At 42.7% G+C, this 143,831-nt stretch overlaps 5 protein-coding genes and 1 long non-coding RNA gene across 13 annotated transcripts in view; 2 read left to right on the top strand and 4 right to left on the bottom strand.

Moving 5' to 3' along the window:
* The window catches only part of LOC108939355 (6-phosphofructo-2-kinase/fructose-2,6-bisphosphatase 2-like), a 27,741-nt gene extending 5,695 nt beyond the window's left edge, over positions 1-22,046 (bottom strand). For 2 of the 5 annotated variants that reach the window (XM_018760627.2, XM_018760625.2), the window contains exons 1-14: positions 20,763-21,201; positions 19,353-19,519; positions 16,436-16,561; positions 14,638-14,734; positions 11,104-11,170; positions 10,497-10,571; positions 8,674-8,730; positions 8,301-8,425; positions 6,846-7,053; positions 6,313-6,459; positions 5,702-5,806; positions 5,490-5,619; positions 4,224-4,286; positions 3,904-3,968 (exon numbers count right to left, since the gene is read on the bottom strand). In XM_018760627.2, the coding sequence (XP_018616143.1) occupies positions 3,904-3,968; positions 4,224-4,286; positions 5,490-5,619; positions 5,702-5,806; positions 6,313-6,459; positions 6,846-7,053; positions 8,301-8,425; positions 8,674-8,730; positions 10,497-10,571; positions 11,104-11,170; positions 14,638-14,734; positions 16,436-16,561; positions 19,353-19,467 (1,380 nt within the window). In that variant the 5' untranslated portion in view covers positions 19,468-19,519; positions 20,763-21,201. Of the gene's footprint in view, positions 1,613-3,903; positions 3,969-4,223; positions 4,287-5,489; positions 5,620-5,701; positions 5,807-6,312; positions 6,460-6,845; positions 7,054-8,300; positions 8,426-8,673; positions 8,731-10,496; positions 10,572-11,103; positions 11,171-14,637; positions 14,735-16,435; positions 16,562-19,352; positions 19,520-20,762; positions 21,202-21,256; positions 21,426-21,916 lie in introns of those variants that run through there. The other 3 variants (XM_018760626.2, XM_018760628.2, XM_029246133.1) reach the window with 3 other exon arrangements.
* A 2,242-nt stretch (positions 22,047-24,288) lies between these two features.
* Positions 24,289-43,276, top strand: LOC108939425 (solute carrier family 26 member 9-like). 3 transcript variants are annotated; one of them, XM_018760766.2, is made up of 21 exons: positions 24,289-24,367; positions 25,111-25,280; positions 26,262-26,401; positions 26,918-27,028; positions 27,163-27,338; positions 27,621-27,785; positions 27,927-28,079; positions 29,064-29,146; positions 29,427-29,574; positions 29,715-29,828; positions 30,468-30,545; positions 30,954-31,049; positions 31,348-31,454; positions 32,702-32,771; positions 33,206-33,298; positions 33,513-33,653; positions 34,463-34,717; positions 35,049-35,103; positions 37,392-37,528; positions 42,573-42,635; positions 42,733-43,276. In XM_018760766.2, the coding sequence occupies exons 2-21, from the start codon at positions 25,156-25,158 to the stop codon at positions 42,742-42,744; spliced, it is 2,322 nt and encodes a 773-aa protein (XP_018616282.1). In that variant the 5' UTR covers positions 24,289-24,367; positions 25,111-25,155; the 3' UTR covers positions 42,745-43,276. The 3 variants fall into 3 exon arrangements, with proteins under 3 accessions (XP_018616282.1, XP_018616283.1, XP_018616284.1); XM_018760767.2 differs by having other exon boundaries at positions 24,299-24,362; XM_018760768.2 differs by lacking the exons at positions 24,289-24,367; positions 25,111-25,280 and having other exon boundaries at positions 26,319-26,743.
* Positions 43,277-49,023: 5,747 nt separating this feature from the next.
* On the bottom strand, positions 49,024-56,047 carry LOC108939081 (heme transporter hrg1-B-like). Its single transcript, XM_018760202.2, has 3 exons — positions 54,643-56,047; positions 52,719-52,886; positions 49,024-51,144 (listed from the first exon to the last, which is right to left on the bottom strand). The coding sequence occupies exons 1-3, from the start codon at positions 54,770-54,772 to the stop codon at positions 51,008-51,010; spliced, it is 435 nt and encodes a 144-aa protein (XP_018615718.1). The 5' UTR covers positions 54,773-56,047; the 3' UTR covers positions 49,024-51,007.
* A 397-nt stretch (positions 56,048-56,444) lies between these two features.
* Positions 56,445-88,588, top strand: rapgef3 (Rap guanine nucleotide exchange factor (GEF) 3). 2 transcript variants are annotated; one of them, XM_018760696.2, is made up of 28 exons: positions 56,445-56,818; positions 60,884-60,969; positions 68,885-68,929; positions 75,205-75,311; positions 76,899-77,020; positions 77,145-77,322; positions 77,573-77,657; positions 77,757-77,817; positions 78,037-78,113; positions 79,167-79,313; positions 79,419-79,531; positions 79,878-79,966; positions 81,377-81,455; positions 81,921-82,071; positions 82,369-82,451; positions 82,696-82,726; positions 82,949-83,027; positions 83,207-83,344; positions 83,809-83,906; positions 84,717-84,842; positions 85,298-85,476; positions 85,822-85,912; positions 86,100-86,150; positions 86,319-86,406; positions 87,198-87,262; positions 87,600-87,654; positions 87,835-87,906; positions 88,033-88,588. In XM_018760696.2, exons 1-28 carry the CDS (start codon positions 56,758-56,760, stop codon positions 88,149-88,151), a joined length of 2,676 nt encoding a protein of 891 aa, XP_018616212.1. In that variant the 5' UTR covers positions 56,445-56,757; the 3' UTR covers positions 88,152-88,588. The 2 variants fall into 2 exon arrangements, with proteins under 2 accessions (XP_018616212.1, XP_018616213.1); XM_018760697.2 differs by lacking the exons at positions 56,445-56,818; positions 60,884-60,969 and adding an exon at positions 64,034-64,281.
* On the bottom strand, positions 82,000-89,549 carry LOC108939389 (uncharacterized). Its single transcript, XR_001966510.1, has 3 exons — positions 89,379-89,549; positions 88,924-89,010; positions 82,000-82,065 (listed from the first exon to the last, which is right to left on the bottom strand). It is a non-coding gene; the product is annotated as an uncharacterized LOC108939389 (long non-coding RNA).
* Positions 89,550-90,685: 1,136 nt separating this feature from the next.
* On the bottom strand, positions 90,686-135,655 carry itga5 (integrin, alpha 5 (fibronectin receptor, alpha polypeptide)). Its single transcript, XM_029246214.1, has 30 exons — positions 134,993-135,655; positions 123,442-123,572; positions 120,066-120,166; positions 119,276-119,399; positions 119,065-119,126; positions 118,899-118,944; positions 118,665-118,790; positions 118,508-118,552; positions 118,249-118,292; positions 117,896-117,952; positions 117,522-117,574; positions 117,056-117,264; positions 116,781-116,972; positions 115,032-115,077; positions 114,673-114,786; positions 113,618-113,673; positions 113,179-113,330; positions 112,951-113,088; positions 108,649-108,716; positions 106,360-106,510; positions 105,612-105,704; positions 103,878-103,957; positions 103,576-103,656; positions 102,893-102,998; positions 102,540-102,698; positions 100,578-100,685; positions 98,521-98,634; positions 96,920-97,021; positions 96,704-96,826; positions 90,686-93,731 (listed from the first exon to the last, which is right to left on the bottom strand). The coding sequence occupies exons 1-30, from the start codon at positions 135,181-135,183 to the stop codon at positions 93,648-93,650; spliced, it is 3,156 nt and encodes a 1,051-aa protein (XP_029102047.1). The 5' UTR covers positions 135,184-135,655; the 3' UTR covers positions 90,686-93,647.
* Positions 135,656-143,831: the final 8,176 nt, after the last annotated feature.

Raw genomic sequence — 143,831 nt, 5'->3', positions numbered from 1 at the left:
AGTAGAGAAGATTAAACAATTTATGAAGAAAATACAAGTAATGCAAGGCAAAGGATTGCAGCAGTTAGCAACAGCTGTCTCAAAGCCCCATCCAAAAAAGTTGTCTGTACACTGTAAATAAACTTGGAAAACAAAAGATTTGCCTGTTAATTAAAATATTAAAAGTAAAATGAACCCAGGTTCTTTTTTCCCCCCCCCAACAAACTATTGAGCAGGCTAGTTTTCCTTCTCTTGAAGAATATTTAAAACATATTTAAATACTCCTACTCTTAAGGATAGATTGAGTGGAAAAACTCAATCCAAAAATAATGTCACACTGATAAGTGTCATATTGTTAAAAACAACAAAGAACAAATGACTCAGTGAAATAGAAAACATAACAGGCAAAAGGAAAGGTCAAAACCTAAAACAAAAACAGAAAATTGAAAGCTATGAATCAGGACCCCAACAGCATTACCACAAGTCCTTCTGAGAATCTGTCAGGCCACGCATTACTTTCTGGTGTCTAACGGGGATTACTGTTAACTCCAACTCCTTTCACACCAACCTACAAAATCACCCAAGAACCTATCACAGATAAAATAAATTCCTAAGTTAAAAGCACAGTAAGTCCTTTTATTTTCTGTTGTTGATGTAAAGAAGGAAACAAAGCAAAGAAGCTCTTTCAGATACTTATTAATCAACCATCTTGAGTCCTTCAAAATTGCCAGAAAAGTAGTCAAAGGTGCCAGGGGGTCAAACAGGTGCCTCCTCAATTCATGTAAATGTCTCAGTTGGTTAGGGTAAAAGTTGTGAAAGGTGTGGTAAATACTGCATTGCTCAGAAGCCTTTGAGGCCTTGCTGAATTCATTCAGAAATCAGCATCAAGGTAGAACCTTTAAAAGTAATTTTGTGCTTCTTTGCTGCAGCTTTTCTAATGTCTTCATCAGAGAAATGCAGAAATGGAAGCAGTATACTTCATGGGCATGTGTTCGGGTCAGGTGTGTGGGTCAGATGTGCGGGTCAGATGTGCCAACGGGGTAATGGTAGGTGAAATGTATCTTAGTAGGGGGTAAATTGGCAGGATGGCAATCTGTCCTGCAGAAAATTGAGAGAAGTTTTCCCCTCTATCATTTTCATTCTCAAATTGTGACTTTCTCTTTCCCTGTTTGCCTACTTTCAACTGGTGCAGCAAATTGAGTTGCTTGAGGGTAACCAATAACTGAGCATATAATTTGCCTGAATCCTTGACAGTCATCCTGTGTTTAACTTCGACAATAACGCTTTCAAAGATATTTATGCGGTCAGACAAATTGGTAACTTCTCTTTTGATAGCTGAAATGGAGGACAAAAGTTCAGCACTGAAAACATCCAGCTTTATCAGATGTGCCTTCAAACCAGTCATTTGGTCATACATCTCTTTGATAAGACTCATATGACTCTTCTGCACAGATATCACTTTCATCCATGCTACAAAATCTCCATCTGACAATGAATTAATGAGTGGAAACAAAAAGGGGGGCCGTAACACAAATATCTTCAGATGCATCTATAGCAACAGCTGTAGGCTGCATGCTTTCAGTCGATTTCTTCCCTGCGACTCCTTCCTAGGCTCTTGTACCTTTCTGAGAGCCTGTTGAAGGAAAGGGAAAAAAAAAAGGTATTCCTTGTCATCCTTCAAAAAAGATCAGCCATCTTAGAACAAGGCTACACTTTCATGTTCTTTTCAGTGCGCACTTGTTTCCACCTTGTCACTCTCCCGCATATCCCATTTTTTCCACTGTTTCTTATTGCAGAGTTGTGAACACTGAATTGAGCTGAGGCAAGGGAGGCCTGCAATTCTCTGGATGCTTCCCTTGGTTTTTTGAGTTCATAAATGATTTTATGCCTTACTGGTGGAGAGATTTTGACAGGGCAGCCACTCCTTTTCCAAAGTTTTATCCATTTGATGAGTGTGGCTCAGGTGAAGCTTGTTCAGACTGACAGGTTTCAGAAACTTTTCTTCACAGCTCTTAAATGTCCATTGAGCCTGGCAAGTTGACAGACCATGTAGCCTAATACATAAGGAACCTGCCACTGGATCAGAAGACAGAGTTTGAGCCCCTTTATGATTGTTAGTGATCATGCAATGTGGAACTGTGCTGTGTGGTTTTCTTCAGTGTAGGTAAAGCCCTTATTTGTTTAGGGGCTCCTGGTAACGTAGTGTTTAGAGCTGCTACCTTTGGACCCAAAGGTTGAGGGTTTGAATCTCACCTCCTGTTGTAGTGTCCTTGAGCAAGCACTTCCCCTGAACTGCTCTAGTAAAATTATCCAGTTGTATAAATGGATAAATAATTGTAACTACCTTAACATTGTAAGTCGCTAAGGAAAAAAGCATCAGCTAAATGAATAAATGTAAGATAAATCTCTGTTTTGCCAGCTTGAGTTTTGCTGGTAAGGATTTAAGGGGTTGAAGATTATATTGGCCAGGGTTGGCCGAAGTCAGGAAACTGCAACTGACTAATTAAACCCTTAATTAGCCTGATTAAAGTTAGAGGGCAATTAATTTTTCACACCTATGGTTACACATTTCATTATGGTCTACACCAAGGAAATAAATACAGCACTGGCATAATTTTTTCCTCTTTCTGGCTCTATTCATACAGTAAGATATGGTGAAATTTAAAGCTATTGCCATAAAAAGTTGCAAAAATGAAGAAAATTAGAAATCTGCTTTACTGGCTTAGGAAAATAAAGTGAGTTGAAAAGTTAGTTGAGGAACCAATTTATACAAAATAATACTGCACAACAAAAATAATTTTTCTTAAATACTCAAAAATTGAAATGTACTACCCAGCAATTTTAGGACATTCTAAGTTTGTTTCATCTATGCATTTGTTCAGAAAGAAGCTGGTTCCGGTATACGGTAGCAAAACAATAAAAATGAATGGGAAGAGAACAGTGATCAGTAATACAAAGCAGATCTCTGGAAAACTGTGCTGTTTACTTTAGCCTCAACATTCGCGTCACCGCTGAGTGGGGGTGGTTCGTGGAAGTGAAGGGGAAACTGTTTATAAAAAGTGGTCAGTGGAGACACTACAGTAAAATCAGTCATAGACGTACCAATTAAGCATTATACTGCACTACACTTTAGGGTTACCACAACGGGGTAATTTCCATTTAAAAAAATAAATAAATTAATTAATTAAATAAATAAATAGCCAGTTCATCAAGAAAACTTCACCAGTACAGACCAGTAGTAGTGGTGTAATGATGTTTTCTTGGCACACCTTAGATTTTTTTAGTACCAATTGCACATCATTTCCATTCCACAATATACGGCTATATAAAAAAAATAATATACAAAAACCCTGTTGCTAACCAGGTGCATCCCTTCATGACCAGTGCAAAATTTCTGAAAGACACTTTCAGCACAATAATGTGCCATATCACAAAGCACCTATCATTTCACTATGGTTCCAAAAAGACAGTGCTGTTACTTTACACCAATGGCCTGAATAGTCCCCTAAGGCAATGTCGTATCTTTGTGATGAGGTGATACATGATGCCGGCAGTATGAATGTGGCGCCAAAAATGTGTAGAAACTATGTGAAGCTGTCGAGCCAGCATGGACTGAGAAATTCATGGAATGTGTCCAGCAACTTCTTGCTGAATTCATACTGCACCATACTATTCACATCCTATACTAACGAGGTGTATCTAATAAAGTGGTCGATGAGTGCACGTATACTAAGAAGTGAATTAAAATGTTTTTCATAGTAGGAAATCAAAATGTTTTAATTTTCTTATATTTTATATAATTTAGCAGTTTTATATTAGAGCGTTTAGTGTACAATAAATTAATTCGACATACATTATAAAGAACCTGGTGTGTGTATTAGAAAGCGTGTAATACAGTGGATAAAGGCTATTACAGCGACGTACCAGGGGCCGGTCCCGGTGAGTGTTTACAGCTTCCACCTTTAAGTCAAACCTGTCCACTTTACAGCCTGTGGGAAAGGGTCAAACAGAGCAGTTTGAGAACAGAGCAAAGGGTATGAACCCCACCTCTTACAGTACGAGTATACTCCTGGTCGAAGTACTCGCCATGAATTGCTTCAATAAAAATTACCCTGCTGTACAAGTGAGTAAATCATGGTAAGCAGCTAACAAGTTACTTTGGAGAAAAGCATCAGCTAAATGTGAAAAGTAAATGTAAAGGGAATGTTTTGGACAGATAAGTGGAATAGTGAGGGCTGTCTTACCATACGCCACTGGAGTGAGCTTCAGAACTTCGTGGAGAGGACACTTAAGGTAAGGGAGGTCCTCTTGGAGACAACGAGAAGATGACATCACCACAAATGCTTAGTGATACATTACTACAGCAGTCTGTCATGCCAGTCACATGTTAACATGAACACATCCTGTAAAAATACTACACCACACTGAGGCCAAATACTATAAAGTCCCACTGAACAGCTGTTTTTCTGTAAAAGAGCTAAAATGAAACAGGGTAAATTTTCCAGAGAGCTTAAGAGAAGGGTATTCCTTAGGACAGTTTTGAACAGTGATGGTTCCTGCAAAGGTAAGAAAAAGTGGCCAAGTTCCTGCATCCCCTCTCCCCCCACCGCTATGTAACAGCCCGCATATCATAAAAAAATGAGACACCTGTAGCAGCTGGTTTATGGGAATACCTCTCCCCAACTGTTATTTTAAAGTGAAAATAATGTTTAATTATCTTCGTACTGGTTGAAGTAAGAGGGGGGCGCGGTGGCGCAGTGGGTTGGACTGGGTCCTGCTCTCCAGTGGGTCTGGGGTTCGAGTCCTGCTTGGGGTGCCTTGCGACAGACTGGCGTCCCGTCCTGGGTGTGTCCCCTCCCCGCCCTGTGTTGTCGGGTTAGGCTCCGGCTCCCCACGACCCCGTATGGGACAAGCGGTTCTGAAACTGTGTGTGTGTGTGTGTGTGTATGTGTGTGTGTGTGTGTGTGTGTGGTTGAAGTAATTCATGGTAGTTCTTTAAACTTTGATACTCTCGCTGTTACTGTTGTTGTGTAAGAGAAGTCAGTGAATGTATCACACCACGCTAATGTAGCGGCCTCATGGCAGGTGGATGACAGAGGTGCACAGCATATGCTGGCTATGGCCTTTCAGTGGTGCTGTATCAGCTGACTGTAAACCATGTTGTAAACTGTCAGGCAATGTAGTGGTGCCAGCAGGTGATGTACTGCTAAGGGCTGTGAACTTGCAATCTTAATGTTGATGGTTTGAATCCCACTTCAGCTGTACAACCCTTGACAAAGGTATTCACCCTAAACAGACACCCATTTACACAACAGGGGCATTTTTACTGTAAGTCACTTTAAGCAGGTAAAGATACAGCCATAACGCTATACAGTGCTTTGGACAAAGATGTCAGCTAAATAAATGTTAATAGAAATAATTTTAACCTAGGAGAAGACAGGGGTCTGTAAGGGAGGAAAGATGCTTGAGTATGCATGAGTACGTCTTTCTCGATGCGCGTCTGCACAGACCTGCACTCTTGTCCAGGAAGTAGGCCAGAAGGCAGCGCATGACAGCCTGGTGGCAGATGACCAGCACATTGCCCTGCCTCTCCAGCTCCATGATCACCGGCTCCAGCCGCTGCACCAGGTCCTGGTAGGACTGTGGCAAAAGAACAGAGACAGACTGAGTCTTGTGCACCAGGTGTGTTGAGGATGAAGGCGGCAGGGGCAAGAGCGAGTACCTCCCCTCCAGGGTAACGGTAGTGGTACTTGTCTTGGTCCCTCAGGGCAAATTCCTCTGGGAAAGAGTCCTGGATCATCTCATAAGTCATCTCTTCACACACGCCCTGAGAGATGTTCAAGTATAAAAGTCAGTTTACTCCAGTTCAGCCACGATTCAGTACAACATCTCAACAACAATGCAAACACTCTCATTGGATTCTTTCGTGAATCAGACTGGATTAACTAAACATCACGGCAAACTGATCTGTCCTTATAAACCTGCAACTTTTCGGATACAAGTCCTTCTCAAAAACATCTAAAGGCTGAGACTAGAAAGCAGTTAAAAGATTTAACTGCTTTGCGAGGTTGTGTGTTGAGCTGTTTCACATGACTGAGGCTACACATATACCCAAGATGAAAACAGAACATAAGGAACTCTGGCCAAATGTGCTCAACTTAATACCAAGTCTTAAAGCAACTTTATGCTTAATGGTGCCAACAGCTTCTGAGCCTTTATTAGAGGCCTGATGTAGGTCTGAAGGCCCAAACATTAGGGTTAGGTGTTTTTTTTAAAAAAAGGCATGTGACAGGGCACAAGGAGGTTGGGGAGAGGTTAAGGGTCAACACTGACTGCGTCAATCTCATTGAGTATCTTCCACTGTTCATAAGGCACAGCCAGCTCCTCGGCCGTCTGGATGGTCCTCCTCAGCTGGCTGGTCCACACCTTCAGGTCAGGCAGCTTCTGCTCTTCGATGAAGTCCCGCAGAGCTCGTGCAAACTGGAGTACATACCATACAAACTGATATGGGCCTTGTACTCAACAACTAAGGAGGCTGCTGGCTTATATCCTCCCCAAATCCTGCTGTATACCCTTAACTGATGGAGTTAAAAATACCCTAGTGAATAAATTAATCAAAAGCTGTAAGTAGGTTTAGATGAAATTGCCATCTAAGCTACAAATTAATAACAATGCTAATATTAATAATATCACAACGCTATGCATTCTATGTAACTTAAAAGTGTCCTAAAGTAGAACAGTTTATTAAACTACAGGCTGAACAACAACAATCTAAACTATGAGGTCAAAATACTTCCACACTCAGAGAAAGTATTTACAGCTATGTCCAATTCAAATGCAATTTTAACCGTGTTTGTTTGCAGTACCTGCCTCCCATGTGCAGACAGCCCCGAGTCCCCACCGATGCGGCCCTGCAAATTGTGCTCACTCTCGCCGTGTCGGCACAGGTAGATGGAGTGCGAGTGCACACGGATGTTCATCAGGTAGTAAACAATTTTGCTCTGGATGTAGTCCTGCACACGGTTGACCAGAAAGCGGCAGCCCACATTGATCACCTTGATGAAAGACATGTCCCTGGGGCAAAGTGACGAGAGCACATTCAGTTATTCGTGGACAAGAGATGTGCTTTGGAAATGCACAGGTCCCTGCTATCCAGCGCACTGATACACTTTGTTTTCCAGGCACGTTACTCCTTATTCCAGACCGTGTCTTGCTATAAAGACCCTTTAACACTGCATACATTTCTAGACCCGCACAGGGATGTGTTCTTACATTTTTACTTAAAAATGATAATAAATACAAAACATCATATTATATGTATCATGGGTACCATCCTCTCCTATCCTAAATATATTATTATTAATAATAATTATCTATTTATTATTACAGGTGTTTATGAAGGACAATGCTGTGATGGTATGCCATTTCATGCTTTCTACAGCAATGAGAAAATACATTTGTTGCTTCTTGACTATTGCCTTCAGTTAATTGTTTTCACAATATATGTACATCCTGGAAAAAATTACCTAAAATATAGCTACTTATTTGTGACACCAATAAAATAGCTAAAAATGAAGACTGAAAAGTTCCCAAATACAGTTATGATGGACAAGAATGGTAAGATAAATGTGAAATGTTGCTGATCAAGTGTTTAATCCCACATTATCAATCTCCATGGACCACCAATTCTGTATTTGTCACACAGATTGTGTTTTTTGCACACAATGTGGATTCATACACTCAAAACAAGTGTTGTATGATCTATATGATCTGAATGCTTCTCAATTTAATATCTCAGATCTGCCCACATTAATGAAGTGTTTTAATTATTATGGAAAAGAATCCTACTATACGTTTTTTCTTTATACATGTCACTTTTTTGCCTAAAGCAGGTCATGTTGTGCTTAGTGCTGTTGCATTGTACTCAAAAGGATGTGGGTTTGAATCCTACTTCCCACTGATATCCTTGAGCAAAACAATTACACTGAGCTGCTATAGTGGAAAAAAAAAAAAAAAAAAATGCTCAGATGTAAAAAATAGGTAGATCACAGTCAAACTTAAAATCGAAGTCAAAAGAGATCAGCTGAATAAATGTGAATGTACTGGTGTTGTGGAGCAGGAACACACGTCTTATTGTGACCTAGTGTATGATTTGTGATAACACTCAATAATAAAAAAAAAAAACTGGCTTTCTTCAAAGAAAAAAAAAAAGCAGAATTTGTGCCATAACAGTGCTATGTCCGGTCTGTGATAAAGCCTTAGAAATGAAAGGCAAATAAACCCTGCATTCCAGTGAAGTAGCTGTACTAAAAACTTCATACTTGTCATATTCATCAGGATCCAGCGGCTGGTATGTGACCTTGTAGCACTCGATTCTCTTCAAGAAATCCTCCATGACCCGCTCCCTGTTTTGCTCTGGGTAGTCAGGGCTGGAGACCTTCACATCCTTCAGAAGAGAGAGATACAGGAGTGGCTTTCAAAGGGCAACAGAAGCCAGCTGGCAGAATATTGAGAACTTTCACTGGAAATAAACATCAAAAATACGTCAGCTGAAAAAGATCAACGATTGAAAATGTGGAAAATCGTTCAATTAAACTGTAGCTCTTAAAAAAAAAGAGCACTTTTTTTTTTTTTTTTTTTTTTTTAAACAGAATAAATTTGGAAGACATGAATTCAGTGTTGATCTGAACTTACCATGATATTGGCAGCAATGACCTCTGGGTCGTCACACACAGACTCCACAAAAAACACCTGGTTGAGAAGACAATTAAACCATATCATACACACACTATTTTTACATCTTCCACAAACCTGCCTGACACCCATCTCCACTGCGTTCATTGTCAACCCGTCTGACAACGAGCATGTTTTAATCCCCACTTGTCCACTACTTTTTGAGAAAAGCTCTGCGTAAAGTCCTTTAGCTTCAACATGTATTGTGTGGATTTTTTCGTTGTTGAGGAGCTTTATTCAGGCGAGTCCACAACAAAATTCTATTCCCTGTTAAAACTCACATGATCATCCAAAACTTCTCCACCTCTTCTGTCACAGCTCTGAATGTGACAAGTCCACATTTGGCATTAAAATTAAACGTTTGCACACTTAAAGCTAACACTCTCAGTACTGATAACGCCTTATGCCAAGGCAGCGTCGCAATGGTCTGGAGCTTATCTGGAAGAATAGGGCACTAGACTAGGTATTCTATACCTCAGATGGGATGCCAGTCTATCATAGAGGCCATCTCCAACAGTCATTCACTTACACACACACAGTGGGCAGTTTAGAGTCACCAGTTCACTTGAAGCATGTATCATGAACATGGAGAGAACATGTGAAGTCAACACAGACTGAGCCAGATTTGAATCCACATCTGAACATGTAGCCTAGGAGTCTGTGGCACCAGCACTACCTGCCGAACCTCGGTGCAACCCTCCAATTAAAACTATTGACAGAGCTTTACTAATATCGTAATTGTTTCTTTGTTGTTTTATTACTGATAGAAAACTACAGAATTTTACTGCACCTCTGTAATGGGGAAAACAAAGTGCTCAGACTTGCACTGATAAGTGAGCACAGAAACAGCAGCTCAGCTGGTATCCGTCCACTATGCACAGCTATGGAAAGTCATGGCAAGGACCAGAATAGGGGAGGAATTTAGGCCTTCTCTTCTACACAGCTGCTTCAAAGAGGGGAAAAAACACTGCAAGAGGGCAGGTCCAGTGCCAAGGGGGCACAATGGTGCAGAAAAGGAGGTATTGTGCAAAAAGGGAGGTATGCTGCAGACAGGGATGTATGCTGACGTTAGCACCTCCTGGACCACATCCCGCTGAAAAGCCTGCGGCAAGTGGCGGCAGACCTCACTCTCCAGTTTTCCTTTCACACAGGATCTTTACAAATCATGCTGACGTGTGTGCAACCCCCCTCTCTTGGAGACCAGACAAATTCTGCACGTGTCCTGCTTGGATTGTTCAACTCACTCAAGCATGTTTTGGATTCCTAATATTTAAATGCTTCCTTATTTTCCTCAGTATGGTGCAACTTGTTTATTTTACAATGTTCTCTTTGCAAACCTTGATTAAAAAATCTCGGTCAAAAGCTATTTATTCCATTCGGTGACGATGCGTGCATACTGTGGATACCACACGAAAACATATTTAACTGATACTTTTCTCCGCAGTGACAATGTTCAGGTTCTTGCAATCTTTTACATATTTACATAGCTGGGTAATTCTTACTGAAGTATTTCCTGGTAAGTCTTGCTAGAGGGCACAACAGTAGGAGGTGGGACTCAAACCTAGGTCCTCTAATCACGGTGTTACCTACTGTCCCAGACATATTAGCAACATTTTTACATTTTTTGCCCACTAGCTGTGCATTAACATTGCTATGTGACCCTACATTAAGAAATAAGTCCTGCAGAATCCCTAGAAAAAAAGGTGACAACCAGGAGCCATGCTATAAAAAAAGGGCTCAATGGCAGGTAATAACAGGGCAAATGGTTCCACATGAGTGTTCACCTTAAATGCGTTCTCCTTTGCGAAACCCAGGATGAGGTCTCTTCTTTCTCTGGTAGTGTTGGTGGCATCAAAAACCTGAAATATTCCCATCATAGTCACAGATCAGCAGTACTCCTTAAAGCAGGGGTGTGCTACTGGCTTTACTGCTAAACACAGCAATAAATGAATTATATAAATAGTCATATAAAGATTAATGTAATTAACAATTGCACTTGTATAAGTAGCACAGTTGCTGTATAGTACTCGTATAAATATCTTAATTACTAACTTGACGTTAGTTCTATATGTTAAGCATAGGCATTGTACATCATGTTGTTATATCATAGGCAAGTATTAAATTGGTTGCACTAGCTGATTAATTGTGAGAAGAGTTAGAAGGAATACACACAGCCTTGAGCGGAGTGAATGATCCCCGCAATTAAATGGGTTTCTTTCAGGTAGAGAGCTAGGTACAGGGCATAATGCAACCATTAACCAAACAGGTGGACTTTGAGGACTCACGTTCTGGAACCCCAGTAATACAGCACTTCATGTCCTTGTCTTATTATCCATTACATCTGCTGATAAGTTTCAAGCGAAAGAGGAGCAAGAAAATGCTTTTTCTTACAGCAATCTGACCTCCGTCTTCCTTCAAGTAGACCTTGACATCCCTCAGGGCTACCAGGGCACACTGTCTGCAGGGATATGAAAGAAAGAAAACTTCACTAGGACAGGTGGGTCTCTGAAGGAGTTAGAGTGAAAAGCCTTGGTGCTTCAGCCACTTATCAGTGATATTTAAATTACTGCTACCAAGCTGTAAATACTGAATTAAGCCCTGCTTCTATGTTCACGTTAACGACCTTTTACAGAAGATGCATGATTACTGCGCCATCTACTGGTCACTAAACACTACACAGGTTCAGCAACACAATGACATCTGACAGGTGTGTCAAGAATTACATTTACATTTATTCATTTAGCAGACGCCTTTTTCCAAAGTGACGTACATCTCAGTAAAAGAACAATTTATGCATTACATTAAGAGAAAGAGACATAGCTGCAGACATGTAACTCAAGTAAACCTAGTTTGTTAAGAATGAAAACAATAACATAACAAAAACATTAGCTAGGCAAAACTTATGTGGAGAAACCCCCAACACGACTTTAGCTGATACGTCAAGGCAAATAAATTGGGAAACCTGCTTTACAGCTTTCCAGCATTGCGGACAAAGTGTTATAAAGTTAACTGACTTAATACTGTGTGTTTAGATAATTAAAAACAGTGACATCTTCAGGTGAGTATGCCTGGTGGTGTCTGCAGCTTTGAGCTGTCTCAGTCAATGATTATCTGCACCAGGCCCTCACACTAAGCACTTTGTTCGCACAACTGCTATTTGTGCTTTGGGTGTTCAGATTTTAAACAGATAGAGGGGCAGCGGAGGGCGTAACGATTAGGGCTATCACCCCGTAATAAAAAGACCTAGGTTGGAATCACACCTCTTGCTTTGGTTCCCTTAATCTAGACACCCTAAATTGAAACAAAAATTATCCAGCTGTTTACATGGGTAAATCAGTGTAGCTTTCCTTTCTAAGTTGCCTTGGAGAAAAGTATCAACTAAATGAACCAGCTCACAGTGGGGTCTGTTCAACTTTTTGTTTGTCTATTTACCCTTACCATACTCTTACATTCTTTTTCCAGTTAGGCCTTTGTTTCAATCGGTTTATTGCCTTTTGTTTGCTCTGTCAGAAGCTTCCTCATTGTGAAACTTTTGGTGATAGTTACCTTGTTACACATTTTGTTATTGCCTTTTTATGCTGTCGGCCCAATATTCATGACATCATTTCCGATGAAGGCATCCTGCCGAAACCTGTCTATCTTGAAACTAAAAGTGGTTCAGTAAGCTTTCATATGCTCGCCCATCTTCGTATTTAAATTTATACTAGAGAGATTCCAGATAAATACTTTGCTCATGTATACCACCGCAGAAGGTAGAATTCGAACCAGCGACCTACGAGTCTAAAGGCAGCGGCTTTAATCACTCTGTGATGGAAAGGGAGCAGGCTCCACTTGTCGGCGGTGCCCTGCTGTAAAGTACATTTATCCCCGTTATCAAAAAACGAGAAAATGAAATTCCTTATCTAATTTTTTATTGCAGGGAAAAACTGCAGTTTGTTCCAAAACTATTTTAGGCCACTGTCTGCAAAGCTTTTTTTCAATCACACGTGACTACAAAAGTTTTAGAGGTAAGAACTATGAATTTTCTTTTTTATGTCATTATACTTACCATCTTTTTCTTTCTATTCTAAATTATACATAAATTTTGAAATTTGTACATTTATTTTATAGCTTTTTTAAGGTTTACTGGGTCTATATGGCAATGGCAAACTGTTAATGGAAATCTCATTTATGAAGAGTCTAGTGAATATTAAATTCATTTTAATTTCAAATGATTCCATAAAGTCAAGTTACCACGATGTATGCGTGGACTGGGTTGAGGAAGACAAAGGCTTCATGTCACATTTAAATAAATGAATAACTAGAAAATGAAAGTACAAAGGTGCAAAACAGAGGAACCAAATAAAAGTTACCCCATTGTATAAATGGGTAAATCAGTGTAAGTGTTTTCGGTGAGAACCGCCTGCTAAATGGATGAAAGAAACTATTTGTGACTGGCCTGTTTGTCTCATCTGATGTGTCTGTTTTGCTGAAGCATATCATCACGCCACCATAATTCCATGCTTCAAGTGCGTTCACCATATTTACTGCTCCCTTCCCGAACTGTAGTTTAGTTATCTTATGACCTGCAGCACCAGCTGCATTTGGCAAACCAGCTCAGAATGCTTGAGTGCAGCCAGCCTAAACCTCACAGGAAAGAAGACCCTGGATTCATGCCGAAGTAACCTTATCATTATACTGGAAGCCTGACGAATTCTCAGACACCATAAAAAACTGGAGTATTTAACTGGGGAATACGCCACTGTACGCGAGTCCAGCTCTTAACAACTGAAATATTAAGACGACACAGAACAGCTGACAGCCTGCCTCACAAAATGCATTTGGCCATGAGCTACCACCACTACAGTCTAACAACGTCACTTTAGCACAAATCAAAACATACTGGTGACTTCATTCCTCCGTGTTTCAGGACCTTGAACAAGGCTACATTCAGTGAAATGGGTGTATTATTTTTTTCATTTAGCTGTTGCTTTTTTCCCCAAAGGGACTTAAAACATTGGTCTTGTACATGAAGCTATTTGCAATGATTTATAACTTTTTACAGCTGGGTCATTTTTACTTGGAAAATTCAGAGTAAGCACTTTAATCAAGGGGACTACAGGGGGATGTGGGATTTAGACCTGAGCCCTTTGATTGTAAAGCAATGGGTCTGACCAGGTGGACTGGGTCAGACTGGCTGATGGCTCAGTAAAGAACTACTGGATGGGAAAAAGGGAGCTCCGGGATACGGCAGAGACTTCAGGAGGACTGGTGACGCACCTAGTCCTGGTCAATTCATAGCCTGCGCTCACGTTCACAGGAAGTGCAGCTCATGCGCAAAGAATCCATCAATACTGCATTACTGAAGGGTTTTACTGCCACACCTTCTGTTCCACAGACATCCATGGAGCACCGCAGGGGGGCAGCACGCAGCTGCAGTCCAAGCAGTATGCCACATTGAAAAATAAACAGAACTATGGCTGATTTCACCTTTTCTCCAAATTTGCCACCTTTCAACTAGAAGAACAAAAACTCAAATCCTAATTCTTGCTGTAGTACCCTTGGGTGAGGTACTTACCCTGAACCGATAAAGTAAAAATTACCCAGCTGTTAGCTTCAACAAGGACTGTGTTCAGATCATCTTTCTCCCCATGATGAAAACACACTATTTACCTGTTAAATAAGCAGAAGCCACTTAACTCAAAAGTAGACATTCAGGATTCCACAAGGACTCTGCTACCTTGGGCTCAAGGTTCAAAGCAGTTCATTGAACATGCCCCTGGTGATACAATTCTGGGGAACTGAGACTCAACCGTTTGCTAGATCTTCCGGAACCGCATTGTGCTCGTGATGCATGCTGCCACACCCCCAAAAACCCATTGTCCCTCCCTCCAGTGGCTCTAACGTAAAAAGCACTCCCGGGCCACACTGAATCCACGCACTTACTTCCGTATCTTCATAGCCTCCTCATTGTCATGGCGGAAAAAGTCGTAGGACTTGTATGACTTGACGGCCTCGCGCCGGTACTGGCCCAGGTTGAACACTGCAGGGAGAAAAAGGAAGAGAAACACAAACGCATTCACAGCGTGCCAGCCATTCCTTAGTGGCGACTGGGCCGCATCAAACAGGTTCCACCGCCTCGGCCTTTAATGCAGTTATTACAGACACACAACGCCGAGCACTCAGGCGTCAACTGGCCATCTTCCCAACGCTAAACAGGGACATTGTGCGCTTTGCTCCTTAATCCAGCAACAACTCAGAGCCACCCGACAATGAGAAAGTCATCACTTTGGATAATTACGAATACTATTAATTCTTGACACCTGCACTTGCTCACAGTGAAATGTAGGACTAACTTAAAGCTCCCCTAAAAGGTTCAGATTCTTACTATTTATGAAAACCTGTGGTTACAACAGAGCCACAGCTAAGCATATTTAATGTATACAGTCTCAGCTTTCTGTGTGACCTGCTAATGATTATTATTCTCTTTAATAAAATTGTTAATCACGGAAAAACTGATTTATGTTCATTGTTATCTCCTCTGAATGCACTGTGCTCCACCTGAGGTACTAGAGAGCTACATCAATCCTCCCTGTGGTGACTGACAACACCCCCAGATACCCCCAGACCATCTCAGTCTTTCTCAGTTCACCATGGTCTCCCACACACTAGTATCTTGTGTAAATTTCAAGGGGGTTTCAATTACATTTATATGGAACTGTAGTATGTAATTTATATTGGCTTTTTTACTGTTTTTTATTTATTCTTGCGAATAATTTCAGTGTAACTTTTAGGAGCGTTTTTATTATATGCACCATTATTGTCTTGCATAAACTCACATAGGGTCCCATATCCATTAAGGGTTATATGGTTAAGTTGCCACTCTGCTGTATTTAAAAGCATCACACTTTGTGATCTGAAGATACAGGTTTTTTGAAATTCACAGAATGAATAATTCCACTGTTGGGAATAATATTTTCCGTTATAGGTCCACTAGTTAATTTTTGGAAATCTTAGAGAAGCTAGTAACATAAACAAGTAAATATGAACATAATGACAATGAATGAATAAATGAATAATATTTCTCTTCTCCAATCTTGTCTTTCAGTGCTGCTGTTATTAATGCTAAATGTGCACATAATTGTGTTTTTTAAAATGTGCTGTGTTAAACACTCTGAGGTGCCCTGGTGGGAACAACACTATTAAAAAAAATAATTTAACTGAGCTGAAAAAATTGGGAAGCACGGTGCTTTTGTTCCACAAATCAGTTTTAAAGTCCATGAATAACTGAAGTGATTTTTAGTAGTCTGTTACTACTTTTATCTTAGGTTATAGGTCCCAGAGAATTTGTAATTAAGGTTTTTTTTTAATTTAAGGGGGCTTTGCCATCGTAATGAAGGCTGGCCCTAAATACGAATGAAGGCCGTGCTCCGGGCGGGCAGAAGATGTGTAGTTTTAAGAGCAAACACCAGCATGATTAGTGTGTACATAAAGGGGACAGTGCTAATTAAGGAATGCTTAACCTTTTCCCTTTATGCAGAAAGGCAAACATATCCACCGGGATGTTGACACATCACTGAATCACTCTGGTGTCACCTAGTCTGGATGTGTAACCTGGACACGAAGCGGAAGGCAGGTGTTTATTTGAAGACAGTGGCAAATCGAGAGACGCTATAGTAGATGTCACAAGGCAGCATGGACGCTCCTTGTATATGCAGGTGTGACCGAAACCACCCACACTTACCCTTGGTGGGAACACCAATCCAGTTGAGGTAGCGGGTCAGCTTCTTGGACATGTAGGTCTTGCCCCTCGCTGGGAGACCAATCATCACGATCATCGTGGGGGAGTTGGTCATATAGGAAGCCCATGCTGGACATAGAACCACAAAACACGGGAAAATCAGAACACACTGGTGTGTATCAGAAAGTTTCCCCACCACTGAAAAGTTTGAAGACAGAGGCCACCTTGCAGACATGCGACAGAGGCAAATGTTAGAGAAAACAGAGGCTTCCCACTAAAATAGCATTGTTGTTGCTGCGCTAGAAGGTGAATGTCACATCAGCAGAGCGTGAGCTCCAAGCCATGGGGGGTGTGGCATGTCCTGAACACCAGGGATCCACTGTACAAGGTGCTACACCAGTTTCGACCAGGCGCTGGGTGCTTAGATTCCTCCTTTTGGCTGCTCTGAACCAGCCAAGACAGACCATCCTCAGTGTGAGGTCTGGGGACTGGGACAGGTGAGGGGGTGGGGTTATACTTGGTTCTGCCAACAGCCACTGTACACTGGAGCACAAGGTGTAAACAGGTGGGCAGTCCAGCCCCCGGCAGATGCCTGCTGCTTTGAAAAATCAATTCAAACACTTCTGTCCCCTCTGATCATTTAAAGCGGCATGCAGAAAAGGCCCTTGAAATGCAAATGAGTAACCGTGGCTGAGCTCCCAAAACTCTGCCAAGGTGTGCTGGGTAAAAAAGTTCAACAAAAGTCATGGAGAGTACTAGGCGTTAACGCTAAGCCTCCTCGGGCCCACCTCATGTCTTTATCACAACAGCTTCAGCAAGGACCGCTTTGTCATGACTGCTTGGGATTTTACTACATTTTCATGTATGCATTTAGCAGATGCCTTTCTTCAAAGTAATGTACAATGATTATTCACTAGTACTTAGCCAACACCTTAGTCCAAGGTGACTTACAGTGCTATATACACAATGCTGAACTCCCTACAGTCATTCACACATCTGTACCCATCTTTAGCGCAAAAGAGTGAATGTGGGGCAGTTCCTGGAGACCCTGGTACAGAGTGGATCCAAACAACTCAGCGGCCGCAGCCTCGGTGGACGAACCTGCTGATTTACCTTTTACATTTTCATGTAAAGTCAGCTTCCAGGACACCATGCATTCATAACCTTTCTATAATGTTTTAGTACTGTAACACATCCTTTTGTCTGTATCACTACCTGTACAGATGATCTGTAAGGTGACTTCAGCAGCTGTGTTATATTTACCTTAATCGATGGCTGTGATAAGTAGAAAGTATAAAGATCATTTTGAATTTTAAGAAGGGTGATTGTGTTAAACTGCGTGAAGGAATATCTCCATCCAGTATCTACATTAAAACACCATTCAAGCCCCACTGGTACAGAAGTAGCCATTGCCACCAGAGTAATATAGACATCAATATACTACGCTAAAAACAGCCAAACTGAGATGTCAAGTGTGTACCTCTGCCCCAAAATGTTTGGCAAATTCTAGTACAGCAAATTTGACACAACTGACAATTCCAGCATTCCAATACTTTCACAAAATACTTATTATAACAGTAATGACAACATAAAAAAAATGCTTTTGTATTGAACAGGCCCACTGTATTTAAAAAGGGTGCGTGTATATAGATTCTCACAAGCCATGGGAGCAGTTTTTCATTGCATGGTCCCCATTAAAAAAGGAAGGCAGAACTCTGATTTTGTAACATAGCGTAGCCTGTGAGAATAAATAAATCATAAATATATCATTGAGGAAACAAAGACTAAAGTCTAAGCCAAACTAGCACTGGCTCTTATTCCTCCCATGTCTTCGTCAAACCACTGCAAATTGTCAAATAGTGAATATCCTCATAGGAGCCACAAAAATCACACTTGGCATTAACTGGGAAACCACCTCAGCTGTTTTAATTATAATACTCAAAGTAATGAGTAATCTAGTCCAAATCCCATTCTGCTCACAGAGCTGGTTTTGGAGCAAACTGAACCAAAGCGGCATCCGCCCGGCAGTTTAACTACAAACACCAGGGGTAGTAAGTTTATGCTTCCCACTCTGAAGTCTTGCTTCTCCTTACACTGAAAAAGTCACTCCAGAAGCAAGGTGCTCAGACGTGTCTGATCCATCAGGTGCTGTTGAAAAGCTAAACTCTGAAAGCCTGTTGAGAACTCCATGCACTTGAAACATAATCTCCAAGAGCCCTCAGTGACTGCTCCCTCTCGCCTATAAAGATTCCTGAGAAGATTCCTACCGCAGTATTCATGGCAAGACTTGCCTCTCCACGGAGCATGCCTGAGGACGCACTTAGGGAAAACCTCTGCGCTCCTGCCCCGAGACATGATGCGGCTTGACTCACATACTGCTGCGCAAAAGGGTTTGCAGCAATTCATGGTCCAGCAGAATCAGCCAAGCCGCTTGGCGTTTGATGCAATACAAGCTGTGAGGTTGTGTGGATCTGCTGTATCTCGACCACAGTCATCAAGCTGCTCCTCAGAGCATTCCAGCTAGTCAAAGTCAAATGACTGGCATTTCCAACCTTGGTAGAACATCGGGACCTTTTCTCTTTTAATAAGAACCAGCATTCTTTCCAGATGCTACCCTTGGGTAGGTGAGCAGTGAGGAGGTGCAGTGTCACCTGACAGCCCGCTGACCTGCCGTGAGCATGACGACACCATCAACAGACCTCGCTCTCTGAACTCAATGGCAAAGCCAGGCGGGGCTGGGAAATTCTTCCCAAAGAGAAGATCTCTTTCATCATGTTTTCATGAAGCAAAGTGAGATTAATCTGCTCTAATTCTACAATAACTGACTGACTTGTTTGTCCCGGTCGATTCTGAGCTAGCCTAATGCGTTCGAGCACCATGCCGCACCAGTGACCCGGGTTCAAAGGGAGGTGTCACTCACAGCACTTCTTCTCGTTGCTTCTGGGCTCTGTCTTCTTGCTGTGGCCGGAGTTCGCCAGCCAAGCGTCTCTGTGAGCCTCAGAGGCCATAGCGTGCGACCGTTCCTTCTTCTCCATCACCGCTTTACCAGCCACGCCTGGGTTCCAGCAGATTCAAGCTTCCATCTCCCTGGAGACGTTTTAGTGATGAAGAAAAACTTTTACTTTTTCGCTGGGTCAACCTTCTTTTCATCAAATAGCCTGCATTGTGGGATTGACAGAGTGTAAACCAGGAAAAAAAAAAAAAAAAAAACCACACGCAACAACAGGCTCACCATATAAACCTTTCGGGAGCCGGCATATCATCATATGATGACACATAAACAAGAACAGCACATACAATAAATAAACACGTCTATCTATGAAAACAGATTTACTCACAACATACATAAGTGCACCAACACCACCAGTACATAGAGTTTAGCAAGTCCACCGATACCAACCTGTCCTCTTTCTCAAAACACACGGCACCGTTACCGCGAATTCTCACCATGTTCACTTCAGTTAACTGCTCTACAACTTATACATACGATACGTTATATTATAATTTATGAGGAGGGGTGTTTATGAGCCCAATTCAAAACTGGTTCTGACCGCTATTTACCTCACGGACGGCACAGATGATGATGTTATTTATGAATCCGAAATTTACACGGTTTCAACCCTGGTAAACTGGTAGAGTCTATGTCTTAATAATTGCTACGTGGTTGATTTGACGGGCCGGGCGACCACTTAAATTATCATTTTTTTATCACCTCAGCAGCATCTCCGCGACAAGCGTAAACGAGCAAATCAAATGTACGACTTTCTGTGCACGAACTATACACCATGTTTTTTTTTTTTTTTTTCTTTCTTTTTAAGTTTTTTACCGTTTCTCATCTCATTATCTGTTTTCCATAAACACAATTGCTCAATTATCGTGACGGTACAACAAGTCCTGTGTAGTTCGGTCTGTGTGCGCCATGGTGCCATCCCTAGCCGCGGTTTTTACGGTCTCACGCGACTGCTGCCTTCGCGCGCTCAGTTTCCACGCTCCTCGACCTCGCGCTAGACGCCGCTCCGCCGCCAACAAACTTAAGACAACTTTACTATCAGCAGCACTGCGGTTGTGCGGCGCATCTGCAACAAACGCTCTCCGCGGACTGCGGCTGCGAGCTGAATTCGCGGGACCGGTGCGCGCTCGCAGTCAGTCAAGCTGAGACACGCGCCTTCAGCCTTCACGCCGGCTGTCTCGGGCCGGGCGCCAGCGGACTAAAGCGGGCGCGCGTCTGCAAGCGCTGCGAAGTTAGACGACGAGGAAGGATCCGCATTCTGTGACAGCTATGCTGTGCGCGCATCACGCGCCATCTGAACGAGTCCCTCACGATACTTACCTATATTCCGCAGCGAAACACTCGCACAGACCAGTAAACGTTACAGCAACATAAGATTCACGAATCGCATCTGTCTGGGGGAAACTCTCCGTTTGATCCACTGCCTCCTTTCGCTCTTCGCCGGCGAAACTCTCAACGCGAAAGCCGAAACAATTCGCTTATCTTTACTATCGCTCCTCCCATCCGCAGGAAATAAATGTGCTGCGCCAATATCACAAGTTGGGCGGTAATGCGGATGCTGCAACGACGCGACTTGGCGTCTTCGCCACAGGTTGCGCTTGATCTTCCGGTAGTGAACGGAGGTGCGCTATTGCGTCAAATCCACTTACCGTAATACTAAGTGTACATACACATCCCCCACTTGTAAAAAGGGCAGGTCGTTAGAAGAACACCGTCTTAAGTTTTTAAAACGCCAAAGCTAGCATCTTACTGCATTTGTGATGAAATGAAATGGAAAAAAATAAATAAATTTACTTGCTTACTTACTTACTTACTTTCTTATACGTATTTACTCTTCCTTTTTTCTTTGTTGTAATCCCACTGGCTGTGTTGGAATGTCACAATGATCCCTGGTCTCTAAATATTGTGAACTTTGTAAATGTCGACTTTGTTAATAACAATTAAAAATGTATATACACAGTTTTTAGTTGGTATGCATCAAAATAGTAAGTATAAAAACCAAGTGAGTGGAAGGCAAAAGTTAGCAGAAGATGGGCAAAATCAATTTTCAAGTAAAAGTACTGTCACTTTCAAGAAACAGTTACTTGAGTAAAAGTTCTTGCACAAAAATTTCTTAGAATAAATAAAAAGTTTTTAAAAATCTACTAAGTAAACAACTAAGTATCAAGCTAATTAGATTAATATTAGGCTTTTTAGTTTTTTTAACTACTCACAATGTCAACCGTTTTAACTCATGGAAGAAATAAATATGTATACACACATTAGTAATATATACACATTAGTATTAAACTGGTTTTTGCAATAACATTTTCCATCCATCCATCCATCCATTTTTTTAATTAATTTTGTACACAGCACAGGGTGTCGTGACAACATACAGGTAGAGGCTGAGACAAGGAAAATTCAAATATATCCACATACATAGAGCGAGGGCTCAGGGTCAAAAGGATACAATATATGACAGGTATATTCACCATCCATCTATCCAGTTCCATTGACTGCTTGTCCTGATCGGGGTCATGGCAGTCCAGAGCCTATCCCAGAATCACTAAATTCAAGGCAGAGGGGGCCACACCCTGGACAGTACACCAATCCATGTCTTGTCCTGCCCCCCCCCCAACATCTATAAAAAAATGAGTGGGATTTTCCAGACATATATTAAGGCATGTGCAAATAATAAGCAAGAAATTTCATCACCACCTCCAAAACAATGTTTTTCAGTTGACAATAAGTAATAAATGTATAAATAACTAATATCTATGCAAGCACAAATGGTGCAACAATACTGAAAGACCTTTCTGGATCACCATGGACAACTGTGTGGGCTGCAGACAGAGAACCAGATCCGTTATGGCATGCTGTCGATACAGCCTGATCACTGATTTACTGCCTCCTCCTCAACTTACCAGCACAACTGGGACCAGAAGGCTGTTCATAATTAATTTGGTTTGCAAATCAAAAACCGCTTTTACTCAAAGTCACAACCAAAGCTTAATAAAACAGACATCTTTCTATTCACACGTCCGGTTCTGTAAAAACCTCAGATATAGTTATTAAAATAAAAATTTCCTATTATTGTTAAATACCCAATAAAGAAAAAAATAATTTTAAATGACTAAAAATAAAAATACTCCTTCAGTGCAAACGGATTCATTCTATAAAAACGTGCAGCATTCCGCACCTGCTGACCACTTGGAGCCTTTTCACTGAGCGCTGATTTGGTCTCCATGGCAACAGAACGCTTCGATTTTTTTTTGCAGAAAAATGGCGGGTGTTGAGCAAGCGGCCTATGGCTTTCGTCGCCCAGCTGCGGAAAAGCGCACTGGTGTTGTACCGCCACCTGGTGGTCGGGCAGGGCTTGTGCATTTGAGCTTCTGGACGCTCAGCATTTCTACACTGCAGCACATTATGGCCAGAAAAAGCCAAACATTAAAAATCGAAGATTTTTCACCTATAAAATTCTAGAAGTTGTTAAAAAATTATAATATTTTCCTCTGTTTTGTCTGTGCTCCCTTGTTACTCTCTCTAGGTCGCAATGAAACGTACTAGCAGAAAAAAGAGAGGGAAACAAAAAGTGCAGTTAAAAAAAAAAAAATTAAAATTAATAATAGTGATTGAACAGCCCAGTGTTTTCAAAGCACAGTTAAGACGATTTTCTTTTTATTGCAAAAACATTAAAAATGAATTAAAATGGAAAAGTGTCTGAGAGATGATACATCGGAGTATTCCAGGGTTTACTGCGCAGCAGAAGTTACTAGAACTAAAAGTTTAGAAAAAAAAAAACATGCAGAAATTCAATAAACAGAAATGACTTCAGTCCAGCCAACAATGAGTTTCAGACTTCAGTTGGGAAGTTTCAAAGATAATTCTTCAGTTTCCTTGAACATGGTGAGTCTTTGTGTTTAACTCCAGATCATTATTATCACATGAATGATGCCTCAGCGGTGTTGGCTGTCCAACAATGTAGACGTGAACAGTGGAGATACCATCTGATGAAGCCCCATTAAGAAAAATCAAAACATAAAGTACATGAAAAACTTAAGCCAATCAACAGAAATCTCATTTACAAAATCCAGTAACCGCAGGGGCCTTTTATTCTAAGTAGTAGCCCGGTGCGGTAATCGGTTTACTGCATCCTATACATTTATTGTGAGACCCCCCCCCCACGATGGTTCTTAACTAATGAAAGACAAGGAGTCCAACCTCAAAGTTGTTGGTTCAAGTCCTTCTCCTCACTCACTGTAATAGTTTTGATCAAGATACTGATCCTGAATTGATACAGTAAAAATTACCCTGCTGCCTGAATGGGTCATATAATGTAAACCCCTGAATTAAGTGTTCTTTTGTCTCTGAGTTTTTACTGTTTACTGTGTATTTTCTCTGTAAACGGGGTGGTATTTGCACATTTAACCCAGCAATGTCCCACTCATATCTACTGATCTCACTTGGTCCAAGGTGAATCCAAGCTTCTGCCTTCTCACTTAAGGTGGAAGCAGGACCTCCTGCCCCAATGTACCACTTGATATTCAGACCTTCCTAAACCCCTGGATCTCCGGTGATTTCCAGGAACTTGAAATGTAATGTAAACAGAAACAGTTGAATTTTAGGGCTCTGTCGATAATGTGGCCAAATTTAACTCAGTATTAAAGGACATATGAGGTCAAGCTGAACATGACCCTATTTCTGAGTCACCTGCACAAGGCTGTTTAAAACCGAAAGAATGCTGGACGGTGAACACATGCAGAATAACGGGTGTGGGAACGGGCGGCACAAGCAGATTGCTGCCAGGCCCTCTGGTCCCTCCCACTGAGACGGTATCAGCCCTCCCTTCTATGAGACCCATTATTAGCTCTCGTGCTCCACAAGCTGCGGATGTCCATTTGATTGGAGACTAATGACCCCTGGCCACTCGGTCCACTGGTAAGGTAAGTCTCTGCTCTCCTGTCAACACCCATGGGGTCGCTTCTCCACTTGCTCTGACTTCTCTCCCGAGACGGGCTTTCCGCTCTTTCAATTTGCATAGCATGTCAAAATCCGCAAACCGAGAGATATGTTCAAGGTGTCGGGCCAGGTGGAGCAGAAACGTGTCTTTGCTTTTTCCCTGCTCTCCATAAGAGAAAACGTCGGATTATTCCCTCCCCTATCCCATCATAAATTATCTATGACATTTATATCAGAGGCACAAAGGGAGAGCCTAATAAGTGACTCCATCATACATAATTTGTATGTATTTAATTGGCGTCTCCAAGGGTCAGAAGGGCACCTCGTTGAAACTGCAAGATGACATCGTCATCATTCAGTTAGATCGTTTCGATTGCAAAGACCGTTAATATTTCTTCACGCCTCGTGTTTTTCAGCCCTAGAGCTGAGCAGCGGTGACCTGGTGTGTGTCTGTGTCATGGAGAATTTCATGTTATCTGGCTCTTATCACAGTAATAGTGTACATGGCAACCTCTTTCAAGGTCAGATAAAGAATGTATGGATAAAAACAAGTATTTTGGCTGCAGATGTACAGGATAAAAAATTTCACTTTAACATGGGGGATGTCTTAGAATGAACGATGCTCGTGAATCTTCCAGAGTTTTCTTCACAGCTGCTTTTGCAGTTAACTTCATGACATGTTTTAGTCTTAATATTTAAAGCGTGTTGTAAATATTCTCCCGTACAGCTGCTCTGGTCAGTTGTGGCACCTGACCACTGACCGACTCCAGCCATGTATCAAGAGCGCCCTCGCTATGTGATCGACAGACCAGCGTACTCGCTCCCCTGCTTCGACGCGGAGTATGACAAGAAGAGCCGAAGTTTCCCTCTGCGGGAGAAAATCAAAAAAGCCTTCAGGTATTCTGCATTGCTTTGAAAATGAAATTCACTGCCTGTACAAGTTCTGAAATAATTACTGACTGATAGATGTTAGTATTGATATGTAGTAATGATTGATTGATAGATGTTAATATTGATATATAATAATTATTGACCGAGAGACGTTAAAAAGGGGGGTGTGGTGGCGCAGCGGGTTTGACCGGGTCCTGCTCTCCGGTGGGTCTGGGGTTTGAGTCCCGCTTGGGGTGCCTTGCGATGGACTGATGTCCCCTCCTGGCTGTGTCCCCTCCCCCTCCAGTCTTTCGCCCTGTAGTGCTGGGTTTGGCTCCGGTTTGCCGCGACCCTGCTTAGGACAAGTGGCTTCAGATGGTGTGTGTGTGTGTGTGTGTGTGTGTGTGTGGGATAGTTGTTAGTGGTGATATATAGTAATTACTGACTGATAGATGTTGGTATTGATATATAATAATTATTGATATATAGTAATTATTGATTGGTAGATGTTAGTATTGATATATAAGGTATTTACTGAGAGATGCTAGTGTTGATATATCTGCTGGTACTTGGAACTAAACAAAAACAAGGACGGGTACTTAATTTCATTAATTTATTTTTATGGACTGCACATTTACATGTATTAATTTAGCTGATGCTTTTCTCCGAAGCAACGTACTTAATATTTACCCATTTGTACAGCTGGGTAATTTTACCGGAGCAATTTAGGGTAAGTACTTTAGTCAACGGTACTACAGCTGGAGGTGGGAGTCCAACCTGTAATCTTTGGGGCCAAAGGAGCAGATCTGACCACTGCTCTACCAGCTGTCCCCCTACACAGGATTGAAACATCAGACAGGCCGAGACGGTACGCCGAGAAATTGCAATGCTGTCCACATATGTAGAGTGAGGGCTCAGGGTGAAAAGGCTGCAGCATATCTCAGGTGGGATAAGTACTTGAACTATTGAACTGTTGAACTATTGAACTAGTGTGTGTACCCCTTATAGGTGTTCGGGGTCTCGTATCAAGACTCTGCTGCTCAGACACCTGCCTGTGCTGAGCTGGTTGCCCAAGTACAAGTTTAAACGGAGTCTCCTGTGTGATGTCATCAGTGGGGTTAGCGCCGGTACTATTCAGGTCCCCCAAGGTCAGTCTCTACGCATACTCCTTACGCTGGCTCCATCAGGGGTTGATCATTTGCCCAAGGCCTGCACTCATTCCGGCTGATATCGCTGAAGCAAAACAAACATTCACACAGGCAGCTTCCAGTTCCTTCAGATCACAATAAACCTTAACTTTTCCTGTGCTTTCATCCTTTGGGCTTTTCGTTTCGGTGATACGCCTAGTTTGTTCAGCACCTGTTTGTTCTTCTGTTTTCATCCAAGGCTTTGACACTTACCACTATATGCCTTACTGAAGTCACCGCAGGTTTCTGAGGATTCTCATTGCCCTGTTATTTTACCGCTCATGCCATTCCATTCTTAAGATCGTGAGTACGAGAATGAGTACAACTGCACTACTACAAGTTAGTTTTTTTTTTTTTTTTTTTTTATAAATAATTGCACTCCCAGTTAATTCAGATGACAGCGGTTCGGTTTTAATTGCAAAGTGTCTGCTGCATTTCAGCTGTGACTCCACAGTGACTCTCTTCTCCATTGTCCAGGAATGGCCTTCGCCCTACTGGCAAACCTGCCTCCCGTCAATGGACTGTATTCCTCCTTTTTCCCCCTCATCCCTTACTTTTTCATGGGCACTGCCCACCAGATGGTACCTGGTAAGTGTCAGAATCCATAGCGCTGCCAAGCAGAAGTAGCAATGTGAGTTGATGAAAGCCCCCCCGATATGTTTCGGGTGCGACCCCCAGAAGACCATGGGCTAACACTGGGAGCGGGGCCCCTCTCTACCCAGGCACTTTTGCCGTGCTCAGCATCATGGTGGGCATGGTGTGTCTTCAGCTGGCACCCTCGTCCGATTTCAGCCACTTCAACACTACTCTCAATGCCACCGTCGTGGATGAGGGTCGGATGAACGAAGTCCGTCTCGGCATCTCGGGGACACTGGCCTGCCTCACTGCCATAATACAGGTATAGAATGGGAGGCCGCAATGTCGATCACACAAAAGACACACCTAACATATTCTCCAGGACATAGCCTAGTCTAGGAGCACCCCCTGTCCAAGGTTAATGTTGTCATCCAGAAAGCTGAGTACCCAACATTTACTTTGTTAATTCTTCCTGAATCTCACCTCAGTAGATTCTTGCTTCCAGAGAAACTTTCAGAAAGTGTCATATACAGAAAAACCTCTGTGCTCCTTATTGTGTTGGACTGATGTGGTAGCTCCCATCTCAATATCCCTCTTTGGGCAGATCGGCCTGGGTTTGATGCAGTTTGGGTTTGTGGCCATCTACTTGTCTGAGTCCTTTGTACGTGGCTTCATGACTGCTGCTGGGCTACAGATCCTCATCTCCGTGCTCAAATATATCTTTGGCATCCAAGTACCACCCTACAGCGGACCCCTGGCAGTCATCTACGTGAGTGGCTACAGTGGCTCATACACTGTTACATTGCATTAGAATTTCAGTCATGATGGGTACTGAAAACTATGCCGTATCTTATGCTTTTCAGCCGGGACAGGATCCACCCTGACATGTTACTTTTCCTTGTGCCCGCAGACATTAGTGGACATTGTCCGAGGACTGCCCCACACCAACGTGGCCTCCCTGGTGTTTGCCCTGGTCAGCAGTGTGGTGCTCATCACGGTGAAGGAACTAAGTGCGCGGTACCGCCACCGGCTGCCCTTCCCAATCCCAATGGAGATCATCATTGTGAGTGACTCATTGTGAGCCGTGCAGGATTTTGGACAGAGTGGTGGTACAAATGGTGTTGATGCAAAAATGGGGGAAAATGTGTGGAATGTGCCCCAAGTTTCATAATCCGACTCTCCGAAGACAGGGGGAGAAACATGAGAAATGAAAGGCAAGTGAAAACACAAAAAATAGTCGATAGGTTTGAAGAGGTTACACTTTCCTGCTCTTCCTTACAGGCAATATCTCTTCCTTGCTCTTGGGCTTCAAGCCTAAAAGTAGCTGTAAGGAAGAAGCGCCGGCACAGTCACAAGGGTTGCGAGAAAGGGGGGGGGGTTTATTCAGAGTTGTGTGGGTCAACAGACAGGGGAAAGGGGGGAAACGGGGGCACAGGGAACTGGTAGGTCATGGGGGCACTCGGAAGGAGGGGTTGTGTTTGGGGTTGGGGTCGTGTCCTGATTCGCCGACGTCTCGGGGTTGTCTCCCGCCTCGGCTTCTCAGTCACTCTCCCTTTCTCATTGGCCGGGCCGGGGAAAGAAATAGGGGCATTGATTAAGTTCAGCTGCTGTAGGCCCGTCCCCGGCTCCACCCCCCTTCAGACTGCCCCGGCGTGCTACAGTAGCTTTCAAAATAAATAGGACTTTTATAAAGATATGTGGCACACTTCAAATCCATTTGATTGTGGAAATATTGCGATTACAGCTGAGATCCACTAAATATCAAACGGAAAGACTGAATCAACCAAGCAACCCTTCCTTTTGTTTCCCGAGTCACATGTCATAGGAATTACACATAAAAAGGTACTCAACGTAAATGCTGAGATTTTAAACGCAATGAAGTCACTACATGATCATGGAGTTGTACAACCGTAACACCTGGTTGTCAAAGGAAAGACTTTTTTTGTAATACTTTTCTCCAGTGTCTTCGAATCTCTCTAAGAACAGCACTGCCACATTAGAGCATGTGGTGTGTATTCTCTTGTTAAATAAGTGATTTCACACCCAGGTGGTGGTGGCCACAGCTATATCCGGACCTCTGAACATGCCGGAGACCTACCACATGGACATTGTTGGAGAGATTCCTCTGGGGTAAGGGTATTGACGACAGCTGATGCAGGACTCAAGGAACAAATGTACACAGAGAGCTGCAGAATGCAAAAACATTCTCCACTGGTGCTTCTTGGACCCTGGAAAAATGAATTAGACAAAAAGAAACAAAAATCAAACATCTAAAATCCAAGTCTGACATCAGAGGAAGATGAAATATTCTGGTGACAGGAGAATGAAGAAATTTTTACATTTTGTGGACCATATTCTCAGTGGAACTTTAGAACGGACTTTAAAGTCCTCTCTTTCCTTCACTCCACAGGTTCCCCATGCCCATCATTCCCACGGTGAGTCAGTGGGAGGATATGCTGAGTACAGCCTTCTCACTGGCTATTGTGGGCTATGTCATCAACCTAGCCATGGGCAGGACGCTGGCGGCCAAGCACGGCTACGATGTAGACCCCAACCAGGTGCTGATGAGCAGTGGAGTGGCCTATTAGTATTCAATGAGCCATACACCTCCTGAGATTTAAGCCAACACTCATACTGACTCCATGACTGTGATGAAGTATGTCGTGGGTTTCATTCAGTCCTGTCTTTCCCCATACAGGAGATGCTGGCCCTGGGCTGCAGCAACTTTTTGGGCTCATTTTTCAAAATCCACGTCATCTGCTGCGCTCTTTCTGTCACCCTTGCTGTGGACAGCGCTGGGGGCACCTCGCAGGTGGGTTTGAGCCCAGACGTTGGAGACTGGAACTCAGAAGGAAACGAGCTATTACATGTCTAGAATATGGAGATGTTAATGTTACAGTGAAGAGAAAAGCACCTTTTCCATCTCCGCTGTTGTAAGAAATATTGAGTGTGGAGCAATCATCTGAGTACTAACCAACCAATTTCAGTAACTGCTTGTCCCAAGTGGGGTTGCGGTCCAGGGGCACACCCTGGATGGGATGCCAGTCCATTGCAGGGCTACAACTAGTTACCCAGGCACACAGCCAGGCAAAGGTACTGGAGCAATTGTAGGGCAAGCACTTTGCTCAAGGGCACTACAGCCGGAGGTGGGGATCAAGCCGGCAACTTTTGGAGCCAAAGGTGGCTCCTTCAACCCCAACGCCACTAGCTGCCCTCATTTGACTACTATCTAATTCCAAATCCAAATCCATGGCACAAGGTTATTTAGCTGAAACTAACTGACAGCAGTACACTAAGTGCTGTTATGTGCTTGTATGCCCTTGGTATTTACAGTTAAAGAGCAGTGATTGTGATATTATATTTGGTTTTACATCAAAATATTTCACAACTTCTTTTTCAAAATGTCTGCCTCTTCCAGTGTACGTACATAACTCTTGTCCATTTCTTCTAGTTTGCTAGCCTGTGTGTGATGCTTGTGGTCATGGTCACCATGCTAGCCTTAGGAACCTACCTCAAACCACTGCCGAAGGTAGGGAGACCATGTATGAAAACGTTATGCGTATGTACTTCCTACAGGCACATTTTCGTCAAAGACAAATTGGTGTACTTGATAGCTAAAGAATGACATTTGATCAGGAGGTTCCAAGTCACAGGAAGGGACTTACTGTCATGCACTTGAGCAAAAACTATTGAAAAATGTCCACTGTATAGTTAAAGAAACTATATATAAGACAAAACCATTAGCGTGTGTAAATACACCTAAATGTAGGCTGTTGAAACACTGCTCATAAGACTTTTAGCTAAATTACAAATAAATTTATTTGCAAGACTGATTTTTAATGAAAAAGCTGAGAAGCTATTATTAAAAGACTATATGTTAACCAACAAGGTGTTTATTGCTTTGTGGTGCTGCATGTTGGTCTCGCCGGGTCCCCAGTCTGTGCTTGGAGCTCTGATAGCAGTCAACCTGAAGAATACGCTGCTCCAGATGGCTGACCCCTATTACCTGTGGAAGAAGAACAAACTGGACTGTGTGAGTCAAACTCCTTTCACACCTCTGTGTGGAAAGAGGTGAAAAAGAAACATCTGCGCTGTTAGGGATACACCTATAGCGGTGCAATCAGTGACCTACAAATTCAGAGATGTGTGCTGTGGGAGGAGGGAGAACTTTCTGAGCCAGGGTTTATCAACAAGTCCGGCTACATTTTAATAGTGTTACAGCAACACGCACAGATGATTTATCCACACGCATTCCTAGAAGACTGTCATCCTGACATCGTGCAGAAGTCTTCTTCCTTCTGATTATCTGTTGTTTTCTTTCTCTCCTCCAGTGTGTGTGGGTCGTCTCCTTTCTGGCTACGTTTTTCCTCAGCCTGCCTTACGGCGTGGCCATTGGAGTGGGGTTCTCCGTCCTCGTGGTCATTTTCCAGACACAGTTGTGAGTGGAACTGAAAAGCATATACCTTCCTCTCATGGAACTCGAACGGTTTGCTCTTCACATACTCACAATACTGTATATGTAGGTTATGTAGTGCTACACTCTTTGTGTCTAATATAGTAAATATGGAAGAGGTCCCTCAACTACATCCATCTATAATATGTGTGAAGTTCAGTTTGTCAGAATGCCAGATTCAAGACGTTTGCTGTTAAATCAATACAGAATGTGGAACAAACCAGAATGAGCACCTTGTTTATTCTGAAATCTGATTTAAAGTCATTGTAACTTGTAGGGAAAAAAGAACACTGGCAATATACTCGTCTTACCTTTTGTACTCACCTTTTTTCCACAGTTTGTTGACATAGCTTTCTTTTGCTCCATTTTCTTAGTATGCTCACAATAACTTTTAAGATGTCATTGCATGAAAAATACAAACAGTATTATCACTTATAGCTGCCGTTGGTGACAAGGCTCTGCATTTGCCCAGTGCACAACTGCACTTACACACAAAGCCCAAGTTTTTCCTCCAATCTTGGAAGCTTGTGTGAGATGTGTTGGTCAAGGAATTAAATTAAAAAAGTAAGAAAAGACATCAAGAGAGGCTGCTGACTGATGTTAAGTATAGTACCAGACTGGGACTTTGGATGGATATCAGGAGGTATGATACATAAATACATATAAATGCAGGTGAGGAGTTTGACCATCCGGGAGGAACTCAGAGTAGAGCCGCTACTCCTTCACATTGAGAGGAGCCAGTTGAGGTGGTTCGGGCATCTGGTAATGATGCCCCCTGGGCACCTCCCTTTGGAGGTACACCAGGCATGCCCGACTGGGACGAGACCTCGAGGTTGGCCGAGGACCTGCTGGAGAGATTATATCTCCCAGTTGGCCTGAAAGTGGCTGGGGATCCCCTGGGTTGAGCTGGAGGAAGTTTCGAGGGACAGGAATGTCTGGCCTTCTCTGCTCTCCCTATTGCCACCGCCACCCTAGAAGGACAAGCGGTCAAGAGAATGGATGGATGGATGGATAAATGCAGTCATTGCCTGAAGTGTGCTGATTCAAGTCCCAGAACAGCCAGTCCCATGCTGAATCATGTAGAAAGCTATTCATCCAATACTGCTCCAATAGAATACCCAGCATTGTTTTTCAGTTGCTTAGGTGATCGCTTTGGCTAAGTAACAAAATAGTCATAACATTATAAATCCACACTTTAAACTCCAGGTGAAACCTTGCTTGATTTTTTTCAGCCGCAATGGCTCAGAAGTGGGACAAATCATTGACACAGACCTGTACAGGAACCCAAAAGTCTACAACAAGGTAATGTCACATACTCTATAGTCGGGCATGTGCCAGCTTTCACAAATCTACATACACTGTGACTCAAGTGGATAAGAAATGCAAATAAATTTAATGGATGATTGGATGAATTGATGGATCGAGAAAAGGTTGTTGATGTGTTTGTTTCAGTGTTTAAAATTTCGTATGTCTTTCAAACCCCCTCCAAATAACACATCTGAGTTCTCCTTTTTCATTTCTCTTATTATTTATTTTACTACCATTATATATTTATAGTATTTTACTGTCTTTTCCTGATGTCATAATTTTTTATTATACTGATTTTTGTAATAAATTTAGTTGTTTTGATATTGTACCCTATATATCTTTTCTACTGAAAAGCTTTTTACTGCTTTGAAATATGCTGTATAAAACAACACTTATTTTTACTAATATTGTTGTTATCAATCTCACAGGTTAAATTCGTCCAAGGAGTGAAGATTGTGAACTACTGTTCCCCACTATACTTTGCCAATGCTGAGATATTCCGTCGAAAAGTTATTAAAAAAGTAAGTTCAAAAATACGTGTATGTTGCTAGTGGAGGACTGTGCTGCCTGAGACTGAAGACATTCCTTTCCAAAATTCAGAGAATCTAAAAGAATCATAAAAGCCAAGAAAGCACAAGTATGCAGTCCAACATATTCTTGATTCTTGAGGGATTAAACTTTTTCTTTTAATGAACCTGTGTGTTTGTGTGTGTGTGTGCACTCATGTTTGAGCAGACTGGGCTGGACCCAGGCAAATTGCTCTTGGCAAGGAAGAAGTTCCTGAAGAAGCAGCTGAAGGAGAATGAGAGGAAGGATAAGGACGACAAAGGTGCTAAAAAGAGGAAGGTGAGCTCCTTGGTCACCATGAAGACCCAGGTGAGGAGAACACAGGGAGCAATGATGGAACAATAACCAATAATCTATAAAAATTATAGAGGGTTTCTTTCTAAACCCGATGAGTGTTGACTGAACCCTTGAAAAGACAGCTTGTTACAACAGTAGTTTTGGACCACTATATGCAACTATAAGTTAACAGATTTGAAAATAACAGAAACTGAAAATAACAACAATTTGAACAACAGCAATGGTGATGGGGCTCTCATTGTTGGAGTAAAGCGTACTCCCCCTATACTGTTGTTCAGTATCTAAGACGAAGTTACTAATGGTAACAGAAAAAGCTTTACATGATGCTCTTTTACATTTGAAATATTCAAATCCTTTTGTAGAAGCAGTCAAATACTTTTGGTCCAAATGTTTGGTAAATCCTGGTATTTAAGAGAGTCTTGGTATGGAATAACTGTATGGGTCCAACAATATTCAAAGGATGCTTTCAGAGATTACGTGCATGCGTAGGGTGTTAGGGCCCACGTTGAGTTATTTTTTTATTTTTCATTCAGATATTGCTGCCATACAAATAATGTTCATGTGATGATCCTGCGGTTTCATTTCGGTGTAAAGACCCTGGAAATCACTAGACTAGCTATTACACAGCTGCTCATTTAATTTTTGCTAAAAAAATACAGTATTCACCTAAAATGCCACAGCAGCAATGGTAGTCCCTTTCTACTGTCAATTGTTGTTGGAAAGTGGCATGTTGTGAACATGTTTATATGCTGATTAAGCTGAGACCAAGACCCAGTGCAGTAGAGCTGACTGCTTCATTGACCCACTCCCCCAACGGGTAGACTATATCTCAACTGGTGCTGCAGAATGACTTTGACACCAACGACAGTGGAACCCTGGACAAATCTGAGGTGCCTCCAGCGTACATCAACTTCCACAGCTACATTGAGGACGAGGGTGACCCAGAGACCTCTCAAAACCCTCCAGGCCCTCCAACTGTTGCCATTGAGCCCCGCCCCCCACCCTTCCATACTCTCATTCTGGATCTGGCTGGAGTGTGCTTCGTGGACCTCATGGGCATCAAAGTGCTCACCAAGGTGGTCCTTTCAACCTCACTGTCTGTGTAACTGTTAAATTATATTTCGTTCCATTTATTCTTTTTTCATTATTCTTTGCTTTATTAGCAGCTATTGGAAGTATGATTTATTGCTGGCAGTATAAACGTGGAAAAGTGTTTTCATTTGCTGGATCATTACATTATACCTGTATACTATTACTGTTCATAGCTGCAAAGTGATGGGTGAGAATGCCAGAAGTCCAAACAGATGTAAATATGTCTGTTTGTCATTCTCTGGTGTGAAGACTTCAACTAGAACAGTTCAACAGGTGCAATCCCTTAATACTCTAGTCTTATTCACTTTTTTACAGATGAGCTCCAGTTATGAAATGCTGGGCATCAGTCTGTACCTGGCCAACGTTCAAGGTGAGTCACGTTCACCCATCCATTCGTCTGGCCTTTAGAAGAAAGGCATCTCACCTCATTAGAACTGTCCGTAAGAGACAGCTTGACAGAAGGAAAAGTTGAGTATTGAAACAACAGCAACCAGTTAAACTGAGATGCCTCGCAGTCCAGTCGGGCTGTGGATTTTATCTTCATGGTATCCTTTCATATCTACAGAGGAGTCAATGTATCAGTTTGAAAAACATGTTCTGGCTCTGACCTTTGGGTAGTAGATTAAACTTATTCTATTTTAAATCAAAAGAAACAAAACTTAAGATATATTGGGGGGGTGCAGTGATGAGGCAGGTTTGGCCTGTGCCTGCTCTCCGGTGAGCCTGGGGCTCGAGTCCCGCTTGGGGTGCCTTGCGATGGACTGGCGTCCCGTCCTGGGTGTGTCCCCTCCCCCTCCGGCCCTGTGCCCTGCGCCGCCGGGTTAGGCTCCGGCTTGCCGCGACCCCGCTCGGGACAAGCGGTTTCAGTCTGTGTGTGTGTGTGTGTGTGTGTGTGTGATACGTTGCTATGCCATGGACCTAAGATGCTTTGATTTAAATACAGTTTTCTGTAGTTTCCCACTCAAAATTATTAGAGTAAGAAAAAGATGAGAGAGACTCAGTGGGATGAGAGTATTTGGTGACTGAATGTCAAAGCACCTCAATTCTAGAACTAAAATACTGGTCAAACACCTGTCCTCCAACATATAGTGTACACAATATATATTTAATATTGGATTGGAGGTTTAAAAAAGGCATTGATAATTAATTTCTCTGGTCAACATCGGTCATGATCAGGGTGTATCTCCCGCAGAATTAAAGTCTCTCTGTAGATATTGTATCCTAGCGAGCTTCAGGCCACATTTGCTGGGACGAACACAATCAGTCTCAGTGGAAAGAATAGGTGTCATTTTAAGGGACATTAATAACCCTGCAATGGGAAATAGGGACAGATGTATTGTTCTGCTACAGTTACCCGGTCCTGTTACAGGAAGCAATGGATATTAAAAAATGTCACTCAGTCCACATGTCCAGTGGAGATGGTCAGATCGTGTTGTCTTGCTCTGTATATTCTACTGAAAGTCTAATTTGTTCTTGGATCTACAGTATGTGGCTGTGAGCCGAGGTGTGATTTTTTTAGACTACCTGTGTGTGTCAGTTCCCTTTTCTACCCGGACCAAAACACATTCCAACTAGTTTCATTTATCCAGACTCCAGTGGTGTTGGAAAATGATTTGACTAATCGTTTGATGAGGACAGACAAATAAATTTGGGTCACAGTACCTCATTGTATCCGTACTTGTTAATAGGCACCTGAAAAAGGAAGTGCATTTGGAGAATTCATGATAAATAGCTGTTGCAAAGACGGATCTAAGTGAGTCGGTAAGAGCTGAGGGACTTTCAAGGTTAAAGACAAGAAAGACCTGCCCAGTGCCATTGGCCTGACTCATTCATGTGTTGCAATACCTTAAATTTTACCCTTAAATTTTTGTAGAGGGGAAATCAGCTTATCTACAATAAATAAAATTTTTCATTGTTCTCATTTAGGACTCTTTTGTGGTTCATTTAAGCCAAAATTTTTATCTATGTTACAAAGTAAACCAAAGGTAGGGCCATTATGGCGTACACTCACTCACTATCGATAACTACTTGCATTATGGTGGTATTGATAATTAATAATGTGGTACAATATACACCCATTCCTTGTTTAGCAGGGTTCATTCTTTCAGTCAAATTTCCCCCTTTAGGAGAAATTCTATTGTGAGGGGATAAAATTATTTCTTATTGAAAAAACTACAGTTGGTTACCGGATGGATAATATGTCAGCGAAAATTGTTTAAAAACCAAAATAAAAAAATTACTTTTACAGGATGTATGACGATGCCAACACTACCATGTTTTATAATATCTATCAGAAAAATTATAAATTCCAGCTTTACTTTTAATGTCATTCATTCATTTAATATCAATAATCGTTTGTCCGCTGCAGGGTTACGGTGGTCCAGAGGCTACCTCACAAGCACAGGGTGTGAGACTTGGCACGACAGGAATATGCAAATGACACTTATGAGAGTAAAACGAACATAAAATGGAAAAGTATACCGCTGTACTGAATTCATATGCCTATTGTATGAAAAAGCTGTACATTTCCTCAAGCTGTTGTAATGATCAAATGTTATACAGGATGCCATTATGCAAGGGATGAGTGTATTGACCTCACACACCTCTTTTGTTTCCCTCTTGTTCACTGTTGACTGAAGCTCTTTTTGTCGTTTGCAGCCCAGGTGTATGAGGAACTGGAGACTGGGGGGGTGTTTGAAGAAGGAAGCATCGCCCGCGGCCACCTCTTTCCATCTGTTCACGATGCCATCCTCTTTGCCCAAGAGAGGTCAAGGGTCACCGGGAACCTGGATAAGGCAGGACTACGTCTTATACCTTCCCGCTGACTTTATTACATCTTCTATTCTGGCAGTTTTTGATGTAAGAGTGATTTGAAAACCAGAAATCAGCATGTGAAACAGTGTGAGAAAAGCAATGCAGCCGCAAACCTTTGGTAGAGACTGAGTGAGAGACATCAGATCTGCACCCACGCTCATCCTTAGGCACTAATTTAAGGCGCACATCTTGAGATATGCATCTTTAATACCACAGCAGTCATATGCAAACCAGGAAGACTTTTCATGATGCGTTAACTTATGTTGTTGTCAGCACTAGGGCTTGGATGATTATGTATGAAGATAATTTAGAAAAAACTGTGATATCTGAGATAAGACTTATATAGAAAAATATTACTTAGATTTTTCAGAAACAGAAACAACAGAAAATGGTATTTAAGTTTTTTATTATTATTATTATTATTATTATTATTATTATTATTATTGCTATTTCATTTTTTCGATACCTGGTTTTTCATCATTAGACACCCTCCCCAAGTCACCTCGACAAAGGCTGGTCAGACTGTGCCTGTGCCCAGGTAGCCCTACTTTGAACCCATGGCTCACCTTACCTGGTCCGCAGCCAGCTAGAAACCCTGTCTGTTGAGACCCCTCATGATATTCAGAGATGTCTCTCTGATTGAGGCTGGAAACCTGAGCCGGTTTCCTAAGTCAACCATCAATTACAAGTCTCGCGCCATCACCAGAAGTCAGAGCGAAGCCACTGATACACTGTTTCACCTTGACAAATGCTATAGCTTGCATTGCCACCCAGCAGGTCCTACTGTGTATTATCACCACACTGATAGACTGTGTCACCGCCTTGAGCACCTGGTCATGGCACCAATATAGACAATACTCATATAGCGTTCTTGGGCAGCTGCTGAGGAAATGCTTCATTGGTGACCTTTTTGAACATAGCAGGCATGAAGAAGAATCCGCCTTATCCCAACTCTATGGGTTGAATGGATTTGGTAGCGTATTGCAAACTGCTTGGATCAAAAATGTATACATACTGTATATTCTGAGGCTTTGCTCTCCAGTTCTCTGCTCACAAGACCTTACATTCAAGCACTTTTTACAACCTTCCCTGGTGCTGCATCCTAGCCACAAGTTCTTCTTCTGCTGCTGTGTGTACCAAATCGTGTAATAGCTTGTGTCTCTCCTTCGCCCGGACCTCGTCATATTGGCCACGATGGAACACTTCCCAAACCAGCTCTTCCAGACACCATTGTGTCCACCACTGTGTTGCTGGAGCTGGGACTGTGCCTGCCCCACTGCAGCCAGCGTGTTCAGCTTTCTTCTTGTTCTCACCTCAGTGCCTACTCCAGAATCCATAGGATCACTTGACTCAATATATTGCAGCACTTTTCTTATGTGAATTATTTTAACTCCTCATCTAGGCTCCTAAAGGGTCACTTCAGCTTGTTAATCTGCCCCTATAAGGCAATGCTTCATGTACAATATGAGTAATGGTCTATAGTTAGTATACAGATGGGGAGTGTGGTGGCACAGTGGCACAGCAGGTTTGGTCGGGTCCTGCTGTCTGGCGGGTCTGGGGTTCGAGTCCCTCTTGGGGTGCCTTGTGTCGGACTGGTGTCCCATCCTTGGTGTGTGCCCCCCCTCCAGCCTTGTGCCCTGTGTTGCTGGCTTAGGCTCCGGCTTGCCGTGACCCCGCTCGGGACAAGGGCTTCAGCCAGTGTGTGTGTGTGGTATACAGGTACAGATAGCTGGGAAAAGAGGGATTGCAGTATATTGCAAACTTTAGGTAGGGAGACAGAGGGAATGAAATTCTAATGTAAGGACAGTTAGCGGAGACAGAATGAGAGTGCCCGATGGATCACCTCACAGTTTCCCTCTACCTCTTCCCCTCCTATTTGTCCACACTTCTTCAACCTGCCGCCACCTTATCAACATCGTGGTAGGTTAATGGCTGGAGGAGTCAGCACTTAAAACAGGGCAGAGTCAAACTAAACTTGGCAGGGGTCCAGAGAACCACAATATACTCTCTTCTGCCAGTCTGTGCCATCTGCACAAGGTCAGATTGAGGACACATTTGCTGTAGGTGGCATCAAGGACGAAGGACAAAGGCCACTTTAGCAGTTTGGCAGTGGCTCAAACAATGTTTTCCTCTTAGGGTGAATGTGAACTACATAGGGTGCTGTAAATTACAGCATGAAGCATAAACATCGAATTGAAAATGCAGTTTGTTTTCAATGTAATACAGTGCTGCATACACACACACGCGCACACACACACATGCACAACTCCACAATCACTTTTACCTCCTAAGTCACAGTTAAAATCAATAAAAGCTCAAAAAAACAGACATAAATACAGAGGGGTGAACAAAATAGCAGAAACACACACGTCCTGAGCAGGGTTGCAGCAAACCAGAGCCTAACCCAGCAATGCAGGGCACAAGGCTGGAGGGGACACACCCAGGACGGGATGGCAGTCCATCGCAAGGCACCCCAAGCAGGACTCGAACCCAAGACCTACCAGAGAGTCGGACCTAACCAAACCCACTGCGCCACCATGTTCTCATAACAGAAATGCCACATGAAAAATGTAAAAAGTTTATTTTGAAAGTCACTAAATCACACATCTACAATGCAGCTGCAAGGTTGAGTCATATGAGCTTGCTTGCCAATTAGCAGGATGTGTAAGCTATGAAAGTGATCTGACAATCTGTACTTTAAAAAAAGCCCTCAAAAATCAGTTTTTTCAAAGCAATGCGAGGCAAAAGATGCCAAATAATCGGTGCCCAAATTACAGGTGCATTGGTCACAAAAATTGCTAAATTATTCAATGTGTCATGGGGAACAGTCTCAAAAATAACAACAGTATATGCCCAAGATGGACAAACTGCATTGGCAAAGAGAAACAGTGATTGCAGGTCGAAGCTCACCACCAGGAACAGACGGACAGGTCACAGGATAGTTGTTAAATCGCTCCAAAATACAGCCTCAGAAATAAGCACAGAATTTAATCAACACCTCTGTAATCCAGTTTCAAAAAACAAATGTACGTAGGGCTGCTTCCTGGGAACGGTTTCTATCCAGCGCCAACGCACAGAGATGCGTAAGTTGGTGTAAGGAGCACAAAACCTAGACCCCTGAGCAATGGAACAAAGTCACATGGTCCAAAGGTTTTGAGAAAGCCAAAAGATGCCTTCAGCCCACGTTATCCGTTGCTGCCACTTCAGCATGGTGGTGGATCCATGATGGTGTGGACAGCCTTCTCGCAGGGGCCATTAGGTCCAACGATTGGTTATATGCATGGCTACATAACAACCACATATCAACCAAGAAAAATGAGACCATCTCATAGGAAGCAAACACTGTTCCGTTGTGACTTTCCCACATTTTTGCATGATAATGCCCACCTGACCACCAAGATGAAGTCACGTGCCTTCTAAAACCTCCCCAATCACCAGATCTAAGCATAATTGAATATTTTTGGGAAGTTCCACCTCCTTTATTCCAACTGGAGGCTTTTCTTCCTGAGGAACGGTGCAACATCCCACTACATACAGTTCAGGACTTGTATGAAAGCGTTCCAATAAGGACTGAAAGTGTTTTCTATATCAGGTTCTGGTTCTGGATATTAATTGTTAGGTGTTCTTGTTATTTGGTCCACCTGTAGCTAAACAAAATAAATATAAAAAATAGGTTGTATGACATTTACTGTTACATTTTTACTAACTTTGAGCTGAATTGAAATTAAAACTAAAATTGGGGGGGGGCGTGGTGGTGAGGCAGGGGTTGCCTGGTGCTCACCATGTGACAGGTCTGTCGCAAAGCACCCCAAGCTGGGTCGGGGGTTCAAGCCCTGTTTGGGGTGCCCTGCAATAGACTGGCGTCCCATCCAGGGTGTCCTCAGCTTCGCCCCTGCCCCGGGACAAGCGGCTGATGATGGATGGATGGATGAAAACTAAAATTACAAAAATACAGTCTTGCACATTCCTGTTGAATCCTAAGTTGATGTTTGATTCTTTCTACAGTCACAGTGCAACATTTGTCATAGTTGTCTAGCTATAAATACCACAGCCAGTATCTAAAAGTTTAATTAATCTCTGCACCTGAGTCCATCGGCACCCTTGATTTTGTGTTTATTTGTGCATAAGTTGTTAAAAGATGGTCCCACATACCCATTTTATTTGGGTATATTTTACTAACGCCTATAGGCTGGGTGCATAAACACAGGGCTCGCGTGAAGAAACAAAAAACTGAAATTTTAGGAAACAGATATGAGGAAAATACAATTAAAAATACATAAACAAGCAAGAAAAATGTTTGTAAAGCTTGTAGGAGCTGTAGCACAAGAAACTGGCATATTCCTTCAGTCAATTCTGCAAAATGTTCCTAGAAAAAACTGTTGCAGAGTAGGAATTTAAGTATGAATTCGGCAGAAATTGGCTGTCTTCTTGTTAAAAATATTGTTCTTGCTGTGCGTTATGTTATGTGGAAATATTTTTGTGATCTCACATCAAATAATATTTTGCTCATATCGTGTCCATTGATTCAAAAATTCAGGCAACAGTAATCTAGTCTCGTTAACCCAGGAAATAAGTGATGCTAGGATGCTGCAGATCTCAGAAGTGACCTAGCCAGTTCACTAGGTTACCATAAATACTGATTAATAAATACACACACAGACACAGTCTGAAACTGCTTGTCCCAAGGCGAACTGGAGCCTAACCTGGCAACGCAGGGCATGAGGCTGGAGGGGGAGGGAACACACCCAGGACGGGATGCCAGAATACCTCAAGGCACCCCAAGCAGGACTCGAACCCCAGACCCACCACAGAGCAGGCCCCAGCTTAATAAATAATAAATAATGTTTTTCTTTTTTTTTCTTTTTTTTAAATAAAACCTAGTTATGCGGTGTAATCTTGATGAGTGCAATCAGGTTCAAGCATGGTGGACGTGTACCTACCTGTATGAGATATGGGCGGTGACGGCGTTCGCATGTTGGAAGAGGCGAGTATTGAGAGCGAACTTGGTGTCTCTGTGGGCCATAGGCTGAGAGAGAGAAGCGGGAGCTGGCCTTTGACATCCAGGAGGAGGACTGCGACCTGGAGCAGGTAACCTCCTCCTCCATACTTCCAGCTGACCCCCGACTTGAGTCATACAGCTAGGTGCGGCCACTAACATTCTTGCTTATTTCTTCTTCTTCAACAGGAGATGTTTTGAACGGTGTCTTGCCGACGTCAGCGTAGTATCGCGAAGCACAGACCCAACATATCCACACTGCCTGCGGAACATTGAAGGGTGGAGAAGAAGAAGAGGTGTTTGGGAAGGACCCGTGCTACAGTTGAAAAAAATAATCAGACAGGACGGTATTGACTGTGATATTCAAGGAAGTGAACAAAACCTGTACCTTTTCCTGATTGACAAAATCGAATTCCCACCGATGGATTGCTGTGTGCTTCTTGCAATAGAATTATAAAAAAAAAAATGCACATCAGGGTCCTTTCGGATGCGTTTCAAACTCTCTTTAAACTCTTGTTCTTCCATAAAAACGTAACTTTTCAGGCGAAGCTCTCAGCCGGTTACTGATATTTGTAAGCATGAGAAGATGAGCAACTTGGGAGAAGTTTAACGTTTCTAAATGAGAGTAAGGGACGCGGTTTAAAACGAAGCGTTCCTTCCGAGCCGACGTTGCTCAGCGCACAACTTCGCAATCGCTGTGTGTTCACGGGCAATAAAGTAAATTAAATGACCAGACAGGCTTCTTGCAGTTGTTTCCGCTTGTGCCGTACGTGGATTAAATGGCCACGGAGCCCTCGACCGAAGGGAGATCACTCCGGGCCAGAGTTGCTCCTGCTGTTGTGCCTCTTGATTTTCAAAAACACCTTTGCAGAAACACAACCGCGGTGAGATCGTTGGCCCGGTGAGGCGGCACACGCGCCGCTTTTACTTAACGAAGCTCCCTAACGCAGAAAGTATTGCTAATTTGCTCCGTCGCCACATCATGTAAACAGATGGCTGTTTGAAAGGCTCTCCAGTCAACAACGAGCCGTTCCGCTTTCATTTCAGGCCGCATTTGGCATTAGCGCAATATCGAGGTTTGCCTTCTGTGCTGCGGGTAACCATACGTTCCCCCGTTCGCTGGAAGAACGTCGGCCTGCGGGCAGACAGCCGCGGCGCAGCCCTGGGGAGGGAAGCCTCGCTATAGCAGAGATACGTTTGCGTGTTATCTGTGGCGTCTGGTCTGCTGCCAGACAAAGGCACCTGTGCCCTGTTGTTCACACACACACACACACACGGTCGCTCCCTCTGTTACACAAACGGCACAGGATCTGCGATCTGATCTGCGGCCAGAGCCCAGAACATTACAGTAAGAAAGCACTTTTCCCACTTGACTTACGAATGGGATTTTAGGAGACGTGTGAATAAGGATAGAACGGCTTCACACAGCTGCAGATCTCGGTACAGTGATGCTGTATAGCAGCAGTTTACTGGGCTTCCGTTCTGAGAGAAACAACTTACCCTCTTAAATCCTTTAAAGAGCTTAGAGGGGTTAGTGTAACGGAACAGCCTCCGCAAAAGAGCAGCGGTAAAAAGCAGAAAACTCGAGACGGGATATTATTTTGGCTTTACATTCAGATTGGGCTTCAGAGACATCGCCTCTTCCCTCATATTTATTGAGTTCCGCATCACGGTGAGGACAGACGCTCTAGGTCACGAGCCAAAAGTGTGCGCGTTGCAAGAATGTACTGAGGAGGTTAAACATGTTCTGCTCGACCGTGTGCGTATGTCATGGGGACACGTGTCCCGAGCTATGGCTCCTAGCTGCTCAACACTTCAAACACACACACTGAACATATTGCAACATCGCGTTCTCCTGCTCCCTAAGTGAGACTCCATGCGTACATAGTGCGTGAGTGACAGAGAGTGTCTGTGTGTTCCGCTGATGTATGGATGAGTGACCCAGTGTAAGTAGTGTATCTAGCAGGGTAAGTCACCACGGTGAATAAGGGGTGTGGACTAAACACTACGTAGAATTCATTGGAAGTTGCTTTGGAGAAAAGCATCTGCTAAACACACACATACACGCTTTCTGAACCGCTTGTCCATACGGGGGTCATGGGGAACCAGAGTCGAACCCGGCAACTCAGGGTGTAAGGCTGGAGGAGGATACACCCAGGACAGGACGCCAGTCTGTCGCAAGGCACCCCATGCGGGACTCGAACCCCAGACCCACCGGAGAGCAGGACCTGGTCCAACCCACTGTGCCACTGCACCCCCCTGGCTGCTAAATAAATAAATGTGAATGTACAGTGCAAAAGAATAACTGCTCCCTCCATACTGTACACTACAATCCTTATTAAAGCACAGAATGAAAACGACGCTTTAATAAGTGTCCAAGATAAATCCTGCACAGCAGCAAAAATCCAAGGCTTTTTACAACACTGCTGTATGAGTACATGCCGTTCTTTTTATGCCTTTATTACAATACAAATAAAGCAAGTGAAATTACAAAGACAGTTCATATAGGAGACAGGAATGTAGTGTTTGTTGAATGACCTGTTAATGGGTTAATTCAAAATGCTTGTAGTCAAAACTAATTTGTCTGAACTGTTTTACTTTTCAATGTTTGTCTGTCTTTTCTGGAGTATTTGGACGGCAGTAGGGTTCCTTCTCAACAGTTTTCACACAAGAGAAGTTTGCAGTTCCAGCGTAGAGCTTGAATTATTTAGGTTTTTGCCTATGTTGGAGGGTGCAGTAGCATGGCGGGTTTAGCCAGATCCTGCTCTCTGGCAGGTCTGGGGTTCGAGTCCTGCTTGGGGTGCCTTGCGATGGACTGGCATCCCGTCCTGGGTGTGTCCCCTCCCCCTCCAGCCTTGTGCCGTGTTAGGCTCCCATTCACCGTGACCCGCTTGGGATAAGCGGCTTCAGTGTGTGTGTGTGTGTGTGTGTGTGTGTGTGTGTGTGTGTGTGTCACTTGAACAGCTTGCTGATCCTGCCAAATACAAACAGAAAACTATTACTCCTATATGTAGTGCATGGTCAAGATGCTTATAATTCCATAATGAGCAAAGAAAATCAATGTTCCCTACAGAGTAGAGCTAAGGCTATAGAAGCAGTGTTATTCAGTGGAACAGTCTGTTATGAATGTAACACTGTCTCCCCACACTGTGGTCAAAATTACAGTGTTACCAGCCAAAAGATGTGAAACGACAGTGTTTGTTTTCAAGTGCTTGATCCGGTTTCCGCAGAGCCTGTTCTACCCAAGGGATGAAAACACTGTTTTATAAACAACCCTTCGTGATCAAAGTTATTTTTGATAAGCCTTCACTGAAATATGCAAATCAATGTGATGTGCAGCATTTTTCACTGGGGACAGTAATTTCCCAAAAGACATGTGTACTATATATGTCAGTAGTAAGGAGTAGCATGTAGATGTCGCATAGTGATTAGAGCTATAGCCTTACCCATAAAATGCCATGGGTTCAGATCCCACCGCCAGGTATAGCTAGGGAGGAGGGCGATTATTGTCTGGATTTCTTTTCTGAAAGTTTTTTTAAGTGAAAATTTGAACTGATATTTCAGTGAAGGGGTGTGTGTATGCATTTGTGAATCAAATCTGCATTATGACTCTTATCAGATGTGGCTTTGACCCGTTATTTGGACTGAACATGTAGTTTTTGTGCTGTTAGGTGTGGGCAATACGGTGGCACAGTATGTACCACTGTTGTCTCACAGCACTTTGGTGGCACGAGAGAATGTGGGTTCAATCCCCATTCAGTCTGTGTGGAGTCTGCATGTTCTCCCCTTGTCTGCGTGGGTCTCCGCCAGGTGCTCTGGTTTCCTCCCACAGTCCCAAAACATTTTGTTCAGGTTCACCCATAGTGTGTGAGTGACAGAGAGAGCGTGTTCCACTGATGTATGGATGAGTGACCCTGTGTGTATCTAGCAGTATAAGTCACCTTGCTGAATAAGGTGTGGGCTGATAACACTACATAGAGTTCATTGGAAGTCGCTTTGAAAAAAGTGTCTGCTAAATAAATAAATGTATAGGACCCTTGAGCAAAGAACTTACTGTAAACTGCTGCTTTTATATACTCAGCTGTATAAATTAATCAAATCAGTGTAAGTTGAAATGGAAAAGAGTGTCAGCCAAATAAATGTAAATGATTGCAGGTGAAGTATTTTTTATATCAAGAATAATTCATAAGCATCAATAACATAGTGCCTGGCGGAACTGGTATGGTGTTTTAATTCCAAAGTAACGATTTTATATACCTTTCTAGCAAAAGTAGCTGAATCAGCAATGTGATAGGAAGACGAAATGCCGCCAGGTACCGGGTGCACGCTGACGTTATGTTTTATCAGTACATGCCCAGAAGGAGTACAGGATGGTCTGCTATGCGAGCCGCTCGGCCCAGCACCGCCTCGGTGCCGGAAGTTTCACTCCGGATAAGGCTAACCCCTTCCTCTGCACCCACCCGACATAGACGACAACTGTAAAATCAAACCTTTATCTGAGGATGACTGCGGCTCCTTCGCTCTGCTGAAGAAAACGTCAGTGGGGTCTGATGCCGGTTGCATGTGTGCGTATTGCAGCGTCTCCAAGCTAGTCCTGCACCTTTTCATTTTGGGAGTCAGAACTGCTAAGAACTCGTAATTATAGGCAGGGTCATCTGGGTGTTTTACTGCTCCTGATCATAGGTGATGGTGCCCCACACCTCCTGGTTGACCCGATAAACTGATGCCTTTAAGATGAACCACAAACTGTAACTCTCCACACGTTGATGCAAATATTTTCTGGTAGAAACTCAGCATTCAAGAGCATGCTTGGAATCCGAGGATGGGATAAAGGCAGGTAAATACTACATACGGTAATAATTATTGTACATCACTTAGGAGAAAAACATGTACTCAGTGAGTCTATGTCAATCTATTTAGCAATATATGTTATTGTACAGCCTGCTAGATTAAAGCAAAGCATTTTTTAACTGATACACTGCCAGAGTAAAAACACAGTTAAGGGAGAGAATTGCTAGACCTAATCATGTAAGACTTTTTGTTGATGGATGAGAATATTCCCTGGTACAGTATCTCCGGCATTAAGTAAACTGGTGGAAGCACTGGTTCAATACAATCTGAAACTGAAAATTAATGTTCTTTTATTATTTTATCTTCTTTTAAAAGCCTGTATAGTATAACTGCTGAGAGATTTCTATCTGAATAGCGAGTCTGTAAAAGCCTGAACGTTTTTTCCTCTAGGCTTCTAGATGTAACCTCCAACCATACCCTTGAGAAGGCATTCGTTCAGTTGGCCTTGAGACACCTGAGACTGAACGGTTTTGGCGGGATGGACGTGGTGTGGCACAACCCCAGCGCCTCCTCCGGATCCCTTAACAGCAGAACGCTCTTCACATACTTGCTTGGGGACTTGGGGTGCAGCCAGGCAGCTGTGAACCTTAACACCTCCTTCTGCTGCTTGGTCCTATCTTGACTCCCAAGTGTAGTGTGTGTTCTAGCAGTTAATTAAGCCTAAAGTCCTCACATGGTCTCATCCCCTTGAGGTTTCCAGTTAAATCATCTTGAAAATTATTTTAAACAGTTAATCCCTTGGATAACAAATTTGTCAGGCAAACTACCACTTTGCTGAAGGGCTTTCAAATCTAAAATCCCAAAAACCCTACTTTGCTGGTCAAACTAAGACTCAACGTGAGTTATAGAAAATAATGAAAGGTGGTCAATACATTTTAGAAGGAAAGCAAATCATGAGGGGTTCAGGTACCAGTGAATGTGTCTACAGTAAACACTGAGCACAGTAACGTGAGCATTTGATGCAATGAGGTGGGTCCACCGCGATTCTTATTCAGGACTATTCACCCCATTACTTGTTGTAAACCGCTGTACAGACCTCTTTTTCTGAACAAGTAGGGGGGTTCTTCTTTCTCTTTTTATTCAAGAGGCCTTTGTCCAAGGTTACTTACAGCATTATGGGCTTTCTGACACTGGAGGACAGTTCCTAAATGTTTCTGGAAGTTGTGGAGGTCCTTTCTTACATCCCACACTTGTAGGATAATGTCTCTCAAGTCTGACACTGTCTATGGTCTATACACATACACTGGTTTACCTGTTGGACCTGAGAAGGTTCTCTGAAGATTCCGACTCAGTAATTTCCTTAACCTAGTGTTGTAACCGCAAGTCAAGCTTCCCCTCCTTTCAGCTTTGTGCCGTTGCCTGGAGTCCATCCAATGGTACCCACAAGCCCTTGTGGTTTCAGTGCTGGGGGGCACACTGACCTAAGACAAACAGTGGAGGGTGAAGTCTGATAGACATAGAAACAGCCCCACACCCATCCGCAGCACAGAATATGAAACTGAAACAATGTATTTAGTAAAGAAGAAATGATACTGCATTATATTCCAGCACAAACAATCTGAGAGACCTTACAAAAGTGACCATTTTTAGTATGGTATCATACTGATAATTACAAATAATACTGCCGAGTAATACATGTACATCATAAAAGAGCAGTGTTTTATTACAACACTGACTGTCACCTTGTACTGTAATAAGAACGTTTTGGGTTTGAAACCCTGCTGCCTTGTAGGAGTCCTGGACAAGGCCCATTTTATGACCTTTGTGGCTCAACAACTTTAATCCCAAAGACAACATAATTTTAAAAAAAATATACCCCATTCCATTAAGAAAGAAAATTATATTAGCAAGACATTTATAAACTAAATCTGCAAAGGACTGGCATCCCACCCAGGGTGTAACCCATCCTAGCATAGAACTCAAGAATTCTGGGATAGGATCCAGACCACCACAACCCTGATAAGGGGTTAAAGAGAGTGGGTGATTCATGTACCTATATTAAGTACAATAATACTTTTTTTTAGGTGTCATGGAGTCTAGGTCCAGCTATCCTTGGTGACCATACTGTATTTAAAGTATCCCAATTTAAACCACAGATTACTGTTAGTAGCAAGAGGAAAAATATCAGTGTGATCAATAAAATATTTTAATATTTACCCTCAGATACATTCACACACAAAAATTACACACGTATTGCTTTAATCAGGCTCCTATCATTTGTTTTAATCTCACCGATGTTGGAGGACCCCTATAAAACTGAGCTTTTAACTGAACCAACACATGGAAAACCATAAAGAAAAAATACTAAAAACAAATTAAGCAGCTGTTTACTATGGTATATTCATACTGTTGTGCAGCAAAAGTTTGACAACACATACCGTTGCTAAAAATAAACATTGCTGATATTATTTGCTGATAAATACTTCTCTCAGCCCGAGGGTACGGGATACTTCAGTGCAATCGGTGGTCCTGAATGACCATACCCTCCTCCCCTCACATGCATATTTTTACACCTTTTCAACTCATCTTGTACTATGGATTCTGGCACATTCACACTCCTCTGGAATATGTAGTGGTTCTTGCTCTGGAGAGAAACTGGTCTTTGCTTGAGTACAAGTTTCATCTCTGCAGTGTTAACAGTGAGGGTGAAGCACTCAGTCTGCTGCCAAGACCTGGATTTACACTTGAGCAGTAAAAACTCCACTTGACCTAGTGATCGGTCCTTAGTGGAGCTGGTACAAAAGTGTCCACTTCTGGAGAATTACAGTAATTCACTTCCTGCAGTACCATTCTTGCTTAGTTATTTCTACTGGCAGAGCATCCTTAGGCAAATACTTCAGGGATGAACTAGTGTGTGCACATCATGACCTACAGAAATACTTCAAAGCATTTTAAATCACAATCCACTGTCTCCCCCCCGTGGTGCAAAACACAAACTGCACCAGACCCACAGAACAAAAGCATTCTGAAAAGTATGGTGTGAGAGAGAGAGAGAGGAAAAAAAAAAAAAAAAAGTCACATGGTATGTAACATTCCTAAAACCCCAGGACATAGACCCATTGGGAGTACGATATAAAAAGTGATCTCAAAGAAGCATCTCGGCTGTATATCAAAACCAGGCATAAACTCACTCTGTCTGGACCCACCACACCACATACCTGCCAAAGTCAAGCTCCAGCAGGCCTTTGCAAATCCTTGGTCAGACATGCGCTTACACACACAGGACTGCTCGTCCTGATCTGTCAGAGAACGTGTCCTATAAAAAGGACTTTGTTTTAAAAATAAAAATAAAAAAAAACAAAAAGCCAGCGTCACCCGGTTGCCATGTTATTAAAAAGACGAAAATTCCGCGCAGACAGGATCCAGTTAAAAAAGGGTACTTCTAATTTACTCGACATATAATGCCCTCGTGTTCTATATACAAAGTGTTAAATCTGTATTTAAAATGCACCGGGGTCAGAGACAGAGGAGATGTCAAAGTCAACAAAAGAAATAAAGCAGGGCTGGGATGTGACTCATGACCTTGTGTTCCTTTCCCTGACACATGCCCCGCCTTGTCTCCAGCCTCTCCCTGTGCATCCGTCCTGTGTTTCGAACCCATCCCCATTCCCACTCAGAAGTCACTGAGGATGCTGATGTCCGCAAACTCGTTTCGGTAGCGATGTGCATACAGGCCGAGGAGGAATGACCACTTCAGAGCGATGAAGCTCCATACAGACGACAAGTAGAAATTCCTTGGATCGGTGAGGGCTGCAAGGCACCAAAAAATGTTGGAAGAACAGAGAATATCAACACAATTGAAATAAATACATACAAGACACAGATGCATCAACTGTAACTGGAGAGACAGGGGAAAACAGGCATTGTTCTATTATACAGAAAACAGCTTACAAAACTGGCCTACATGGCAGAGCAGCAAAAAGAGAACAAAGAAAAGGAATACATGCTTCCCTCGCACAAGTAAAAATCGTTCCTGAAAATCTGCTTGTAAAGAGAATTCTCGTAAAAAGGACTCCTCATTATCATTAATTTAAATGTGAAAATAGATTACACTTTCCTGAGCCACAAAAGGTTCTCCCATGGTTCACCACACATGCAAAATTCTTGTCTTATCTTTTAAACAGAGAAAATGTAATTCAAAACTAAGTCCAGAATAGGCGAAAGGTTCTCGACACCTTTCGATCCAGGCTTATACATTAAACATCTGCATGCTCCTTTTTTCTGTCCCCTTTCCCTCTCATCATTTACCCATTATTTTTTCTTTTTATGTTGTGGTTTTATTCTGTTGTCGTCGAGCAGCACGGTGGTAGAGAAGGTGCCGGTTCAAATCTAGCTCTGTCCATGTAGGCTTTACATGTTCTCCCCATCTTTGTTTGAGTAGTTTCCTCCAAGTGCTCTGGTTTCCTCCCACATTTGAGGAGAACTGGTGAATCAGTCCTTGTTAACGATCCTTACTGTTTCAATACGTGAGTGAATGAGTGCATCTGTGTGCGCGCACGTGTGAACGTTACCGCCCTGTGATGGACTGGTGTTTCCTTGCACCACGGTGGACCCTTCCTTGTGCCGTAGGTGTTCTATATATGCCCTGGGGCAGTGCATTGGACAAGTGGTTATTACTAACATATGAATTGTTTGTTCTTTTTTATTGTAATTTTTAAATGCTTTAAATGTTTTTTATTTTGTGGTTTTAATCTGCTTCTCAAGTTTTTAAATGCTGGTATGCTTTTGAGTTGTAATCCGTGTTTTTTTTTCATTGAAAAGAGTTTTAAAAAGCTGTATTTAAATATGCTATATAAAAGAATTAAGACTATACATATTAGTTTTGTGCCACCTTGACTGACAACTAAATTCATTCTTGGAGTGAGGGCAAATTTTTTTTAATATGAAGCCAGGGAAATTCCATCAATTAAATAATAATTAAACATTTATCTTCATTATGCACATTCTTTACCTTTCTCACACACCTGATTTACCTAATGTGCTGGTTTGAAAAAGTACATTTCCATATGAGAGTCCTGGGCTGTGCACTTTAATATGTTAAGTTTTTCTATACTGTTATAGTTGAATGTGTAGCCTAATCTGCTAACTATTGAAAAATTAGAAGTTTAACAACAGTTTTTTCCAACATATTATGAAACTCTGGACTTCACTGCTTCCTACTGCTTCATCTAAGAGGGAGTCTGAGGATTGGTTTTAATTACAGGTAAAACACAGCAAGTGCTGACAAGAGAAGAGGCTAAAAAGGAAACTAAAAAGAGACATTATGGTAGGAGATGCTAAAGGACTGGAAAAATAGGCAGTGACCATGTTAGTGTGAGACTCACATTGTTGCTGTGAGATGGCGATGGAAAGGAAGCTGAAGAAGGCTACTGTGGCCAGCAGTGAGAAGAGAACACTGATGAAGAGGAAGAATTTGAGGCCCTTCAGCCAGGTGCGCCAAAAGTCTTGCAGATACATGATGTGGGTGACAAGAGCCCAGAGTGCCAGAACCCCTGTAAGAGACACAAAAAATACCTTATTTCAGTGACAAATACATCAGTTAATAACCATTACAATGACTGTCACTGCACAAAACAACTCTGTCCAGGGTGATGAGGAAAGAATTAGAATCATCCCCCTCCAAAACCCCTTTGTCTCTAAATGAAGGGCTTTTTTATAATGTGGCCATCAACAAAATCATCATCTAGGAAAAATGAGGCATTAGAAAGACTTCTCTCTGGATACAACCACAGCATGTCAGAAGATGGGTTAAGAAATAGAATAAACAGATTTAATAGATACGTATCCCAATTAGGTAGAGCACAAATGGTCTATTTATCCTAATATCTTGTCTCTATGACATTTCAAACACACAGCTAAAAATTTACAGAAATACTTCACTACGTAAAAAATATAAATCCAATGATAATCATAAGATAATTAAAACAAATAACCTGATGTCAATTTATATTGCGTTATATACTAGTATAGTTTATGTCCTACATTTAGTGACTGCAGATGCCAATGTCAGTTAAGACAACTTTTTCTGTTTTTTTACTATAGATCATCCCACATACAATAGTAACTATGCAAGAAATGGTACATGAAGCAGAAATATGGTGAGTGGAGAAATGTAATGTCCCAAATGTCCATTTACTATGTACAATGAAACATGCATAATTTTTTTTTTTACCTGCTAATACTTGAACAGTCCCAAACTCTCCTTATACAGACAGTCCTCAACTTATGATATATGTGACTTACAATGACAGTCCCATCAATCTCATTATTAATAAGTCTCTACGCTTGGCTGTAACATCTAAAGATGACTGTTCCATCTACTGCAGGATAACATCGGCTGGCCACACTGTCACAAGGTACCCGTATTTCTTACTGGCTAAGTTAGGGTGTCTATCAGCGACTTATTTACAAAAGTGTTGCTTTCTTTACAGAATACTTTGTTTTGCACTGCAATCAAGTTGCTATTTATTTAAAACTGGCCAACAAGGGAAAGCGTGAGTGTTCTGGTGGTGCTTATTCTATAAGAGTATTTTACTATGAATTATGTGTGAAATTGATGGAAAAAATATAACAAAGCTCTGTTCAACACAGTATTTATACAAGTACATAAGTAAAAAGTATTTACCTCTGACTGAAGTTGGTGTAGTTGTGTGAGGTCAATGCAGGGCTACGTAGATTTGTATGAAGTCTGTAGAACTGTGTTGAGCTGGTGCACAGTTGTGTCGAGCTGTGCGAGGTTGGCGTAGAGCTACGCAGACTTGTATGAAGTCTAGAGTTGTGTTAAGCTGCCGGTGCACAGTTGTGTCAAGTTATGCGAGGTTGGTGTAGAGCTACGTAGACTTGTATGAAGTCTGTAGAGCTGTGTCAAGTTAGTGCACAACTGAACTGGACAGACCTGTAAACCTGAGGCTGATGCAGTGACACTGACAGAGTGTCAGTGTACAGCTGTGCGAAGCTAAACGACATACGTCCGTGCTCTGCCTCTGGTAACATAAAGGTGTTCTTCAGCTTTAATAATAAAATAAGAAGAACAAAGTCATTCGAGCAGAGTGTAACTCGGCAGTATCGCTCTCCGCTACGAGTAACTTAGAAAATGCCACCAGCACCAACCACACAGACGTCGACGGTTAAAACTAGCGCTACCCGACCGACGACGTGCGCGGATATATATTATATTACGAGACGCACGGGGTCGGTGACGGTTTCACCACACACACAGAAAAAAAGCCAGTAAATACTATACCGTACCTGACAAGCCACCCATAGCCGCCGTCCACGGTTGTTTATAGGCGACGTTCCAGACGAGGAACGCCGAGAAGCCCATCAAGGCGCCGAAAGCGGCGTATCCCACACTAACGTATATCCTTCTGAGCCCCATTGCGAAAAACACACACACACACACACACACCACTAAAAGAGAAGTGAACGAAGGTTCGGCGGCCGGCTGCCTGCTCTTCGCTTGCTGCTAAACGCCACACATGATGATGTTGTTGTTCCTGGTCCTGCGGAGAGCTGTAAACTGAAAGTGGTTACGAAACGCGGAGCCACCGGAGATGGCGCTCAACTCGCACTGTAGTGTTTGGATTCCTAGAGACTAAACGCGATGGTGGAAATTGTTGCTGGAGCGCAAACGCGGTGGGCCGCGCGAGCAGGCGCGCTCCGCACTGTGACTTCGCCGAAGCGCCGCTGGGCGCCTCGCAGTGGCTCATCTGCTGCAAAAACGGCGCGACGAGACCGCGCGCTGCCTCGCGCTTTCCGCCTTCTGTCGTGTGGAAACATCACTATTGCACACGGCGCGATTACCGTGTGATTCACACGATAATATTAAAATGGGATTGTGCCGTTTAGGTTCTTTTTATAAAGTACTTTAACCACTATAAGCGGATTAAAGCATCTGCTGAATGCACAACAGGCTCCATTCACTCAGGACCCGAAGCCCTCTCAGTCAGTGACTACGGCATTATGAAAATATCAAGGAAACTGAACATACCAAAAATATTTAAGCAAAAAGTTCGTGAAGGTGTTTTATTTTTCGGGTGTGGCACGTTAAAAAGTTTCACATTTTAAAACTATATCTATACGTTTAAAAACAGGTTCCGAAAGCATCAGAGCACCACCTGTGATGATATAATATGTGGTTTCGGTAATTTTCCGAACACGAATTCCCAAATTCGAAGCTCGCTGCTGTAACTTTACGATTAAAGTTACATGAAGACAGTAACGAACGACACATTTTGAACTTATCACAAAATATCTCACTTCTGAAACGGACTTTGCACGTTAAAATGTTCAGATATGGCATTCAAAGGTGAAATTAAGGCATAAAAATTGGCAGAATGAATGTTAAAGAAATCTGGTTGCACTTGAGGTGTATATTATATTGTCTACAAATGCCGTTTTTGTTTGTTTGTTAACGATATACTCGTTTGAAGATGGGGGAGGGAAAGAAAAAAAAAAAAAACAAAAAACAAGTGACAGGATGCGCCACAGAACATTCCAGAAGGTGCGGTAAGTGTGAGAATTACCATGGTGAGAATACCCTACTGAAGGTGAACACCTGTAGTCAAACTCTTGGAAATAAACCTTTAGGTTTCAGCAGGTGGCGTAGAGGTTAAAGCCCCTACCTTTGGATGTTGAAGTCCCAGGTGTAAAGTCCCACCTCCTTCTGTTTTAAATTGATACAGTGAAACAGAATTGATACAGTAAAAATTACCCAGGTATAATTGGGTAAACTGTTGTAAGTAGCTGAATAGTGTGGGTCACACTGCAGAAAAGTGTCAGCGAAATGAATAAATGTAACATAGTAAAGTGTGTGTTCGGCATGCTGCGCTTCAGGGTTGGTGTAGACTTTGTGAATCAAGACATTTCCTTTGTGGTTTCCGTAGGATAGAAAAATGGGGCAGACTCTTAGTGAATTTCATGTCACTGTTATACTGTTTTTGTCTGTCACATAAAACCACATCCTTTTGTTTGTGATGGTTGTACTGCAGCGTTGGGTTTGAAGCTATGCGTTACGCATGTTTTTTGATTTGAGACGAGTCTCTGCTGGGGCCGTCCGATGTGACGCTGAGGAGCAACGGCTTGATCGCATTCACGTCAACTCAGATGCAAGAGCCTCCGCTCTGCGTTTCATCAGGGTTGTGTCGTAACAGCCTGGTTCCCTGCAAGAAGAACAGGCGTCTTGGTGTGGTCCTCGTTGGGGTCGCCTTCTGTCAGCTTGTCCTCCGTGCCACAGGATACAGGGAGCCTCCAATCAGCGACCAACAGGAAACCGGGGGGGGGGGGCATGGTGACACAGACACATGAAGAACCACACGCAGCTTCACCCAGAACTTTATAGGTGTCTGCCAAAGCCGGGAGAGAATGGAGGCGTACGGCGTGGTGAAAGACTCTGTACAGCAGATGAACAGCAGGACCAGTTCAGGTAGGTTCTCTCTTATTGGTTCACTTCTTCCTTTCATACACAGGCCCAACAGATGTGTTCATAGCTCTATACATGTGCTTTGCATTTGGTTCAAATGTTCTTTCATTAACTTTAAAGCAGTTATTTTATGTGAAATATAAGAATTTAGGAAATGTGAAAGGCTGATCAATTAGTAATTAGCAATTCTCTTTTATGCACACAGTACACACTTGCATTAGGTTCATAATAAACAAAGAAACAGGCCATTTTAATGCCGTTGCTTTCAGGAAAAGCATGTTACAACTTAAAGTAAATGGCAATGACAAGAAGCGACAGAGCTACAAAGAGAATGACAGTACCAAGGCAATGTACATAATTAAGTCAGTATAATCAGCGCTGTGTCATTCTGTAGTACCAGTTCAAAAGTGGCGCTCTAACCATGCTGCTATCACAGTTTCTCTGTGCATTTGTGAACCGTATAACAGTGCGTAATTTTTAGGTGTATACCTGCTCTTCTTAAGCAAATACCATGGTATTCACAGGATTGCCCTGTTAGTAAATCTATATAGTGTTGTGTTTATAACTAGAGGTGAATTCATATAAAATACAAGTGCTGACTTCCAATCCAAATAAGCAAAGGCTTGGAGAAAATACACCCACAGCTGCTATAGACTGTGTTATGTGCAAGTTCTGGGCTTTGGCCTGTAGAAAGTGTCTCTAGCGTTTTGATCGCAAGTGATACAATGAGTGTTTCTGTAAAATTCCTCAAACGCATTACCGTACTGAATCGCTTTAAATGGATTTCTGGTTGAAGAAATTCTTCAGACTAATGTGCTCTACCAACAGAAGTGTTGCTGCAGATGATCATAGGAACTCACAGATAAAGGTCTGACCATTTGATTGCACATCTACATACGAGCGGGCATGGGCAGTGTTATCATGTGTCTTTCAAAATAATGTTTTGCTACCAAAAAACAAGGATGCCCACTGGTCTGCACTGTGTAAACAGTCAGAGGTTAAGTAGGTGGGGCCTGCTCAGAAAGTCTTGACATGCTTCTCCATTGTTACCCTTGTTCACGCAGCTATAATTTATAGAGAGAGGGGAAGTACAGAATGACTCTGCCTGGATGAGATGGAGTGGAGTTCCTCAGGGGAGCTCTGAAAGAAATAGGGAGAAGGTCTCCTGTTGTTGTCTCTCTTTTTACCCTTTTGCACCCTCTCTTTAAACCTTGTTTAATTCTATTTCAGATGAATTCAACATTCCCTACATTATGTAAATATTGCAAAAAGTACCGTGGTTTAGGCCCATAATAAAAGGTTAATAATTAATGAACACAAATGTATTTTTAAAAAAAGTGTTTAGTCAGCAGAGGTTGACAAAAGTTTTGCAAGTCATCAGTGACTGTAGCCAGCTTTGACACAGGAAAATATCACTTACTGGTTTATCATGAGACCAGCTTTTTGTTTAACTGTGTTGGTAATGAAATCTTTCTGGAAATTGAGCATTACTTTTTAAAAATTTAATTTATATGTGGCCATTTGTAAAGTTTGTTCTTCTGTACATAGTATTTTTATTCTTTTCTCTTTCCTGTTTTTTTCCTCTGCTTTCTATGGCTTACCTACTCTCAAACATAAATTCAACTTACACTTCAACATTTCACATATCTCCCTTTCTGTAAACCATGGGGTCAGATTAATTAATCGTCTGATTTATCCCTTTCACTTCCCTTGTTCAATAGCTCTGAAAAATGGAGGAAGGAAAGAAAGAGTTACAAGGGAAGAGAACATGGACTGAGGGTGAAAAGGGAAATGGGGATCAGGGATTTGAGAAAGGACTGTATGTTGAAAGACAGAGACCTCTCTGCTCATATTTGTGTGTGTGTGTGTGTGTGTGTGTGTGTGTATGTGTGTGTGTGTATGTGTGTGTGTGTGTGTGTGTGTGTGTGTGTGTGTATTAGAGGGTGGTTAGTGTGTGACAGCAAAACAAAGGACAAGTACAGATGAACAACAAGGAAAACTGGCAGTGGTCACATCCCATATGGGTGGGGAAGCAGGAAGTCCACCTCCCTTCCCAAAGGAACTACGCATGCATAGAAATATACAGACACTCAAAACACTTCTAGTACACTTCGCATAGTAGATGCTGGCATAGGACATGGAATAAAATTAAATCCATTGTTTCAGATTTTAGAATTTAATTTATATTCCTCACAACTTCTGAAAACTGTGGCAGTGGAGCCAAATATTTGCAGTTTATAAATAACATCATGGTTGAAGTACACGTTGTTTAACCTATTCAATCATGGCTCTGTGATATTAGGAAATGAGAGCATTAAATGCTTGTACAAATAATATACAAATACAGTAAGTCTGGAAGAAAGAGAAGACCGCCGGAATGCTGATGCAGTACACAAAAGCTGCCACTTGGGGGCAATGTTTTCCTCTTTCAAGATATGCGGCATTTGTGTTTGTACGGTTGGTTTTGTTCTTCTTCCATGAACCTCTGGTGAGGTAAAGGAGAGAGTCACCTGACAGCTACTCAAGCAGCAGTGTAGCATTTATGTTCTGACACCATTTAATGTTGGAAAGGTTTTCTACCTGCAAATTTTAGCTATTGTTTTCGCATCAGAAGTCAAGTCTCAACACCATAGAATTATAAGGCAATTGTCACATTGAACGAGGAAAATTAAACACACAGACAACATATTTTGTTTGATCTCATATTCAGTTTTTAGCAAGAGGACAATTGTAGAGGTTGTTGCAAGGCCATACTGATATCTGATTTAGTCCAGCAATTACTTTCTTATCAAGAAAATAGAAAAATGGCACTGTTTACATTCCCCTAATAGTTCAAAAGCAGGGAAACAAGATTCCTTCTCTTTAAAGTTCTGAAACTGACATAACACAGCTCGTGTAAGGCATTCTACAGAAAGAGGCAGTGGGGCTCACATCATACCGTTGTTATGTGCAACTTTTTATCATACTCGGTATCTCCTGAGATGATCTATCTTGGACAGAGCACTGCAAGTCTCTGAAAGACACAGAGTAGAAGTGGTAAGATGCCGATGACTAGTCTAGGACAGTGGCTCTTTGAATGACTCATCTGCTTCCATTGGGCCTGTTACTGGTTTATGTGGGGCTTGCTTAGGTTGTTTGCTTTAAGGATGCATCTTTTGGTTTTTGGGTGATAGCTGTGTGTGTATTAGTGTCTGATTGTGTAGGGCTGCAGCATCAATTCTGTATTCAGAGGTATTTGTATAATGTATGTAGACAAAAAGTGGTACTGGATTAATTGACTATTTTGTGAATTCTTTGTCTACATCTGTCTGTCCATCTGTTGGTGTAATGCACTTTCGTTTGCTCTGAGTTGTACGTGGCTTTGGAGGAAAGTGTCCGCTAAATGAAAAGGTAAATACAAATGTAAATCTAAATTAAATACCTTGAATCAAAGCAAAAGGAAATGGAGAGCCGTGCATCAAAAAAAACATTAGGGACAACAATGTCGGAAGCAAGACAACAGACAGAGATAAGTATCTGCAAGGATCACATTGAATAAACAAGAAGGACCGAGCATTTGTGGAGCAAGGGTCACGATAAAACTGTGTTGAGACAAATAGAGAAACAATGGGAGGATGTCTTAAAGGTGAACTGAGCAGACTTAGGTTGGAGATGCAAAGACCAGCTAGTGAGAAAGAAGAAACTGTCTTAGAGTCTGGGGTGAGAGGGGCAGCGGGGGGTAGCAGGGGGTAGCAGGGGGTAGCAGGGGCAGGGCTGAAGCTCAGGAAGGGCTGTGTTCTTCAGAAACAATGGCTGCGACTTAAACACTAGTTATGTAACAGTGTGGCCCAAAGAATGACAAGCTGACAATATGAGCAGAATAAAGACAAGGGTCCAGGCTCAAATACCAATGTCTGCACCCTTTTGTCTTTTCATTGAACTCTTTTAGCCAGCTGCCTCCGGTTATGAAAATGGAGGGATGAGAATAAAAACATAATAATCTACGTTTTTATGTGTGCCTGTGCTGATGAACATGCTTCCAGGACACCATTATCTTATCCATCCCTTTCCTTTCTTTTCTTTTGTCAGTTACTTCACCGCCAATGTGCTCTCCAGAAACCCTCTGCAAATCCGCCCTTCCCACAGCCACAGAAGCGGCATTGGAAGACGAGGAAGTAAGTTTTCCATGCACTTGTTTTTCGACATTAAATCATCAATCACTGACAAACTATGAGGAAAAAAGATAGCAGTGGGGTCATTAAAAGTTTTAAGGGGAAAACGGAGAGGAGTTTGGGTAATGTGGGCATGATTAAATCATTTATTTTCCATATAAATGGTATTTTTTAAAGGCTATACCATTGATACATTTTATTGCTAAAAATGGTGGGTAGAATGTGTGAAAAGAGTCTTCCTCTTCGTACTGAGCATCACCCCCTGCTTTAGGTGCATTTACTTTCAGTCTGTTTTTGAATGTCTAGTCTTTGAGTGCATCTTTTATGAAGCTTTTCCCAGTTTTCCAGAACTCATAATAACTTGTGACATCTGGGTAACAAGCAGAAATGGCAAAAGAAGAAACTAGTGCAACCAAATCATCCAAATTATTCCACTGTATTTCACATTATTATATATTACATTGTAATGTAAAATAGTTTTAGTATCACTGTTTTCTCATCATTATTAAGCAAACAAGTTCAAAACTGCTGCCCTTTTACTAGTGGAGAGAAAGAGTGCAATCCTGATTATTTTGGACTCCTACTGGAAAAGTGATTTATGGGTACTGTAGTTTTTTATTTACTCATTTAGCTCATGCTTTTCTCCAAGCACATTACAGTGTTAGGTCTGCATACTAAGCTCTGTGTATTGATTTTTATGTCTGGGTAATTTTTACTCTAATTCAGGATAGATACCTTGATCATGGATATTGTTGCAGTAGGTGGGATATGCAAAACTTTCCTGAGGATAATATTTGTAACCAGTTACTGTGCACATGCAAGAGTACACAAAAATTTTAACATTGAGAATTGGTCCTGCCAAAACATTTCACTGCTTGGGCGCCCCATAATTAATCTCACTTGACTTCTTTTTTGCAACTCAAACTTGCTATCTGAGGCACCCACAGCAGCCTTTTCCTGGGTTTGGCAAATGCCTGGCACTAGGCTGATAAGAGTCTGTGCACAGGACAGAGGACTGATTCTCCAGAAGGGTTCAGCTAACCTGTTTAGCTTAAACTAACCAGAGTGGGCCAAGTGGTATATTTTCCATGACGCTGGGCAATACAGGGCCTTGTGCTAATCCACAAATCCACTCTGGGCAGCAGGTTGCATAACAGTTCAAAACATGGACTTGAAACCTGAAGGTTATTGTTTGAAGCCCCTCTTTTTTGCTACTGCTTCGATGTTCTGGAGTGAGATACTTATCACAAATTTTTCTAATAATGTAATGTGTATAGTATTATATACAGTGGGTCTCCTATTTACAATCTTTCGATTGGCAAACTTTTTGCCATCATGAACTTTTTTGAGAAGTGTTTAGTATTAAATTTTTTCACAACAGTGCTAGTATACAATTCAAATCGTGTGCCAAAGCTTCACCCAATTTACAGACAGATTGTGAATGCGAAAAATATGGGCTGCTTGAAGTCTTTTAACACGTGGCACTAGCTCTGGTTCTTTACATTCACATTTATTTATTTAGCAGATGCTTTTCTCCAAAGTGACTGCCAGTGAACTCTATGTAGTGTTATCAGCCCACGCCTTATTCACCAGGGTGACTTACACTGCTAAATACACTACTTACACTGGGACATTCATCCATACATCAGTGGAACACACTGATGTCACTCACACACCATGGGTGAACCTGAACAGCATTTCTTTGGACTGTGGGAGGAAACCGGAGCACCCAGAGGAAACCCACGCAGACACAGAGAGAACATGCAAACTCCACACAGACTGAGCAGGGATCGAACCCACGTCCTCTCGCACCATCCAGGTGCTATGAGACAACAGCACTATTCGCTGTGCCATCGGTTCTTTACTTTAGTTTCTTACATACAGCCTGTCACAAATTCCCACCCAGAGGACTTAGAATGTGCAGCCTGCTCAGTGGGAGGAGACGAGAGTGTCTGCTGCTCTGTTCCAATCCGAAAAGTCGTGTTGTCATGTTGCTGACATGACTTAGAGTAAATAAAAGTGCATTTCATCCACAGGGAGATGCACGTGCACACTCGCGATTTTCAGAGTACAGTCAGTTATTCCAACACCACCTTTTTTAGAGAACCACCACATTACACAAGTAGTTCCATATAAAATTAGAATAAAATAGAAATGTAAAACTGATGGTAAGCCTTTGGCTAACTCTTTGTCATATTCAACTAATGGACTTTTCAAGTAACAAATTAACTCTCTTGGTGCTGAATTAATTCATAAGTAGGGGACCCATTGTATGTATATAAATTTATAATAAAAACATTGCCTACCTTTTTTTTATTATTTTTATGCTCTGTAATTAATGATAGGTCACTTTCCCATGATCCTGCAGTTCACGAAGTTACTATCACTATGAAAGAATATCAATCGGCCGTATAATCAGAGAGGTATAATAATCTAACATGAATTGTGTTGTTTGGTATTGCTCTTACTGAAGTTAACACCAGCAAAAGAGCAACAAAGTTTAAATGGCAGGATTTAATTTCTGATTTGATTTTATACTCATAAACGCTCTTTGACTGTTCAACATTCTTGTGCATCCTACATTTAGCACTGTGAGCAAATGGTATAAAAAAGATGGAGCTATATTTTAATGAAGTTAGAGGATGAGGTAAATTCGCTGCACAGAACACGGTAATGATATACTGAAATATAATTGTTGATATACAGTTTGCCCTTCTCTATATGGGGGTGAATCCGTGTGAAGCTCATTGTCAATCTCTGCGTCTCCTTAGACAAAGGTGTGCGATGAATACAGGAGGATGATGATGATGATGATGGTGAAACACGTGGGTCGCCGCAGGCCCCGGCGGTACGAGTCAGGCGCGCGCTCTGGCCCAGTGGGCGGGGCGAGTGGGCAGGCGCTCGGCTGCGGCTACGATGAGACCGCGGGCGATGGGCTCAGAAGCGTTTCGACACGAATCCGCGCTGCGTTAAGCTTACTTCGGTTCGGTTCGGTTCGGCTCGGCTCGGCTCGGCTCGGCTCGGCTCGGTCTGTTCGAGGCTGCGGCGGGAATGCGAGCGCTGTACTCGGACGGAACGCCGCGTGCTGTTGTGGCGCGCGACGCGCTCTGAGCTGCGTTTGGCGTTTCGAGACGCGCTTTTTCTCTCTCCGACTCCGTCCGTCCGTCATGTCAGTGAGCAGAACTGATCAGTTTTTACTGATTTACTGATCTGGAGCAGGAAAAGATGCATCTGTTCAGGAGTTACAATTACCGCGTCTTTCCAGAGCGCTGCTCGGTGGACACAACATCATCATGCATTCGGGGCATCAGCTGGGTATGTTCTTTTATTATGATAATAACTAAGTGTTAGGACACTAGTAGTAACTATTAATTATTGTTGATGTTATAGCACACAAGAAGTAGCCTACCCTGGTAACCTAGATCGCGTTGGACCCGATGCCATGGTGTAAATGACCGAAAAGGAATAATATCAGTGTGAAGAAATGCAGTGCGGCGACACATTCATACTGATAGAGGCGGCGGGTCATTCTGTAGTGTCACTGTGTGCGGAGTGTCACTTAGATCAGTGTGGAAATGTTTTTTCCACAGGCAGTGAGTGGGCATACTTCTGAGAACAGTTGATGTTGCAGCCAAAAGCACAAAATAAACTTCTCAAACAGGAACTTAAACTAAGTCGCATCCGTCCGCACTGTTCAATATTTGTCCGCACTTTTTCCTGGTTTCCGTTAGTATTATGCCAAATTCCCGATGTTTTAAGAGGAAGTCTTTCTCTTGTTTATCCCTAATACACCTTTGAGTAACATCTGCAGTAAGTGATGACAAATCTGTGCAGAGTGGAAAATACAGAAGTAAATTCAGCTACTGTGGTAATTGAAATGGTACAATTTTCAGCAGTGGAAAGGACATCTGACTGCAAATGGTGTGGTAAAAATGGTCTTGAGCTTTACCTCCAGGCTGGGGGTGTGAAGGAGGGGATGGATCACTAAATGGAGTCAGAAATCAACCACATCCTGTGTCTTCATGGACACAGCAGAATTTAAGACTGATCTATTGTGTTTCTGTGGGTGTGGAAGGCACAAAGTCACATTAGGGAGCCTTTATTTCTAATTAAGTCTGCAGTTATTAATAGCACATTGTTTGTCCGAAGTAAGGAGGGAACCACTAGCTTATTTGCTCTGCAACGCAAAACGCTGTGACTTTTTTCTCTCTGTGGCAGAAGAGCTCATGAAGCTACCTTTAGAAGAGGGAAAAAACTGAAGTTCATTGCCAGCACATACATTAAAATGTAACTTGTAACTAACAGGAAATCATCTAAATACCATTTACAGAAATGTGTCCGGAACGATATAACACAGCATGCAGGTAGCCTTGGCAGCCAGCAAGGGGACAGAAGGAAATTCAGAATTTCAGCATTTCATTGCATTTCTTTTTCATACTTCGAGCAGAACTCATCCTTGTAATGCAAGAACCCACCTAATCTAATCAACTACATGGTTCCTCTGCCTGAAAATGTTTGTACATAATATGTATGTAAATGTGTATAAACTATTAATGAAAGTTGTAACATAATTAACCACTCTTGTTTTATGGACCTGACACTTTGTCATACTGTCCATTGAGACACTTTGACAAAGATCACATCAATATGTCCAGTTGCGTATTTTGGTGGAATGGTCTGTGTCAACTGTGGAACACAATTATAAATAGAACTGTGTCATTCAGGACTTGCAGCTTTAGGTGATAGACAGGATCTGAAAGGTGCTTTATGTTGAGCAGTTGCACTTTTACATGCATTCCAGTAGTCCACTTAAACTAAGGTATTGCTCCTGATGAGCTGTTTTCACTGCCCTGTTCACTGTTTACTCAGGAGCAATCCATGTTGGAGACTGTTGGAAAGAATTTGCTTCAATAGGAACCTCTGGCTGAACTCAACTGCACACTGAACATTTGGCCTGTCTAAAGGGTCATGCAACTTTGCATGTATTGCAAAGCCTTTGACGCTGGCACAGCTTTCTGAGTACCTGCAGTGATGCCCTCCACAGTGCCTGCAAACTTGCAACTATTAAGTGTTCTGTACTACGAATATGATTATTAGTTAATGTGTTGTTGCTGTGCAATATAGTGGTGTGATTTTTAAGGTCCATGAACAAACTGATATCCATTAAGATGGTTGTGAAACAGGAGGGGGTGCGGTGGCGCAGTGGGTTGGACTGCAGTCCTGCTCTCCGGTGGGTCTGGGGTTCGAGTCCCGCTTGGGGTGCCTTGCGACGGACTGGCGTCCCGTCCTGGGTGTGTCCCCTGCCCCTCTGGCCTTACGCCCTGTGTTACCGGGTAGGCTCCGGTTCCCCCGTGACCCCGTATGGGATGAGCGGTTCTGAAAATGTGTGTGTGTGTGTGTGGTTGTGAAACACATTGTCCATTCTGGGAGCAGAGAGATGAATTTTAGTTCTTTCTTTTGCTTTAAGATCAAATACTTCCACCAGTCACATGCTTATTGGTGTGCATACTGTACCTGGTGCTGACTTCTACAGAATAAACAGGGCTAAACACTTAACATCCGCGTGAATCCCAGGGATCCAATGAAGATACAAGAAGGGGACGTGGATAAGTAAGGGCATGTGTCTCAAACACTTTTAGCTTGTTTCTTTTCCGTGTGCTGTTCGTCTCACAGAATCTCACGTGGTCCTCATTAGTGGAGGCAATGAATGTGCCAGGGAAGATGCCATGTCATTGGTTGGGGTGCACTTGTCCAAGCGAAAAATAATGTGGTCAACAGGAACACATGAGACAATACTTCTCTGGGAAGTAAAAGGGTTTTTTTTTTATTGCTGGCAACTGACAATCTAGGGCAATGTCCCTGTGGGACAGCATGTGATAGAGCCGTTTGCGTGTCTGCCCCAGCATGGTTTACTCAGTCAACAGAGAAAAAGGGTGGGGAGACTACTCTGCAACTGGGAGAAAGTAACTGCAGAGTGTAGTGTGCAGGTAAGACCACTGCAAAGACCATTGAGCACATACTCGGTAAACTCTTACCTGACATTCTTGTCACTCCTGTTTTTTCTCATGTGTTTTTGTTACTCCAAATCTGGAACTGACAGATAAGGCTACACTTTAACTTAATGTCTGAACTTGGAAAGTTCATGCTGAGCCAAAGTGAACCTCTCTGTGTATTGTCCTTCTGAGTTTTACTCAGACTGTGCAACATCAAAGCTTAGATCTAATTAAATACTTCTTGCTGGTTATAGTTTTGAACCGGTATGGTTTAAATTTCAAACTCTAACCAAACTTGAACCACAATCACCACTTCTCAGTTATGTCCCTTGTTATATGCATCTGGTTAGTTTTAAGCCATAAATCATATTACTTATGTTTTGTCCAGCCTACTCATTTATTGTATATAAGCATTTTAACTGAATCAGCTCAGTTTAAGTTCCAGGATTCAATGGCATGGTACTACCCAGCAGACTTCTTTTCTGCTGTCAACTTTACCAGTTTTGAATGAGGGATGTTGTTTGACATTTTAAGGCAGATTGCTCCGTTGAAGAACAGTGCTGGTATCCATGCTTCATAAAAGTTGAGTTATACAACTGCAGACACAAAGAAAAACAACAGGGAGATCGTGCTGTTGGATTGTGCTCAGTTTGAATTAAGAAGAGGTTGTTCTCACAGTACATTTGGTGATTATGTCCCATAACAGTGGGGGTGCGGTGGCGCAGTGGGTTGGACCGCAGTCCTGCTCTTCGGTGGGTCTGGGGTTCAAGTCCTGCTTGGGGTGCCTTGCGGCAGACTGGCGTCCTGTCCTGGGTGTGTCCCCTTCCCCCTCCGGCCTTACGCCCTGTGTTGCCGGGTAGGCTCCGGTTCCCCGTGACCCCGTAAGGGACGAGCGGTTCTGAAAATGTGTGTGTGTGTGTGTGTGTCCCATAACAAGGCCAGGCTTCAAAACAGACCAATAAGTGGCTGTAGAGGAATTTTAATGTTCTTTCTTTCTGTAACCTCTGCTTACAAAGAAACTGATGGATGACTGACATTTGATTTGTTCTGACTGTCCAGTCATTCATGTTTGCATCTTATCACTCTGACAAAAATAGCAAGATCACTTGAACAACCTCCGCTATAATTAGTGTCAGTGAGCTTGAATGGATCAGAAATATTGATGAACAGCCCAGAAAATCAGCATGTTCATTCAACCCAGTTTGAATAATGGGAGAATGGAAAAGAGCTGTGCTATATCCACAACTATTTTTGCATTGGAACATAACCAGTTTGATGGGTGATACAGCATTAATCACCGTTCTTATCATTGGAGCATGTGAGGAATGATAAGCATTTCAATGTTGTATTTTGCCTGACAAGCAAGCTTGTAGCAGACGTACCCACGTCTGTGGAAAGGGAAACTCTTCTGAGGATTTGAATTCCAACAGGGTAGTATTTAACGTAATATGTAAGAATCCCGTATGCTGAATGGAAAAATCAGAGAATGAGAATGGCCCGGAAGTGAACGTGATAGTACTTCTGTGCTATGGAATGATATTCTAATGACACAGAATGTCTTAAAATAACCTTAAAACATGATGGTCAGCACATTCATTCCACTGGTTCTGTATTCTCAACTTTCAGAGCCAGTTTAGCCTGTTCAGACAAATGCCCTGGAGACAAATGTTCACAGGATTTCAGGCATAGCATGATTCAAAGGATGTATCAATGAAACAAAATATGCTGTGAAGAAAGGAGTGAGATTGCAGGTGTAAAGGCAGAAAGTGCAAGGTGCCAACCCCCAAAGCAAAGTGTGAGTCACAGAACTCGAATGAGTGCTAATTGTCACACTACAGGGTAGAAGAGTTTGGTTATGGCCCACTGTGTAAAAATAGTTACTTTGCTCATTTGTAAATCTCTTCCTCTCTGGTCTCTGCCTGCAGACACCACTGCCAGAGACCTTGGAGACCCAGGACACCATGAAGCAGGTATGTCATCCCCGTACCCTCCTCATTCTAGTGTTCCTACACATGATTCAGCTGTTAGAATCCAACTGATTTCCTGCCAGTTCTTGACTCAGTGCTACTCAGCCCCCAGGCAGAACCAACATGATAGTAGTTAGGCTCAGTATACAAATCATAAGTTCATTCCTTTATTCATCCATTAATTCATTATTGATAACTCCTTGACCTAAAATAGGATCACAGTGACACGGAGCTCATCTTGGAAGCTCAGGACAAGACATAGTTACACCCTGGATGAAGGACAAGTCCCTCACCTACATCACCTTTCATACAAACTACATAACCTAAGTCCGGAATTCTACACGCATGTTGTGTTCCTACTTCATCCATTCCCTCCTTAAAATGTGTCAACTTTAAAAGAACCGGAATTCATAATGGGGGGGCGGGGAGTGTACATTGAAAGGAAACGCAAAGTGATTTGTGTTCGAAAAGAGGCCAGAGTCGAGGGTTTTTACTGGGTCTTCTGATGGCCTGGATGACTACGCTGACAGGGGAAGAGACGTTTAAGTGCTTATTCTGATGGCACTCATGTTGTGGTAGTGCCTGTGTTTATGCAGTCAACTGAATAAAATTGTTTCTACAAACACTTGCATGAAGTGTGATGGTGCAACATAATGGATTCCTAAAGAATGGGGGCAGCTGTTAGCATAGTGGTTAGAGCTAGTGCCTTTGGATCCAAAGTTCGATCTCCACTTCCAGCTGTAGTACCCTCGAGCAAGGCACTTACCCTATGTTGCTCCAGTAAAATTACCCAGCTATCTAAATGGGTAAATAATTGTAACTTTAACATTGTAAGTCTCTTTGGAGAAAAGTGTCAGCTAAATGAATAAATGTATGAATAAAGCCCATTCTTTAGGTGATGGAATGCTGAAAAGAGAAAAATCTTTAATTTTCTTGATCCCATGTCAGGCCTGGGGTGCTGTAGGATGTTAGTGATAGTTGACAGTATGGCTTCTGTGTCATATGATGCTGATCAGCATTCCTTTTGTTACCATGTGAAGAAACATGCATAAGAGTCCATTTTTAAAAATCTTACGTGGCAAAATTTGTACATGTGACGTAGGGTTATTCTTAGAATGCCTTTTTTTTTTTTTCACCTCTTCGAAAGTCGGTATTACCAGTAGTACTTAACAGAAGCGTGCCCAGGCATGTTTGATCTTCATGACTCAGATTTCTGTTTTTAAGGGTTAGAACAGAAATGAAAGGCAGCTCACATAAATTGATACTGGTTTCCCACAGTTCTGAGGAAAAGGAAGGCTGTTCCAGATTCATTCTACCTCCCTGCCCTCAAGCTGATTTTAATTTTTTAATCATTTGTGTACAATCCTCTGCTCAGTGCCAGAGTTGTCATGCTTCCCTCTTTTGTAACTGCTGTCCCACTTATATCCCCTACTGCTGCTGTGGCATGTCTTTAAAAGCAAATTCCTCACCAGGAACGCAGGGTACTCAGGAGTACAAAAGGCAGCCCAGTGTCCTCCACTGAAATGCCCTCTACTGTGCCACTCTGCCACTTTATCTCTGCTGGTTCAACAGTCACCCTGAAGGAAAAAACTTTGCCTCGATAAGAAGAGCCAGGGTTAAAAAGCAGGCTGGGCTCAGTTGGGACTCTGTGGCCCACACAGTTGGAATCCTGAGTAACACAACCAAAACCCACATGCATAGAAGCCATGCATGGACCCACACGTGTACCCACATATGTGCGTGATGTCACCAAGGTGCATGCTAGGATGCAAAGCAGTTCTGCCAAAGAACCAAGCTCTTGTTTTTTAAGGGGTGATAAAGATGACTATTTAAAAAGGTAGTTTTAATAGTATAAATAGTGGGATGAGAAGGGAAAAGAAAAAAGGGAAGAAAATAAACAGCCTCTGCTTTAATCTTGATATTGTGTGCAATGGGAACAGACAGGGAGGCTACTGAGGGAGTATATTTAATTTGCTTCCAGTTGGCTTTGGAATGCACTTAACTTCTCAAGTGTTTTGTTTTCTGCTTGCTGGTGTGTTTTTTGGAAGGAGCAGACAAAAAAAGTGCAGGCCTGCCTGGATAAAGGAAGCTAAAGTGGCCACACAACAGGATCTTTCAACAAGCAGATATCACCAGTTCAGCAAGTGTTGAACAAGGCCTATGTGATAACATCCAATGTGTTTCACGAAGGATTACCATTTATCTTTTAATTTTTCTGGAGTAAACTACCACAACAAACAGGGTTGTATATTGGGCGAATTTCCTAACATGGCATTAGTGTGTGTGTGCGCACGTGCGTGCAGTTGCCCTGCAAGGGACTGGTGTGCCACTCAGAAAATACCCTGCAGCATGCCATATGTTTTCAGTATGGGTTCTGGACCACTGCAACCCTGCATTGGAAAATAGATTGATTATGGATATGTTCTATATCAGGCAAATCATTATATTTTGATGGTTTGTCTATACATATGTCATTTAATAGATGGCACTGGTAGCTATCAGCACTTTTTTCATAGTTTTTGTTGTTGAAAAGGCAAAAAAATATTTGGCTGCTGCTCTGGGCCTGTATTTTAGTGTATTGTTTAGCAAATTTCATCTTTGTTGTGTGTCTATCTGAATATTTGTGTAGGAACATTTCTTCTTTCAGAGGTTTTACGATGGAGATGTGGTCAATTCTGTTCATTTAATTGCTTCATGGCATGACACAGAGGAATTGCTGAGGTCTGTTCTTGTGCGTGGAGAAACAGGCAAACTAGTTAAGACTCTAGATTAGTTCCAAACAACAGCCACAACAGAGTTGTGCTGACTTTTCAGTGTGCTGAGTAGTCATTTATGTTAAGCTTTAAAACAGTTGCCTTGAGGAGGAAATATGAAATATGTAAGAAGATGAGAACAGAGAGTTGATTGTATCTCTGTATACTACCATGTTTTTTTTTTTTTTTTACACTCTATTTAGTGGCGTAACAACAGCAGATGCTTGTATCCGAAGACTATAAATTTATAAAATCTTGTAAAAGGGTGTTTCCCATGTGACTTAATAGATAATAAAATGTTATTGTCTTTATAGTTTGGCCAAAGCAATCCATTTGCTTGATGTGGATGAACCCGCTTATTGCATAAATGTTTATTTTCCGTGGGAAGGTTATTTTAGAGGAAGCATCATCTCTTGAAACCTGTCTGTTTCCAGCCAAAATGCCAAGTGGCAAAGAAACATGAGGAACCCACAGCTCTGATGGCCTGTCTTGGTCGCTGTTGACACCTTATATACAGTGGAGTGTGTCAGTAGGGGTGGAAAAAGCCCACCAGTGTCACCTAAGTATCAAAAGTGGCTGGAACTACCCCCGGTAGAAACTCCGCCTAGTTGTTTCCGTGGTCAGTGGTGTTGCATGTAAACACGCTCAGGTAATTCAGACTCATGCTCCTTCACAAAAAAAAAAAATCACACCCAAAACCTAAATTGAGTAGTTAACATTTGGCAAAGACTAGAAAAGCCTTACAGAAAATCCATGTGAAAAGCTCAGATTAATGGGGTTACACCCTGTACGATGCTGCCGCTGCCTTCAGAGAAGGCCATTGTTTCAGCACACAATAACCCATTAAGTACTTGTTCAAACAGTAGGGCAGATTAATGGCTTTTGGTGGGCAGAAAAATGAACAGCTACTGCATGTGTGGGACACGAAGAAGCCCTGTGCTCTGGCACTGACATAGGGCGTCAGTGGGGAGTCCATTGCTTTGTAACCCTGGGCAATCCAAACAGTCACCTGACCTCATGTTTTGACCTCCTAGGCCAAACTGACAAGGGAACAGTTTCTGTCAAGTCTAAATTGTGGACTGTAAGTTTTTGTTGCTGTGACTGCCCCTGTGCCCGTCTCTGGATTCTGGGTGTTGTGGCTGTACGGCTCTAAGATAGGATTACTCCTGGATTTCTGCCTCCATGTCTCCACTTGGCTGCTTAACAGAAGACCAACTTGGGATAGGTGCTGATCTGGAGACTGCATTTGTTCCATACCAGAATGTTTTGTGTGAGCATGGGGCAATTTTTCATGGCCAGGCATTCAGGCTGTGTGCCACCAGTTCCTCTGTGACTACCAGGGATTGAGCAGGTTCTCCTGAGAAAACCTCACACTGTTCCCATGGGGAGTATAGAAATATCTTTGACCTTGGGTTAGAAGACTGTGTGGCCTTGAGGGGCAGGGGGTTGACAGCCAATATACTGCTGGGTGGATTGGAGATGTAGTGACAGCATCTGGGCATGTTGAATGGTACACGTGGCGACCCCTCCAACTTCTGACGTCAGTTTATGACGGCATTTCATTCAAAATGGGCATATGACACAAACTGCATGAGACTATTGATTGCAGAAGCATACAGGCTGAGGACCACAGAGTTGTGAGAATTTCACAGACACTTTCCTTTCCCAAGGAGAACACTGAATGCCAAGTTAGACCAGAAGTTTTACAATGGTGACTCACAAATTGGCCCTGTGTGAGACTGTGTAATGGGTTCCAGTTCTCTCCAGGATACACCATGCCTTGCGCTCCACCTTTTCAGTGTCCTACTCTGCATTACTGCAGCCCTGAACTGATTACTGAAGAGATAAGATCTGAAACTGATGTGATCACTTTAATATCAAAAGCAGGTATTAAAAAAGTCAGTGTTGTAGTTTTAGCTGATCAAGCAAAGGATAACTTGGAGACTGAGTGCAGTATAATAGCTCGTTCATTCAGAATATCATTATACTTTAATCCGTTTAAATGGTTTCTAGCAACTATTCTATTTGTCATTGAAATGTGTGTTTGCTTTTCAGTAGCTTCTTCGGATGGTGATGATATTTTTCGGGGCTTTAACTCACAACCATAGAATGATATCATTTTTTGGGAGGACACGTGCAAGATGCTAGTTCCTTGTTGCTTGTTATCCCTTCCTTGGAGATCTACAAAAATGTATGTGGAAAAGGTTTTAAAGGGATGAAATTGTTACTCATCAAACCTTTACCCTGCTATAAACACATTTTCATATTTCCACAGCAACAAAAAGGGAAAGATATTATTTTGGGGTACTACAACAGTGGAGGCAGTGCTTAACTGCTGTGCTGTCTGCTCCCCATCACACACTTTCATATACAGATATGGAATATGAGCGTTTTCCTTCCTTTTTATTGTGCACTTTCACAAGGAGCAAAGTGGCTTGTCTCTCTCCTCTGAAATGTTAACACACACTCAATGGTTATGTCGAACGTGCACATAAGATTTCTCCCCCCCCACCCCAAAGACATTTGAAATTGTTTTCCACACGAGAGAACAGGTTATCTTGGGATGTGATGGCTGTTTCCATTTCCAGTGGTTTGCAAGGGGAAACCGTTTATGGAAACATGTTTCAAATAGGAAGTAGGTTTTTCAGTTGTTGTTGTTATTGTTCCAGTGTGACTCTCAAGGCTAACACCCTGGACAAACACCAGCACAAAGGAGACCAGAAAACAATTATGAGAATGACTCAAGAAGTTACAAGATATGTAGCATGGAAACTTATAGGAATAAAATAAAGATTGAGAGAATGGAAGAGATTGTTGGTTGATTTATTATCAGCAAGCACATTTATTCAAAAGTGTGTTTGAGAGGGAGCAAAGGAAAAGGTGAGAGGTGTATGTCAGAGTCCATGAGAGTAGCAGGAAAAGACACAGGGAGGGACTCCACTAGAGAGAGAAGGGGTCTGTGATGGAAGCTGAGCACCTGGCACCTCTACAGCTGTGGTACATCCTCGACAGGGAACTGCGACGTGGTACAAGCCGATACTTTCTCACCAGCCCACAGCACACACGGAGGCGGCTGCCACTCGGTGCGTCACTCACGCAACTGACGACATCGCGCGGCCCTCGGTTCACCCTTTCCTTGTGGCAAACTTACTGAGTTCTAAAATTCTGAAGTTCTAACATTGTATCATTCTTTCTCTTTCCTTAAGAGCAGCTGCTCCATTTCAGAATAGCTGTTACAATTACTGTATATATTACGTTAAACAGTGATTGTTACATTCCTTTATCAAATGCATTTAAAGCAACTTATAGGGATATCCTTTTATATAGTTGGACATTTTTACTGGACTAATTCAGGTTAAAGAAGAGAGTACAGTCGGACCCCAGATGGGAATTGAACAAACTTCACGGTGCCAGTTCATATCTTCATTGACTGCATCACTCATCTTGTATGATGAAACTTTAAAATGATGACCCTCTGTGTTTTTGGGCTGTATATGTGAGTGCCTCTACCTCTGTCTTTCACAGTTCCTTTTTGATCGTATACTGAAAGCAGCACGGTCAGTGTATAACGCCTTGATTGATCGCAGCCCTGGACTGATCAGAGACAGGAAATACCATCTAAAGAATTACAGGTATTTTAGCAGGCATCTGGAGTTTATCATGGTATCTTTAATTCCATCTAACGGTCATATATTATGTGTCTTGTTCGTAACTGTTCATGAAAGCCTAAATGTTTAATTCTTAAGTTCTAGCCTTACACTGTTCTTTATCAAATGGTGGACATTGGTCAATGACATGCAATTAGTGGCAATAAAGCAGTCATCGAAAAAGAGTAAAATTGCCATTACCCTGAGTGAGCTTGGCATTTATACAGTACACTTTTTACAGGGGAAATCTTCACATTTCATCAAAGTCCCAGGTACACTCAGTGGATTCAGGGCTTGTTTGTTGAGAGAGTCTTAAATACAAATAAGATTTTGTGTGTCTTTAACCATGTGTCCTGTGTACTGACTCACTGTAACACTCGTAAGAGACAATCCCCCTATCATGAGATGCAGATCATCAGTGAAGATAATATTGTAAAATCCTCTGTCAGTATTGCCATAGAATGGATAGACCCAGGAGGACTCAGGTCACATTTAGCTAATGTGTCCCAGCCTCGTCATATTACCACCTGAACCACCGGAAAATTCAGTTATAAATCAACCAAACTACTTCAAGGGTACTGAACACGAACATATATGTGGAACAGTGAAGGCTGACTCTTCAGTTGTAACTCTGTGAGCTGCAGCTCTTTATGGAGGACATACCATTGTCTGTGACATTGTCCAGATACACCCATGACCCTCTTGTAAACCCTTAGCAATGTCTTTGTTCTTCTCTGAATGCTGAAGTGATTGCCAAGCATGCACTGAACATCCAATTATGATAGTCACTCAGGTCTCATCCTGAGGTCCTACTAGCACTTAACCCTTTTCCAGTCACAGATGGCAATCCAAAAACCCTATATATTTATTAGAAATAAATGTATTTATTTATTAATCTTTGTTATTAGTGTTATTGTTAATAACCTTGAAATAATGGTATTAACAGTAGGTATGAATTCTTAACAGATTGTTCATACTGCTAGTACAGGGCAGACATCTTACACCCCCTGAAAGCATTGCCTGGAAGGCCTTCTACTTTGGCTTTAACAGCTTCCACAATGCTTGCACTATGGGAGGTATCAACTGAGATGTACGTCACTTTGAGGAAAAGCATCGGCTAAATGAATAAATGTAACTGCCCTAAAATCACAGTAAACCCTTATAAAAACTGCTTGCTAAACCTGCTACCATTTAAGACAGGTGAAAGGAAACTGACTGGCAAGCTTATGATTATATTTTCCCATAAGGTGTGTGTGTGTGTGTGTGTGTGTGTGTGTGTGTGTGTATATATATATATATATATATATATATAAAACAAGTCATATGCCATTTTAAACTTTATACTCTGTCAGTGTCCCAGATCTGATGTAAGTTGCAACTGTAGCTATTATAAATTCAAAGTTTGTTAAAATATATCTCCATTGTGTTCCTCGGTCATTTCCCCGGAGTTAGTCCATCTGCATATTAACCTTTGGCAGTCTGTCACCCCTCTCTCAAATATATGTGCCTTATCCAGCCATGAGCTCATTTGCATCGACTAGTTTCATGTGCAGTATTTGACTTTGTTCACAGGCAGTGTGTCACAGGAAAGGAACTTGTTGATTGGCTTTTGAAGCTGAACTGCTGCGTTCAGTCACGGAGCCAGGCAGTGGGCCTTTGGCAGGTGTTGATGGATGAAAAAATTCTTGTTCATGGTAAGGACACCATGTTTTCAGGTTGTTATGCCATTGTCCCAGTAGGTTATTTACAAGTAAATCAGCTCAAGCTGTCAGGCTAGATTTTAACATATTTGTAACACAACCTCTGATTTCAATCTAGTGAAGCACGAGTTGAACTTCCAAGACAGAGAATACCAGTTCTACCGATTCCTTGATGTGGAGCTTGGCCTGAATCGCATGAATAATGAGAAGGACTCAGAGGAGGAACTTCAAGAGAGCCTGTTGCTGTTGGGCCAGTTGGGCCCTGATGCCCTCCTCAACATGATACTACGCAAATGGTGAGAAGCGTTATCAGCCAGTGCAACCTTCCATAATCTTTAGGGGTGCTATGATTTGGACTGTCCATACATACAACTTGAAAACTAAAATGGGTAAAACATATTCCTCATTTGGCTGAGTAGCACCTGTGTAACATTTCCAGATCGAGGTAAACCTGTGAGAAGCGTGTTGTGTTATAAATGGCTGAAGCTATCGGCAGGTACCATGTGTGAGGTAGTCTTCCTATGTCCTGTCATTTTCTCCCTGCAGCCCTAGCCAGAGAACTGCTGAGGATGTGGAAGTGATTTATGAGGAGTTGCTTCATATCAAGGCAGTTGCACATCTGTCCAGCTCTGTAAGTTCCCCTGTCCAAAGAGCAGCCTTGTTCTTCCAAGTCTCAAACTGTACCTGCTTGCTGAAGTAGTCTTTTTTTTTTTTTTTTTTTAATCCAAAGGTGAGGAAAGAATTGGCAGCTGTATTGGTGTTTGAATCCCATGCCAAAGCGGGAACCGTCTGTGAGTGGGATGAAAATAACAGTTTTGTTCATAAGTGAGGGAACATAACAGTCAGGTTGTCCAACTTCTTGTTCCTGTTGTGTGTGCTACAGTTATCTGCTTTAATCTGTCCAAGCTGAAGTATGAGTAGAATGAAGTGATACTGAAAATGAATTTTGGTCATCTTTTATGATTTTGAATGTTCCAAATTCCTTACTGCTGGCTGGTCTGTGGTTGCAGTGTTCAGCCAAGGAGACAAGGGGACTTCCTGGTATATTATCTGGAAGGGCTCTGTCAACGTAGTCACACATGGGAAGGTAAGTGGCCCACTACAGACCGAGTGCTCTTTAAGACTCACAGAAGTAAAGCGTTCCTCAAGAACAATGTACACATATACCTAGGTTTCCAAATCTAATATGTTCATGAAAATCTGTCCATAAGATGAATGTTTGGATATTAAAGAGCCTTTTCCCAGTGCTACTTATGAAAAAAAATTTAAATCCATTCCAAGACCAACAAAAATGACGCACAACAAATATAAACATTTGTAATGTTGTTCTAAGCTTCAGAAAGAATGTGCTCCTTATGAAACTAGCTTCCCCTGTTATCAAAGTACTACTATTAGAGTAGTTTGATGCGAGTGTTATTAATGTTCTATGAATGAAGTGCACATTTCATGACAATTTCCAGTTACACTGAAAAACTAGTGCAAGAATGATTAATAGCTTAGTTTTTAAGGAAAATATATATGTAGTAATGTATGTAATTATAATATCAAAGTTGAAAAACAAATTCCATACATCACAGAATTTAACACAATAGAAAATAAATTGGCTGCTTGATTCTACAGCCCTTTTTATGGTAATTTCCACATCTTTTTCAGTTACCTATTTATAGTTAAATCATGCACAGTTAGTTACATTTTCAATTTAAATGTTACTATCCTAAGGTTCTTCCTTTGTGCTTATGATGAGACAAAAATAAACAGGTAAAACACCACAGTTAATGATACATGATTACAGATGTTTCACCCAAGATTTGTTGATGTAACAAAAGTTTGGATAATTGAGTATATAGTTCTCATACAGGGGTTAGCAGTTCAAATTCTTCAATGTCCTTTAAGTGAGTTTCTGTACAAATATGGCTGTGTGTGCTGAATACGTTATACATATACTGAAAGAGATGACTAATTGATGATACATGGAGTAATGAATTTCTGTAAATTGTAAAGCAGCAGAAAGTCACATTTTACATTGTTTGCCTGAAGCAGTTTTATGTGAATACTTTATTGCATACTGCTTTATGTGCATAGTTTTTGGATTTCCTATTCACCTGCATTCCTCTGACCTTATGGATGCTTTACCATATAGGGTCTAGTGACCACATTGCATGAAGGTGACGATTTTGGACAACTGGCCCTGGTGAATGATGCACCCCGAGCTGCCACTATCATTCTGCGGGAGGACAACTGCCATTTCCTGCGCGTGGACAAGCAAGACTTCATACACATTCTCAAGGTCTGCACAGTCTGGTGTCTTTGACATTTTATTTCATTCTGTTATGTATTTTGGAAACTGCTTCCTTCAAATGATTTAATACATGTCACTGTGATTGTGTTCCAGGATGTTGAGGCTAATACGGTGCGCCTTGAGGAACACGGGAGGGTTGTGCTGGTGCTGGAGAAGAGTTGTAGAAATGAATCAGCCAGTCAAGGATCATCAGGAAACGGCAATAAGTAAAGACACACCCATTACTACCTGACAAAGCAACCCATTCATTAACACGTATGAAGGAAACAGCTGTGCAGACAAATTTATATGTCGCCTGTCAGCAAACTACTAAGCATTGTACTTGTAGATTGTAAGAGCTCTACTCAGAACTGCTTAATCTCTTGTAAGGCATAGGCAGTGAACCGCAGACTTAAACCTTGAGTTACCACAGTGGTATTATACAGGCGCCTCTACAGCTTGTTTGTACAGGCATAAGTAATGTTTGCTGGGCTGCATATGTGGAGCTATATACCAGAAATATGTCTTATGCTATTATGTACAACATACCATACATTCTTTGCCTTTCCACAGGTACACAGTAATGTCGGGAACCCCAGAGAAAATCCTGGAGCACGTGCTGGAGTCTGTAAAGTTGGATGCCAGCAGCAACGACCCCGTAGGTGCGTTCACAGCCTGCTCCATGTTACAGATCCTGAGTGACTCTGGTTGTCGTGACGCAAGATGTTGGCTGGATACTGTGATCTCTGATGCTGTTGTGATGGTGGTGCTCTCTGCAGAGTTCACAAAATTCACTGGAGAGGCTAAAAAGAGGTTAACACGTGTTAAGGTGTGGATCTTCAGGACTTCAGATGATGACCAAGTCCAAGAAGTTATACTAAGCATTTTGATACTCAGTTTGGTACATAATTCAGATTCCTATGATGGCAGCAGGTTGCATACTGGTTAGCACTGCAGCCTTGCACTGAAAGGACCAGGGTTTGAATCCCACCTCCAGCCATAGTACCCTTGAGCAAGGTACTTACTCTAGAATTCCCCAATAAAAATCTGCCACTTTTCATTGCTTTGGCTAGCTGCCAAAACAATATGTAAAAATAATATATAATCCAGTCATACCACAAAATATCCCCATTTCAGTTACAAGAATTCAACTTGAAGAGTTTCATTTCATACCCTTACTTTCACTTACGAGTCTTTTTTGTGTTTATGGGGGATGTCTTAAGCAAGACATTTCCTTTTATTAATTTAGCAGATCCTTTTCTCCAAAGTGGCTTACAATAGTTATTAATAAGTAATGAGCTAAAATCTTTATCCAGCATGCCTTATTACAGGGCTTAGTGGTTTGGATCCAAAGATCGCAGTTTCAAACTTCACCTCCTGGTACAATGCCCTTGAGCAAGGTGCTTACCCTAAATTGTTCCAGTAAAATTACCTAGCTGTATAAAAGAGTAAATAACTGTAGGTAGCTTAACATTGAAAGTCACTTTGGGGAAAAGTATCAGCTAAATGAATAAATGTAAATTTTGTATTTTTGCAACCACTTACATTACATTTATTCACTTAGCAGATGCTTTTGTCCAAAGCGACTTATAACAGATACTATGTAGTGTTACTAGTCCACACACCTTATTCACCAAGGCGACTACACTGCTAGATACACTACTTACAAGGGGTTACTCATCCACGCATCAGTGAAACACACTCACTCCGTGACACTCACACACTATGGGGGAATCTGAACAGCATGTCTTTGGACTGTGGGAGGAAACCGGAGCACCTGGAGGAAACCCACGCAGACACGGGGAGAACATGCAAACTCCACACAGACTGAGCAGGGATCGAACCCATGTTCTCTCGCACCACCCAGGTGCTGTGAGACAGCAGCACTACTCGCTGTGCCACCAGGCTGCCAACAAGGCTTGGAAAGACGAGTTAAAATGTTCACGGCCCTATTTTTCCTATTCTAAAGTCAAATTATCCTGATTGTTTACAGTGCTCTCTGCAGTGCTGGGAAACTAACAATTAGTCCTGTTAGTCCCAGTAAATCAGTTATGTGCTTTCTATGCCCACAGATGCCATTGTGAGTGATTTCCTCCTAACGCACAGAGTCTTCATGCCCTCCAGCCAACTGTGTGCAGCCTTACAGCATTAATATCCTTTCACTGGCACAATATTTTCACTCTGTCTGTATTTAAGAGGCCACAGCCTCGCTGCTAAATCCTGCTGAATCCACAATTCAGATGCCACATGGAGAAAATCTACTCGAGCAAGGGGTGGACATGGCTGTTCCGCCTGAAATGTCTTTTTAAATAGCTGTGTGGCTTACGATGGACAACTTAAACAGGTTATTCAAGGTCCCTGCTGTTTTTAATCCGGAATACAGACAGTATGTCACTGGAGACGGCAGAGAGAGAACAATGCAGTGGAACTGTAGCTGGGTATACCTTGGCTCTGTTTTATGTGAGAACTCTCTGCTGTATTTCTGCTCGAAGCAGCTGTACAGTGCTGTAAATTTAGAATGGGATTAACATTAATTCTGCGTGTAACACGTGGTCCCATGTGTGAGAAGTCACAGTTCTGACACAGCGGTCAAACAGTCCTTAACCCCCTGCCCACTTACCATGCGGAGCCATCCGAGGGATCGGAGCTGGAGAAGGCAGCCTACTCTCTGAACAAGAAGCAGAAGATTGTTCGTCTGGTGGTCCAGTGGGTGCTGCTGTACGGCCTGTTGCTCAAGGATGACCCCCCAGTGCTGGAATTCCTGGAGGTGTGAAGGGGGTATATTTAGAGAGTGCATGTGAAAAAACATGGAGCATGCTAGTTTTTAAAGACCTCCCTTCTAATTTATTTGCTTTTATTCAACCAATTTATCTCAGTTATAAGCAATTAGACAAGCATTTTTTATTGAAAGATTTCAGGTTGCGCTTAGCTGGTCTGGGGTGAAATTCCAGGTCATTCGGTCATCATCCCTTTGGACACGAGTTCAGTTTGTAAGCCTTTGAGCCGTACGCAAGTAATACAGTTGCAGTGTTTCTCTTGTATGTGTGTGTGCGTGCCGCAACAGAGGCTGAAGGCAGAGGTGGCGGCTGACTCGCGGTTTGCCAGCATGCTGAAGGAACAGCTGCGGGACAAGAGGAGGACCAGAGCGTGAGTGGCAGACAGCGGGCAGCTGGTTTCTCACACACGTTCACACGTATTAGATTTGCATCTGCACGTAACTGATTACTCTGTGGGTTGGCGCAATCTCAAGACCCTACTGTAAAGATTTATTCTGCATAAATATCATGCACCACATATTACAGTATGGCAGGTATGAGAAATTGTCATTACATGTCAATTTCAACATGCCAATCAAAAATATTGAACTAATTTGCCTTTTTTTAAAATTTAGTCTTGAAAATGGATACCAAACACTGACAAAGGTTAGTAAGCATGCTTAATGTTTAAAGTATTAACAAATAATTTTCACATAAGCTTTCCATACATATTGCTGAAATCACACCAGTGTCTTGTAATACTTGATTTTGAAAAGTCAACATTTGTCTTAAAATATTTTACTCTTTGTTACTCCTTATATACTGTATGTGTAGTTTGTCCTCTTTAAAGTACTTCTGTTTCTTTGAATTCACTTTTTTCCTACACAGATCAACCAGCAGTTTGACTGGTTCTCTCATCACGAGGAACCGTTTGGAAGAAGTCAGCCAATAACGGCAGATGATAAAGGTCTGACAGGATTGAAGCACTTGTCAGTTTCGTCCTCCACTTCCGAACACATTTTTGTGCTACTACATTTAGAGCAGAATAAATGATTGTTGTGGGTTTAGAAGTTGCATAATCTCCTAGTTATGGAGTCTTTGAAAGTAACAAACCCTGTCCTTTTTCATGCCCTCAAACTTTCCCAGTGCTATATGAGATCTTCCGTCCAGACCACACGTCCATCACGCTAATGCTTCCGGTCAACACCTCTGTGCAAGGGTTAATATCTTCCTTGGTCGATCCAGGGGGAGAACATGTCCTTGTCAAGATGAACTCAGCAGGAGGTATATGGTTCATTTTGTTACTGTCTCAAATCAACCACAGAATGAATGTGAAGCAATGTTTACAATTCTAATATAAAAGATGTGTTGTAGAGAAACACATCTACCATTTTTTGAGTTTCATTCTGACTCTTCAATCAGCTGAGAGGGGGTTGTTTTTTAAACTTAGGATGAAAAGGTTTAAAACTTAGCTTATCTACCTTTTACATAATTTTAGACTTAAAAAAATTTTAATTTTTTTTTTTTTTTAAAAAGTGAGTAGTTAAGTTCTTCATCTGGTGTTCCGATTCCTAGACTCTTTATTCAACCCAACTTTAATTTTGTTGGCTCCACTGAAGCAGATTTTTGTTTCTCACTGTAATTATGGCACTGCTTTGTGTGCAGAGCGTTCATTGACTGCATGTGACACTACACTGCATGCTTTCCCAGTAGAGTCAGTGCTGACTGTGTGTGTGTGTGTGTTGCAGACAGAGTCCAGCTCAAACTGGATGCTACAGCAGTCTTCACCTCTCTGGGGCTCAATGAGAGACTGTTCATCTGTACCGCGAGTCAAGTTGAGCAGCTGGTGGGCTTTCCTTTTGACTGTTTCTTTTCATATAGCAAGAATCCAGAACTTGTCATTTGTAAGGATTTTTGGCACAGTAAATGATAGTGTTCATTTCTGTATCTTCTGCATGTAACTGAATTGTTGGGTGGCATGGTGATGCAGCAATTAGCACTGCCACCTGACAGCACTTGGGTTGTTTGGGCATAGATTTGAATCCAATACAGTGTTTGGAGTTTGCTTGTTCTCCATGTGCTTCTTCCAGGTGCTCTGATTTCCTCCCACAGTGAACAGATGTCTATTTCAAGTGAATTGCTTGCAATGTGTGTGTGTGAGAGAGAGAGAGTGTGAGAATGAATATATGGCTGTCCTGAGATGGACTGGCATGTTGCCCAAGGTGTACCCTGACCAGTACCTTGTGTTTTCAGAATAGGTTGTGGACTGCTTCAGCTTTCACTTGGACAAGTGGTTACTGGTAGTGAGTGGGTGTATGAATGTTATTTAGCCACGGGCCTTTATCCAAATCTCTGTAGTCTGTACTTTCGACAGTTTTGCAGCTGGGTATTCACTAATATGGTTCTTTGTTCAGAGGTTCAGATCTCCACTCTGACATGTCATTCTTGACAAATTCAGCAAACCATTACATCCCTCTCACTTGGGTTTGCTAAAAGAAAATATCTAGTAACCACCATTAATGAATTACATGTCTAATTTTGTGTGCAACATCATGAATTACAAAAGGCTGTAAGATGCACTGCGAAGGGGTGTTTTGTGAATGAGGGCTGTCCTCTAAGTCAGATGACATGGACCCTATGCTCTGGTCCACCCCAGACACCGCTGAAGGAGCAGCTGGGCCCAGAACAAGGCACCATGGACTCCCTGGAGCAGATGAGCTCCAAGGACATCGCCAGCCAGCTGAGCGACTATGACTGGGAGCTGTTTGGGACCATGCCGGAGGTGAGGGGGATTGTGGAGCACTGCAACACCGGGTGCACACACACCCTGTTCAGAGGCGCCAGCACTCATGAGGGCTACACCATCCTCATAGCAAAACAGAGAAAGGAAAGGCTAGCAGTGGGGTGACATACAGGTGACTTGTCACCCTGGCATGTGCTCTCCGGAATGCAGGATCAGATAGCACCGGTGTCTGAATCTGATCTCCACGCTGCAAGACAAACAAAAGGAAGTTGCCAGTACTGCACTGTCTTCTTGAAACAGACCAGATAACTCTGTGCAAAGGCACCCACTGACCCACAATTTTTTTTTTTTTTTTTCCCCCCCTTTCTATTCAAACCATAATTTAAATACCATGGCTTGTGCACAGTGGCTTTTGTTTTCTTCCGTTAAAGATATGCTGGCTTAGCAACTGAATTCCTTTCTGATATCAGACCCCTGCGTTCCCCTGCTCTCAGGTTGAGCTCGTCTACTACGTGTTCGGAAGGCACAAGTTCCCTGGCGCCACTACAGCCAACCTGGAGCGCTTCGTCAGGCGCTTTAATGAAGTGCAGTACTGGGTGGTGACAGAAATGTGCTTGTGCGCCGATCTCAAACGTGCCCTGCTGCTCAAAAAGTTCATCAAGATGGCCACCATGTAAGTCTTATTAGACACCTGAGGGGATGGGCCATGTGGGCACTGCACTTCCTAAGCAGCCAACAGAATTCTGTTTTTTTTTTTTTATTGTATATGGCTGAAAACCTGAGCTACTGTGTTAGGTCCCGTTTTTTCAGAGCATTGTCACGATGCATGTACAAGCTCTCTTCAGCTCTTGTTGGGGGGTTTATTTCAGAATAAGAGCTGCACTTCCATTAAAATCCAAAGTGCAGCTATTAGCTTCTGGCACCTGATGCAAGTGGATTCCTCTTCATTCAGATGCCACAATTACATATGAATGTATAGCTTGTAGTGGATCCATCCCATAATGCTACATTATTACAGCTTAAAGGAGCAGAAGAACCTCAACTCTTTCTTTGCTGTGATGTTTGGGCTCAGCAACTGTGCGGTACAGAGGCTCTCCAAAACATGGGAGGTAAGGGACAGAGGGCATGTAGTCTCTCACACTCCTACTTTTTGGAGTTTGTAAATGGCTGATCACATGTTTTCCATATACTGTATAATTTGATGCATTTTTTCTGAAGGCAGTGCAGTTAATGCTTGCATGGGTCCATTAAAACACAGGACAATTTTGTCAACCAGAATTCTGAATTTTCCTACAGAGGATACCAAATAAGATGAGAAGGATCTATTGTGCCTATGAAAGACTAATGGTAAGCCAGACTGACAATTTTAATGTCTAAACACTGTCCACTTTGATATTTTTGCATGTCTGTGCTCATGCCAAACAGTGTTTGTGGTAATATTAGAACTGTATTGCTGAAGGAGTGCAATTTCTTAATTTGTAGCTAACAAGACAGCTCTGTTTCTGTGTGTATCAGGATCCCTCTCGCAATCACAGAGCATACAGGCTTGCTGTTGCCAAACTGAATCCACCATACATCCCTTTCATGCCTCTTCTGCTCAAAGGTAATGAATAATAGTAATGAGAGAACCCAAGTCTGAACAACACTTCTAGCTGTATCTGAATTTGGTTTGGAAGTCCTATTCTCCAGCACAATGTTTGAGTGCCTTTGTTGCCCATTTATCTATAACTGCAGTTCAGTTGGATGAGACAGACAAACAAAAAAATGCTATTCGGCAACAAGTAAACACTGAGCTGTACATTATAATGGAGAAAAGCACTTCCTATATTTATATATAAATGTGAGGAGGGATGTTACTTCATGATCTTAAATTTTCTGGTTTGAATCTAACTACCACAGTAGAATACATTTACATAAAGTGGTAAGTCATAGTAACATTGATTCTCTATTGTAAAGAGCCTGGACAAAGGGTTGGCTGAATTATTACACGTTAAGAATGGTGGCCACGAGGTGTCAGTATAGTGTGTACTGTAGCACAATTCACTTGTTCTGCTGCTGTTTTTCTGACATTCTTAACTTTATAGAAGTGGGGGTAGTTGTTGTTTTCACTGATCTCAAAAGCTAGATCTGGCAGTGTGAAGTGTATCTAATTGAATTGCATGTTCAAAATACATAATTTGAGGAAACATGCAAACCCTCTGAAATGAGTTGGTTTATAACAGTAAAGCACAAAATACCATGCTTAAATTTGATTCAGCCTTAATGATCAGTATCCCCCACCCCATTCCAAATGGAAAATAACCTGTGAGAAGCTATTCCAATGCACCAAATATTTAAGTGTGTGGTCTATTCATTGAAATGGACATTTTGTTATTGGCTCTCCATTTCTTGTAGACATGACTTTCATTCATGAAGGCAACAACAACTACACTGAAAATCTTGTAAATTTTGAGAAAATGGTGAGTAACCAAACTTTTTTTTTTTTTTTTTTTTTTAAGCGAAAACTCAGCTGTAGTTAAGCTTTAACTTGAAGGTTATACAGTTCTTGGACAATTGACTGTGGCAGCCTGTAATATTACTAAGTTGCTTCAAAACTACAACTGCTTTGGATTTATATATAAAGGTCTTTGTATCTTTTGAAGTATTCTTTCTTTAAGCTATAGGTAAACTTTACTTTGGCCTTCTTTGTAGATTGTTACAGTAGTTAAATAGGTAATAAGTGTCAATTTAATTATTCACTATAACTTACAAATGTGCAAAAATGGTCTTTTACATGTCCCTTTCCTAATTTTTCAGCGCATGATTGCCAAGACTGTGAAAACAGTGAGAGAGTGCAGAAGCCAGCCTTACAGTAAGTGTTAAAAGAAAGAGCATAAACTTATGATCTAGGAGTCATGCCAAGGTCAATGCTGTGAGCACAGTAGCTAAGGATTTATACTATGTCAGGTGCTCTTGAAATGTCTGATTAACAGGTCAGAGCTCATTTGCATTCCGTAGGGACAAAATCAGTTTGTCTACCGTTTTCTCACAGTTCCTTCGTCACCACAGAGGAGCTTGGCAGATCGGATGTTTCTGGATGCTCCTCCTGTCCGAATATCCACATGTGAGTAGTTCTTTTCTAGCCTGTGAAGACTATAGCACCCCGACACAGCTGGGCCCCCTACAGTTGTGTACATTCCATCAAACAAAAAGGGAAAGGGCCTAAGTTGCTGTAACTTTTGTTTCCTAGACTCCGAACAGTCACTTTCGATGCGCAGTCCCACTACTGTGCGCCAGTACGTTCAGAACCTACAAGTTATCGACAACCAGCGAAAACTGACACAGCTGTCCAGGGCTGTGGAGCATTAGTAGTCAGAGGCCCCTCTGGTTCCTGACCCTGCAAGCAAGAGACCACTACTGTGCCTGTCATTCAACCACACAAGATCCCAAGGCCCAGCCATATGCCTTGGCACAAACAGGGGGATTCTAGGATTCCCAAGGGCTTGTTCAGTATGCTGCAGAAAACCCTACATCCAAAGCTGCCCAGTCATGTGATGGAGTGGAGACCAAACATTTGTTAAAGACTGGGGGAGCCTTTTGCCCTACTGTGCTCCGCTGCTACCTGCTATTGAATTTCAAGATTGTGAGCAGCAGTCTAAAGCTGTACTCGGCTCCATAGCTGAGTTCTTACAACCATTGGAGCAATGAGGTCAGTCAGTAATGGTTTCTTTCCACTGAGGGCTAGCATGTGCAAGACAAAAGATGAATGCGTTGTGTAATGTGACAAAGTAAATTTACATGTATATCACGTGAAATGTTTATTTTTATAAATAAATTATTTTTTATTGAAGGCTGTGTCCATACGTTGCAATTTATAAGTCCAGAAATGTGCAAAGCACATTAACGGGAATGGTCCGATGATACAAAAAAGCTAAAAGGACCGTTTGTGTGTTAGTATGCACTTTGACATGCCAGTGATAAGAGGGACTAACTAAAATTCCTCAGAAACTCAAAGTGCAGATTACAACTATAGGAACATTTCCCTTCAGTTTATGGTGAGTAGGGCTGCTTCAGTTGTTTTAAAACTGTTCTGGGGGAGATGCCTTTGTCCCTAGGCACCCATCAGAATCGATGTACTAACCTGTGCCGCTGGCCTCAGTTTCTGCTGTCCGGTTCCTGGCAGTCAGCACAGGGGTCACCCACAGCCCTCATTCAACCTCTCCTGCAGCTGGCACAGTCACACAAACAGTCCTGGATATTGTACTTTATCACTCTCTGGCCAAAGACCAACACTGAGCACCATGTTCTTTCCACTTTCAATCCTGAGGTCAAAAGGTTCCTTTTAAACATAGTTCTTTTCTCCAAGGCTACTTGCAGTATTTTGCCCATTTATACTTCTGAGTTACAAAGCAATTCAGAGAGAATACCTTGCTCAAGGATACATCAGAAAATGGGACTTTAACCTGGGTCCTTTAAGTGAAAAGCAGCACCTCTAACCACTACAATAAACACTTCCCTCTCTTGTCTAAAATTGTCAACTCTTCAAAAAGGATGAACACTACAATCTTGTACTAACAGAAGACAGTGCATACCTACATCAATAGAGGACTGCGGAGATTTAGCCAAGGGGAAGGGTCATCACAGGCACCAGGATCAACAGGACAGACTGCTCAGAGGGCTCCACGTGATCTAAACCCCATCAAAGCACATCCTGTGAATAGATATGCAGCAGAACAAAACCTAACAGTGGTAAAAGTACAAAATTTAACACATTTGTATTCTTGCAGCTTACATTGCTATGTATCGGAAATGTAAATTATTTGGGAATTGACCTCATCACATTATCCCGCTTTACTAACAGAACACTCAAATATATTACTCTATCATCATGGCATTTTCTCATAATACTGAGTATGTGTTAAAGCAGTTAAATATTTGAGACTATTTTATAGTATTACATCTGTACATCAAATGTATTCCAGGCCTGAAATGTAAACATAACATTCTCAATGTAACTGAACGTGCTATTGACTTGTTCATTCTGATTAAGGATTGTCATTAGAACTAAGGTGCCCATTCACTCACACACAACCACAAGAAGCATTGGGGGGGGGGGGGGGGGGGGGTGGTACTGCTGCTGGTTTAAAGAGATATAAACATAGATCTTCACAGTAAAGTCTGAATAAAGATGTGATTATTATGTTTCTCCCTGCTGACCTGTTCTCTATGGCTGCACTAGTTTTCTGAAAAGGCCTGGTGTGTTCCTTGGAGACCTGGTGCACTCACTCCAGTTCAGGGGTTGAAAGTTTACCAGAGGATCTGAAAGACATGGTGTCACACAACAGTCCTTACTAAATGTCCCAAACTTCAGCTGTTCTGTAGTTCTCAACCGCACAGGGGTCCGCACCTTACTCTTAAAACAGACAAAAACTTATCTTCCTTTATATCTTCAGCCATGCCACTGTCAAAGAGGCTACAACAACAACAACAAAAAAAAAAAGTGTTTTTCTTTTTTAAATAAGAAGTGAAAACCTACAGGTCACCTGTTCGTATGACATGAACTCCAGCGGTTGGACGGACAGCACAGGCACACAGCTCAACTCTTCATACCAGCCAACTAGCTGCGACGTCGCGTTTGGACTTTAGTCCACCTCGATTCTGTTCCAACATCTGATTGGTTTCTCGAGTCGCGTTGCCTGCTCCCGAAGGGACTGTGGATGGCGCGAGAACGTTGTAACAAATTCGGCAGTGAAAACGCACGTGAGGCGCCAGTTCTCAACACCAACAGCATTAGAGAATACGAGTTGCCTTTGGAGCTTAATTTTATTTCAAATACTTCTGAGCGTTTTTTTTATATTGCTTAAAATAAACAGCAATTAATAAAAATAATTCCCCTCTGGCAGTTTGAAAATTTGAGAACTTTATTGAAATTCAAACCGTGAAATAAAACACACATTTTCCATTTTAAAACATTTCCCGCAATATGGGGAGACGAACGAATTTGCAAACATTTTCCTCGGTCAATATATATTTACACCTTTACAATGCTTCAGAGACAAAACATTTGAAAAAAAGACAGACCCAGTGCTCTCATTCAACCAAATGACCTGCAGCAATATAAATAGATCTCATCCCAAAAATAGTACTAAAAAATTTTAATTTAAACTCAGAATTGATTAAGAAATCAGCTAATGTCTGCTGCTGTCCATTAACAACCCCAAAAATGTATTGAAGCGACTGTTTGCCTGCCCGTGGCACCACGTGCCTCCAGAAAAAAGGTTAACGAAGGGACCATTTGTCCCTGGAAGCCAAGTGGCAGAGCAGTACAGCGCACAAAGGTCTATATTCACTTTGGTGACTTTGTGTAACAGCAGTCCTCACGCTCACTCCTTGTGAGAACATGTCCATCAGCTTTTTGCTTTTCAAACCACAGCAGGTGGCTAGTTGGTTAAACATAAGGTCTTGCTAAGCACGGCTGCAATAAAACACCCACATGACACATGCCCACGAGGACTGTGAATGAGGACCACATACGAACGAACACACACACACACACACACACACACACACGTGGGTCAGCCTTTTTGACATCTCCAAGCCAATGTGGGATGTGAAAGTGAAGGAATATAATAATATTGCACGTAGAGCAAACAATTTAAAACATTCTCAATATCCGACTGCTTTCTTTTTACCTGCAGCTTGCAAGCGCATCCTCCAAATGGGCTCCCTTTGCATTCAAGTAAGTCCACTATGGGTCTTAGCCATGCCCAGGGGTTGTGTTGTGGATGAAAATTCCCTAGCACATCACGAAGGTGTTGCGAACGCATACAAATAGTCTACTTGTTGTTGTGGAGGAGGGGGTTTTTTCTCTCTCGCTCTCACACACAAAGCATGTTTTTTTTTTAAAAAAAATAAAAAATAAAAAAAAAAAAAACACTAAGGCACATTTTACATTTCAGTCCCTGGATTCAGCAGAAATCAGATCCCAGAGAATGACTCAGATTCTTGATTCTGGTAGTGTGTATGCATTATTTCTGAAAGCCCTGATCCAGTGACCACCCTTCCCGACCCCACTACATATTTATAAAACATAACATCATTTCACTGCTCTCTGTCATAAAATGAATTATTGGCAACATCAACAACCGTTACACTGAATTTAAATTGACCTGCATACAATGAATTGTCTGAAAGGCTTTCCTGCTCATATCTCTGGGTGCCACACATTTGCTTTGTCTCACAGCCACAGATAAAAATGCATCAGCACAGTCTGGTACTCCTGCAGATTTGCAGGTTTCCCACCATTGACCATTCGTCACCATTCTCATCATTGACATTTTAAGTCCATTTGCAAGGTATTTTGGCCCTTAGACGTTCCACAGGCTGATTTCTCAGAGCACATTGGAGCATCAGGTCAATACGGCTGACCCGACCCGTGATGCTTTGTCTACATGCTGGCTATAGATCCATCTGAGCAAACCCCCCCCCCCCCCCCCTTTTTTTTAAAAAAATTTAAAAAAAAAAAAAAAAAAAAAGTTGCACCCTCTTATTAAAGGCTCCATAAAGGCTGCAGAATCCATTGTTGCTCCAGTCATGTCCCAGGTGACTTTTTTTTAAAAAAAACATCTATATTCAGAAGAACGAGAGAAACAGAAGTATCAGCAATGTGACAAGAGTAGGCAGTTGTAGGAGGATCTTCTAGCTGACTTTCTGCCTTCTGCCTCTTGTTGTCCGTTCCTGATCAGTAGATTTTTTTAGTTGCCGTTGAGCACTAAACTAAGTTAGTGTCTCTTTCTTGGCCAAGCCCCTGAAACACAACCTATTCTGAAATGTCAGAAATGGTTTTACAGCCAACAAAATTCTGGAAACCTCTGAAATACCTTACGTCTCACTGTAACTAATACATGTGTGGTTTTCACTCTGTTGAACAGTTAAGTCTTCTTGAACACAAGCCCCAATGACCTTTACTCAGCCATGAGAAACAGGAAAAAAGTGTACTGCTCAGTCCATTGTGGTTGAAATTAAGAAAAAAATCATTTAAAAGGCACCTCGATAAGATAGTCCTGTGCTAGACCCTGTTCAGTATGTAAACAAAGCAGCCCAGACACAGAAACGGATTCTTGTAAAACAGGGCCAAGAGCCCAGAAAAATAACATCTTTAATTAAAGGAGAAGCCAAAAAGCCCCTCAGCCCTGACCTTTTTAAAGCCTGATCCGTCCAGGTCTTTGGCTTCATCTGTGCCATTTCTCACCTGGACTCTCCAGAACAAGGCAAGATACACCTACTCTCATGCACCACGAGTGGAAACGAGCAGCTATAAGCAGTTGTGAGCAGTGAATACATGCTGCACATAATAATAGCACCAACAGCAATCTTGAGGTGAAACAGAACAACAAATTGCCTCTTTCCAGAGGAAAAGGGAGCAAAGAAAAGATTTAAGAAGTGCAAAGCTGAAACAAGCAGTTAAGAGATTTCAGAGAGATTCCACCTATGGCCACCCCTTTCCGTACATGAGAGCCCAGGGGCCTGGTTGACAGAATTGAAGAACACCCTCTGCAGGCCCTGAAGATGAGCTAGCTGTATTAAAACAAAAGTCTGTGGCATTCAGAAAAACACCACTAATCAAAAATTAAAACCAGAAAATTGAAGAGGAAAAAAAATTAAAAAAAACATTCATTTGGTTTGAGATCTTTTCTCGATAGTGCAGTTCAGTGGAGTTCCAGTGGTCTTTTCTCCTAAATCTTCAGCTGCAATCTGTGCTTCTTACACAGTTGTTGAGTTTCCTTTTGCAATCTTGTGGCCAAATTCTTTGGTTTTCCAAATTCTCAAGAAGGTATGATTCAAAGCAAGGCCTCTCCTGCTACACTAGGCCTCAGAAGTAGCCTGGGGTTTAAGCTGGGCCTTCTCCATGGCCGTGCCATAAGGTAAGGATCGCTTGAAGAAGCCCAGCTGTTGGAGAGAGGGGAGGGGGGGAAAAAAGAAAAAAAAAAAAAAAAAAAAAGTTAGATCAAACTAGTCCAGTATTGTGTTATTGACAGTCAATTTTGTGTTTAGATCAGCTTCTCCATTTGTCCTTTTCCATTTTCTTGTGGAATACTAAAATAGTGTTTTCCCACACTGCTGTTCTGTCACTACATTTTTCTAGATGCAGTAGATATAGGGCAATTCAGGCCAATATGCCTTCTTAACGTTGAAGGGAAAATATTTTTTAGTGTTGTGGCGCAGAGGTTGTCTGCATATTTGTTGGTCAACAATTTAATTGACACCTCTGTGCAGAAGGCAGGAATTGCGGGTTTTTCAGGCTGTTTAGAACATTGTAGTATGATTTGGCATCAGATGAAGGAGGCCAAGATGGAAGGTAAAGACCTCCATGTGATTTTTTTGGACTTGGCAAATGCCTTTGGTTCAGTGCCGCATGTTTTGTTGTGGAGGGCATTTGATTTCTTTAAAGTCCCAGAGTGTATTACGAGACTGGTTAAGGTGTATTTTGAAGACATTCAGTTTTATTTTTGTACCAAGCAATACACCACATCTTGGCAGCAGCTGGGGATTGGTATAATGGCCGGATGCACAATCTCGCCTCTGGCTTTTACCATGGCTATGGAGGTGTTAATAAGGGCGTCGAGATGGGTGGTTGGGGGTATGAGGCTGAAGGATGGTTCTCACCTTCCACCAATCAGAGCGTATATGGATGATATGACTCTGCTTACTACTACTGTTCCATGTACTCGTCGCTTATTAACGAAGTTGAATGGAAATCTAAAACTGGCCGGATTGAAAATTAAACCTAGTAAGTGTAGGAGTTTGTCGATAGTTAAAGGAAAGTTATCATGGGAGAATTTCCAGATTGATGGGGAAAAGATTCCGTCAGTGGCTGAAAGGCCAATTAAGAGCTTGGGTCGCTGGTATGATTCTTCATTTAGCGACAAGGAGCAGGTCAAAAGATTAAGGGAGGATGTTGTACGGGCAATTAATAGGATTGATAAATCTTTTTTGCCAGGGAAGCTGAAGGTTTGGTGCCTTCAGTTTGGTTTATTGCCTCGTATTAGATGGCCGCTAACTATATACGAGGTCTGTATGTCAGAGGTTGAAAGACTGGAAAGGGTTATGAGCAAAGCTATTAGGAGATGGTTGGGGGTTCCTCATTGTTTGAGCAGTGTGGCTTTGTATGGAAAGGGGGTCTTGGAATTACCACTGACTAGCCTCGTGGAAGAATTCAAGTGTGCCAAGGTTGGTTTGGAGTTAACACTGTCAAGCTCAAGAGACCCAGTGGTGAGATCGGTTCCTGTAAGTTTAAAAAAGGGACGTAAGTGGGATCCACGGGTAGCTGTTGCGCAAGCGCAGACAGCGCTTGAGCACAGAGATGTGGTCGGTCAGGTGCAGGTAGGTAGGGCGGGGCTCGGTGCCGGTGATCGAATAAAGTTGTGGAGTAAAGCTAAGTTGCCGGAGAGGAGAAAGATGGTGATTGGTTTTATTCGCGAACAGGAAGAGGAGGCAAGGCGGGTAACTGCGACGTCACATGGTGTGCAAGGGCGATGTTTGGCTTGGGAGCATGTGGAGAAGCGGAAGATCAGCTGGCGTGATTTGTGGGCGATGGACGCCGGTCGTATTAAGTTTCTCATCGGAGCCACCTACGATGTTCTTCCTACTCCGCAGAATCTTAATTGCTGGGTAGGTACAGAGCCGACTTGCAGCTTGTGCGGTGGTATAGCCTCTTTGAGGCACATTCTATCTGCATGTAAGGTTAGTTTATCTCAGGGAAGATATACTTGGAGGCATAATGAAGTGTTAAGATCCTTGGCATGCTTGTTGGAGAACAAGCGGGTTGAAGTTAATTCACTCCCGCAGTATGGAAGAAATAAGCTTATTTCTTTTGTGCGGGAGGGGGAGAGTGTTGTAAGTCACGTGCGTGGTCATGGTGATACGAGTTTTAAATGGGGTGAAGTGCGTGACTGGAAGTTGGTGGCGGACGTGGGAAAACTGCAGATGCCGCAGTGCATTGCGATCACGGCGTTGAGACCCGATATTGTGCTGTACTCCGAGGGCGCACGGATAGTGTACTTCATTGAATTAACAATACCCTTCGAAGACTCATTGGAAGATGCCTTTGAGAGGAAGAAATTGAAGTACTCTGAGTTGGCTGGTGAGGTGAGGGAGCGAGGCTGGCAGTGCGTTATTAGACCAGTGGAGATCGGTACTAGAGGGTTTGTTGCAAAATCAACCATGTCGCTACTGTTGGAGTTTGGTTTTAGGGGTCAGTCGTTAAGAGCAGCCATTAAAGGCTTGTCAGAGGTAGCAGAAAGATCTAGTCAGTGGTTGTGGATGAGAAGGCACCAGGGTGTTTGGGGGAAGCACACTTGAGTGGGGAGTACTCACCTAGGTGAACGTCAATGGTTTGAGTTTTGTTGTCACCTCCATATGCTGATGTGGTGTATTGGTTGGTTGTTGGTGGTTGGGGTGGGTTTTTTGTGGGTGGAGTCGCTGGGATGGCACTGTGGGCATGGAGGGGGGTGGGTCTGGGACACCAGATCTCGCCGTTGAGCCTTCTGGAGGTGTCGTGAGCTCAATTCAATGAAACATCAACGAAGGAAGGTGCCCACTTGACAACCCCAACGAAGTGCATGTGGTGGCTCCCGGCAAGGAGGATGGTGTTTGCCCATGATGTGGGCTGATTTTTTTTTTTTTTTTTTTTTTGGAAGGGAATTGTTTGGTGGGGTTTTGGGAGGGATGGAATATTGCGGCGTGGTTGGTTTGTGTCTAGCCCCCCTTGATTTTGGCACGAGGGGTTGAACATCTTTCCCTGTGTATTATTGTATATGTAGTTTTTTGTTCTGATGTGACCTTGTGCAATTTTGATTTGTATTTAGAAAATGATGTATTTCTTAAAATTACAAATGTAGAACTAATGACAGCCCACTTACTTTGTAAAGCACATAGATGAGAAGTGCTAGTAGCAGCAGCCCAACCAGTACAGCCAGTATGATGATCCACAAGGGTACAGCATACTGACTGTCCGGTTTGCTCCACACCACGGGCGTCACCATCTGTACACAGAGAGCAGAGTGTCAAAGTAACGTACAACCGGCATGGTCAAACACTAGGGAATATGGGTCTGAAATGAAGAAGAGGGAACTGGCCTTTTTGGCTCCACTGAGCACCTCTCTGGGCAGGATGATATAGGGCATCTTCTGCACAGTGTATTTGGCAGAGCATTCCAGCACGTAATGCTTGTAGGTCCTCTGCATCGAAGAGGGAAGGAACAATATTAGAAAGTCCATTAACACAGTCTGGTTAGCCAGTGTAGATAAAAAAATGTATATATAAAAAATTATTTAGCAGACACGTTTCTGCAAAGTGATTTCCAATGAACTCTATGTAGTGTTATCAGCCCACACACCTTATTCACTGTAGTGACTTACACTGCTAGATACACTACTTACTATGGGTCATTCATCCATACATCAGTGGAACATACTTTCTCTGTCACTCACACACTATGGGGGAACCTGAACAGCATGTCTTTGGAGTGTGGGAGGAAACCAGAGCACTCGGAGGAAACCCACACAGATACAGGGAGGAGATGCAAACTCCACACAGGCTGAGCAGGATCGAACCCACGTCCTCTCATACCACCCAGGCACTGTGAGACAGCAGCACTACTTGCTGTGCCACCGTGCCGCCCGAACTTTAGGGCTTTATCCAAGTTATTCAGAGAACAATGGCCTGAATAATACAGGGGCTCCTTGTGCTACAAATGTTTGCTACCAACTACAAGGATTAAAACAAGTTTGTCAGATTATTTCTAACAGCATTTTCTTTACTAAACCACTTTCCAAAATGTATCTGTTGTGGAGCAAAACCTGTATTTCCACATTCAGCCGTTAGCTGGCAGTGTGGGACAGTCATTTATGTCCCAATGAGAAAAGTAGCACACGTTCACGAAATGAATTGATCAAAAATTATTAGATTGATCAAAAAGCTAACCTATAAATTAATCGAGGGATGATGGTATTAAACTTTGAGAGGTGGTATAAATGGGACTTTGGTTTTATGAACAAATCAAGCTACAAACTTCAAATATGAAGTATTTTTAATCTGAGCCAGGGCACAAATATAGAAATGGTCGTTAAAATACAAAATTTTTTTTAAATAAGTGCATTTAAGGTTTAAAGTGGCCTAAAAAAGGAGGCACTAAACAACAAGGGATTCTGAAAATGAGCAGCAGATGGAGCCACTGCCTAACAAGATCCCTGGAACTGTCTGTCCCTCATTCAACCAAATATCATTTTGACATTCCATTCCAATGAGAACCCCAGACCACAGGTTAATGAGTTTCCAGTGCATTCATGCGCAGGCCCTGAACATGGCATGTAGGACAGTGTCTGAGTGCTAGTGGAGATGCCCTCTGACACCAACCCCCAGCCACACGCCCTCAAGCATCATTCCAACACCACAGGCCTCCCTTTTCCTAAACTCGGGGATTATGAACATTGGCAGGGGGCTAAGACTGTGCATGCATGTGTTCAGCCATTTTCGCCGGTTTAATAATTACACCGCTCATACATTCTTACATCTTGGGGCTTTTTATAAAGGATTCTGCAGCCAGGACTAAAAGCTCTAGTCCACAAAACAATTTGCACGAGCAGAAGGAGAAATGGAGGCACACAGAGACAAGCTGGTCAGGGGACCGCCATATACAGCACATTGCATTTCGACACATGTCGGAGTCGTCACTTACCTTGATGAAGGTCTCAGCCCAGATGCGGGAGCGCACCTTGAGGATAGCGCTGGTGCCCCTCTCCAGAAGGCCGACATTACAGCTTAGCTTCCAGCACTCCACGTTGGAGCAGGACTGTGGGATGGGAGACCTCGCTCAGAACATCAGCACGGCACCATGTCCCATGAGCTCTTACAAGGGCACCACCAACCACACGTATCGAGTTCTTTCCTCCACATTCACACACTCACGCAGGCCTCGTTCATATGCTTTTGATCGCATATTCCAGACTTCTACAACAGACCCCTGGTGCTGGATAGAAATAAACCACCTTTGCACTTCAAAGCCGAACAGGGAGAGAAAGTGAGAAGCGGCACTGAAACAACAGCTTATAAATACAGCGGGTGAAACAGACTGGAAAACGGGGTAACAGGGTAAAGGGTTAAGCTGTATTGTAGGATGAGCCAAGCAACAACAATAACCACAGTCATTCCATTTGAGGCCTGCTTCAAATTAATACAGATTGAGGGGAAAGTCACAAGACTGTAAAAAATTTTAATTGTCAGACAGAGTTATCGAAGTAACTGCTAAACCACTGAAACCAGCCTGTTTTTACAAGGCTTCGAGACAGTTGCTGTTAATTAGGGGCTCCTTATGACAGGGGGCCCCTCTTTCGCAAACTCAATTTTAAACCAATGCTTGAAGACAGACCACCCTCGACTGTGTGGCTAACCTTCCGTGCCTACAAATACGTTTCAGTTAATAATAATGCAAATGGATAAAGAGCCTTTCCAGACCCATATCCTTGGACAGCAGGTAGACAAATCTGTTACGGCAGAATGGCCAGGCTTTACGATAGCATACTATTATTCTTACTACTACTACTACTAACAACAACAGCAATAACAACTGTGTGCGGCTACCCTCTGATGGACTGGCATCCCGTCCAGGGCAAACCCTGATTAGACTTGCAGCTTGTGCTTCCCCCGTGACCCTGGACAAGTGGTTATGTACCGTATGTATGAATGAATAAAGAGAGAGAGAGTGAGTTGCTGAAGAGCTGATGCTTTTGTCCAAGGAGACTTGCAGGGACAGCTTACACAAGCAAAAACACTGCTCACAAAGCTGCAAGGTAACTACCAGCTGACAAAGGTTTAAGATGGAATAGTGGTTGCAGCAAACACAATTAATCTATCACAGAAATTAACAATTCAACAGGATAAAGGTTAAGCAGTTGGGGCAGCAAGTAGTAAAACACAATACAATTTATACTTGTATATAGCGCTCTGTCCTGGAGATGGACTCAAGAGCACTTTCACGAGACATAGGAAGTGACAATCCAGGACATACAACACGTGAAAAAATGAAGACAGCTAGTTAAGACTGCTGCTGTATTAGCCTTGAACGAAGTACTCGATCTAATAATGCTCCAGCACAGCATGTTTTACGGCACTGAGTCAGCACAACCTGCCTCTGCGACGTGCATCCGATTTCATTCCTGATGTTTTCAACAGCAGTTTTTCCAAGCAGCACAAACATCAGAGGAAGAATGCTATTTTCCTGGCCTTTCCAAACATCAAGCAGTGCGTGCCATGGAATGCGTGATGTCATTGAGGAGAAGCCGGACAGGAGGGCAATTACAGAACACAGCTGCCCTCCTTCAAACACTGGTACTGCACCTGCAAAGGAGCCTCCTTCCCCCACTGCTGTCGACTGATGCTAACCGGAGATTAGAGAGCAGGCTGCGGAAAAACTACCACGCTGGGCCCAAGTAGTGGATGAGTATCAAGGCCCCTCTCCACCCACCACACTCACACCCATCTCTTTGAAAGGCTAAGAACAAACACACCTGGGGCTTCCCTGCCCCCTTGTTCATTCCTGTGGGCCTTATTGTACCTCACCCTCCATAACTGGAGAGAGCTATTTAACAGCCCCTGCAGCCTGGCCCAAGGCCTTGTCAAGGACAGAAGCACCACACCCAGCAGTTGGCTCCAGCCTTAGTGGGACCAAAAATCAGTTTATTGGATAGATAGATCTTCCCATCCTCCACCCTGTACCCAAGTGCCCAAGGGTCTCACCACATTGCTCAGCTCTGACAGTAGGTCCCTGTGGGTCTCCCTTCTCTCCACATGGTGGCCAGGACTTGGGGTGATAATGGGGGTTGGCTCTGTAGGTGCCTGCTGGAGCTGTAGAAAGGACACAATGCCATTTCGTTATTTCTGGACAGCACAGATGACCATTATGGAGCACTGTTAGAGGGCAGCACAGTGGGTGCCAGTGTCTCGACTGGAAAGCGTGTTCAGTCAGTATGGAGTTCACATGCTGTCCTTTCATTCATGTTGCTGCTCTGGTATTCGCCCACAGTCCAGATACATGTGTTTCAGGTGAACTGGTTGCTCTCAATTGCACATTGTGTTTGTGTGTTTCAGTGCTCTGCTGTATAGATGGAATGACAGTAAGGAATTTGAGTGTAGTGTATCTAGCGTTGTAATTCACCTTGGCTAAACGTGTGAGCAGAATATTACATTGCATGTGATCCTTGACATAAAACCAGATTCTAATTCAGCTTTCTTGAAAATCCCCTTATTTTACTGGAACCATATAGATATCTATCACACAGTCTATATGAATGCTACATAGTATAGTCGGGCTTTGTTACATTTTTCCACCAATTTCACACATGATCCATATGAAAATTATACAAACATAAATACAGTACTGCATTACATTTTCAATCATTGTTTCTCCTGAGCTGTACATTGCTTTGGAGAAAAGCTTCTACAAAATTAATGTATCCTAAGCATCACACTACTATTTTCACTTTCACTTCTAAATCTGTTGTCTTTTGCTTTTACTTTTCAGCATCTCCAGAATACTCACTTTTTCACTTTGAATTTTAAAAAAACTAATAAAGGGAATCACAAGCAAAAGAATTTCGTAGACAAATTGCAATCGCTGTTAGAGTAAACTATGGGTGCCCAGTTGCAGCACAGTTGTTACTGCATAGTAGATGGAGCACTTATCTTTCGACATTACAACCAAACATCAGAAAAATAAAAATAAGTAAGGTTAATGGGACAGCGCTGAAATTCAGGTTGTAAGGTGGTGTAAGTCGAGGACCACCTGTAAAATGACTGTACCTCACTTTACACAAAAGCGTCTTACTGACTAACCACAGCAAGGCACAACCAGACCGGAAAGCACAAGAAGAAAGGTTGAGTGTCACAGATTATACTGCATGTCGGCCAGAGTTCAGAAATTCTTTGCCCCACGAGCAACCGATGGCGTAATGAGAGGGGAGAGTATTACTCCACACCCCAACACACAATGACTCAGAGGAAAGATCTTAGGAAAAGGGTTCCACATGAGGATTCAAACCAAAAACAGCAGCTGTCATATGTACACACACACACACACACACACACACACACACACAGGACCCATAATAAATAACTTGAGTCTAAATCTGAGCGGAATATATATATATGTGGCTTTAAAAGGAACACAATCTTGTGCCAGAACCCAAAAAAGATTAATTAAAATGCAAGAGCTGAGTTCCTGTTCTCGGTTGAGGTGAATTATAACCTGTGTTACAATCTGAAACATCTAGAAATCCAGTACTTGAGAACATTAGAGGCCCTAGCTGGCACTGCTGTGTGTGGGACATGTTAATATCGGTGTGTGATTATGAATGACTGGGGCACAAAGTGGGACAATCCCCAAAAGCATACAGTACGGGAATGAAACCGATAGCCACCACTCTGTTTTATTTGATACACCCTGCTGGGCCCTCCAGGGTGAGGAAAAGTAAAACATGCAAGACTGAACTTGTGCATCTGGGTTAACATGACTCAGATCCTGGAACACACTACAAAGACTCAGGTGTGTGTGTGTGTATGTGTTGATGTGCTTCGGTACTGACTCAGAGCCAGTTGCACACCGCAGAGCACCAGATGCTGCTCTAAGTGGACTTCCTAAAGCTTTGATTCAGACCTCAGTCCATGTTCCCAAGACCCCTGGGAAGTGCACGAGGTCCTAACCTTCAGCTCCAGGGGGTTGATGATGCCATTTGTGGTGCAGTTCACTGGGCCCTGGGTGGTCACCTCCAGGGGATACACAAGTCTGTGACCCTGGACCTTCATAGGACAGTGAACCTCCAGCAGAGTCTGGCTGATCCTGCTTGGTCCATTGTTCACCAGCTGTGGCAGCAAGTGGTATAGGAATGACGAGTTAAAGTGACGCTACAATGACATTCAGTTAAGACTTTCTAACCATCCATGTGCAACCTCCACACCTACTGTAAATAAATCACAGCCATGACTCGATTGACTATAAGGTCTTCATGTCATGTTGAAAGACCTGGATATCACCAGCTGAGGGTATGATCCCCTACCTCATACACATGCTGGACTGAAGGCCCAATGTCCTCTTCCACTTGCAGCTTCTTAGTCACCTTCCAGTTAGATGGTGGGAAGAACACTTTGTCTGGACGAGACACCCTTGAGAAATCATGGAGGCAGAAAGTACGCATGAGTGTGTTTGGATAGCCAACTCAAAAGGTACCTTCATTTAATAAAAAATAAAAAAAAAAAAGCAGTGCAACTTTAGAGCCCCAGAGATTCCAGTTGGACCAAGTAAACTTGATCCCAGTTGACCCATCATACCAATTCATACTCCATTTAGGAGTAACAGGTGGGCATGCAACACATATGGTTAACATGTATCTAATTATATTTGTTAAATCTTCATTCTAGCTGTGCTTGGAACACTGAGAACCTGTTTATCCTGTAAAGTTGAATGGAATTTACATTACAAAAACCCTCTACAGTTAAGATCTTTTAACACGTGTCCTTCCGCTAATACAAATTAGAGAGCTCAACAAAAGGTTTAAGTCTTATGGATCCTGGAGTACTTTCAATAAAAAGCTCAAGTAGAGCCTGAGGGGGGTGGGGGGGGGGGAGAAGCAGCACATGCTAAATATGGATAACCAGGATATGGAATTAAAATCATTGACAGAAGTGTCATGGGCAACATGTCAGTGTTTGAATACAGAAAATGCATCTGCTCATCACTTACCCCTGTAAGATGACATCTGCCTGGACAACCACATCCAGCTTGTAAGGGACAACTTCACTCTGGGAGTTATTTTCATTTTTACTGAGGACATCAAGAGACAGTTCAGGATTGTTTGTGATCACACCATTCCATCACATCACAGCATGAGTGGAAAAGGAAGATGAATTAACACTTGTATGAGATTCATAGTATGGGCCACAAATTCAAATCTGAGCTGCTGTCTGTTGTATTTTCATTTTGGAGAATATCGCAGATTCAAACCCAAAATGCTTCTGAAGATGACAGCACAGAAGGGTGCTTACCTACGAATCTGCAGGTCAAACTGCACCATTTTGCGTGTGTCCTTCAAGCGAGGCACAGTGAAGCGCAGGCCTGCCCACAGCTGTAAGGACACAAGGAGCATGGGCTAAGGGTGTGCAGATGAGAGATGCTGAGAAACAAACAGGCGCCAAGAGGCAGGAAGACTGGTAAAGTCAGCAGAGTGCAAGGGTTTGATGAAGGGCAAAGGCACTTGGCCCCTCCAGAACTGATGCTCTATTGCCCCTCTAAAATTTATGATGCGTTATCTTTTTATGAGGTGCCTTAAAAGACAGACATTAAAACAAAGCCTATGCCCTTGAAAACAGTTTACAGAGCCATCCACACTAGCACACTGGCAGGAAGCAAGTAGATGCCAGGATAACAAGTGACAGACACACACGCACACACAACTCATCCAAACACAGAAAAGAATGGCCAAATGTGAGAGTCAGTGGGGGGGAGGGGGGGGTCACTGGGATACTTTTGAAAGTGAAAGGCACTCCCACAACACAACCAAGTCCCATTTGTTGCTGCTCCTGCTGTGCTTTGGTTTCTCGGCAGAATTCTACTGTTGTGTCCAATTACACACAATGACCTTAGCCTGTTCCTCGCACCCGTTCCAGCCTATTCCTCTTCTTCACAGCTGTCACACAGCCGGGCAGCCAGACAGCGTGGGACTCTTGGGGTTTGGTTGCTGTTGTCTTACTATTATTTTCCACCCAAAACCACACAGACATTTACGGATTTAACCGTATTAAAGGATGACATGATCTCCAAATATTGCTTTTACTGTGCATATGGAAAACAAGCAGCCAATTAATGATTCCATTTATTTTGTTGCACTACCTAGAATTTTGTAAACTAATTTGTCTTTGACATTTTAAGAACTGACAATACCGAGCAATTTGACCATAAAAAGCACCCTGATATGGATCACATTTATTTGTTCATAATTATTACATGGGTGGAATGACACCAACCTCTTACCACTTGAGCAGTATCGAGATGTCATGTCAGTACTGACTTTCAGCTATTTTACTTATTTGCATCCACTGTTGATTTTTTGCACTATTTATCCCTATGCTGTTCCAGTGTTCCCTCTTCCTATTTGTTGTATGTATGCTGCTGTAGCCTTGTTCATTTTCCTTTGGGATCACTGGAGTTATCAATATATCCATCTATACTGTATATCTGAAACACCAGTAAAGTTCTCCTTGATCAACACTTGACTGCGCAAACTATTGTTCTTATTCAGAGGTCTCCATCAGTAAACAGGCTTTATCAGTTATGTATGTGTACTTGTTCTGAAATGCTAGCACCAGCACCAGCAGCCTCCACTTGCAGCCTTCTTCTGCAGACACATTAAAGAGACCACTGCAAATTCCTGGTTCACGGGGTGCCTCTGTGGTGGGAGAGGAGCTCCCACTGCGATCTGAACTTAGACACAGGACAATTTCCTGCCCCCTCTTCCTTTCCCAGGTACATCCTGTCTCAAAAAGCTGGCCAATACATAGTACTGGTGGGGGCGGGTTGCGTGTGGAGGGCGACACACGTCTTGTCCCATTCTACTGTTCCACAACAGGATGAGCAAGTGGTGCTCTACATTGTAACACCCACCCACTCTCCTGTGTGTTGGTTACCCCACTCAACCAGTGACAGCCCACTAACACAGGTATCAGTGGTCCAGAATGTACATGAGCAGAGTGCTTAAAGGACAACATGACAGTGATCCTTACACTGGTGCCAGACTTCATGGGGTTTCCCAGGTCGCAGCTCAGGTAGCGGGTCTGGTTCTCCGTCTCATAGCTGCAGGTCAGCTGTGTAAAGCTCTGCAAGACACACAGAGGGGAAAATGACTGTCTAGCAAACGTTAAGCCTGTGGAGTTCGGAATACGGTAAGGAAAGACCTTATAAAACCCATGCACTTCAGGGTACGAGAGCAGGGTCGCTAGGGGTAGAGAGTTCACCCCCAAAAGGGATCCTGCTGATACTCTAATGATACTCTAGGGAAAGGTGGTACAGCTGTTAGTGTAGTAGTTAGCGCTGCTGCTTTTGGACCCAAAGGTTGCAGGTTCAATTCCCATCTCCAGCTGTAAGCAAGCTACTTAACCTAAATTGCTCCAGTAAAATTACCCAGCTGTATATGTGGGTAAATAATTCCAGGTACCTTAATATTGCAAGTCGCTTTGGAGGAAGGCATCAACTAAATGAATAAATGTAAATATAAAGGGAGTTGAGCTGAATTTCTCCAGGGCAACACACAGCTCCATCGATGAGGAAAGTTGTGAACTTTTTTTGGATAAAAGCAACAGCTAAGTAAAGGAATAGTGGCCACAGCAACACCCACGAGTCTTCCTCCTCTTGATTGAAGGCCTTAATTGCACTGCTCTGGACTAACTGAGTGCCGCTTTAGAGTTCTTGCATGTGTCAAAGCCCCTCTAGTGAATCCGCAGTCCCACAAACCAGACGAGTGTGGTTCCTCACCTCATTGTTGCGAGCAATTCCACTGTAATCAGCTTCAGGGGGCAGGACAACATAGAGCTCCGCCTCATAAGCCCCGCCTTCACCCTCATTTCTGGCATTGAACATCAGCATCACCGAGTTCTCGTCCCCCAAGAATATTTCCTTCTTGTCTCTGCAAAGTACATACAAAACACTAAGATGAACCTTTAACAATGTAAAATTGCTACAGCTGGTAACGTAGTGGTTAGAGCTACTGCCTTTAGACCCAAAGGTTGCAGGTTTGAGCCTCACCTCCGGCTGTAGTACCCTTGAGCAAGGTACTTACCCTAAATTGTTCCAGTAAAATTACCCAGCTGTATAAATGGGTAAATAATTGTAACCTCAACACCGTAAGTTGCTTTGGAGAAAACGTCAGATAAATGAATAAATGTAAAATACAATACATCGGCCATGTGTCCTTCATTAATCTGTAGAACTCTTAAAGGACCTTTATTATTAAACTGGATATCAAAAGATTAAACATCACATTTTTAAAGCAGAATTACTGGTTGCTCGTTGAAAATTCTCATTGTATAAGTTGCAAGTTTGTCACAGGTACAAGTATCATGAAATTCTTGAATGCTTCTCCACAGACTATGGCCAAAGACAAAGACAATAGAAATACTGCACAAAACAAAACAATGACAGTGAGTAATGCAAATAGCAGTAACAATAAATAACGTTAACAGCAATAACAATAATACCAGTAGACAGCCAGAGAACTCAGAACATGAGAATGCTTAAAGTGACTATGTGATCTACCAGTGTGCTTGGGTGGAGCAGTCCAACTCTAGTTACTAAAGGTGGCACAATGGTGAGTGTTGTATACTCTTATAACTTACATCCATTATATAGATGTATGACTTTTGAAGGATGTTTAAAAAAGTAATACTCCATTTGCGGGATAACCTGAATGAACTAATTAAGGAAACACATTGTTGGTTCATGTGTAAGAGCTCCCCTGCCAACTACTGTAACCCTGTGCCAATGACTGGCATCATGTATCTACGTGTTTGCATGAGCTCAGTACATTCACTGTGTCTATACTGTTGTGACCCAGCCCTCTTCTGTTGATTCAGAATTCTACATTTACATTGCCATTTTATTTCTTGCAGCAGATGGCATACTGTTCAGGGTTGTCACTTTGCAAACATTATTTATCTAACATTGCGAGACATCTTGGACAAAGGCATCAGCTAAGTGAAGTTCAGTAATAATGCCTAGGAAAAAGATGTCTGACCACATTAAGCAATCATCCAAAAAAAAAAAAAAAAAAGATTTTTTCTCCCCCCCATATCATCAGTCAAAGTGGTCTGTTGTAACAGCACAGATCCACAGAAAATCTTCCTCACATCGGAGCTGGAACAACCAGGATATGATGCCCAGTTTCTGCACTTATGTTGAAGTCGTGTTTAACACAGAGCACACAGTCCCCAGGGCGCGTTTCACACGGACCCACTCTCCTTTATTCGGTTTCTCACCACCAGCCTGTGTGCAGTGCATATTTGTAAGATTTACTGCTGGAGCATGACCCAGAACCCATCACCGTGATTTGTCACAGGAAGCCCCCCCCCCACCCGCTCTACTTTTTCAATGCAGTAATAAAGACATACATGGTGGAGAGCAGGACTGAGGTTGGACCCCCCCCCCCCCAGCTCCAATTTCCTCATTGTCAGCCTCCTCTGCCTCTCTCTGTACCACCGCAGAGCATGCAACAACACAAATACCCACACAAGGGTGCTCAGTGCAGACATTTCCAATTACAGTCACGCCTTGTAAAGCCAAATCATCACTACATAAAAATGTGGGGTTTTCTGACCAGGGACTAGGCTCTGAATATGCATCACTTTTGATATTAAGCAACATGGGGAAAAGGAGCATACCATCCCTTTTTATGAATGATGACATCCTCCCCTTTGCTACGCTTCTTTGAGGCATCTTTTTCAATAACATGCCACTTAAATGAATGTATCATGAGTTAATTATTCAAAAATAATTATGACTGAGCTACAAAAATTGTTACCTCACAGCCAGCCTCCATTTGAACAACCTCCTCATCCACTGATAGAAATATTATTGGAAGAATGGGGCAGGAAAAAAGGGGTCCCTTTTGTTACATGGCAGACACTGTTCACACCAGTCAAATGGACTAGCAGCTGGACTGGGAGAGGCACTGCTACTTCTCATGTTGGGAGTCACACTTGTGTTGCAGACAGAACAACAACTCAGCATCACAGGGTTCCATAATTAATGGCCAAATAAAGGACTCACCCATGAACAGCCAGTTTGAGATCAGGAACGCAGATGTTGTCTTCTCCACAGTCGAGAAGGATCTGTGCCTAGCAGTCCAAAGGGGGGGGAACAGATATATGGAGTGAAAACACTAAAAGGAAAATTTCAAATAAAGAGTAAGAACCAAACTGTGTTCCCAGAGAGCAAAGCACGGGAGCTTCCTTACAGGGTGCTCTCAAGATGATAACATGGCCCTTTGTTTTATAAATGCCAGCCTGTATGAAAACAGTTTCATGGGAATTTATAGAAGGGTATGTGTAGCAGCTGTTCCAGAAACACAAATCTTGCACTACTCTGAGATACTCAGTATTTACTCTGTTCAGGTGAAGAACACTGCCAGGTTCCAGACTGAAAGGAAGAGAAAGTGCAAGACCATGAACACTAACAGTAAGAAGCCTATGCCCAACACTGATCCTATCACACACACACACACACACACACACACATTTTCGGAACCGTTCGTCCCATACGGGGTCACGGGGAACCGGAGCCTAACCCGGCAACACAGGGCGTAAGGCTGGAGGGGGAGGGGACACACCCAGGACGGGACGCCAGTCCGCCACAAGGCACCCCTAGCGGGACTCGAACCCCAGACCCACCCGAGAGCAGGAGTGTGGTCCAACCCACTGCGCCACCACACCCCCTCTGATCCTATCAATGAGGTAGAAAGTATATGGCTGCAATCAACCATGCCAAATCATAAGATACACATCTGTAAAAATCTGTCTTTCATCACATTCAATATGTTACATTGCAGACACTTTTTAAACTTAGCTGTATCATTGCAGACAACTATGGCCGTTACACACCCTGATCCCACGAAGGGATCCTCAGGTCAAAGCTTTTTCTCTCAAAAAACTTTGAGCACACGTCCCACTAGACATCGTTATGGTCGAAAGCAAACAGATGAAACCATTGCAGCAGCTGAGAAAAGGAGTGATGACAAACGTATTGAAGCAAACCAGCTATTTCACTGCTGGGCTGTACTTTTGTATCGGTTCTCTTATCTACAGGGAGCAGCTGGACCCGTTTGAAGGCACCGCTCACAACGGTATGTAAACTGATACCAGCACTACCACCCCCTAGCACGACCCCAATTACAGCCCCCGTCTAAACACAACAGATAGGGAGACCACAGGGGTGGCCCCCCGTGCAAGCAAGGACGGCCAATCGCGCAGTCCTCTCCCGAAAAGCCAGCAGCGCACCCGGCACCCTCCACATCACAGGGGCTCGCTGGTGTACCGCACGCGACACCGCCCAGCACACACAACGAACACATGGATCAAACAAGCACAGGGCTGAAACGATCAATCTCGGCCGGGATGCAGCTGAGGAAGGAGGCACTGGATTAGAGAGGGCGCAAAAAAAGGCACTCCCACAGCCGCATCCCCCCAAAGAACCCCACATTGGTGGTAATTGCTTCCCTGTGCGATATGTCGCCATGGCAATGACGGTGACGTCAGAGATAAATTTAAAATGTAAAAATGAATGAGAGAAGCATTAGAAAGGGATCACTCAGAGACCGGCCATGGAGAAGCCCAATGAAATCACCCCTGTAATTAAAGGAGGACCAGTTCTAATTAGAGACACGGTGGCAGTTTCCACAGTGCGTCCCATCGGTCCCCATGCTGGCTCACAGTCAACTTTTCGTAGCGACAAGTTCCTCCAGACCAACTATGTGAGGGACTTCAGGCACAAATGGAAAACACTTCACACAGGTGGGGAGCTGCACCATTGCAGTCGGTCATGTCGCAGGTGCGGTGCTGGAAATGTAGTCAAAACGCAGTAAAACTAATGTTTATTTCCATATTTGGTCTTAACTGCCTTGAAATGCAGAGAGCTGAATCAGCTGTGTCATTCGGGCATCATGTCCAGAACTTCCAGTGTGAAAGGTTGCATTAAAAGCAAATATTAACATTTTGCATCCCTAAAACACACCTGTTGGAGTTACAAGAATTCGGCATGGATTTTTAGCGAATACCCTCACGTCGGCTGTTGTGGCATTTCTTCACATGCATGAGGACCAAATTTGGATTTCTAAGCAACTTACAATGATTGTTAACTAGTATTTAGCCGACACCTTTATCCAAGGGCAATGCAACACATACACACATAGCAATTTACAGTCATCAATTCATGTAAAACACAAGTCTTTGGAATGTGGGAGGAAACAAGCACCAGAGGAAACCCACATAAACGGGGAGAAGCAGGGGGCGTTAATACAGTAAATACATTTTTCTGTTTATATTGTTTTACAGCTTTTTTACACAAGTAATTACTATGTTGTATTCATTTTTGTGCAAGTTTACATAGTATATCCATAAAGTTTATGACAGCGTTATACATGGTTTTTTGCTTCACGCACAGCGTCAACAGCAGAGCAACACACACACACACACACACACACACCAGGCAATTTAGAATTAGCAGCTTAACAGAAAATTGTGTGTTTGGACTTTGGGGATAAATCAGAGCACTGAGAGGAAACCCACACCTTTGAGTGTAGATGCATAATAGCTGCAAGAGAGCTGCACAAGCACAGGTACACAGCCATACAGTATTATGGAGTTATTCATGAAGGGATACTGCCTTATTATGTTGTGATAAATGCATTTACATTTATTCATTTAGAAGAACCTAAGTAATGTTAACTATTGTAGAAATTGTGTCAGATGGGTTTCATGATACTTTACCATAAATGGGTGTAATGTTTGGGGCTCAGGAATGCATAAAATTTACTATTAAAATTAATGGTAAATATGTTTGAGTTTTTTAGAAATGCATTACCTTTGTAAGGTGGGGGAAGGCTTTACTTTTTATATTTACAGATAAATCAGTGGATGAATGAAAATAACCTTAGAAATACTTCAGTTTTCTCTTCTGAAATACTTGTTAACTGGATGTTTACTGTTTTAAGGTTCAGCTATTAAGTGCAACATAAATTACCTCCGTTATAAATAATTCAGTTATTCAAACATTTAAAAGTTTGTAACTAAGAGTGCCTTTCTGTGATACAAGAGTCATTCCAGGTTCCAGAGGGAAACTCCCACCCAAGAAATGAATTAATTTGTGCATCTTTCAAGTGAAAGATGCCTAAATAGCAGTAATATGGATTTCATACACAGGTTGATATACGCAGATGGAATCTCCCAAAACTGCTCCACTTAACCTAAATGTAAAGTATAAATATACAAACTGACAATTAATTATAACTGTATTTTCCATGAGCGCAGGTGCCAGAGGCAGGGCTGTTGGGGGCCTCCAATCTTCCATATGCTCTAGAATGTGTTGTTGCGCTACATGTTCACAGAACCATGTGGTGCAAATTACTGCGCGAATACAGCAAACATTACCTCTCGCTCATTGTAACAGGAGCACAAGAACACAAAACAAAAATCTGTCAGTCACCCAGACCAATCACATGCTGCATGCTCCTTGTCTCTCCTTTATCTTCAGGGGCAGCACAGGAGCAATGGAGTTGGAGTGTAAGAGCAGCTTCCCTCCTGAGACCTGATACCACAACCTAGAGCTCCAGGGCCAGGCACTTTAACCACCAGACCCCACATGAGCTGATATTCCTCTCACTGTAGCCAACGGAACCCTTAACTAGACCTGAAAGAACACGTCGGAAAACAGATCAAAAAGAGCAAAGAGACAGGGACACACACACACACACACACACACACACACACACACACACACACACACAGAGTCGGAAAGACCACTTCAGCATATACAAGAAGCTACAGCTGATGGTAATCCCAGAGTTTGAGGCTGCACATTGCACAGAAAACGTGACAAGAAAAACCCGACAAGAATAAAAGCACAAGTTTCATCTTACATATTTCAAACCATTTCTCTTACTCTCTCCAAATGCATCTAATGTGAAAATATCACAAACCAGAACTGGATGCAAATCCAGGAACTTTCAGAGCAATTTCACCATACATATTTTAAATTTTCTTTAAAAAACTCACTTTCCAGACATGCTGGACTGTTTCCCAGGTGTGTTTCCAATCTTACAAAGAAAAAAAATTAACTCATTCTTCAAGAGCCCCAAGTATAACTACTGCTGGGTTAAGGATGAAAAATTGGCCAATCAAATTAAATTCACTGCTCATCAACTCTTAGAGGATTATGACAGTGTTTCACAAATGAAAAACATGTTTTGCAAGTATTTCCAAGGAACAAACAGTGCAGCTCAGCTTGAGCAAGTCCTCTACTGATAACCTTTTTGGTGGGGTTGGCTCAGTAAGGTGTGGTCAGAGTGTGTGAAGGTACCTTCTGCTCAATGAGGTCTGCAGTCTGGTAGTTGAGGATGGGCCGAAGGCCATGAGCATCTGCAGCGGCATGTGGGTCCAGGCTGAAGTTTAGGCCCACGTAGATGGAGGACAGTTTATCGCGAAATTCCTTCTCATCCTGCATACAAGCATAGTGTTTGGGGTCAATGAGTGGTAGAACATTTAGCATCCACAAGGGTGAACATACAGAGTGGGTGTACAGTCTCACCCGCAGGTAGATCTGTGTTTTGTAACACTGTGGGTGCTCTTTTGACAAGGTCATGTTCATTTGCATGACAGGCTGGCGTGTGTCGATGAAGAGCGCCCTCCTCACAGCCCCTTTCTGTTTCAGCCGGTCCAGCTGCACCTCCACCAAGAACACTGTGGCCACCAACACGCAGACAAACGGAGAGAGAAAGGAGCTTAGCCATGCCATGCACTAACACACAGATGCGTGCTGTACACACACGTACGCCCACACAGACATATACACACAAACAGTGGAGGCTACTGGAGGCATGCCACCACTTCCATTTAAAACAATTGTCTTCAGTTCTAACTTGGACTTTAAACTAAACAGTACTGTATACTCGTTATTGCAAAGGAGCTTTTTTGCGTTCTTGAACTGAAATGGGTATCAGCTGGAGGTGTCTTCCAAGATGGCTCACCTAGTTTTTCTGGTACGTGCTTTCCGCTGGCAGCGAGGCAATAGCTTAGGTTGACGCTGCAGATGCAAAAGATATCACACACACATATGAGAAAAAAAATTATGCAAAAAAAATCAGTCGCCTTTGCGTGCAGTCAGAAAGACACACGCGCTCCACGTCCAAAAGCTCCCTCCATCCCTTGTTCCTTTGGAGCTGTGGAATGGAGCCAACCATGGTGAAATGGAATTTTTACTATGTGTCTTGCCTGGCGTCCACATTTACCTAACCAAGCAGGAGGGCTGCATAGCATAGAGTGAACCTCATGGAAGTCTGAAACTGGCAACTTCCAAAGTATTCAGTCAATTAACAAAATTTGAATTAATCTAAATACAAAGACTGAGTGTGTATGAAGTGCAGGGTGAGGGTCTGGGTGTGTATGCGCAAACACATGTCTCCTGATGTATCCCAGATGTGTAACAACACTAAACAATATCTTATTCAAACCAACTCCAAACCCACCTCAGCACACTTCTTCCATCCCACTACTCAACTTCCCAAGCAACCCTCCCTCCTATGCTTTATAGTTGCCAAGCAACACAAACAATCACAAGACACAGAAGATTCCTTTAGGGAGTAAAAAGGTGCTTAAAGGAATTGATTTACCAGAGAAGTCCAAACTAAGATAAAAAGTGTTTCAGTCTTGAAACACAAGAATCTGATCAGCTGCCTGTAAAAGAAAGTTCTGACCAAAAAAAAAAAAAAAAAATTTTACATTCTCATTCCAAAAACCGTTTCCTCAGAGTTCTATACAGACTGACAACTTTCATGTACAAATATTATTTTGTTACTGATTGCAAACAACATTTTTCAAGAGCTCAGTCCCTGCAAAAGATAAGTCTCTTCTTTGCTTAAAATACGATGGCTTTTGTCCGTTTCTCCGGTTACACTTCCATAAATTTCATTGAAAATGTCAGTGAAGAAATTCCTGTTGGCAGTGCATCAAGTATGATCCATAACAACCAGACTAAACATCTGGGCCAGCGGCACTTCGGCAATGAGGCAGTGCAGCCACGTACCAGGATACAAAGGTGGACTCATTCCCGTTGGTCAGCAGGCAGTTCTTCTCCTCTGGGTTGATCATGCTGGGGTACACGGTCAGGGTGGCCCTGGCATGGACGATGGGCCGGGCCCTGCCAAAAGGGAGACCAGACACGGGACGATGAGAATGCTTAGGCTGGATCATAAGATCTACTGAGGTGCTCTCTAGCTTTGTACCTCCATACTGCCACCCTAACCAGGTCTTATCAGGGTGCCAAATAAGGAAGAATGAATTCAAATCCCACCCCCATTGCCCACTACACCTCTCCCTGGCTATCCACTTACACAGACCTCTGAGCTGTGTATATCTTGAAAAGATGCTGCTCATGTGACCTACCTGTATAGCACTGCACTGTCAACTCCGAAAGCGCCAACGATGAGATCTGAGGCACAACACAAGAACGGACAAGTATCACTCGCTGTAAGAAATACAGTACATTTTTCCAAATCAACTTCAAATGTTTTATTATTATTGTCATTTATAAAATAATTAAGCAAGTATCATGACTCAGCTACAGATTACGTAGCTTGGGCAATAATTAGTGTTTTATTTTTACATAACCACACAAGCCTTGTACTTACAAACAAATTCCAGTAGATGCCAAGCAAATTTAAGCATGTAATTATTTTTACCTTCTAATTAAATAATTGCTAACTATTTATGGAGATACGCACACAAGAATTCTGTCACGTGGTTTTATAAGATGCAGTCCAGCAGCAATATGAAAAATACCTGACCCTTGCACAGGTTTTTAGGAATGGATTCTCTTCAACAGTCGATGGGAATAAGAACTAGGTTACCATAATAAAAGTTTTGTAGTAAAGGAAGAGAAAATACTATGGATAAATGCATACACTATCCATCTTGGTAAAATACCAAAACACAATATATAGTATTTGCATATCGTGCACGGGACCACCAAGTGAGCAGAAGTAAATGAGTGAAGGGGTGTGGCTGGGGTGTAGCGGTTCATCAAGTCTTGTAAATAGCTGGGAGCAGTTCTAGTGATGCATTTGTAGGCTAAAACCAGGGTCTTGAATTTGATCCGGGCAGCTATAGGAAGCCAGTGCAGAGAAATTAGTAGGGGAGATGCATGAGAACGCTTTGGCAAGTCAAACAACTCATGCAGCAGCATTCTGTATCAGCTGCAGAGGTTTGATAGCAGTAGCGGGAAGGCCACATAGAGAGTTGCAGTTGTCTAGATGGAATGTCAACATGGCCTGGACAAGTAGTTGGGCAGAGTCAGTTATGAGGTAAGGACAGATCCTGAGGATATTATGCAGGATGAATCTGCTGGTCCAGGTTGTGGCTTCGATATGCTGAGAGAAAGATAGACTTGAGTCAATTGTCACTCCCAGACTCTTAGCCGAGAAGGCAGGCAAAATGAGTGAGTTGTCCAGTTTGATTGATAGATCGTGACAGGAGGGCTGGCCAGCTGGGAGGTGAAGAATCTCTGTTTTGGAGAGGTTGAGTTGGAGGTGATGATCAGACATCCAAGCAGAGATGTCCAACAGGCAGGCAGCAGTGTGTGCAGAAATGTCTGATGCTCCAGATGGAAAGGAGAGGAAGAGCTGGGTATCATCAGCATAGCAGTGATATTTGAATCCATGGGAGGCTATGACCAGGCCGAGGGAGGAGGTGTAGATCGAGAAGAGGACCCAGTACAAAGCCCTGCGGGACACTGGTTGAGAGAGGCAGAGGAGAACAGGAGCGCCGCCAGACAACTTGATAGCATCTGTCAGATAGGTAGGACTCGAACCATTTTAGTGCCGCTCCTTTGATCCCAAGCTAAGAGAGGACAGTAGAATCCGGTGGTTGACAGTGTCGAATGCTACAGACAGATCAAGGAGAGGGAGGCGGCTCTAGCCAACTAGAGAGCATCAGACACCGCCAAAAGCACTGTCTCTGTGGAATGACCAACTTTGAAATCAGACTGATATCCATCATGGTGATGGTTCTGGGTGAAGAATTCAGATAGTTAAATATGCAAAGACAAAAAATGAAGGACAAAGGCCATTGTCTTTAAAAGCTTAAGAGAACGTTTGAAAGAGCAGAAAACTATGTTAAGAGAAACTGTCACCTTACCTGGGTAGCCATTCATGTCGAGGTCTGCATTTCCACGGATAGCGCTGCCGAAGCTGGCGGGCATGGTGCTTGAAGCCCACTGGCCAACTAAAACCTGAGAGGGCATATCTCTAAGTCCATCTGCATGTCCGTTGTAGATGAACACCAATCCCTGCTCGTCTTCACCGCCAAAAGGAGAGCTGACTGCAACATCTGGAAAGGCATTGTAGAGAAAAACAGTAAGAAACATCTGCAATGCTAACTTGACATGGTAGAGGGATTGGCAAAGCCCTCACCATTAAATCCATCTTGGTTGAGATCCCCAAGTGGAGCAATGGAACTTCCAAACCGTCCAAACACTTGTGTCCCTGTCAGGTGAGAAGTGTTACGTTCCAGCTCCAGGGGTTTCCACTGCAGATAGATGTAGACACGGCCCATCTCCTCTAGCCGACCACCTGAGCCTCGAACCATGAACATGGGGGCACCAACCAGTAGGTCATCTTGTCTGAGTACAAGACACCAAAGGAAAGAAAATATGAGCACAGGAGAGACATTAAGTTATTCACATCCCTCCCACCCATGTTGAGCTATCAGCTAGAACCCACATAACATCAACATAGTCTTTTTAAGACATTCATAGCTAGTCTACCACAGAAGCATCACTGATAACCAGTACAAATGTGTCTCGGATTCAGAAAAGAGGGTCTTCCTGTATTGCATCCCCCTTTTGCAATGCCTCCATTTGGCTGCCCGCCCACTCACCCATCATGGTTAATGTCGGTGACAGCCACAGTATACCCGAAATAGGAACCCATCTGGAAAATATCAGAGAGCACATGATGTTTCTAAAGTCACATATGTGGCTCAGCAGGTCCCACTTTATTCCACTAGCCTCAGAAAAGCAGAAACTCCCCCACCTCCATGGAGAACACCGGGGTGGCTCTGACACACTGTCTTCAAGCAAACCCAACTAGAAAACTCCAAATCAGTCACAGTGTGCAACTTCTCAGAGGAATGAAGAGCAAAAGTTACAGGGTGTGCACCCAGTAACCCAGATATAGATTCTAAAGGCTAAGCATCCAAGACATCCCTAAAGTGAGAGGTAAATAAAATACAAAGCAAGTAAAGGTTTTCACCTGTTCACCAGTGAGGTTTACAACGGTCCGCAGATCACTTCCATTTAAAACAGACACCTACAGGAAGCAAATACAGAGTTTCACAGATGTAGTAACTGATATTATTAAAAAAATAAATGTGGTATCATTGGTGGTGAGCATAATGTAAAGACCATAAGGCTTTGATTTGGACCAAAAAAGACAAATGATTTAGCAATTTCATTGATCGGTTAGGCCTATGGAACAGGAACGCTCTTCACTGTCTATAGTCATCATTGTTTTTGTCTCAATCTTCCTTGGTCATTAAACATTTTCCCATTTCATTGATCTCATTCTCAGAGGGGAAGAAAACATTCAGTTTTCTGGGTTCTTACCATGCCAAAGAGTGACTTTGCTTTTGGGATGCCTGCCACAAAATCTGTAAGACAAAGAGATAAGTGAAAAAAAGACGGAGACATGGAAAGATGTAGACCATCGCAATTCTCTTCACTACTGCACCTTTGCAGTAGTCAGAAACCAGCTCTCAGACTTGGCCCTGATATATGAGCATATTCATTGAAGAAAATGTGCTCAGAAAGGGCTCTAAGCCAAGTTATATCACAACAGCAACATGGTTCTATCTGCAAAACTTACCTTCCACATCATCACCTGTGAACTCCCCAACTGTTACAGAATAGCCTGGAAGAGAACACAAATGACAGGTCTCATAGTGGTCTTTACAATACAGTAGACTTAAAATCATGCAAATATAAAATTGCAGGAAAAATAAAACCACACGAAGCTGCCATACCCAAATAGCTGTCATCATAACCGCTTTGAGCTTGCTTGGTCTGGATCTGACCCATCACAGATGACCGGAAATAACCAGGATAGTAGGCGTTGACAATTTCCTCTGTTGTTGCTGAAATGACCTGACCTGGAGGGGAGGGAAAGACTTCTTGAGTTTTCTGTGAAAGGTAGAAGGATCTCCAGAACACTTCATTTAGTAAACATCAGAAAGCTTAGATTCATCTCATGTGCTCACCTTGCCAGTAGAAGCTGCCAGGCCCTCCAAGAACAACCTTACCACTCTGTAAAACAAGTAGACAAAAGCTAATAAAAGCCACCTTCAAAAAAAAAAAAAAAAAATGTTTCACAGGCACTTGTGCCAACAATCTGAGTGGAAAAAAGACAGATTGTGAGGACACTACCTTAGTGAAATCAGCACTAAATCCTCCTTGACAGTAACCCTGGCCTTCACGATCACCTCTTTCTGAAAGCAAAAATTGGAATGATTATACAAAATTTTTCATCGATTTTGAAAAAGGAAACACCTTCTCATCCTGTTACTTCCTTCTACTTCTAAATAGCATTATTTCAAGACCATTCTTTACCACACACCACAGCCCAGCAGAGCTATACCTGAGCGGCATGGGGCGTACTCCACAATGCGAGAGAAGTTATTTGTTGAGAGGTAGCAGGTTCCCGTTGCATCGGAGTGAGGAGCATCATTAAAAGTTCTCCAGTAGTACAGAGGGGCGCAAGCCTGCGGGACATTTGCGGATACAGGAACAATTGATAATGCTCCACAAACATGCCACAGAATTGAGAGAGACAAACGCCATGGTTGCAACAACTAAACGTATACACATTAACAACATGTGAACACTGCAGGAAAAGAAGCTAAGCAGCAACCCTTAATACATCCCATTCTCATCATCGAATCAGAAGCAGCTGGCAGAAAACTCCTAGTTTGGCAATGTCACAACTTTTGTTTAAGAGCCAAGGATTTCCTTGGATCACCAAGTGTAAAGACAAAATACATTTTTTTCCCCATTAAGTGTAATGAGCCAAAAATACATTTTGACTTTGACTTGCTCTCCTAGACTAGGACTAAACACTAAGAAAGATTATATACTTCACTAGCAGGATGGAGGTTTCACAAGCTCTGGTAAAGTAAGATATCTGTAATAATAAGGATTATAAAATAAGTTCTGTTCAATGTTTATACCCATTGCACTCCTTTAAAGGTGCCTTCACGTTTTTGGCCTATGGTATATACAGAGAGGCCCCAAAATGTGCACCTTAACTCTAGCACTGAACCCTGAAAAAGGCTGGTCCATACAGAAAATTGAGTATCAGACATTTCTTATAGTAAGATTTCCAAGTTGTTTACTTTGGCATTCCCCTTAGCTCTTCTGATAAATCCTACCAGTATGGTGTTTCCATGAGCTCGTACTGTGGCTCCAAACCACTGGCGAGACTTGAAGTCCATTTGGAAGGCTGTGTCGTTGATTTCAGCTGTGCGATCTCCTGTACACAGGAACAACAGAGGGATCTGAGTCAGCAAGGAAGCAATACGTTCACAACATTGTACTAGAACAAAGGTCACAAATACCAGTTTGGTCCTTCAGTTCCTATATTTCCTGAGGAAGTCTTGCATGTTTTTCGGCTGTCATTCCAATTATCCTCTCATGAGACTTTTCCATACCTCGCACATTTCACCGTGAAGAAAGGCATTGAAAGTCAGGAAACAATGTCCCTCAGTCTGAAAACATTAGAAGCTCAAAGGTTTTAAAAAAAAAAGACTTTAGGACCAGCACTTGGATGTCACACAAAATGCCCAGGTCATGTGCTTGAGCTGTAGGTCTGTCTACGACGTGACCTGACCATCAGAACCATATCTCGGCTCCAGATTTTTACAAAGTTATCTAGCCTTTGGGTTTGCTGATCAATCAAGCACAGATGAAGGATAAGAATTCTGACTTACAATGGACCTCGTCTTACTATTCATTCATCAGGTGGCTCCTCAGCCATATCAGCAGCAAGAGACAAAGGTATCTCTTCCATCTAGAGCCCAAAATAAATCCAACCACAGACTACCACTGTAAAAGAGTTCACTAATAGAGCCCTCTGGGAGGATTCTGACATGTTGCAGGTCATGGAAATTGGTGCTGCTACCCAAAGTGCAGGTATGTTCCAATGAACATCATGGTAAGCGTCAAGAAAAAAGCCCAGTCCTCAGCTTTCCTGACACGGGCACCCGACTCTCCTGTCTTGGGAAGGAAACAAGCAAGGTGTTAAAGAAAAAGAAGGCCAGACATACTCCCACCTGAGCCACCTATCAATCAACTTCCGCCAGCACACTTTCCCGATCCCAGGGAGCTTTGATTCCCACTCCATGGGTAGGAAAACAAGGGGATTAAGGCCTTCAGTAACATTAAACACTGTCTGCAAGACTGCCTTCCCGACCACTTCTCTCTCCTTTGTCTGTCCGTGTGGCCAAAGCAAACAGAGACTCAGTCTCATCAGATGGACTGACCCCATTCACAACGGATGTCTTTTATGCGAGAACTCTGTGGGGGAGGAACACATCGTGCAGGGATAGTTGGTACAGTACACATATTTATGAAATTCTGAAGTAGTACTGTCAATTGCAATTAACATAATACCCAAACACAGAGAGTAAGCTATATCTTCCTCTTTACATTAATAAATCCAGAACAATTCTTTTTCTCCCATAAGAAATTTAGCTTAAAATTTTGCTCCCTGCTTCTGAATATGCATTTTTTCCTCCCACGTGACTTGTGCCCTCAAATTATCTCAATCGTGGGATTCCTGACAGCACCAGGTTTAAAAGCAGGAATCAGTTAGATGAGCACCATATATTCTGAATGGAGTGAAGAGAGGATGTGGAAAGCATTGCATCAGTGACCAAAAAGTGGTCAATTTGTCATTTGTGTTCCTCTGTAAAAGAGGACAGAGAATGAGCACAGTTCAATATGATTCAGAACTCACATTATACTTATGGTTTCTTGGAGCTACTTGTGAAGCCAAAAGAACAATGCAACAGCCAGGTCGTGCCGCATTTCATCTCATCCCTGATGCCCAGAGTCAGCGGGTGCACATGCTGGTCCTGCACATGTGCTTGTGGACTGCGTCACCACTTTATTACCACTTATTACAAAACCGCTAGGTTTTGATTCATCCAACATGACAGTAGCAGACGTGAAAAGACCCTTTAGGCCGGGCTCAGGAATAGCCTTGCTACTGTGGCAAGGACAGCCAGCCAAGTCATGGGAAAGGCCTTCACACAATGTCCTGATAGGGGCGCTAGCAGGAGTGGTGAGAGAAACGTGCGACACACTCTACACAATAGCCCTCTACTCAGTGCTTGGACGGACACACACTCATTATGGGAGGTCAACACATGGGGATGTGTGTGGAAAGGCCTATTGGAGTCAAGAGTGTTTCCACCAATCCACTGACCCTTGAGCAACTCATGAAGAGACTGATTAGTGCCAGTGGGACTGAACTTGGAGGGACTTGTGGTACATGTGTAGATGTGCTGGTAGGAAGAGCTAAACTGAAACTGGTGTGCAAGCAAATTATCAGGGTGTGGTGCAACACAGAATAAATTTAGGGCAGTGACAAATGGCTGACTAAATTAAGTCACTGGGTTTGCTAGCCCTGGGAGGATTGAGGGCTATGTTGGCAAGACACAGATTCCTCTCTCTGGATCATTGATTCCCAGGTGTTTGTGATATTGAGACCATCCTTCTCTGATGTTACAGAAGGCTTTCTTATTGAACCAGGCAAAAGAAGTTAATTAAAATTTGATACTTTTCTTAATGTATGCATATAGTGAAGCAGCCTGATGAAGAGACTATGGGTAGCTAGACAACTATTCACCACTCGCATACACTAGCAGATTAGACTCATTGCAAGCATTCAATTGACTCTACTAGGTCAGCAGCCAAGCAACTAACTGGCAACATCAGTTACAGTGCCCAGCCAGAACATGCATCATGCATACTCCACCAGCTCACCAAATAACATCACTACAGTGTCTGAAGAGTAATTTAATAGATTAGTAACAACACTTCTCCTTTGATACCACGCTAAAAATTATGATTTACAATACATATATCAGTGTCATTTAATTTGAAAAGAAGTTCATTCTGCTAATGAGATTTATGAATGAGAGACTGGGCCAAGAAGTCAGCTAAAATAAAATAATGCGTTTTTCCCCCCTTATCATATTTACGCCTTTCCTCAGTCTCCACACCCAGTAAATCTTTTGTCTGGTATTAAAAGAACTTGGTAAGACTGACCCTGGCCTTCTCACACAAAGCATGCACTGTCAGCATCAACTTGCAACAAGCACAGACTTCCATTAGTTTCTAAAATCCAGCCCCCTTCTTCTTCATTAGCCCAGGTGAATTTAGCCTCTGTGACCTCATAACGGCCTGTTTTGCACTTCAACACTGACTTGTTCTGATGGAACTCTGGTCTAACACACACCGCGTGGGGATGAAATCTCATTAAGTGGACACAGTAAAATCTCACTTACGACCAGCCTACAGGCACTGACCCAATGAAATTCTAAGGGATACTTAACACAGCTTGACCCAAAGTCAGAAAAAAAAGCACCAACCCTTGAACTGTCAAAGTCACCAACAGAGGATAACTGTGGATTACATTTACAGGAACTATAGGTGGCAAATATTAACAGACAGAACATTCTATTGAGGATGGCATAGCAAAGGATAAATGTAATCCTCCAAAGTCCAGGGGGGGGAACTTACCTTCAAGGTCAAAGATGATGGCACTGCAGTATGGCTGGTTCAGACTCCAGGGACAATAATACACAGACCCACCCTCGGTGATATTTGGTTGAGTGGTGTTTGCTTTGGGAGCACCAATCAGTATGCTGACACTGTTAGAAAAATAAAACAAAAAGGTAAACAAAAATAACAGCAAACTAACACAGTACTGGAACTAGACAGCTAACCATGGTTTTATGCCAGATATATTGACGTTATTATAATATGTTACCCTTACTCATCCATTTAGGTTTTTATGCTTTTATCATGCTCACCGTGCCATGCACCAAGAAGTCTTAACAAGTGCAGACACCCTAGTCAAGTGTAACCGAGGGAATTAACTGTGCAAAATAAAATGATGCACAATAAAACTGCACAAATCAGAGATGACAATGAACACAATATAGAATTCTTGGGTATTAACACAAAGAATATTGCACTGACACCGAGCTTACACAGGTCAGAACAGTCAAAAAAACAACCCGTTTCCTACTTTTACACAAATTTGGGATTTTACCCAATTTTACAAGTGAATTTTCTTAATGTAATTTCTGTACTCCACATGTATTAACAGTTTCCTGTCATGTGCGTTATGGACTTCAGCTTAACCTCAGTGGTAATATAACTTAAGACGAAGATGAACAGATCCTCGGGTCCAACTATGCTAACAACTTATTTCAATTGTGCGATTAAAATTGGAAATGGAAAAAAATCAGTTCACAGTCGATTTCACTGTTGCATCAGATACCAGACCCCAAAAAAAAAAAAAAAAAAAAAATCATAGCATTGAATCAATTCTGCTTTTCATACTGGGGCCTTTCACCGCAGCCAAATCTTACTTTGCCCTCTTGCTGTTGGGTTAGAACTGTTTCATGCAGAAAGTCACCAGTTCTTAGTCACAGGATGCCCAACAACAGCTTTCACTTGGACTGCCTCAGGCAAACCTTAGCAACAGAGGTAGCCAGGCACCATTGTAAATATTAACCAGAGATGGCAAGAAAGCAAACAAGGGAAGCATTCTATCATCCATATAATTGGTCTAGAGAAGCACTTCATAAACATCTTCAAAGGGAGATTAACATGCTTTGGGGGGGGGACCCTGACAATTATTTGATAGTGTTTCTGATTCAGTGGAATAAAGCAAATAAAAGGGTCTGAATGTTACAGTTACAAATTCAAGAGTCAATATCTGGCAGCAGCACCACCAGCAAAAAATTAAGCAGGCGGAAATCTCAGACACTACATCACAAGACATACTGTACAATTGCCGGACAATGGCCTCCTGAAAATACAACTGTAAATAATGATAGACAAACGTGAGAGAGTAGGAAACAGGGATTTCGTCACCCTCGCTGATTCTTTAATACAGTCAGTTGATTTGGTTGCATCTTTCTGCTGATGGTTTTAAAAAGGTGCTGAAGAACAATGAATTCTGAGGGTTGGGGGTTCGAGATTACCTTAAAGCAACTACCTGAGGTAGATGGACAACTGTGTAACCCTTAGCAAAAGGCTGTACATGAGTGTCACTGAGATCAAGCACACATCACTTAAGCCTCTCAATGTCTCTGCTTTCCATGGAAGTACTGAACTGAGAGCAAAAATGTCTCGGTGTCTGGGGAAGGCCGAGTCTATGAGTCATGAGACGACGCTCTGCAGCAAAGGCAGTGGAAAGACCACTCTGGAAAAGATCCTCTTCCCAAAGCCCTACTGTTAAAAGTTTTAGTTCATAGCACTTCCATGGCCCTCTGGACATCCCACCGCAGTCAGCTGTTGGTTTCTGTAACTTGAAGAGACTGTGCTGGATTGACAGTTGTACCATGCAGCCATGACCTCATTGCCATGCCACAATTATCTTGCCATTAAGACTGCCCTCCCAGGGAGGGGGCTTACTGAAACACAGGAAGCCTGCAGTATTTCCTGCCCTTGGCTAAAAAGCACAGAGGCTCTCTTTATCCAGATTATTTTTAAGCATCTTCTACAAAAGTGATATTAAACTCTACAAGTGAACAAAAACTTGTTTTTTGTTGTGGAAATAGTCTTGGCAGCAATGTGTACAACTATAGGTTTTATAAAGCTGTACTGGGAATATCGAGACCAGAAAGCTGAGGCCAGTGAGGCTCCAGTTATGGAAGGAAACAGTACAGCTGCATGTATCAGTAAGGTAAAATTCCAGTGAAAGACAGTGATGTTGCGTGGGAGGAGTGTGTCTGAACCTAAAGGGAGGTTAAGGGAAGGAGATGAATTTGGTAGTAACTGTCAAAACTGCAAGACTGGCTGAGTGTAGAGCAGCCCAGCATTAATGTACAGAAGTAGCAAAAAGAGCACCTTGTCCAGAACTTTCAGAAGTCTTCTGTCTTTTCAGAAGTCAATTACCCAAGAATTTTTCCTCTTTCTATAGCCTTTTATAATCATTTGGCTGTTTGAAAGCATCCTGTATTTCAGTCATCTGAAGCACAAACCAAGGTCTGCTGGCCTACCTCTTCATCACACAGAGACAGCCAGTGACACGAGGGCTTACAAGGACAAGGGATATCTCCATGGCAGACTTTTTTCCACTCAAGACTTTGAATTTCCTACAAAAGTTAAGGTTATTTCCATGGACATTGAGACGATACTGGATTATTGCCTACAATCTTGGGATTGTGAAGAGTAGCAGTAGGTTGGGAAGCCCATATCTACAGTGCCAACCTAGGGTCTGTCTTGTTTTACAGTGAACCACAGGAACAGAGGCCCAGGTCCAGAGCAGCATGCCACATCCACTCATACTCAAGCATGTTCAGGATATTAACTGTGCTCTAAGTGCCAAAGACTTCAATTCTTAACTTTTAAGAGCACCTTTTCCAGGGACAATGTCTTGGAATGGTATAAAATACTAATGGTAACGATAAATTGTATCACAACTAACAAATGCAGGCAAATGCCTATACATTTGTCTTTATTTCCCTTAAAAACTAAACAGACCACACAAACTCAAATCACAGTGTAGTTGATGCAGAAAATACAGTACTAAGACTTCTGTAAAACAACCAGTGAGATGCACCCATATACACATGTCACTACACTTCTTACTTGAAATGCCCCTTTCCCTGTTCCCACCCCAACCATAAGTGCTTGATAGAAATCTGAAGTAGCCCAAAATAAAAGCAATTAACTTTTAATGGGTTTTTATCAGGTCTTTATCTTGGCTCAGAACTGGTCTACAAGGCATCTGGATGAGGACCAGCAATCAGTGACAGAGCAAACAGTTGAGTGTGATTGCCAGCCATACACTGGAAATGGCTTCCTCGAACCCTGAGGGACAAAGCACAGAGCTGCTGGGAGAAGTGTGTGACACCACAACTGTTAAAGGTCTGATGCTGTCCTGTAAATCACTGTGGCACCCGACTCATTCAAACCACAGTGGGATTTCTTGGCAACATCTGCCAACAAAATTCAGCAAGCTTTACTTTTTTCCTTTCAGTTCACTGAAATTACACTGACATTTAATAAATTAAAACTGGTGCAAGTAAGAAGACTGTACTTTTAGAAGCCTTTCAGGAACTAAGATCTGAGCCATTAAGGCCTCCAAAATCTAGCAGAACAGAAATATGGACAAGAATATTCACAAAAATGGCTGTAAAAGCTTTAAACACTATGTTATTTATTTTTGAGTAACTTTGCAAACTGAGGACAGCTTCGTTTCTGTCTAGGGAAACTAGGTGATTTACTAGGGTAGACAAAAGAAGGAAAAAAAATGTGCGGCCTTGCACTGACTCACATAATTGGGGACCCCACTTTTCATACCATGATTTTTTTTTAAAAAAAAAATAAATTAAAAAAATGCAGCCAGTCATTCACATCTTTACCACCAGACTGAGGTTTTTGCCATTAATTAAACTAATCGATGCAGACTGTATGTGTTAAAACCATGTAAACACTGGCTGCGCAGACAGCAATTATAGTCAAGGCCTGAGCCCTCATTTGTGGTCTATAGTCAGCAGAAAATTCAAACAAAGAAAATAATGAATTAACTTAATTATGTTTTTTAAGAGGGAGAAAGCAAAACTTAAAAAAAGGACACATGTACAAATCTATCATTTCCACTAAGGAACACAAGCCCAGTCACTAGTGGAAATGACCGACTGGGTCCTGTCTGCTCAAGTGCTCCCTAAGGAGCTTACAACCAAGGCCAAATAGGTAATTGGCTGGACTGTGTCTCCCCACCCACCCCCTTCCATGGTTTATAATCTTCCTCCCAGCTGCAATGCTTATGTCATTTGAATGCTATTATAATTACTTAAAGCCAGCGGAAACTGTTTAGTTTTTCAGCAGCAGAAAGCTGGCCTCTGTAGACACCTCACCTCCCTGCACTTCAGTTTGGACAGGATGGCTTGCACAATAGGAGACATTGCAGTTTGTCAAAACATTCGCTTTGCAGACTGAAATGCCAAAGGTACCAAAATTTAAATACTCAATTGACTTCTAGACAAGATCCTAAAGGTGATCAATTTAACTGAAATTCAGTTATAACTCATGAAATGCAGTGAAGGGAAATTAATGTTCTCCAACCATAAGGCTCCCACTGGAAAAAAAAAAAAAAAAAAGAGGCTGTATGTGCTGCAACTCTGGTGTGAACCTGACCTCAAAAGACACATTAAGGAATGTCTAATTTTGAGACATTCAAAACAAACCCCTTTGTGAGTAATTTAAGACCCAATCAAATAAAGCCTTGTACTTTTAAATACCAGAAGCACCCCAATCTCTAGGAAACTCAAGTGAAAGAACTTATAATCACCATTACTTTTATTACACTGAGGTATTCTCAGGTCACAAGTTAGAATTCCAAAACTGAGTTAGAAGAGTTCTTGCTAGCTTCATGCTGCATGGCCACAGTCCAAACTGAACCTTTGCTCCTGTATCTGGAAACATCCCCCCCAAAGAGTCAGAGTTGCTAGAGATCTAAACAGAAATAACTGTTCTCCCACTCAAGGTGTATGCCAAGTCCTAGCACTGAGGGGTGGAGGACAGGCTGAACTAGACAAACAGAAGAAGAACTTTCCATCTACAGTGTCAGCTGTTCTTAAAAGGTTTAGGCCATTTAACACAGATAGAAAAATTTTACCACACCATCACCACCAGTGTCATCTTTAATGCATTTGTGTGCCTGGGGGAGGAGTTCTCTTCTGACAAGACTCAAGAAGCTTGTAAAGACAGCAGGTTCTTCATGGGTCTGACCCTAAGTCGGTGGAGACAATGGCAGAAGCCAGGTTGAGGAGGAAATCAGTGTCAATTATGGACAATGACTCACATTGCCTCGATGAAGTGATCACCACGACCTCCTTTAAATCACCCGATCATTCGGTTACGGTGCACAAAGAGGTGCTTTTGAGGGTCCTTTCTACCAACAGCCAACCACTTCCATAATGGCAGCCAAGAGCCAGTTTATCACTATGAGCATGTGCAGTGCCCAGCTACAGAACTTGTATGTCACAGAGTTGAACTGAGTCCATGATGCATGTGTCATGGAAACTCTTTGCACTTCTGGACTGTTCCAAAGAAGACCAGGTTGGCACATGCAACTCCTTGCTCAGGACAAGCAAAGTGAGGTGGGCCCCCACCCACAACATACACTACAAATTGCTGTGCTACCTTTTTCTTCCGGAAAATCTAACACTGGGAAAAGAGACAGAGCAAAAAGAGACCCAATCTTCACACCTGATCTGCAATGAAGCCTTTAAAAGACTGGAACTATGGGTAAAAGGAGTGGTTGCACAGAGAACCTGGCCCTCATGAATCAAGTGCCTCCAGAGAGCTCATGATAACCAACATAACTGAAGGAAATCAGGCACAGAGCTTCAAATCTTCACGCTTCCTGTGAGTAAAAGACTCCTGAATGGCTCCAAGATCCACTGTAAACAAACTCACTGATGTGCCACCATTAAAGATCACCGGATAAACAACCCCACACATATCCACAGGACTTCAGTATCACTGTGAAAGAATTTCCTCCCAGAGGATACTAGTCTACTCCAGGTGGAGGCCATCCACCTCCAGGCAATGAAAAATGCCGGTCCTGGTGTCACCTGCAAATCCTCTTGTTTTTCTTCATTTCTGATCACTCAACTCTATTACAAGGAACTTAGATCATGTTTACTTCCCCATCTCCCATTGATCATCCTTGTTAAATCTCTTCAGAAACACTCCTGCACAGGACCAAACCAATGAGAACGATCAAGAGGAACAAAAAGCTTCACATCAAGAAGCGGAAACCCTTGTAGAATGACCAATTCCCTCCTCAACATTCATAATTTAAAAAAAGAAGAGGGGGGGAAAAAAAAAAAAAAAAAAAAAAAAAAAAAGACGCCCTCTGTCACTCAGACAAGTCACTCCCGGAACCTTCAAAGTTTCCGAATCAAAAAATCAGTCTAAATACAAAATATCTTCCAGATTTTTCCAGACCCACACCCTCCTAAAAGCCTTCATTGCCATGCCTCATTCAGACCTGCCCAGTGTGACAATGTGCTGAAACATCATCGTCATCATTCCTTCCAAGTGCTCCATTTGGCTACATGCTGCTTCTCCTATTACGAACTAAAAGAATTCAAGGATCCTTGGCGTGTCACATATAATGCAACTCCGTGTTTAATAAAATAACCACAATAAAACTTAACATGCAGAATTCTCTTACACATGTGCAGGAATAACAAATATTTATCAGTATAGTAACATTCCTTTGCATTCAAAAATACACAATGAATATACCCATCACACTGAGTCGCTGATGCAGTTTTTAATATTGCACTCCTAGTAACACAGCTATCTTTATGTTTTTCATTATTTGGAAATGTACACCGCCTACATAATACTCCAACGAACACCTACACAAAACAGGAAAAAAAAAAAAATCAAGAGACAGACTTCTCTGAAACACCCCCCCACCCTTTATACATTCACATTTATTTTGCACACTTTTGTCAAATTTAAGTGCTCATTTATATAAAATCTCACCTTCTCCGTGTATTTACCTTGCACATCTTCTGTGCCCTTAAGGCTTTGCTGGATAGATCTTACTCAGCAAGTTTAGGTTCATTCAACAGAACCGTACACAACCACACTGCAGGGTTTGTACTCAGCTCACCAGCACTCATTTTTACACTGTATGGTCACTGGTCACAAACATGGCAGCGGAGTGTTTTACAAGGCCACAGCAGGCACACAGACAGCGTCTGAGGTCTCCTTTCTGGTTCCCCATCACCCGACTTCCTTTCATTTACTCCGTGGGGAAGGCAGAAAGTTTAACAGCGCTTCACACCCTTCCAACCTCTGAAATGCTAAAGCAGTGTTATCAGGACACCACACAGGAGGAGGTGGGAAGGTGGGGGATTCAAACCACACAGCCTCTGTTTGACCTTTTGTCTTTCATTTAGGTTGGGGGCAGGGGGTCCAACGCAAGCCACTTTAATTTTCTAAACACAGCAGCCACCACTATCATCTGCAGAACCGCAACAAGTCTTACTGTAATGGGAAGACTATGCGATGGCATTTACCTATCAATGCCCCAACAACATCGCCAACACAAACGGTGTAGACCTGACAGGGACAGCAGTCGGCCAATTTGGTTGATCATTACCCAACAGTGGGTCCTTGATAAGAACACACACAGGGGTCCCATTATGCAAGCTCCCCATTAACTGCAAATGTAGAAAACTAGACTTGCCTTGGGGGGAAAATGCAAACAGTTGAATACAACCACCTCCTAGCTGAAAATCAACTAATCCTCTTTCTTTTTAAAGATCCACTACAACTTCTGGGTGGTGATAAGTGACCTGAGCAATTGACCACTGAGTCGAACTTAGGCAGTAAAGAAAAATGTAGAATCAGACGTGAAATGAAAGATAATAAAAAGTCACATGGAAGGTTTTTTCCGTACTGAAAACAGCAGTCTTTTCTACCCCAGTGCACAAAGAGTCTCATTGTCCACAAGGCCTATGGAAAACACCGATCACCGAGTATGAAACAGGGACCTGGAAGCAAAGGGGCTGAAAGAACCAGTCCCCCACTCTCTCCTCCAGACAAGCCCTAGACATACAGTGGCACATAAAGAAATGTATGGTTAAGGTTCTTCTTGATTATACATGTAAAAATTGGAACTCTCCAAGTGACAGGACGATAGATAAGTCTTTAGCAAACTACTGTTGGTGGCTTATACTCCACCCGGTGTGACAGGCAAAACTACTAGGTAACATATGAAATGAGGTCTAGAGGCAGAGATATAAAATACAAACAAGCAAACAGTCCCACAAATTGGGAAATTGTTACTGTACATGACCCTCAGAAGGATCAGGGTACAATTCAACTACCACTACTAAGAATGACCCATCTCTCATGTCATAGCTAAGCCACATGTGATCTAATCCTGAAACTCCACATGCCATGCACCAGTGATCTAGAGTAGGTTAAGATCTTCTGGGATGGAGTGACCTGATGACTTTGCTCAGGATAACTCTATACAAAACCCTGACCTCCACACTCGATGGGATTTGCAAGACACATGATGAAGTGCTCATTACCTTCTGGAGTGTGCTCAGGTGGTCTCCACTCTAATGAATCAAAGATTTAAAGGTATTCACCATACCCAAGAGAAGTTGTGGCAGTTGATAGTGAGGTAGTCTGAGCACCTATCTGTCCTTACAAGGCCTCCCACACCACAGTCCATCTGCACAAGGAACTATCAATAACACCCCCACTGTATAGAACTGACAAGGCAGTCTCACAAGTTCATGAACCCTGCACTCAACGACCTTCTGCAGTGGTCTGTTCAGGACCTTAATTCTATTAAAACAGGACAGGAGAAACAATGGAGTTAGGAGAAGCACAAACCCAGGAGGTCTGTTAGCCACACAGAGAGATGGCGAAAGAGCAGGAAAAAAGGATGAAGTGAGAATGAGTTCTTGCACAGCTGGCCACAGGGTGCGTTTTTGGCAAACACGGCATTTTCAACAGGAGACTCTCCCTTCTGGCCCACTGGTTAGTACTGCATTTATGACATCAGTTTTGTTCTCCATGTTAAGTGGATGATATTCAACCCAAAGCCTAATAACCATCCTTAGACCCACAGTGGGGACAAGAATGGCATCACATTCAGTACTCACTATAGAAGAGATTATTTGAGCCTGCTGATGTAAAATTTTTATACAGTATAATTTTTTTCAGTTCCCCATTTACCAGCCTCTTCAAAGGCAAGATGAAAAAAGGAAATAAGGCTGAGGAGAAAAGCCATAAACCAAACAAATGTTCAGTCTGCCCACTACCGGTCAGGTGGCCATTTCACGTAAAGTAATCCATAGAACTGTGATCACGCCATTATTTCATAAGTTGACACTTCAAATGAACATGATGAGTAAGCATGGGGATGGATTTAGAGAGATCAACAATGAAATCCTGAGACCAGGTGAACAGCTTGTCATGTGGCCGCACACTAAACTCGCTCGCTTCACATCTTAAATCATCCAGCTCAACTTGGATCTCTGGACCAGAAAGACATGGTCTGATACCATGCCTCCCTTCCCCCCATCTGTCTCTGGAAAGATAGAGAGGAAAGAGACAGAAACTGGAGACCCTCACAGCCCACTCAGCAAGTCTGCCTAAAACCTGCTGTGGAGATATGGCCAGGCTAGGTCCACACAAAACCAAGCAGACCAACTGCATCTGGCATCAAAGGATTGTCTGTATCCACATTTACATTAACCTGGCGTTCAGATTTTTCCAGCAAAGGCTAGAAATTAGTACTTTGGCAGATTATGGCAATTGGCAGTTGTAATTATATTACAACTCAAGAGTACAGGGCTAAACCATGGAATAGCATTAAATTATTTTAGTAACAGTGATAAAAATCTGACTTACAGTAACTTTTCAGATGTCCAAAATGATCGTGAGCATAAATTCTGCAGTGTCAAAAAACAGTACTACTTACATGTGCAAGCAAGTGTTCTACCTGTATATGCCAAGTTAAAATCAACCTTTTCCACAAGTCAGCATTATGTTGGGACCAATCTTAATTTTTCATTGAATTAAAGATCTTTATTTAGTCCGCATGATTCTATAAGGTTAACTAAATTGAATGAAGCAGGGGTGGAATCTGAGGATAAAAGCAGACGATTAGGGGATGGGTTGACATTTCTACCATTATTTTGTTCCATGCTAGAGCAAAAAGGCTATACTGCAAAACATTTATTCATTAGCTGATGCTTTTCTCCAAAGCAACTTACAATGAAAGCTACCTACAATTGATCTATTTACCATTTTCACTGGAACTTTATGGTAAGTATCCTGCTCAAGGGTACTACAGCATCAGATGAGATTTCGACCGTTAACCTTCAGATCCAAAGGCAGGGGGAAAAGTGCTAACCACTATGCAACCAGCAGCTCCCCCTCACACACATACACTCTTCTAGTATATATTTCAGATCATCCATGAAAACTTTGATCACCAAGTGAGCACTGATCTATGGCAGCCAAGCACATCTAAAGTAGTTTTAGTAAGACACTTTCTTCTATTGGCAAAGTGAAGGTACATAAGAACCACATTTTTAAAAAAAAGGAAAAAAGAAAAACCAATGCATAAAGCATACACAACCAAACAGGGGATACATTTGAGATAGGCTGTCACAGTCCATCTCAAGCGGCTTCCACTGATCTCGCCAGATACACATGAAGCACAGATGAGATGAAGCGCGAGCCCCTTGCTCATATTCAATATTCGTGTGCTATTAAGTCCTCAGCGCCGGCGGCACGGTGTTAAATTAATCATGTCATGTGTCAACACTGGATTTAACCGTTAATTGTTCTCGTGCTCATGTTTCTCTTACAACCGCCAGGAACGGATCGGGGGGGGGTCGGTCGGTCGGTCGGTGGTCAAGGTGACCCGCGGATGCCGAGGACCCCCCCCCCCCCCCCAACACGACCCCACCCCACCCCCCACGAACGAGTAACTGCTCCGGCGTCGCGTTCTCTCCACTCTGACAGTCCCTAGAACAACCTTAACTAAGTTGTTCGCTTTCTGATCTCATGTGTTACCTGAGAGCGGGATACGTCGTAGCCTAAACGTCGATTATATAATTTGTACTCGAATTTACTCTCACGAACCCAAACTATTAGACCTGCATAACACACTCTGAATATAACACGCGGGTTTATCTTAAAAATGAGAATTTTTGAAAGAAACCTTATGAAATGTTACAACTTCTTCACTTACGTCAGAAATCATTCGTTAACGAGCCCCGGCGTCTTCTTCCAACAACACATACATGATTCAATATTTTCCAGTATACGCGTAGAACGGGAGTTCAGCGTTTAAATGGGTGTTTTAATAATTTTTCTGTTATGTTATGTTCAAACATTTTTTTTTAAACTTGAAGCTGCATACTACCGAGGGAAAACGACACGCCTGCCCTGCCTGTGTCTCTCTCTCTCTCTCTCTCTCTAGCAGCTCCAGAAGCGCGGACGGCGGCACGCGCTCAGGGCAGCTGAGCTCGTCGTGCGGCACGCGCCTCACCTGGACGGGTTCGTCCTGTAGAAGTCCACCGAGTAGCCGAAGTAGCTGCCCGGGGGGCCGCTGTACAGCACCGGGCTCTCGGCGTCCAGGTTGAAAGCTGCGCTCCGTCGAAGCACCGCCGCCAGCACGACGACGGACACGGCGAGCCAGCGCGCCCCCGAGCGCGACTTCGGAAGGACCATCATCATCATCACTGCAGTGGGAGTAAAGTCCTGGTGGTGTCGTGTGTTCAGTCTGCTGGCGGTTCCTAGAGGTGTTGCCGTGTGAAAAGAAGGTGCCTTGTGTCTATAGAGCTGTGCTTTCTCTCTCTAGCAGCTCATGCCGCGGCGGCCGTCGCCAAGCGCGTGTCCGTCCGCTCCGCGCGCTCCCGCTCAGCTGAAGAGATGTTCAGGAGGACTTCCCCGACTCATGACCAACTTCGGCAGAGGTGGAGCTCTGGATTCACCAACAAAAAAAAAAAAAAAAAAGGATCTTGGGACGGGGTGTTACCCAGCGGGGAGAAGTCCTCCGCAGACTCCTTTGGTCATCTCTGGGAATGGATCATTTGCACCAGCATTTAGTCATCACTCGGTTACCCGGCGTCTCGGTCCTCACCCATGATGCCGGGGTCTGCTAGTCTCTCTGTGGGCCTATGTGCACATTGTGGCTGCGTGACACAGAATGTCGAGAAGAAGGTCCCAAGCCATGCTCAGATTCATTCATTCATTCATTCATTCAGTCAGTCTGTCTTTCTTTCTTTCTTTCTTTCTTTCTGTTTGTTGCATTCCACTGTTCTCTTAATTTCTTACTTTTTGTTTCTGCCTTTGTTTGTTGTTTCTTTTTGTAAGCGCTTGTAAACAACTGTAAGCACTTAGTTTTATACAAGGCTAAAAATAATCCCCCTTAGTCGCCTTGGAGAAAAAGGTGAGCTAAATAAATAATTTAAAAGTAAATATACTGTGGTAGGATTGTGGTCAAATAACAGGCTCATATCCCACCTCCTGCTGTAGTACACTTGAGTAAGGTATTTACCCAGCTGAACAAATGGATAAGTCACTTTGGAGAAGTGTTAAAACTACAAAATAAATAAATGTAAGCCAAATAAATGAATGTAATCAAATAATATAGATGAATTCTTTAGTTTCGGAATAACCAAAAATTCTGCTTAATTTTCATAGTAAACATGATGAGTTGACACCACAGGTGACAACAGTAATCACTGTCCTTTCAGGAGGTCGGAAAAGGAGTCAACAAAAGAATTTGAGTACAGCACTCCAAGTATTTCAGATAAGGTTGGAAATTATTAACCGTCAGCGCACAAACAACGCCACCCTTCAGAGGAGGGGTATCAACGAATGACTGTCTCAAGAGAAGATCCCTCACATCCTGTGACCTTTTCAACCACTGCCTGCTCAGTGTTTACCGCAGATACGCGTTGCCAGGACTCAGTACATTTCTAGAGAATGTGTTGATGTCATAGTTGTTGTTAGCAAAGCCCTTATTCAGTTTGTTCCCCCAGCTGTTTGGGTGGGGAGCAAACAGAGAACCCTAGAAGGCTACGCATATTATTTTTTTCAATTTCCAAGGAAGCAATTGTAATTAATGTTTCGTGGGGGGTGCTAGAGCACTTATATAGCTGCCAGACCTGGATTCCGTGCTGCACGCTAAACACTAAATGCCTCTGTCGTCAGTCTACCCACAAAGTGCGGGAGGGCGCATGAATGGCGTTATTGTATGTAAGGCAGTGCTTCACATGTGGAGACAAATAAGTTAGTCTGAACCTACATCTGTGAGCTGTGTGTCTGTGTGAAATATAAAAGTTGACTGATTTGTTTTTTTTGCCTCAACCCATTTGCCAAAATGTTCTACAGTTGAGAAGGAGAGCTTACAGCCTTCCTCCTCCTAGGTCTGAGTCACAGGAGATCCATGTCCTGGACAGCGGTGGCCATGTAAGGTTCTGTGCCTCAGCTTTTGGAAAGCCACCCAGGTGACTGGAATTGGAGTGCATTGGATTAGTTGATTCACCCTCAGCTGGAGGGGGCGGCGGGAGCGCCAGTCCTGGGGGGAGGCCACTGGGGCTTTGTTGGTGACACATCTCCTAGATCTGCGTGTGGCAGTGCTGTGGGGAGGAGGTCCCACACATGCAGACAGGCATTTCAACATTAGTGGTTCCTGGAACTGAGAGGGGAACTCACAGCTGCCCAGACATGGTGTTGGTTCCCATCCCATTTAAATGCAAGATGCCACCAACGTACAGTAGATAACAGAAGAATTACCACAGACAACACCTTGACAGACATGATTTTTTTGTGACCCTTAACCAGGAACATGTTTGCTTCTGCAGTCGGAGTGGAGATTAAACTGTCTATTAATCTCAGTAGTCACTCAGATTTTAGTTCCTGATAAACTCCATCATCTTCCATCCATTATTCTGTTAAACAATTTGTACAGGATATGTATGCATGCAGTAATACAGTACATGGTAATATAACTTTGAAAAAAACTTTTTGGTGTCTAGAAAACCCACTATTGCCACATTTGCCACAAAATATTTTTGCTTTATCAAACTGTTCTGGTGATTTGTCAATATTCTATTTTGCATAATGTTTTTGAATTCGTCACTGAAGAATTCTTTATTTCCTACACATGGTTCTAAAATGGAGAGAAATGGCCACCTACAGTAAAATCAACTCAGCGACTTTGCAATCACAAGCACCAGAGATGCCGACAAAAAATAATGGAATAGATTTTTTTGCCTCCAGGAAATAAAGACACTGCAAGATGCAGAGCTGTTTTAATCAGGAGGAACTTTCAAAGTCATCGTGCTCAGCCGGTCTCAACTCTCCATCCTTTTAGCAAGTTTTCTTCATCCAGTCATTTTATAAAAGGTGTTTATTGAAGGTAGCTCATATTGTTGGCTAGAAATCCCTTTTCTCTTTCCGAGGAACCAACAAAAGCGGTTTCCGGTGCTGCCCACACTTCTAGAGACCAGAGTGTATGAATATCCACAGCTTTTTCAGATATTGGAGAAGACCAAATGTTAGTGCTGCTTTAAATAACAATAGGTGTACGGGATATGTCGAGTACAAGCACACAAGCTCCTCTTAACACCCACTCACTAACGTCGGGCAAAGCATCTTCACAAAGCTCCTTATGTGACAAAATCACCAGCAACAAGGAAGCAGAACAGAGCATCTTCTCAGCCGCTGTGTCTGCAGGCTTCGCTGGGGGGGTGCCCAGCTCAAACTTGGTGAAAAACCATGTGAACACGTAGGAGATATTTGCGTTGTGATATTTCTACCTCACATGCACTAATTGTGCCCAGCAGAACTACTTATGAAAAGAAAAAAAAAAATCTTTTACAACAGCAAACGTAAAGGAGCCCAGAGACTGGTGTTGGAAATGTTCAGCTAAAATAACAGGAAAAGATTAGGTAATGCGGCTGGATCTTGGTCTTTTTTTTAGGGCTAGGATTTTAGTCCTTTGCATTTCGTAGCAGTGTTGTCATCTCTCAGGGGGCATGTTCTGTATGGCAGGGTCGAGTGGGGGGGGTCTGGCTGGTTCTGTGCCGGGGAAGATGGTAACTGCGATAAATGTGTCTCTGGAGAAGGTAATTGATAGGAAATTCTTCAAACAGATTTCTGGGCTTCTTGTCCTACAGCTTTTATCAGCTCAGACATGCAGGCTGAAGAGTTCCCTTTGAGTGACTCTGGCTGCGTAGAGATCTGATTCAGTGGACTCATTTCACCGCCATCCACATGACCCCCTATTATCAATGGCCTATTTACAGTTGCTTAGGTCATATTTTACAGTGTTGACCAGGGAGACTGTGATGGACTCTGGTAGTAATAGTCAAATTGTAGTTAACATTGGGTTTTTTCTATGGTGCAGTTGACACACTCCAGCTTTCACATTTCTAAAGGTCGCAACAACTGCAGGTCCAGGGCGTGTGGCTGCGGTTATCTTGTTTTTGTTTTAGAAGATAATAATGAGTAAAATTCGTTCAAAATGACACAGCGTTCTCTCCCAGCATACACAGCTTGGTGTGAACTTCGGTGGAACTGTGCGCTATTCATTCAAATGAAAATGAAACAACACAGGACATGGGATATCCAAACAACACCTTAGAGGAAGACTGTGACTGTGGTCTATGGTCTTCTAAGGTACTGTGTCTACTTGCTTTGTCTGTCCATTTGGGACAGCAGATAGCATTGCAGTTAGAATTGCTGCCTTCAGAGTTGTAAGTTAAAGTTCCACCCCTTTGCTCCAGTAAAAGTTACCTGATTGTATAAATGGGGTAAGCAATTGCAGGTATTTCAACACTGTGAGTGGCTTTGGAGAAAAGCATTAGCTAAATGTTTCTTTGCCATGGTGCAAAGTTGATCTACTGTCACACATTGATAAGATCTCCGATCCTAAACCACAGGGGCCTGCCTGTAACACCCAACCCAGAGGACTTCTCTAAGCACTAAAACATCCTTCTGTTAAAACGAGGCCTCCACGTATGTCTCTAACCATAATAAATCACCCAAAAATGAAGGCAGAAAAGTATGGTCACGTTTAATTGATGCAAGAGAAAAAAAGATCTCTTGTGTTTTGTCCGACCCCCAGTGATGCTTGAGACCTTGCGTCAGCCCGAGTCGTAAGGCTCAAACATCTCCTGCCGGTCTCTGTCACCGCGACCAATTCATCATCTCCGGGATGACTGTGACAAATGACTACAGTGAAGTGCTTGAAAATGTCATGTGTAATACTGCTGCCCAATTGAATCCATATGAAATCAGACATCTAACAGCTGGACCAGCTGTTTCCCCTTTCTGGCACATCATATGCACACTTAGCCCACTGCACTGGGGTCACTGGCCTGAACAGCTTCATGTTAAGGCAATGTGCTTTTGAGCCCCTTTGGGTCTGCACCCTATTGGGACTTAGATTACAAAATAAGCAATGTAGAATATCCAAGCTGTCTTGTGTGACATCATACAAGAGCTGTCATGGAAACGAATCAAGAGTTCAACAAAACACACTGGCGCTGAATGGTTGTCTTGTGAGTGTTCCAAACAGCTGGTCCGCTTTTTTAAATATAGATCTCTGCCTCAAACACATACAAATAGCCCATTAGCAGCAGAAGTTCAACAAGTGGACTCTTAGGAAAATAATCACAGAGTTTCCTCCTGTGTATTCGAAGAAAGCAGCAACAGCATGTAGACAAAACCTTGTTTCATGTGGTGTCCTTTAGCTTGGACCACTTTGCGCAGCCACTTTTGCCTGTCTTCTGCTCTAGGACTGCACAACATTTCCCCGTGCACCCTTTCCTTGGATTTCATGAAACTGAAACTCACCGTACAAGACGGGTATTAAATTTTTTAGTACTCCAATTGCCAAAGTTTACATTTGAACTGAATACACCAGAAAGGCTTCAAATTAATTGACAATTAGAGAACCATTCTTTCAATCTTATAGATTATACCCTTCTTACTTACTTACTTATGCCTACTACCCCTCTTGGGGCATAGGCCGTCAACAAGGGCTCTCCAGGTATCTCCTGAGATGTCTTGAGTACTTGTTGGCGTTTCTGTAGCGGTGTGGGTTTTTTACGGGATGGGGTCGCTAGCCCCATGCCCAACCCTCCTCCTTTATCCGGTCTTGGGACCGGCAGGGGACCCCGAAGGAATCCCTCGGCGGAGTTAGATTATACCCTTCACAACGACTTAAATGCATGCACAAAAACCTCTCCCTGAAGTCCAAAACATCTCAAGGCTCTCTAGCACCCAACCCAGCACTGTGTACTAACATCCATCGTACAATGGAGCACCGAATTTAGAAGGAGGCGCCTGCATTCCTTGTGTATTATTCTCATGTGCAGTTTGCACTTGCGGTTCATTGGTATTAACTTTCACGTTCCTGTTCGTTAGAAATGGGTGTTTCTGGCAGTCCCCGTTGCTTTTTCTATCCATTGTCCGGGCAGATAGGCAAGGGGTTCACACACAGTGAGGGGTGGAGTCTGTATCTGACGGCCACCTAATAACAGGACACGCTGAGAATATACTTTCAGCGAACTCAGCCCTGTCACTGGCCTGTAGCCAGGCACCAAACAAGGTCAACGCAAGGAGAATGGGGAGGACTTTCATATGAGTGAGCTGTTAAATATCTGCAGCAGAACCCAGGGGCTGGCTTCTTGACTTTCTGGTTCACGTCAGTCCTTGTGCAATTTCCAGGGTTGAGGAAATGGTTTTCTTCATATCGTTGTGAAGTAGCAGCACCACAAAATTATAATTCAAGCCCTACGTACCAAGGGCAAATGGGAATTTTCCTTTACATCTCTGCTCAGAGTGAAAGGTTGAGGTTGCACACAGCGCACACCCTGAACTGGGCCATAACTCTTTGCACCCTTTTCCAAGCATTCACCATTGGCGGTAGGCTAGTGAAGCGCTCTGCCAGCCTTGCCCCCCTCTCTCCACCCCACTCCCAGTTGATATACATCTAACAGGCAGGAAATTCCTACAATGTAAAGGCTGGGGCTGTGCTTCCTTCCTCCACTGTCTCGCCACACACTCTCGCTTCTGAATGCACTTCCCCGCTCCTTTCAGACTTTGCCGTTCCATTTCTCTGGAGGAACAGGGTGGGAGGGTGTGGCTGATTGCTCCGGGCAGACCTGACATTCTGGACAAAGTCGTTCATAAGATATTCAAAGGGTCCGACTGGGTTAGGTCGCCCTAGTCTGGCACTGGAAGCTTTTCCTTTCTATTGTTGTTGAGACCCAACACTTGTACACCATTTAGAGCACCTTGAAAAAATTTTCAGAGCCCTCCTCTTTTTCCATGCTCCATTTTGTTGTAGACTTATTTTAAAATTGATTGAAGTCAACCTGCAACAACCCATAATGGCAAAGTGAAAACTTGTCTTCAGATTTTTTTTGCAAATTTATTTAAAATAAAAAAAAACTGAAATCTCATTATTTCCATAAGTATTCAGAAGCTTTACCGTTACACTCCAAATTTAGCTCAGGAACATCCTGCTTCTTTCGGTCGTCTTTGAGAGGTCTCTGGAACTTGACTGTACTCCATCTGTGTCAAATTTACCTTGCTGGAGATGATTTAGAAAGGCACACACCTGTCTTTAGAAGGTCTCACAGTTTCAGGTGCGTAGTGTGCATATTTCTGAAGGCACTGCAAATGTGAGCATTTAAAAAAAAGTGCTCCAGTGTGTCCGCTCCATTGTCTCTCAACCCAGAGAGGGTCTTGGGTTTGTCATGAGAGCCCTTGCTTCTTTCAGACTTGTTACACTGACACCACCACCACCACTTCTGCCAACTTTCCCATGACAATAAAACGCTGCAGTGTTTTCACCGCTGCCCTGCTGTCCTCAGTGCAAGACATCTGCACTCCATTTCCTTTCAAGAGTTGCTGATGTCTTTATTTACAATGGTTACATGTGAAAATTGCACACTATTCTTCTACCTATTTGTCAAGCTTTCATTAACCTCCGAATAAGCTGTGATATATTGCTGAAATACTGATATAAATGTATCTGTGTCTGTACATATATATACATATATATATACACACACATATATGCTTTTACTATGTTATATATGTGTGTATATATATATATATGCACATACACACACTTCATGTCTTTTTTTTTAACTTTGGTTAAACTTTTTGCATATCTGATGTTCACATCCTCTATCTGTGTTTCCGTGAAGTTGTTGCACAGCTGACGCCTGTTACTTGCTGTGAACTGTCTTTCTACACCCGGAATTGACCCCAACCATTAAATCACTGAGACAGAAGCCCCCTTCAACAAGCTTCTTGTAAGTAACCAGGATCCCACATAATTAAAAATATGACTATTATTACCATGTTTATGGCCTTTACTGTGTATGTCCCACGGCAGGGTAGCGTGAATGGCTTTTATTGAACATTTTCAGCCTCTCCGGGGACCGCGTGCTGAAGAAAGGTGGTCCAGGTCATGCAGTGTTTAAGTAGCTCGTTAAAATAGCCTCGCAGTATATGTGTGTATTTATATACATCAACCTGTCAAGTGCAGTTAAAGAGCCTGAAAAAATATCAGAGTGGGGAGCAGGAACAATGGCCTTCTCTAGTCTCCACTCACAAGTCACCAGCATTTTTTGACATGGCACATAGGGGTGGATAAGCTTCTTACTCATGAGACATCTGTGAAACTCACCCAGATTATTCAGGGTGAAACAGTTGGGCGAAAGAAGTCAGATTAACAAATTCGGCGAAGGCATTCTTCCCTCCTGTCTACCACCAAGAAGACTTCTATCATTCTCCCTTGCACCAGGCACAAGGAGATGTTGTAGAGGTACAGATATGTGAGACCGATCTCCTGATCACCACTAAATTGAAAAATATATTTCCTATGAATGACATTAACTTTCCATGACTTATGTTGGCTTCAAGCAATATTTTTGACAACACTTCCAGACAGGACTCTCAGAGATGACCAGTGCAGGAATTCCAAAGAAGTTCCACCGAATTCCAGGGAAGCTCCGCATGAGCATTCCATGCACTTCCATTATTCACTTAAAGCATAAGCTGAGATTGTTTGCCCAAGAGCATAGTGTTTTATTTACCTGACCTATTAGTTTTTTCAGAATAATGTGCACCATCTGACCTCTGCACACTGGGGGACAGGGCTGAGTGCCGTGAGGAATGTGGCTAAGCGTGTGTATCAGGGGTATAGTTGGGTCCGGCAGTTAATCACTCACAGCCCCCCAGGACACGGGGGAGCGGGGTGATGGTGGTGGTAGTGGTATGGGGGTCACTCTGTTTCTCTCACACCCCCGATCACATCCCCTCAGCAACTTTCCCACACTCAATCCCTGACACAG

This window comes from Scleropages formosus, chromosome 19, assembly GCF_900964775.1.
Source record: "Scleropages formosus chromosome 19, fSclFor1.1, whole genome shotgun sequence".
Classification (NCBI taxonomy): domain Eukaryota; kingdom Metazoa; phylum Chordata; class Actinopteri; order Osteoglossiformes; family Osteoglossidae; genus Scleropages; species Scleropages formosus.
This window is presented reverse-complemented; position numbering and strand designations above follow the sequence as displayed.

Bases quoted from the DNA above. Each gene is read 5' to 3' on its own strand.
- LOC108939425 (XM_018760766.2), top strand. From the start codon at position 25,156: ATGTATCAAGAGCGCCCTCGCTATGTGATCGACAGACCAGCGTACTCG. The intron at 34,718-35,048 runs GTGGTCCTTTCA...ACTTTTTTACAG, and splicing joins GCATCAAAGTGCTCACCAAG to ATGAGCTCCAGTTATGAAAT. The intron at 35,104-37,391 runs GTGAGTCACGTT...TGTCGTTTGCAG, and splicing joins GTACCTGGCCAACGTTCAAG to CCCAGGTGTATGAGGAACTG.
- LOC108939081 (XM_018760202.2), bottom strand. From the start codon at position 54,772: ATGGGGCTCAGAAGGATATACGTTAGTGTGGGATACGCCGCTTTCGGC. The intron at 52,887-54,642 runs GTACGGTATAGT...TGTCTCTTACAG, and splicing joins GGCTATGGGTGGCTTGTCAG to GGGTTCTGGCACTCTGGGCT. The intron at 51,145-52,718 runs GTGAGTCTCACA...GGTGCCTTGCAG, and splicing joins CGCCATCTCACAGCAACAAT to CCCTCACCGATCCAAGGAAT.
- rapgef3 (XM_018760696.2), top strand. From the start codon at position 56,758: ATGGAGGCGTACGGCGTGGTGAAAGACTCTGTACAGCAGATGAACAGC. The intron at 75,312-76,898 runs GTATTTTAGCAG...CTTTGTTCACAG, and splicing joins TACCATCTAAAGAATTACAG to GCAGTGTGTCACAGGAAAGG. The intron at 87,907-88,032 runs GTGAGTAGTTCT...TTTGTTTCCTAG, and splicing joins TCCTGTCCGAATATCCACAT to ACTCCGAACAGTCACTTTCG.
- itga5 (XM_029246214.1), bottom strand. From the start codon at position 135,183: ATGATGATGATGGTCCTTCCGAAGTCGCGCTCGGGGGCGCGCTGGCTC. The intron at 119,127-119,275 runs GTATAGCTCTGC...TTTTGCTTTCAG, and splicing joins GTACGCCCCATGCCGCTCAG to AAAGAGGTGATCGTGAAGGC. The intron at 117,575-117,895 runs GTGAAAACCTTT...GATATTTTCCAG, and splicing joins TAAACCTCACTGGTGAACAG to ATGGGTTCCTATTTCGGGTA.